Here is a 137,311-nt window from a genome sequence, read left to right as displayed (position 1 = left end):
AAGATATGATAAGATAAGATTTTAACACTGTTTACATACCTAATCAATATAATAAATTCTTCAAGGGCTGAATACTAAAAAATTAAGCAACTTCACTTCTTTTTACTATATATTAAACCCAACAGATATGCGCAGGCGTACAACCGGAATAACGTTATTTTTAATACATAGGGCAGAAAGCTACAATAAATGTTTTAATATTATTCTATTTTCTTTCATGAGCAATATTTAATTTTATTATTAATTTGCTTTTGTTCACAGCGGGCCCTAAATTTTTTACATGTCTATTGTCACTAGGTACCTATCAGTTATATCACGTATTTAGTTGATACCTATTGATGACCTTTAAACATGAAATATATGAAATATTAATTTTCTTAATTAATTAGTATTATTTGACTATTAGTTGAGAATAATAGTCAAAGAGTACTTTAAGTTTTAAATAAAAATGTTCATCAAATATTATTGATCATTAAATCCCATGAGTTTTTTTACGAATGTTTTTGTAATTCAATATTAAAACACAATTGTATTAAAGAAAATTGATGAAAAGATATCATTCATAAATTGGCAGATTACTTGCAATGTGCAATGCAACGCGGGCGGCATGATCGTGCGCCGGTGGGAGGGGCGGCGGAAACCAATCAGAGAGCAGAACGAGTATTGAAGTGCGCACGAGTGGCACTACACGTGCTCACGGCGAACGACGCGTTCCTTATTTAAAATTGTACGACAGTTAACTATTTTATTAAACAATTGAATAGAAAATAAAGATTTATAGAAAATAAGATGTTGTTTTATATGAAAACGACTTTATAAGAATATTGGATAGTAATTCATTTTCAAATTTTCTTTTTATTTGATACTATTTCAAATTCAAAGTAGAAAAGCCTACATAGATTTGTCATACTTGACATATACAGACATAGACTCACACATATATCATATATTACCGTATGACATGTAAAATGGTAAATAGATATTCGACCCACACTGCGTTATCGCCACTGTCTCGTTGCGTTTATCGCAAGGAAAAGACATCAACGCGTTACAATGTTGCAACAATACTTAAACGTATTGTGTTACACGTTATAAATATTCTATTATAAATGAAAAACGGAGTTTGTTTTGCCTTCTTGAATTATCCGCTTAATCGGTTCTAGATGAATAGGCAGTTCGGAAAGAACATATTGATTTCATACAGCCACCGTGCAGAGGCTTAATTCATGGGTAAAATTCAATATCTCTAACTATAGTCGTATATTATTTTATAAATACCGAGGTTATGTGTCTCGGGATTTATCCTACTGAATTTTACTTTAAGATATGATTAAAATCTCAGTGTCAAAGGAATATTACAGTACCATCATCAGTGTTTGTTTTGTAGTTAAATATCGTGTTTATAGTACTTACTGCTTTCGGATATTATCTGACATACCAACGCAATACACCCAAAATATAAATTACCGGTAAAACCTGGTATAAAAACCCTATAATAAATTCATCGGATTTTATTGTTTTTTTTCTTTCTTATGTTTAAAATGGTCGGCTAAGTAAGTTATCTTTTAAAAATCATAGAAATCTATAATATTATGTTTGACATAATTATTTAGTAAAAAGTATGCGTTATAACATAGAATATGGTTAAAAATATTTTTTCTTGTCTTTTTAATTTTTCAATATTATTGTACTTAAAATATGTGCATATTTCACAATGGTTCAATAGGTATCGTAGGTTTAAAATTAGGACAAGCCCAACATGTGCCTGCAGTAATGAAGAGCAAACAGTGGAACATGTGCTTCTACACTGCCTTATATTCGCATCGTCCAGGCACCACCTGGAGCAACAAATGCAGATGACTGTAGACCGTGGCGGCCTACAGGACATGTTAATAAAGCACAGACCGTGCCTGGAACGGTTATGCGAAAAAATCATTAAATATTTAAAGGAGCAAACAAAACCGAAAGAGCGGGTCTCGCGAGGAATTGCGCCCCGGCTCGCCCATGAATATTGTAAATAAAAATATTACCGATGCAGCCGGGGCGTATTTCGCGACGCCTGCCATTTGCGAATTAATTAAATGTATATTGTTTTTATTTTTGGAAAAAAATGTGGTATAAAAAGTCCCTGGACAATATGGCAGGGGAGTAGAGGGTTATAAATTAATCAAAAAAATAGGTATCGTATTTATTAAATTATTTTCGTGTTTATATCGTTAATTAAGTTTAAATGATAAATATAGATATTGGTGGTTATTTATTACATTTAAATCCAACTGAAGCCGAAGATAATATAAAAGTTTTCAATAAAACTCAGTTTAAATAACGCTTGTAGTTTCCCTCAACTGCTTAACACACAAAAACACGCTTGTCGCGTGCTCTAACCATGTGTTGCGCATATGATTTTTACTAGTTAATTGACAAGCCGTGTTACACACAGATGTTCAATCACCCTAAGTATTGAAAACATTTTACATTTAGAGAGTTTTAAATAGAAGTGCACTTGTATTCAATTTATTCATTTAACAGACTAATATAATATAATCATGATATGTTACACAAGAAATCCACTGTGGCTTGTATAAACATAAACGTAGCAGTCTTGTTTATGAGGAAGTTTTTCGATTGACTTTTGTTGGTTAACGTTAGGCTTTCTAATAACTGACTGAGTAGTTCGTTTATTAGCCACGGTAGCGAAATCCTCAACTCTCTCTCTCTCCATGCGTTGTTTGCTGTTGATGTACAGAATCGAACTTGGGTTACCGCTCGGGTCTGTACGTCAAGCTCAACTCGTTTAAATGTCATCTCGAAAAACGTGCTGGATTAGAAGCTTTGCGTCATACTGTAAAATTGTACGTTTCATGTTTTTAATAGCAGGCTAATGTTAAAACAAGATAACAGAAAAAAATCGCGTAAATTTTAAAAATAACGTAAGATACAATCTTAACAACTTTATATAAATTTAATTAACATTTTTTTTGCTTCTAACTTCCTTGAGTAAGGTACTATTGATCGGAACCACTTCTCGGGTACTTTCGCTTTTCGAGAGACATGTAGGCTATCTTTCTCCATTCATTTCCTGTTACCTATAGCTTCTATACCTTCTTATTTTTTTTTTTTTAAGAGCACCCTTATTCATAGGTACTATAGGTAATACCGAAATACCAAACTTAGACATTAAAATAACTGATTTTTCCGTGACATAAATGATGTTTTGTAATGCGCTATAAAAATGTAATATTTGCTAGCATTTTATATTTCAAATTCCGCAAAATTGCATAATTAATAAAAAATAAGGCTAACTAAACATTACTACACACTCTGACAGCCAAGGTCAATTGACACTATAACTTGTAAGGTTACTTCTGTGAAATTATCATGACAGTTTACTGTACAAATAACTATAAATTACTGAACAGAAGGAAACAGTAGAAAATAATTTACAACGAAATAATTAACGCACTTTGTCCGTAATTCACCATGAAATACCTCTTCTTACACTGTACCCACCTGGTAACTCCTTTAGCAATATGACTTTTATTACAAATGACAAACAGTGCATTATTATTTATCAGGTGTTTCAATGTTTTCAGGGGTGTTAATAATTAAGTAAATTAGCAGCAGATATAGCTTTATTAAAATAAAGTAAGGTTTTAAGTGGCATATGAACGTTTATATGTTGGTATTGTGAAAGTGAAAGTTATGGCCCTTTAAATAAATTATTGAGCTCTATATAACATGTATTTACTTATAACAAACATTGTGGTGCTTTTCTCACTCAACGAATAAGTATCGCACTACAGCGGGGGAATGCTGCCAGCGTTAAAGGTACACCGCCACATCAAACTTTTAAAATTTGTTTTAATTTTCTTTGTATTTACATATTACATTATAGTAAAACGATCAGAAAAATAAATCAGGTTAGTGCTTTAAGCTCATTATAGCTTAGACTCAGAAACATCTTTTAATTTAAAACTATTTTAGACTTACTATATAATTGACTACGATTGGTATCTTATTACTATCTTGAATCTTAAAATAAAACCTATGTTTATCAAGAAAAATTCACTTCGAAGTGTAACCGTCTTCTTTAGGAGTTAAGCCAGTATAGTTTTAGCAATTAAAATGATGTATTTAGACCACATAAAAACATGCTCTTTACCGATATCAATAACATCAAGTCACAAACAATTGAGAAAAACAAACATCCTACCGCCAAAAACTAAGTGATTCATGCAACTTTCTCATCATCCTTATCTCCATGTACAAATATTGGAACATCTAAGACAATGAGCAGGAACTTAGTTTGATAACATTGAAACGTCGCAAACGACCTTATGACGTCCATTTAAAAATCAAGCTAAATATAATAGGAGTAAAGTTAAAATTATATTGGAGATTAAAACTGGTACAGCATAGAGTTTAGCTTCGTTCATTGTATGTTTATTGCTCGAAGTAAATAATTTTTATTATGTTTACAGGCGGTTGCCTGGTCAAAGCGGTGGTCGCCTCCCAGAGCGATTAATTTGAAAAAGGGTTTTATTGGGATGACAACTGTATTAGTAGCTCCTCATTTTTCTTTAGGAATTGTTAAGGCAACGCTAAAATCGACACTGGCTAATGATTTATCTATGACAGTGCAAGTAATAAAATGAACTGTCATGTTTTTAATTCTTTTGTTATTTCATGCTTTAGCGTTTTCTTTTAGTAATAAAATCCTACTGTTGTGATCAGTGTTAGCCTAGAAGCTTCTCCGTGCGACTCTCATCCTTGCGGTCTTAGGTTCGATCCCCGGCTGTGCACCAATGGACTTTATAATATGTTCTATGTGCACATTTAACTTTTACTAGAAAGGTGAAGGAAAACACCGAGAGGAAACCGGCTTGCCTTAGATTCAAAAAGTCGATGGCATGCGTCAGGCATAGAAGGCTGATCGCCTACTTGCTAGAATAACAAATGATCATGAAACAGATACAGAAATCTGAGGTACCTAAAAAGGTTGTTATTGAATTGTTTTTTTTTTACAAAAACCCACTCGTTTTTAGGTTTATCTTTAATGTAACGATTCGATGTCGATAATGGGACACGAAAATATATCCATTCAAGCAAGGAATGAGTGCTTGGTTAGCACAACCATTATTTCAAAGGCCGACTTGCCTTTTGGCAATGTGGGGCGGTATCTATTACATAACATGATGAGCCTCCTGCCTTGTTTCCTTTGTTACATAAGAAGAAAATATTAAATTAAATATGAAAATTTAGGCTATTTTAATTGCGTTCATGGCGCTAACAAACAGCTAATATATAAAAAACTTGTCCTTACCAACCGATAAAATCGACCTTGGCTATCATTTTTACTAATAGCATTTTAATCACGGCTTAGTCAACAGCAAAAACGCTCGTAAAAAATGATCTTTGAATGGACTTTAATAAGTCTAGACGGGTGTACGTCAAATTAATCCTCTTAAATTAAAACTGTATTGAATTGATTACAAAGTTTTCGTATGATATGTTTTTTGTTTGTTCGACCTCCCGTATGCTGGGCCTTTAAAAGCCTTTAACATGAATATACATTTTACATAAATATAACATAGTAAAGTATTCTTGGGATAGGTGAGGATAGATATCACATTCCCTCAGCCATCATTTTCACACTAAGGAATGGATTACAGTATCCGCGTATCGTGTTTAAAAGACGCAGTTAAGATACAGAAACATAAACCAAACAAAAAAATGTCAATTTTAAGTTAATATAAAAAAAATTAAGATCGAAATTTACACTAACTACCAGTTCCTAAATCAAGCAAGCAAGAAGTTTTAGCATAAAAAACAGAGCGAGAACAATAAGAATTACAGAATTTTCTTGAGTAATTTCAGAGCCCCGGATATAAACAATATTGTAAATGCGCGTCTGTTATGAATAACCAAACATACATACAGGCCACGGTTTTAAAAAACACACGCCCAACATATTAACAATAATGGTTATAGGAAAATCGGCTATTTCAAATTATACCTACAAAAAGAATATATATTTCGGAAGAAACTATGAAAAGAACGCTTTGCGCTATTGCGCTTCCGTCTAAAAAAATATTTTCATATATAGTAAATATTCGAGTTTTTAGCACTTTAAATGTAATACCGGAAGTTCTCTAAGTGATGAAATATGTCATTTTGACAGTGTGACCCTACATTTTGTTTTACAAGTGGTTTATTTATGGACAAGTTCGTAAGTGAAGCTACTTCACACACATCTATTATTATATTTTTACATAATTGTATTTTATCTTTATATTATATTTTCAAGACCTATGTCACTTGCCTTGACGTTGAGATTTTTAAATAGTTTTAATGCAAAACGTGAACAAAACATCTGAGGAAACTAAAACCTAAAAACTGACTTAAAATTATCACCGACTTGCCTATTAAGAAAATCAATGATCACGAAAGAAATCACTGGTCATATGTCAAAGGAACACCGTTTTTTTTTAATATAAAGTCAATCTGACAATTCTCTGCATAGATTATAGAAGGCTTCTTGTAACCCTTATCATAGATAACTTGACTTAAAGTCCTAAATTCCCCAAGTGGGGCAGAGGGTATCCAGCGTATAAAACCAGCCTTATCGGTCCTGGGGAGCTCTCTTCTCTTTCTCTCACCGTTAATAAGCTGTCAATTTAGTATTCCTTAGAATTTGACCTCAATGATTTACCCGTTGTATGTTTAAGACTTGACCAGAGCGATGCGTTATAAATTTACAGGACATAGTCAAACCTTATAGAGATACTTTAAGATTTATTTGTACCCAGATTTCACAATCCAGGGCTCATCAACCGGAAACTAACCTACTCCAAGCCAGCGCAGTCTAATTAATTTGATAAAACAGTCATAATAATTATGTTATAGCTATAATTGCCGGAAAAGCCTGACAAAACTTATCGTATAATTAAGATAGCGACTCTACTGTAATTTATAGCCTTATATGCTTATAATGTTGCCCGATCGAAATAGATAAATTTTGTAAATATTTTGTCAACAAAACGTTTTATGGCCCACACGACGTCTTTATGGGCGATCTTATTAAGTAATTATAATAAATGTGGTTTATTATCTTTTTGATACACTTCTAAATTATTGGTTTGTGTTTATAGACTTTTATCGTATCAGAGTTAAAATGAGTTTTTCTTCGTGTGTTGGAGATTACAAAAAAAAACTTATATGTCTAGTAACAACACTCCTGAGAAAAAGCAATTTATATTGCAGAATTGATGACATGTGACACCTTCTTTGAAGAGATGTTTCTGAACCGTGCCTAGAAGTTTACTTTTATACTACTGGTTATTAAATCTTATTGAATCCATTAAGAAAAAAAATATTGAACTAAAAAGTGTATTTCTTTAAATGAAATAGCCCATTACGTCCGCGCAAGTCGACATGTCTGCGGTCAGAACAAGATCTCAATATGAAAATGCCACCCAACGATAAAAACGGTTGCGGTATTTCCGTTTACCTAAATTCATTGCGCAGGAGTCATTAAACCCTAAACCCGATATTTTAGCATAAATTAAGATTTTATCTCACAAACAAAATTAGGTAGGCATTAGTTGTTAATGTTTCAGCATAAAGTCAATTAGGATATTTGTTTAAACATAATTATTATGGGAATTAATTTTTTTATCAACAAACATAACGTTTCAAAACACAGATAACTCGAGTTTGATTTTAGAGTCACGAGAAACCTTTTCGTATAAAAGAACAGTACGTTTTATGTTCAATATTGTGAATATTGGGATGAAATGTTTAATCATTTGTAATATTTCATACATCGTGAGAAGAGTGGCATGTCTGTTACATATTTATGTTTACGAGAGATCCTCTGGCTAACGTCAGGGATATTTAAAGCAATATTTGATGGTGCTACGGGATTCCGGCCACTTATCCAACATTATTCTTTTAATGTTTAGCAGGCAACCGTGCTAGTTACTCAGATTCCTGCCGCTCTCGCTTCACCCTATATGTAGGATGTATAGAATAAAACAAGTTACAAAAATATCCTATAAATAAGTTTCATATACATTATTTGCGAGCACTGGACATTCCAGAATAACGTGGAATGCCTACATTAGTATAAAAAAAGGAAGTAGACCTCAAATGGGGTCCACTGTAAGCATCTCTACGATGTTATACCTATAGCTTAGAATTAAGAAAAGTGAGAAGGAAGAAGCCAGTATCGTAATACAAACGGAGGTGTAGAATACCCTTTGTATTGTAAAATTCCGCAAACATTACCTTATTATTGCTACACGCTACCTTTTTTCCAAGAAATGTAACCAGCCCAGTATTGAATAATCACAGTTAGGTGCAACAAGGTAACGCCTATGAAATACATATTTTAGATCCTTATCAGATAATACAATTTACACTAGAAGTTGAAATAAACCGGCACCTTTGTTGCGTACAAAACAATAGAATTCAGCAAATCCTTTTTGTAACCATACAATGGATGATCATTAGTGTTTACAGAATTGGAAGCAGGTAAAATCGCTAGTTAGATGATATCTTAAAGCAAACGATAGCCTAGAAGAGTAGATTTAACTCTCATATTAGTTGGTACATACAAGGCCTTTACTTACTTAAAATTCACACAATGTCTATGACATCACGGCTTTGACAAGTAGATTAAAACGACACTCCAATAACGTTCAAAAACTATTGCATATGGCTTTGTATTCGTTTGATTGTGAAGCCCGCTTGGAATTGGTAATTAAAAATAATAATTCTCACAACAACAACGGCAAATTTAAGTTCAATTCGATATGTTGCTATTATAGTAAAATTGTATTTAATAGTCTATATTATATATTTAGGTGACCAACTGCAAAAATATAAATATAATGTATAATCTGAAAAATGCCTTGAGCGTCCTTTTCTTAGTAAAATATAATACATATATTGCTGTCTGTGTGTGTGAGAGACTAAGTACGACTAGTTACTTAATATTTTATTTTGTACATCACTCCTATAAGAAGCCTTTGATTTATTTAGTTTAGTTTTTTGTAGTAAACGAAAAAACATATCTAGTTTTACATCTAGGAACAGAAAATTTCACGAAACCTCGTAGTGTGTGTAATACTAGAAAGTGTAATCACTTTATAGTTAATTCTGTTATTCGTTCTAATAATATATTTCGTAAGGAGTTTTTAATATGTATAAATATAAGTGACCTAACTCGCGTATAATCAATATACAGCTCTGAAATTTGATGATGATTTTGGTTTAATTAATCTTTAAAATATGTTTGTTCCATTTCAACATGGCCTTAAAATTATTTGTACGAAATTTTTCCAGTAAATAACACAAACAGTTACATTTTATAACCCGAAGGTTCGATCGTAAAACTTGAGCGGGTTACCGCTTTTGATTTTTACAAGTTTTAACTAATAAGGCCTTGTTGCCTTACACAATGTTCTATTGAAATAGGTGAACTTATAATGATTCGTTGAACGTACTTTTGTACTCGCCGGTATACTTGCAACGGATTTTCATAATTATACTATAAACAATAGATAACCCTCTATTGTCTCTTTGTTTTTGAAAATTTATGGTTCGTTCGCCTAGCAATAAAAATATAAATAAAAGGATTAGCGAAAGGGCCAGATGCCATTTATACAATTGAAACAAATTTGTTATGAAAGCAATTTGGAAGTGGAATACAATAACTCAATGTTATAAAACAATGTAAGATAAGAAAATATAAAGTAATAAAATTTATTACTAGTATTTTATTTTATTTGCAAGTTCCTAAAACCTTAAAATGTCTTTTATTAGCTACATGTAGTTATATTATAAACCCAACAAGATAATAATTTAGTATTGTCTTTTGTTAACATAGCTTTTACACATTAAGAAAACACTTTTTAAACGGATTGAAGCTATGTATTATTATGTCACCGTGACCACGCACGATGTAAAGCACACGAAACGTCGGAAAAAAATTTAATTTAATAATTATAAGTTTATAATAATAATACATAGCTTCAATCCGTTTAAAAAGTGTTTTCTTAAGATAATAATTTGTTTAAATAAAGTCCCATATCTTCTGCACACGTTTTAAGTCTTTAAACTATGACACTTAAACGTAATTTAATTATTAATCAATCAAAGATCAAAAACTATTATTTTTAATATCTTGCTTGATTATAAAATCAGCCATTGAATTTCCCTAAAAGACTAAATTTTAGGTATTCTGTGAAAAAACATAAGTCAATTATTCTATAAACAATGACTTTGATACGTTGATAAATGAGAAGGTGAACGGCCAATGCAATAAAATGTTTTAAGTTCTTAGTTATAGATGATTTACGAGGAGAGAATATGGCTGTTCATGGACACGATAAATATATTTTTTCAGACAAAAATATATATCACACGTTGAGTGAAAAAATAAGGTAAAAAATCTTCAATAAACGAGACAAGAGAATATTACTTAGTGCTTCGAGTCATAGTTGTCATTGAGTTTCAGTCAATTAAAAAGACATTTCCAGATTCATTTGATATCAATTCAAAAAGCCAATTAAATACGGAGGCCACTCAAAATCACGCCTCCCACGCTTCAGGTAGATGAAGACGTCCCGTAGCGTCGTCATATCTGGTAATGATTGAGGTTATAATTAATCTTCGGGACCCACAAGGCGTCATAATCGCTTACTCATTTCGCCATAGAAAAAGAGCAATTTTAACAAATTAGGCGACAAAGTCACCACATTTTGTGGGAAGAATATATTATTTAAACCGGACCACGATTATTAATGGTTGAGGGCGTGGCTTTAGTATCGAAATAGTTTTTGTCGAAGTTCGAAGGAACATTTTTAATATTTTAGAGCATTGTTATTTGATAAAGATAAAATATTGTTTTTATTATTTTTATTTAAGGAAAACCTATCTAAAAAATCTGTGAACAGTTTTCGTATGATATATTTTCTTATATTGAATCATGAATACAAAATTACGATTACTGTAGACCGTCACGAATTAATCCGAAGTCACGAAACTTCCCTTCATATCAGAGGCAAAAAATATATTAAAAGTCGTATTTCAACGTGTGAGTCCAAAACTGGTACAATCAGTGTAAATTATTTAATGTATTCGTTTGTTGGGGCAGTACAAATATGTTGGAATGTACCGCCCTACATTGTAAGTTGTAAGTTATTATAGTTTTTGTGGGAGCTTCAATGAAACGCTTTGTGGGGGTTTGTATGGGAGATAATATTTATTAACGACTAGCTCCTGTCCACTTCATTCATAGATAAGAAAAGTAGCCTGTCCGCGCTTTACAAGATTTATATAACTATAACCAATATATATTTATAACGAATATTACTAGTATACAATAAGACATACCTTCTGAAGCTGATCGTATAAAGAGGAGCAAATAATATAATATTCAATTATTAGAATAAGTATCAGTTTTTTAGGAAACTTACTTTTAACCCACATAGTACTAATAAATATAATTAAAAATGAATAAATGCAAAACTAAAATAACATTTAAAATGGCTGTGTGTTACTTATTGTTCTGTGCATAGCGTCTTCATCTAAAAACCGCTCATATTAAGTATTAAGATCAAACGAAATTTAAAAAGCCTGACTCCATAAATACAAAAGCTGTCAAAAAGACAAAACGCTAACAAAACGTTCGCGGGATATTTTATATAACATGCCACTTTGGATGAAATCGTTTCGGTACATCATAATAGCGATATCCCATCCATTGATTGTCAAAAATTAGGAATTTCGGCAATTACATCCCACCTCCCACGTGAATGGATAAAAAAATCTCGCACCAGGCTCGTTCGACATTTTCTTTAAAGCCGACATGGCCTTCTGTTGCGAGGTACAGGTTAAACGCTGAAGCGATATTGTTACCATTGATGTCGAAGGCGGCAGATTAAAGTATTTTTTTAAATAACAGGGGGATAACGGACAGGACGCTCACTGGGTGTTAAGTGCCGCCGCTCATGGACGCTCACATTGCAAGTGCAATGGCGGCTTTTTAGGAATTGATACGCTATTTTCATGAAGGAGCTTTTTGTTATGTTAATTTATGTTAGCAGTATTATATTATTTTAATATTAATAGGGTTAATTGACACATAATAATGTATGTTAACACATAATAGATAATAATCTTAAGATCTAATATAAGAAAAATCTAATCTAAGAAATATAATTATTTCTTTAAATAAAATAGTTTTAAATAAATATTTGTACGTAAAATACATAGATGTCGCGATTGCCCTTCTATAACAATCATAATTAGAACTATAATCTTTCTAATATTTTATTATTCATTCCATGAATTATAAAAATGATTCTGATTATTAAAAATAATTTTGATTCCTATACCGCTGTTCGCTTATAAATTGAACAGTGCAAGAACAGATATTTTTTTTTCCTTATTTTTCCCTTTGAAGCCTTTGTGAAGGCTAGCGCCGGCACGAAAGGACCGTAAAGGTGTTCTAAGGCGTATCTTCACGTAATGGGCGTCAGTTACATATTTATTTTTGTGTTGCTCTTTCTTGTCTTGACATAAATAAATTAATGTGTTAGATTTGGACGGTTCGTGCTTCATGGTGGCCAAGATTTTTTTTTGCATTGCAATGATCATAAGGATAAAAGCAAGATAATATTGCGTCTGAAATTTAATTAGGAAAAACTACTGAATAAGTTTAGATTTTATTTTTAAATTTAGGTCAAATTATGGGTTATTCAGAACATCAAGTTCGTTGTCGATGCACTGGCATGTTCTGACTTAAAAGCCATAAATGCTGGAGTTCCACAAGGAACGTTCTTTGCTATGAAGATGACGGTACTGGGGTTATTTCTCGGGTTGATGTCAAGCAGTGTCTGAACTCGTTGTGTCTGAAATCGACCCCTATCACATAATTTAGTCGAATTTAACCCAATGAAATTACCGCTAAAAATAATTACTTTGTCGTATCACCATTATTTGAATACACTCTGCTTAAAGCCTCAGACAGTATCAAAATTCTCGGCGTTGACATATTGAGCGATGTTCAGTTCCGCATTCATTTAGAAGGTAGCGCTAAATTAGCCTCTAAAAAGCTCGGTGTGCTCAGTAAGGCGAAGGTACTTTACTCCGGGTCAACGCTTGCAACTGTATAAAGCCCAATTTCGACCCCACATGGAGTACTATTCTCACCTATGGGCGGAAGCTGGTTCTGGGGAGCTTAACTTTAGCAAGGTTCCTTTTATTTAATCGAATACAACGTAAAATTGATTCGTCGGAGAACCAGCTCTTTCCGATCAGGTTGATCCTTTGACTTGCGTAGAGAAGTTGGTTTCCCTCAGTATCTTCTACCTGCTCTGCTCTGAAGAATAGTTACCTTTGCCTAAATTCCATCATCGGACAGAATGTGAAATTCTATTATTTCCACCTCGACGCCTGGCGTTGTGTAAGGCCACATCGCTTTTTGAGCACTTTTTGCCGCGCACTACCTCTTTGTAGAACGATCCAGTAGAAGTATTTCGAACCGATACGTTTAGAAACTATTTAGAGTTCAAGAAAAGAGCGTACATTCCCTGAAAGGTTGGCAACACACTCGCTAGCTCACGGTGTGGCAAGTGGCCATGGGCGTCGGTTATCACTTTATTCAAAGTGCTTTATTTACCCGCCTGCTCGTTTGCATTTACGAAATAACTTTGCCCATACACAAAATAACACAATTCGACGAATTTTTATTAGTTTTGCGTCTTCTTTTACTGGAGGTTGGCAGTATCTTGAAGCGTGTCTTGTCCTGTGCCAAATGCACCAACACTTCCGCAGATGCAACACCCGTCCACTCTCTAACGTTGCGAAGCCATGATTTCTTCCTTCTACAAACACGCCTTTTACCCTGGATTTTACCCATTATAATTAATTAAAGGAGGTGGTAGCGATCATGGCGCACCACGTGGCCCAGGTACGCAACTTTCCTTTGTTTATTGTTCTGCCGTTCTGTTCGTTAGAGACCTTCTGGATTCAGCTTATACGAAGCATGCGACGATAGCACCACATCTCAAATGCTTCTAAGCGCCGGAGGGTATCTTCTTTAATTGTCCAAGCTTCGCAACCATACAGAAGAATTGGCCATATGTTACAAAGAAGATTTTATAGAAATATTGTGAAGTAAATAGAAATTATTTGTAACTATTCAAACGGCTTAAGCTAAGTATTTACATTATAGAAACAATGTACGGTTTAAAGTAATTTTACAAAAAGGTGACAGAAACAAAATTGTTTCTTCTATAGAAACTAAAGGCTAAATTTTATTTATTAATAATCATTAAATACGGACTATTTCGTCGGATCTCGGAAAAACTATGATATATGACTGTAATGTATGATGACATTATTTTTCTCGTACATAATGATCAAGAAAGGTCTTTCCAAACCTTAAATTCCAACTACCTTACAAGATATTATAAAAAATTTCATCAATTCTTTCTATATACAAATATTTGTTGCATTTGGTTCATTTTTAATATAATTTGTTTAATCGTTCTAAAAACCCTTCCTATAAAATTGTAAGCCATGGCAAAACAAATCCCCTGCACCACCAACGTCGATATAATATAAGTAGTATCCCGTGAATGAAGTTTTATTGGTACTAATATTTTTGATGGAATATGAGTGAATGAAACAAAAGACGAACCCAACGTTCCCTCAACCAATATGGCGCCAGTTACGTAAAGACAAAACAAATAAATGGAAAGTTCCAGGTCCTATAATAAAAGTACTTTGGAATTTACTTTAAGTGGCCTACTTGTTACAAGTTAGTACGAGATCCTTTGAGTAAAAATAATCCCAGTAATAGCGAATTTTGTTTTTATTTAGTTAAAGTTAAAGGAATTGTAGCGAAAAGAACACTAACACATAACAAAAACAATTTTTTTTTCATAAAAACGTTGTTTTTGACTGGCTCTTATATATTTTTTTTATAATTACGCTGTATTATTAAAGGAAAAGTAATTGCTATAAATGTAGTCTACATTATGTAATTAATACAGAGGTCAGTACATGTGTGCCTTATCTGATAAATCTAGTCTCAGTTATATTAAAAGCCTGTCTCACATTGGTGAAATATCCGAAAGATTATCCATTAAAATATAGTCAGATAATTATTTTATTAATATACTGTATTATGAAATTTGTATCAGAAACGAAAAATAAGCTCGAAGGAATTTTACATTTATCTCGTTCATTTCGCAAATAAACAAACAAATTTAATTAAATTATGTTTTTTTGACTGAGTTTAATTTAATTCGTGATACCTACGTAATTAACTGGCATAACTGACATTTTATTACATTACATTAACACAGTTATTGCCGTGCACCACCACTATGTGGAACTCAAAAATGGAGCGTACCAATTCTTAAAGGGCCGGACTTGCAAGCCCACTGGTATTGAGAGTGTCCATAAGTGGCGATGTCAATAAACATCAGGTGAGCCTGTCCTTTTGCCTCCAGTTCTCTAGAAAAACATTGGTTTGACGTTTGCGTGCTTTACACTGATTATTTTTAAGCGACTTGGAAGAGTTGTGAATGCATACTATTTATATATACCTATATTAAACTTCAAATACATGATAATAGTTAATGTAAATGACATGTTACACCAAAGTCAAAGAAATAAGTTTCCTAGGTCCCATTAAATAACACGTGCACTAATTATTATAAAAATATATTTCAAATGTTATATAACTTAAACATATTTATAATCGTATAATTATTAAATCCGAATGATCACTATCCCATCGGTACAAGTTACAAAGCCAAAAAGATATCAAAGAGGTGAGAAATTTAAAAACATTCCATTGATAAGTATCACTGCGCATATTTAATTTTGCATGACTCGATAAAATTGCGCATGAGAGGTGTTAATTAAATGATCTAGTCGTTTCTTGATCTTACGATTAAGCGCAAGTGTCTACCAAGTCGTGATAATCGCTTGCGGTCTCATTCAAGTATAATTTTTGCGTGTGCGAAGCAAAATTTATAAATTACAAGCTATTAAATGCATTTGCGCATTTCACACCTTGGTTATACATTTGGCATAATCTTAGCTATAAAGCTTTTACAGTTGACCCCCCTCACTTGTGTCATAATAATTTTAACCCTATAATTTCAGTAGGTATAGAATAATAAACTGATAAAATGATTAATGTATAGAAAGATTTAGGTTTAAATATGACACTCTCCAAACATAAAAGCAGTCCAGCTCCAGAAACTAGATTTAAATTTGTTTGAAGTTATAAAACGGACTTCAGTATTTGCATTAGGATCAAGAAACAAGTACTGTTTATGTAGCCAATAGTGAGATACGGAGCGGCGCTACCTTTTTGTTCTCTGATATTTGTTTCGTTATTTTTCTTTTTTTAGTTAAAAGTTTAGTTTTTTCTAATAGGCAAGTAGGAGCCATCCCGACATACACCGTCGACTTTTTGTGTCTAAGGCATACCGGTTCTCTCACAATGTCTTCCTTCACCGTTCGAGCAAGTTTTAAATGCGCACATAGACATAAAGTACATTAGTGCACAGCCCGGGATCGAACCTACGACCATAAGGATGAGAGTTGCACGCTGAAGCCACTAGGCAAACATTGCTCTTCTTTAATAATTATTCAAGCTCACTCTAAAAAAAATTGCGCATTGTATGTAAATAAATAAATCATGCGAGTTAAATTTCAATCACGGAGGTCTATTTCTATGAATAAAAGGTTAAAAACTGAACCTTTCCGCAAGTTGATTGACAAAACAGTGTTGCAACTTCCAACTGTGCTGTCAATCGTCAACACACCGTGAAAAAATATGCGGCTAGTGTCCTGGTGGTTCAAGTTAAAGGCGAAAACTGTACATAGTAAATGGAGTTCCATCCCGCAAATATTTGATAAAGGAATTATCAATGTATAATGCCAGTAGCTGAGCTTCATCTTGGGACATCGAAGCTGAATACGAAATTCCACCCGTATCACCGCGACGTCCGTCGTTTGACAATTGAGCGTTTTTTAAGCGAGTTTTTGACGTGCACCACCACTACAGTGGCATTAGCTGCCTAGCAATGTATTTCTGACACAAAACGACTTAGGGTCCTTCATGAAAAGAGCGTACCCAAACGTACGTCTTAAAATGCCGGCAATGTGAGTGGCTATGGGCGGCAGTAGTACTTAACATTAGATGAAAATCCTGCCCGTTGTTCCATAGAAAAATGCCCGAAAACGTCCAACTTTGGTTTATGTTGATCGGAAATTGACGCTTCTAGTAATTGCACGATTCTTAGCTCATTTTTTTTCAAATTAACTTAAAACCTATTGACTTCGTTTCAATTTGGATTTTAGAAATCTAATAAATGGACAAAAACGTACAAAAATTAGATTACTTTGTAAAAATATGTTTAAACTAAATTATGGTTGATATTGGTATTTTTTTAATAGCGTCGTTATGTAACATATTATTTAAAGATTATACCTTATGTATATAAACTAAAAAAGTCTACACCAGTGTTTCACAATATTTTTTGTGCCTTGCACCAACTTAGCCTTACTAAAATTCTTTCATTTTAATTTAATTAAATTTAATATTAATTAAACTATTCAACATACGCAACTTAAATTAAAGAACGACAAATGACACTTATCATATTATTCCGGTTGATTAGGAAATGGTTAACGATACACCTACAGTAACTAAAACATATGATAAACAAAATTAATTTCTAACTCCAAATAATTTTAATAAATTTTCAAGGTGAGGCCCACGTTGTGAAATGCTAGTCTACGCTGTTCTTAAGTAAACACTCGTCTTTTTCCGTCAAATTGTGTATACGCAATGCTAAAAAGAGACACCAATTCGTATTTAAAAGCGTTACAAGAGTGATTTATTCCTTTTATTAAGGAGTAAACATCCTTTCTCTTACACCGTAGTCAACAAGGACCCAGGTTGCCAGCGACGAGACGACGTGTTAAATAATACATTGAAATTGCCATACATTATTAAGTAGGAATATAATATTGAGTGTAAAATGTGTTTTAAATTATTAAAAAAAGAAAACAATGGCGCTACAACCTTTTTAGGTCTTCGCCTTAGATTTCTGTATCTGTTTCATGATCATTTGTTAATCTAATAGGCAAGTCGGTGATCAGCCTTCTGTGCCTGACGCACGCCGTCCACTTTTTGGGTCTAAGGCAAGCCGGTTTCCTCACGATGTTTACCTTCACCGTTTGAACGAATGTTAAATGTGGAAAGAAAATCCATTGGTGCACAGCCGGGCATCGAAACTACGACCTCGGGAATGAGAGTCGCACGCTGAAGCCACTAGGCCAACACTGCGAACTGCTTTATATTATTTTACAGTATGGATAAGCTCACGTCACTTAAGTCAGTACTACTTTCTAGTACTAGTAAGTAGTGTATGTAACATCAATATTACTCCTTCCCGTTAAGTGTTTTTCATGAGAGGAGAGGAAAGATTCCAATTTTTCTAGTCGGGCGTAGAGAGTACAACGAAACCACATCTGAACACAGGTAGAGTTTAACATAACGAAATACTTACCAACGTAATCATTGAATGATTTAAATTTTATAAATACAATTATGTTATTTTAGGGGTGAACGGGCGAGATACGAACGAAATACGAACTTATAGATAGTAAGCGTTGCGAGAATCAGAGATATTGTGTATATTTTTACACCCCCACTTTACCGAAGGAGTAGGGAGACCACGCTACTACGACCCGCCAAAATCTTGACATACCTCTCACGCGATAAATCTCATTAAAGTGGTTCATCCACCAGACAGGCACATCGGCTATAGGTACTTTAACCAGTCCCTTATAAAACTCGAATGATATCTTACGTTTGTAAGATTACACAATCATTGCAGAAAGTTATTTTTATACTTTCACTGTCTCACTTTTATTTTTTTAGATCAGAGGGTAACCAAGCAGGCTCTTCTGATGTTAAGTGATAACGCTGCCCGCCGCTATATGGACACAATACTTCAGTGGGAAGGTAGTTGGTTCCTTCGTGGCATACGAAATTCAGTTTCGTGGCAGTTACTGCCACAGGAATTTCGTATTCTGCCTCGACGACGGATGATGATGTAACACATCTGCAGGTATAAATCCAACCAACTCCTTTGAACATTCTCCATGGTAAATTCGGAAGAAGATGCAGAGAAACCCCACATCTTGCTGAGCTCACTAAGCTTTTTGGGGGCTAATTTAGTTTTCGCTTCCTCATTACCGCGAAATGGAACTTCGTTCGATATGTCAACAGATAGTATTCCGCTGCTGACAGGAGGACAAAAGATAGGAGTACCGACAAAAAGTATTTATTAGCGAAAACGCGCAAATTTGTATCTTCTTTGGGTTAAATTGAACTACATTTAGTCGACCCCTGTGTAACTCTCCACGTAGCTGAGTTCTGACAATGTCACCAAGACCGGCAGACGGCACCTTTTCGAGCAGTAAATCTGTAGCCATTTGGATGTGCTCAATAAGTCGGTAAGTTTCGACAGTTTCGCGATGAGACCTACATAATCCCGCTTAGATCCCGGGTGGTCACTATCTACGAACAGCCAGGCGATAGATATATCGGTCAATAAATGCAAGCGTTTGACTATCGCCCCTGTTAGCTGCACCTTAAAGTATGACTTTTTCACTGCACGAGACGCCAGTTCCATTAAATGAACTTATTGCATATCTTCATGCCAGTGAGACAGTGGTACTACCCGGGTCTTGCCTGCCCATTTGGCTAAATCTCGAAAGCAACCACATGGCACTCCTACTAGGAAGATGGTAGACTGATTTCACCAGTGCTCCAAGGTCCAGGTGCACAATAAATAGTTTTAAATTCTGATACAAAGCTATTTCCTCTGGTATATTAAAATTAATTTGTTATATGACTAATGAGATGTTTATTTTAACAGTGTTAGTGTTACATTGATACCCGCTTTCGGATTATTTAATTAAGATTCAGTTGAGACGCGTTGATAATCAGGAATGAAGTACCAGTTTTATAATCTCTTCATTCGAACCCTTCTATTAGTCATAACGTTGAATGACTCAATGTTAGCCAGCAGATATATGTGTCTATTTAATATTTTTTATCTTGCAATTTGATGTACAAAAATTATTTTACTAATGTAACAACGAATAAGTATCACAGTACAGCGAGGAAATTTCAAAAAATTGTAAATACTATATATGTATTTTGTTAAAAAAAACCTTACTTAAAAATAAGTTTAATTACGTATCTACACGTCTCAAACACAATCAAAATCTTGAAAGAGATGAATGAGTACATCATTTGTTTGAATAAGTATCCTTTAGTAAGGGGCTTGTATGAACAACATGTCTTATTTAAAATTGAAAAAAAGTATAATATTTAATGTAGGGCAAAATATCAATTTTAGTACTACAGAAACTTTACGTGCTCCAAACAACAATAAGGTTGAGTTATGTAATTATTACAGACATACACACATACTTTACTATACCTTAACATAATTATAAATATATTTAAGTTGAAAGTTACCATCTATTTTTTAAGACTCTGTACATAAACGTTTTTATTCAATACATTACAAAGCGACCGAAGCCCCTGTCCCTGATCTACATGGTTTAAAAATTATTTCCATACATACACCTATTTAAATACTGGCGCTAAAGCCATGAATAACCTTATCCAAATAACACGCTTCGCGAACTATGAAAAAGGTATAACTGTAAATGTATTAACAAAACTACTATTGTGTCAATGCAGGTAAGTGAGCAATCGGGTCAGAACGAAGAAGTGCGAAATAGTTTTGCTTTGAATGTACGGTTTTTAGAGGCTTGTATTATTTACAATATACATCTTAAAACGAGCCGTAATTATTATATATAAAATATTGAAAATCAACTATGAGTGCTCAAGCTTATTACCAAGCTAACTTAATGACTACAAGTGAAACACATTTTTGGGTCTAATGTCCATTAAACCTGAGATTCTTGCGATAATTCAGCTTCAAAATTGTGATCTTTTCGTGGCAGATGACAGCTGATACTGACAATTAAATACACAGCATTTTTAATAAAGAATATACATACTGTATATGTATTTGAAATTGGATCCAAAAGGCATTCATATGTTTCAATAATGTAGCACAATAATGTTTCTATGCTTTTTTATATAACTAAAGACATATTAGACAAATTATTATTGGCGTTGTACGCCACTGTATTAAAAAAAAACAAGTTGAGGCACTTTTGCAGTTAGAAAGCGTAATCGCGCTGCGGTGCGCTTGTATTTTTTAAAGACCAAGTTTGACCAAGTGATTTTTGAAAACTACTAATGACACATTTCCATACTACAAAAAATTGTATTTATTAAATTACAAGTTACTACTCTAGAGAAATTACTCTAGTTTGTTTAAGCAAAGCATAAAACGTCATTCAAAAGTCCATGAAATAAGATTTACCATCTTCAATTGCGTGAGTTGAACCATCTATTTTACATCGAAAGCGATCCTTGTACTTCCAAGAAGCAATATAATTTGTACATTTTAAGTTATTAAACCCTCTCGTGTGCTAATTTTCCGTTCCGCTGGCTTCGTAAACGATCCCAAATCTTTAGACTACTGAAGAAATCTCAACGCGTCAGTTTAAACCCTAATTCTCTATAGCTGTGATTTCAACTGTTAACTCATTGTTATACTAAACGACAGAATACCATATTGTCCTTAAATCCTGAAAGTAAGTACCTACTTGAATTTGAAATTGCGCTGTATTCATAATTTTAACAAATTACCTTGGGTTATGTTGTACTGTTTAAGAAACTTGTGGGTGGTAATTTTGTATTATTAGTAATGCCTTTTTAGTAATAAATAAAAATGGATTTAGAAAGGAAGCTTTTTTTGTCCATTATGGTATCGGTTGAAACTACGAGCTTTTGACGGCTATTTATATTCGAATTTCTTCGGCCCTTAACGATGATTTCGTATAACCAAATGACATGACTTATGCATGTATTACACAATTTCCTTATGATATAAAATTCGTAAAATTTTCCGAATATAACAATGAAAAAATCTGTTCACAAAAGTTAAATTCCATAGTAATCGACGCGTGTGATGCGATATGCATAATATCGCATTTAAAATAATTAATTAAGCGCGACTTGGACGGATGGACAAAACAACAAGTAGTTTAAATTTTAATCGTTTTTTGTTAACGTTTTCGTGCACCGTATCGACAACTTCATCGGTTTATACGAACATTAATAATCTATAGCGACATTTGATTTCCGTTCAGTGGACTATCGATTTTTTATTCGACCAGCAATCGAGTAGCGAGCGAGTGAAGGAATGTTATCTTAACGCGTGGTAAATGCCTTTACCGACGGATTCTGATATATTATAAGATAATCATTTTTCTTTAAACCATGTACCGAGCTTTCAATTTCTATAGCGTACATACCCTTAACTGATCGCCATTGTTTATCTTCATGTATTTTTTCAAACTGCAGCCAAATAACACAAGATCGAAATAAATGGGTTTCTTTGGAAGCGGGCTTTACCCAATATGGGTGTTAATTAATTTTAACTGAAATAGGATAAGATTAATTATTATAAGGGCCGGTTATTAGTTATAATAGGTTATAATTAACCAAGTTAAGTAAGAAAATAGAGTAAATCTATCAAGAATTATATGTTTTATTAACATTAACAAGGCCATGCGTTAAGCACAAGAACTATGCTTTTACGATTTAACATGACTTTTATTCATACGTTTAAAAGTGGATGTTTAAGAAACAAAATATATCAACCAGTTATTTTCCAAACTGCGTATAATAAAAATGTTTTCTGCCTTTTACTTTTAACTTGGCATTCTAGGTAGCAAATAATAAAAGTAAATAAAAAATGTGTCTGGTCATTTAAATAACAGTGAGAAAGAACTACATTAAGTTATAAAATCTTTTGTTTAATAGTCTGTAATTGGTCAGATAACATAATTTTTATAGTCATTGTCTCGAACGCCGACTATATTTACTACTACGAAAACTCGAAAGTGTTCTAATGATTAAGGGTTTATTCATAATACATTTTTTAGAAGAAAATTAGTAAAGAAGTGTTACCATTATTTACTATTGACTATTATTGTTACTATAGTGGAAATGGATCCGATAAATTTCTTTATATTGTTTATTTTTATGGATTATTTCTAGGATACAAATATTAGTAGATAAGTAATGATAATTCTGCTGTAAAAAATCTAGTTCAATTTGGCATATTCGTATATTTCCTATATCGTTCCCATTATCGAAATATGTATACCTACTTAAGTTGTGAATGACAAAATGCGCTTCCGTGGTATATACCATCATATAAATATCATCAAACGGTAAATTTTCTTTAATAAGTATAGCAATACAGCGAAGAAATTTGTTTGAATTTTCTATTTATCAATATTTAATTATTATTATTACTCTGTAGGTTAAGAATATTGTAAATACTTTATCTGTGTAGTAAAAAATTAATAATAACATCTTTGTTAAGTTTCATGAAATGCTGAACATTAATAAAACCTAAAAAAAGACTTACTTATTGCTTTGCAATAAACATGGACTTCCCAAAGCAAATTAATATTTCTTATTAAGCAAGCTTTCACCAGTACTATTTACGAATCGAATTCGAATTTAACAACCTACCAATAGTAACGCTTCTCTAAGGCTTTAATAAATAAATCTCGAAGCTGCTGTTTTTCACTTTTTAATAATAACGCTATAATTATCTGCGTTGGCATCGAAAACAAACCACAATTTGTGGTCAGCCTTAATGGTTTATGGGTCAATTATAGGCGTCATAATAATAATGTTGAGGTCTTTAGGCTAGTAATACACTTGCCGTGATATTCATTAGTTGTTATGGCCCTTTTAAATTAGGTGGTCTGGATGATTCATTTAAATTGTTTGCGGATGCGATTATTGAGCCATCCAACAGAAAAGCCTCCATTATATGCTTTGGTTTCAGTCAAAGTCAAATCGTGCAAATAAATCAATTCACCGTTTAACCTTAAAATGCTTGTAGCCTGCCTTGTACATGCCTGGTTGTGGCCTGCCTGAACTAAACTACGAGGAATAATGATTATTAAAGTTTTGGACTTTTTAATAAAATTAAGACAGTTCAATTAAAATTGTATTCTCAACAAAATACACTTCACTCCTACGTACTCCATTTAGAATCACTATTATATAGTTGACAAGGGAGATTGTCATGACAAAACGTACAAATGGCGCCAAAACCTTGCCCATGTCATAGACCTTTACCGCGCGTGTGATGCCCTCATGATACAATTGCTAAATATAAATGATTGAATTTTTTACATATTTATAAAAAAATAAGAATACTTTATATAATACATACCTTTTCAGTTGATTACATATATGGCCTCGTTACTATATTATATGTAAAATACAAAATTTCTAATACATATATATATAATATTATAATAATATTATTTCATTAATATATAAATATTTTTTTATTACATTATAAAAGTACATAATTGGTTTATATTATCGGCAAAATTGCAAGACCAAAATTTGAAATAGCGCCATCTAGATATACCGTAAAATACTTTCAGAAACTGAGCAACGAAACGAAAAGCAACAAACAGCATGGTGATAGCATCTTGGGAAGAAGTAAAACAAATTTACAATAGATGGCGCTTTAGCAAACATGTAGTTTAATATTATATTAAACGTTCTCAAATAATTTAACACAATACAATTAGAACGGAATGTTATTGTGTTAATTATTTGAGAACGTTTAATATAATATTAAACGTTCTCAAATAATTTAACACAATACAATTAGAACGGAATGTTACGTTAAAAACATCGTCTAAATAGGTCAGTAAAATGTGTTAGTCATAAACGGCATTTAAGTGCGCTTAAACGATCGATTCTTCATTTTCTAAATAACTTATCTTAGATATCACAGACTGTCAAAGATCTTACAACAATAGATTCCTTCACGTATGGTTCCTTCTATGCCGATTAAAAATTATCATATTTTATAATCTATGGTATTTTGTTAATTCGCGACTTTGGGCCTATGTTACTTGTTATAAAGAGCGATAATATTAAATAGTTATTTACACCTAAAAGTCTCTATCTCTTCAACGCACGTATCACATTTGACGGCACAACAGTCCACCATCTTACATTTACATTTAGTGCTCACTAATTTCTTAGCTATGCTATACCCTCGCCCACAGCACAAGGTTGCACAATTATGTCTGTCTTTACAGACCCTGCCCTTTGTACTAACACAGAGATTTGGAGTCTTTTGCAAATACACTAAGTTCTTTCTTTCCTTCTGCATCTTTCTCCTAACCTTTGGCGTAATGGCGCGTTTAGTTGTGAAATTGACAAACTTCTTCTTAACAGCGTGATGGTAATGCTTCTTCAACAACCCCATAGCTGAGTTAAAAGGACCGAGTCTCCTCCAGCACGTCTTCGTTGTGCACGAACCAGAGAAGCCATGGCACTTGCAGACTTCCTTCAATTGCTCCCCTATAGAATCCATACCGATATTAACATCCTGTTTGAGAATTTCCCCAATTTGATCGGTCCCAGCGTGTTTAATGTCAAAAAAGTTTTTAGTTAACCGCTTTCCGTATTTAAAATCATCGCCACAGTCTTTCGTTTCCCAGGAGGAGTTTTTGGAACGTCCCAAACAGGAGCAGCGGGCTAGTTCTCCTGAAGCACATCCTCTGGATATACCATGAGTCATAGAAGCTGACATCAAAGCGTATACAAATGCAGTTTCCCTATAAATCTTCTTAAAAATACTCTTACTCGGCTTATTGAAGTATAGGGAGCAATTCCATCGATCGAATTGAAATGTGTCGTTGCAAGCTTTAATTGCTTGATTCCTGGCACTCTGGATAATTTTTGGCAAGCTAGGTTCTTTCTTACACATTTTCGCCTGTTTCATTGATGAAACGAAAACTTTGCAAGTACCCGGATAGATTGTTTCAGTTCTGTCTATGAATAGGGCTTCAATTGTTTTCTGCAAGACCGGCTTTGTTCTGAAATATCAATTTGAAGTTTATGTTGCAAAGTTGAATTTCGAGTAAACAAAACCCGACAAGTTCACGTACTTAAATGCTAGTTACATTAGGATTTAGTCATCCCTAGAGAATGGAAAATGCTAGGTAACGGCATATTTTTATATAGATTTTTAAGGAACATTTAAGAGTCAGATAACGCTACAAATATAATTTTGATTTGTAAGTAGGGAAAATGATACTCACCCTTCCACATTCCGTAAGGCAAAACCAGATACCGTGCAATACACCAACACAGTAATAACACTAGATGTTAACATGATTGCCAATCATGATTATACTATGAATGATACCGTTCTTGTAAGCGAATAGCAATGAACTCATAGGAAGACAAAGGTGTAACCGACTTATGGGGAGGGCACCTCCAAAAAAGGCTTTGTAAACTTGGAAATCATTAAGTACATACATTAGTTAAGTATGACGGATAACGATGTAATATTTAAATATCACCTTTCCTGTTATATAATAGTTACATATAGTTATATGAGAAGTGAGAAATTATGTATGAATCTGTGGTGCGTGCTTGTCTCACGCATGCGTTGGTTTGGCATGTATTAATATAGTAGTATTAGTCAATAGTTGCATGGCATTTCCCTGGCAGTTCAATTTAGAGTCGAAACCTTTCATTTTCATCCAAAATCTTTTCAATTTGAGTGATTTTGTTTACCTGAAATTCGTAATTTTCACGTCGGTTACGTTGTCTTCGCTTCGCAGCGGGCGTTTTATCCCTCTAACCAGATGTGTTATCATAAATAGTATTTTTAATGGATTCAAACAAATAAAACACTTATTTGATTAGGTGACCCTGTCTTGATCTGCTTTTAATTAAATTAAAGAACAGATGATTTTATTAGTCGGCTTTTACTGACCAGCGCTATTCTCTATAGGCAAAATGGTTTCCATACTTTTCTAAACTTTTAATTGAATTTCACATAACACGCAACGTGATTAAATCAATACTACAATTTTCTAAACGTATTAAATTCAGAAGCAATAGAACTGAACAAAAATCAAGGTTTCCGATCGCTTAATACAATAATGTATAATAATTGTCGAGCGACATTTAATTTAAAAGTACCTACTCAAATTAATCGTGAGCATATTGAAAATTAGGTGTTATTATAGGAAAATTATGTTAAATATTTAAAAAATATATTTTTATATGCAATATTAATTTATTATTATAACATTAATACATATATAGGTAAGGCATTATAATTAAAACATTCTTTAATACTTAGGCAACTCTGCAAGTGTTCAGAAAATAAAAAACGGCCTAATGTAGAAAGTTGCCGATACTATTGTTTTATTTATTTTCGAAGTAATCGCCATTTCTCTCTATACATCGTCGCATTCGATGGAACCAGTAAAAAACACGGTCCCAATCTTCCTTAGGGGTCTCTTCTATGACATTTTCGTACGCTTTCACCGCATCTTCAGGCCTCGTAAAGTGAATACCTCGAATTTTATCTTTAGATCTTGAGAAAAAATGAAAGTCGCAGCGCGCCAGGTCAAGACTGTATGGCGGATGACTCATTATCTCAACACCTGCCATAGTCAAATATTCAACAGTCCGTATTGTGGAGTGCGCTGAAGCATTGTCGTGGTGAAGGTGGATCCTGCTTCGAGGGCGCTGCTGCAAAAACAAATGACAAATGAATGTTATAGAATACATTAGTTTACCAAAGAGTCCTAAAATTGAAATTCATATAATGTTTTTATTAGCAATGTTTCTAATGTTCGAACTTATCGATCCCTTCTTCACGTACAGTCCCAATGTATTAATGAAGCTGTATAATTTAACTCAGATTGTAAGATCTCAACTTTAAAGGATATTCAAGTTCTTAACTATGAACACCTATAAGGATAAATGCCTATCCAATATAAACGATTACATCACTAATTTGATGGCTTAAATACTTATTATACTTTCGGCATTTTAAAGACTTTTATTATGTGTGTGTGTGATGCGTGGCTGTGCACCAATATGTATTTTACAAATGCGCAATTAACACTTATCCGTACGGTGAAGGAAAACTTCCTGAAGTAATCAATGATATTTGCCACGAAAAGCTGATCACCTACTAGTCTTCAGATAACGATTAAACAAATGCGTCATTAGTATGTAAGCAGATATGTCACACATTGACCTCACGTTGTCACACTTTAGGAAATTAAACCTAGTATACGATTACCTAAAATTGTATTACCAGTAATTCTTTAGGCAGTTATTTTTACCCAATCGCTGGGCACGTGGGCACGCCGATCAGTTATCGACCCGCGCCATTTTAACCGTTCCACAGATTACCACTATGAATCATATATTTAGATTCAATAAATGTAATAAAAATGTATTGTATGGAAAAATTTGTACTCTATACTTAAACTACATATAAAATATATCTTTATCTATTCTATACATATCTATATATGTATATATATATCAATCCCAGTCCACAAGGAATGTAGGAAGGATAGGGATTTTACTGATTTTTTAACTTAATATATCTTATCATATATATAAAAAGTAACAAACTTTATATTATAAATAATACAAAGTTTTGTATTATGATAAATCATAATTATTTCTCATTTTAGTAGGAAATTAAAGGATATTTTATACGTAAATTAATGTGGTTGTTATAATAGTATTTTTTTAAATTCTAGTCAAGTAATATCAAATAGACTTTGGTTTTCCGGTGATCAATTCGAGTACTCAGGGTTTACGCATTGTGTTATTAACTAAGCCTCGACGTCCGTCGTTCCACAACTGAGCGTTTTTGCCGCGCAACACCGCTATCTGAAAGCAGGTGCCACCTAAGTATTTCTGAACTAATTTGACTTAGGGTCCTTCAATAAAAAGGACGTATGAATTCTTAAAATGCCAGCAACGCACTCTTGAGCCCTCTAGCATTAAGAATATCCATGCTCCGCGGTATCACTTAACATCAGATGAGCCCCCTGTCCATTTGACCCTGGATAGGAAGACAGGTTTTGAAGGACTCAAAAGAATATACTTAAGAGTTCTTCAAAACCTCATAATTATTGTTGTTACATATTAGACCTTAATTACGCGAAAATTATAACAGAATTCATTTTGTTAAAAAAATACGGATCGAGTATTCAGGGATCTTATACCTTTCCTCCTAAACTATTTTAATTCTATAAGGTTTTTAAACAATATCAAAGGGATAGATACTTATTCTATTACTTTAAAATATATCTGTACTCACATGCATTCATTTGTGACTCATACAATATCACACATCCATTACCTTCATACTTCTTTGTTGCATGTAAATATTGAAATTGCAAATGTGTCCAATGATGACTCTCAGACCGACATGTTTATTTTGATACAATGAAACAAACCCTTCGTTAAAAGCGCCATTGTCAACAGATCTAACTTAAATTTCCTTTTTTTCACAAAGCTTTATGCTACGGATTTAAAAAAGATTGCGCGCCAATTATCTACTTATAGAAAGTCCACAGACTATCGACCGAAATGAAACAAAAAAGTTTATATAGATACTCCGTAGTCTTTGAACTTTGTGCTTCGAATAAAACATTAAATTAAATATGTTTTTAACTAGCTTATCCCTTTGTTTAGTTTTGATGTCTTTATTTATTTTTTCTCGCGAGTAGTTTTTCAACCTTTTACTTCAAACTGGCATAAAGTTAAAACTATTGCCATAATAAGAAAAAAAATTATATATGACTTTACTTTTAGTATTTTAGAATGTGTTAGGATATATTTTCAAAGTTTGAAATATTTTGTAAAAAGGGTTTGGCTTTTCAGAAATTGTTTATTTTATATTATTTGATAACATTACCATCAACGAAAGAAAAACAAGAATATCTATTAAAGCATGGCTTGGTCGGTCCGCATACTATAATGCATTTTTTGGTAATACAAACAGTCATAGATCTTAGTTTCCCAGCAACCAAAAGAAAGTTCAATCATATCCAATAGATAATAAACTTACAACCAACTGTCAAACGGAAATGACAAAGTTACACCGACAAGGGTTGCAACCCTCCTTTGTTAAAGACGTACATAAATATATTTAATATATATATATATATATATATATATATAATATTAGAGCAGTGCTGGCTGTACACCAATGGTAGTCCATTAGAGAGAAAGTTCTTTCTATGTTCTTTTTATGCATTTTAACATTCGCTCAAACGGTAAAAATCGTGATGAAATCGACTTGCATGCGTACAGAAGGCCTATCACCTACTTGCCTATTAAATTAAGAAATGATCATGAAACAGATACAGAAACTCGCCCAGACCTAAAAAGGTTGTACCGCCATTATTATTATTTTTTATATGACATTTGTATTTCAATATTTTAAAAATAGAATTTACATCAGAAATAAAATACAAGCAAATTGTACTGTTAAATAGTACAGATACACCGCAATGTTAATTATCTATACAGTTATTTTGTTAGTACGAAATAGGTTGAACTTAACAAGTATGTATGTAAGTCTTACAGAAAGAGAGTTTGAAAATAAAAGCGGTCACGTGATATAACGTGTAATTTCCATACAAATTCGTTTGGCGTTAGTGGGTCATGCCTGTCGAAAAGTGATTTTGACTCAAGCCCCATTACATGTAAGAGTAAAATTTAAAGGTCAATGTTTTGATATGTGACATCCTTGATTTGCGGTCGTTCAACCTGGGCGGTGTGCCAACTAGGTTATGTTTAGGCGGATAACGTTATTCAGCATGCAAATATCGTCTGCCTGTCTGCAAAGCCCACTTCATAAGCCACTAAGTACGTTGCGGTGACTATATTTTTTACGAAGATAAAATATAAACACTAGGCGTTTTTATAAAGAGGTTACTACCACCATAAGTTCCAGCATTTTTTTTTAATATTTCACCGGGAGTAGAACTGCGTAAACTATGTTTTTAATTCCCTCAAATACGGTTGAGTAAATCTATGACTGGATCATACGTCATGCCTGTGAACAGGTGCTGCTTCCGGAGACTGGACTGTGAGATTTCCGTTCAGTTTTGTAATTTAATACAAATGAAGAGCGAACCGCATCTCCAACCTTTCTGGTTTCCTTTATCTTTGTTTGCCATAGTCATTTTGTATGATGATTTGATATTATAAAGAGTTTCGAGAGATTTTTTCGCTGGCTTTTTCTCTCGGCCTACAACATCTGTCTTGATTGCGAAGCGAAGGTATGTCTGGAATAAGTGATACCTGTATCTTATATTCCATAATACACATATTTTATTTTTAATTTACGTAAAGGGATTTCAATTAGGATTTGAGTATGCTTAGCCTGTGTATTTATATGGCATTATTTTATTGAACCGGGAGATTTCGAGTATAGTTTTTCTAATCAACAAAACTGTTTCATGAAAATCGGACTGAGTTACAAAAATAAAATTTATGGTAAACTTCCGTAGAGATGCAACATTATGCAGTTGCTCGTGAGATTAGAGTCGGAAAGTTTTAATGAATCTATTGAGTACTTTACTATATTCTCTCTTGTATTATGCTTCAATAAATGAGTAAACCACCAAATAATATCTTATAAATTGATGCCATTTCGTGACCCAAACATGGAATAGCGCGGTGTAACGCCCTTTTCAGGAAGTACACAGCTTGGAGTGGGTAGAGGTCCTGGTCAAAAGGCTTCACACCATTAATAAATACTTGATTTCATACATTGGTATAAGAATCAGAACAGTTCAATTTATATGGATAACACATCATATTTTAGATCACTCTCTTCAAAAGGAAATTTGCATTTGAACAATGTTTTTATTTGAAAGAATTGTATGTGATTATCTTTGAATCAGAATAGAAACTTTAATCAATCAAAGTAAAGGATTGGAGTCCCGTTGTATTTTTTTTGTATTTATTAACAACTTCTCCGTTCACCGTATAATATTGATAATTAAGCCCTTATATTTCCAATCAAATCAAATTATAAATGTAGAATATAAAACTTAGATTTGTTATACATCTATATATATATATTGCATTGACGTTCATTACAATAATATTATAATACTTTAATACAAATGCGAGAAACAATGCCTAAGCAAAACTAATTCGCTAAATTTAAATCTTACAGTTAACGGATAAACACACAATTCCGTATAGTGTCTTCACCACGTATATAATCAAAATGCACTCCGAGAGTCTGGACCAGATCTGGTCGATATAAAACCTGGCTAGACACTAGACAGGCAACGCCCTCGAGGTACGTACAGATAACCACCCGTTGCAAGTTATCACATTAGTTACAAATATAAACATTTTAAATTCTTGGTAGGGAATAATTATCATGTTACGATTAACTAAAATAAATTATCTATTAATAGATACTTAAGTGTGATTAACAAGGTTCAAAGTCCACCACCTTTGAACCTTTTTAATCACCACAATTATTCTTGTCATTATAATACCCGTATTATTTAACTTTTTAACGTATGTATAATATAATAAAGCTTTATTTTATTACCCTTTTGACATGTTAGCTAAATAAAGGATATGGCTTTTATTAAATCGAGACAGATTTTAAAATAATGATGATGAATAGTCATATGATTTTTTATCAATTCAAAAATTTTCCTAATCTTTTATGTAAATAATAATATCAATTATCTCGACCTATTAAAAACTCTTTGAAGTTATAAAATCGGTCAACAAAATGTACATCAATTACGCTTTAGATATAGTTCCAGCTACGACCAATAATTAGTATTTACTTATTTCCGCTTGTATTGTAGTAGTAGTTAGTTGTATTAAAATATGTGATATATCTATACATAAACAGTAAATTATGTATACTAAAATAGTTACTTTATCACCTTACCAGCCACTCATACTAATCATACTAAAACAAAACACGTTCGCGAACAAAGAATTTAACGAACTTTCCTTCACGTACCATTTGATTGAAACTTTTAGACGTGTCGATGTTTATCTTACCTCTCAAACGAGTAGGCGTGGAGCTTTACTTGTCATTCGAATTGACGTGAATCTCTGAATAAATAATTTTGCCCATAAACCAGGGAAGTTTTAAAGTGTAGATACACTGATATACGAAATTTGACTAATGTGTTAAATCCCGATTTATTAGAAACAAATAAAATGTCTTTTAATTTCGTCCCTCTGGCAGTTTCATTGCATAACGAAATGTATGTTACTATGATACGCCGTCCATATCATAATTATTTAATAGGATTATAGTTATCTATGTAAATATAATTTTTTAATTATTATATATATATATATTATACGTAAAAGAAACATTACCACACACATAGTGCAAAAAAACGTAAATTGTCTAATATAATCTGCATTTTGAATAGCGAAGCTTTCCGTCGCAAAACTACTGAAAAGCTTATCCAATGACTCCCGGTCTAACGGAGCGAAAAACTACCTTTAGATAGATAGAGGCTAGCCTCTATCCGAATAAATTGTCATGATATATGCATAGGAGTTGTAGGAGGTCAGCATTCGAATGAATCGACCTAAGAGAATGTTCTATTAATATATTTTGAATTTTGAATACTAAACGATAACATCGGCGACAAACTTATATTTCATTTAATTATAGAATCTTTAACTTTAAAAAATAATTTAAGCAATTATAAATACAACACAGAAACATAATATTTAAATCTTTTGTATTAGATCGACTTTTATAAAACCTTAAATGACGTCATTCGTCATTTAATACATTAAGTCAGAAAATAAAGAATTTAAAATATAAGACTAACTTGAATGGGCTAAAATGGAAATAGAACATATGAAAACCGTTGGCAGATCATGTACTTGCAATTGTATCCTCTGGAATCCTCTCGTCGAATTTGCGAGTGCGTTCAACCGAGCTGGGACATTTCACATAAGGAAGTATTCAATATTTAGATGATAGATAGGGATCTTTGCGATTTTAGGGTAAAGCTAATTTAATTAATATCTGTATATTCAACAAATAGTAATATCTATATATAATATATTTGTGTTTACTTTTTTAGTCTAGAAATGGCGAGAATAAGAAGTATGTAAAAATGTATTTAGTATGCGAAAAACGTATCGCATTTTAAATTTGGAACGTAGATATTGTTTTATCCGTACAGCGGTACGTTCATTCAAACCAAACATGTATAGCACCTCCATAATAGCGCATGCGCGACACATCACAAACAACCCTCGGTTAAATCGAGACAAATCTCTGCCGTGAGACGACGTCTTCTCCAAAAAAACCTTGTAATGCCTTGTATTCTGTATGAAAAACTCTATAGTAATTGTTGAGATCTATTCTGTATGGTTTTATAAGTGTTCGGTGACATAAAAAGTGAAAATGCACTAATATATATGTAGTGCGTGTTGCGAGATGAATCTGTGAGGTGTTTGAAGCGGTGAGTAATTTAAATTTATGATTATTATACGCTTTTTTGGGTTCGTTCTTTGTTAATCATATTGTAGTTTATGTTATAAGTATACTAAGCACTCACTATCATATAGTATCACTTGCAACATACATTATGTATACAAAAAGAATCAAAATGAAACAACCTTTTATTCTGTAATGAATCAATCAAAAAAGAGGGTTACCTTTTTTGATTGATTCATTTATTTTAAAGAATGGTACACTGGAATAGACGAATGATTTTAACGCATAACTTTGCGTAGACGTTGGATACGAAAACAATGCTTTATATTTATGTTTCCACGTGACAAAATCCTAAAAATATTCAACGATAACCCCTACAAATATTTATTATAAAGTCATATATTTAATTCCAACACATAAATATACAGTATTTACAATATAAAAAGTTTGGTCCCTGTGGCAGTGTACCTTTAATGCAGGCGGCATTTCCTTGGTATATTGCGATACTTATTCGTTGAGCGAGGAAAGCATCAGATCTGGACTCACCGGTACTACCTGGCAGGCACCAATTTAAATGTTTAATTATCACCTGTGCACTTAAGCCCCACGATCCAAGCGTCACTAAGGGAAAAGGAACAACCTCATATTTAGAAAAGATTTATATTTTAGCCGTTTATTATTTTCTGCCTACTCTGGGGCCACGCCAGCTTTTGGGCTTGTCCGAGGGAGGTAAGACGGCGCTAATATGTCCACACAAGTAGCACCAAAGCCCGCCCCATCCTCCAAGAGATCAAAAACATCCCATATGGTCTTTTGCCATTGTCTTTAACAATGCCTATTGGCACCAAAATGGCTGGAACATTGACAGAGGCAGGAGAGCGGCGTATGAAGTCGTCGAGCGCGGCGTGGCGAGAAAGTCGATCTGCACTCTTTTGGTAAAGGAGGCCATGTCCAAGACTACTTACTTTAAAGCTACAGGAACACTTATGGGGAGTACAAATGAAATAATATTGATTATTATTTATCGTTAGACTCAAATTTACTGATTCATTATTAATGGCTTTATCATTTCACAGAAGGACAATTTGACAGATTTGAGTGAATTATCATTAAATTAATTAATAAAAGTGTTATTTACTTTTTGACATACTTAAAAAAGGGTTGAAAGTAGACTTGATATGTGCTCTAATGAAACTCGTATACGAATTATACGAGTTTCATTATATAATATATTATTAAGTAAGTAAACTATGTATATTTTGTAATAAATGTTGCCAATACCAGTATGGTATCATTAGCACGAACGAGTAAAATAAAATAGATTATGTAATGAACTAATACTAAACGCTCCCGTTTTTCATAATGTTAGGGCTTTTATGTGCTGTTTTGAGACACTGGGTTCATATACATGCCTCGTATATGAACCCAACCCGATACGGTGCCTCGAATCAACGGAGATTTATGAATTTAATGTTTTAATAATTTTGCTAAGTATTACTCTACTAACAATATATAGACTTATAATGATCTGAATTAAATGATTTTTATTTTTATTTTGAGGAACAATGGGTAGATTTAAAAAAAAATATCATCATTAATCAAAGTATACCAAAGATATCTATATATATATCACTTTTGCCATCTTATAGGTAGTTCAATGGTCCCTTTACTATAAAACTATTCGAACGGGAATCAATCAAATCTTTGAAGGCAGTTTCGAGTGCCCCACCAGAGTTGAATAACCTTGCAAGAAGTTTTCCGAATTTCGAAAAAAATGGTCCAAGACCAGGTCGGTGGATGTCTTAGACATTCCAATTAAAGCTCCTCTAATTTAGTTTTAGTAGTCTGTCTCAACAGTGTGTGTGCGTCTAGTGGTGTCGTAAATCTGCAGTGGCCTAGAGAAATTGACCAGCCTTGGCTGTTTAGCATCTAGCTTTTCCATCATGGTTTGCAGTTGCTGACAATAGTGTCAGATTCATCTGCTGTGAGCATCTAGCCAGATTTAAGAAGAAATTATAGTGAACAGTACCAGTACTTAGACCACCAAACGCACACAACTAACTTTTTCGGAGTCAATTTTCACTTGGAGCACGCCGGCTCGAGGCTTGTTCTGCAGGTCGAAATTTCTAGAACGAAAACGTAGGAATCAAAAACGCACTGTGTTTTCTTTTGCGAAGCCGCCGCCATATACCTTAATCCTTCGAGCCGTTCTGCAGCACTGGTGCCACGCTATAACTCGTACTCGTAAATGACGCGATATTTCATGTGGCTAGTACGACAAAGCGCCAATTTCATATGAAAGGATCTAATATATTATTTATGAAAAACTTGAATGCTCTCCGTGGGCGTATTAGGATCTCAACGGAAGCATGAACAAAGTTTTTTTGAATAGAATTCGTGTAACAAGCAATGTACAAATTGTATTGGAAATTGGTCCATTAGAGCTGTCAAAACTGTCATTTTTGTACAATTTACGACGAGCAATTTGAAAGAATAAGTTTGAAATACGACTTGTAAATTAGTGTATCGGGGTCATGAATTGAAATAAGCATGATATTCTAGATTGTTTTTAAATATATGATATTCATACAATTGTTTTAAGATACGTATTTCTTAATAGATGGAAAAACTAACAAATACCCGAATCTACAACACAAGAAATCAAACGAAATTTTGGTTCCTTACAACGGAGTGACAGAAACAAAATTGAATTATCTTTCCAAATATTCACTTTATATGTAAATCTCCTTTGTGTTTAGCATTGGTAAAACCTCCAATGTTTTCTTATTTATAAATACACAATCAATAGTCCGAGATCGTTTTAAAATGTACATTAATTTTTTTTTTTAGGATCTAAAATTTACCGATTTGCCTCCGCCTAAATACTTAGTCTGGCCATAAATACTGTTACAATTGAAAATTAACAAAATATTACATTTGAATTTAGAATCTGTCATTTTTATATCATTGTTTATCTATAAAAAGGTACCGTTACAATTGAAAATTAACAAAATTTTACATTTGAATTTAGAATCTGTCCTGTTTATATCATTGTTCATCTATAAATAGGTACTGTTGACCGTTCCGATTTTATTTCCTCGCTTTTGTCCATTAAAATTCCTTTTCCTACTTCAATCACTATTCTTGTATCTAATATAAATATTGATGTATATAGAATTTTAGCCAGTTTCATTTTTCATAACAATATAAAATTATAATCATTTATGTACTTATTATATACCTAATTTATCAGATCCTTTTTATTTCAAATTCCAATCCAATTTCCAAACCAATAAAATAAATCTAATAACACACTTCCTAACTTTTTTGCATGGCTGACGCACATACCGTGCAGGCCAAGAAAGGAAAAAAATTGGTACTGTTACAATTGAAAATGAACAAAATATTATATTTGAATTTAGAAACTGTCATTTTGATATCATTGTTCATTGGATTTTCTCATTTTGGCACCAATACGTTGTACAATATATTGCGATATTAAAATGGAGTGTGGTGATAAAGAGAACCGATTGATTGCATTACACAATGTAGGTACGGAGCCAAATGCAATTTTTAAAAATAAGCTTGGTATTAAAATTAGTAAAATTTTTAGTAAAACTATTAATAGGTACAACAAGACCTCCTCTGTTAGTGACAGAAAAAGATCTGGCCATCCACGTAGTATTTGTACGAAAAAGGTGGTCAAAGCAGCAAAGAATACCTAGAAATATGTATGTCGAATATAACGAGGAATGGTCCTTCCAGCAAGACTTGGCGCCCGGTCATAAAAGTACGCAGTCTTGGTTGGAAACGAACGTTTCGGACTTCATCAGAGCTGAAGACTGTCCCGAGTTTAGGATTATGATTTATGGTCAGTTTTAGAGAGTACGGCTTGCTCTAAATGATAATGCAATAATGCATGATAATTTGGACTCCCTAACACTATCCGTACGATTGCCAGTGAAGGATTTTCCCATGGAAAAAGTGCGTGCTTCTATTGATATCTGGTGTTACTTTGTTTCAGTATTTATGGCTAGACTAGGTATAGACAAGCTAGATTGCTTAAATCCTACTGACCTTATTAAAATTTTAATCTCAAGGAAATCGTTGCTACCATAACATAATAGAAGTACTGTTAAATGTAACCGCATTGGTCTGGGATCTATGTGACCGGAAGTTTCAATAATATCTCGTGACCCGTAGTTTGTGTGAACTTCAATCAAATTATTAAGAGAAAAAGAAAACTATGTGATATATATATAAATCTATTATAAAATATTTTATATTTATAAATTCTGTGACCTAATTCACTAGGAATTAAATCCGTCACTTTCGGAAAACCCTCTTTAAGTATTTATACCAACTGCTATCAACACGCAACTCGCATAGTCCTTACAATACATAATATAGAATAAATGTTTTTTATTCTTCTTATTAATGTATTTCCTTATAAAAAAATGGATTATGCCAACGTCAAGTGTTAGCCAACCCTTATTCGTTCCGAGAAAGATCCGAAAATTACATAATTTCCGACAATTTTACAAAAGAACAGATTTATCTTTGTTCATCACAATTTGACAGAATAATAAGAATTTCGTTTGATTTCTTGCATTATAAGATTCGTTTATTCGTTCGTTTTTCCACCTGTTTTGTTTGATTTTTTTGTTGCTTTAATAAACAGGTGATTTCACCATCTGCTCAAGACAAATTTGTGTAAAAATAAAAGCACACTAATTAATTATAACCCGTTGACAACTATTGCTCCCGAGGCTTATTCTTTATAAAGTTGCCCCGCCCAGTTCATACTAAGAAGCATCTTTCAATTAAATCTATCCCAATATATATTGATAAAAAATCTTCCAATGGAATGGATTCTCTTTTTATGGTATTGAGACGTCATATTGAGTATTAGCATATTGTTAATCGGCACGTGAATTGAGATGAAAACTCGATGGAGCGTCACGATCACATATAGTTCCACGTTTAGCCTCGAATATGAAGCCAGAGGAATACAGAAGCCATTTGCGTGTTACAATACACCTTTTATATTACGCTCTATGACAATAACTCTCTACGGTATCATGAAAGTGTCTACTTCGCTAGTAAAGTAAGGCGAGGACATGATCTAATGTAATAAAATTATGTTAATGTACGTGTAATTTTAATACTAACTTATCTAATGCCACAACCCATTTGCTCCATTGATGGTTTTATTTTAAAGGCAAGCAGGTGATTAGCGTTCAATGTTTGATACACGTATCAGTCGGAAGTTTGGGACTAATTAATGGCGGTTTTCTGAAAATCATAAAATATCGATTATCGACCGACCGACCGATGAATACCTATCAAACAGCCTTTTAGCCATATTTTAATAAAATAAATAAAATAAAATCTTAAATTAACGGAACAATTAATATTGTTTTAAGACAGAGTAGGAAAGTATAAAGGATCAAGTTACAGGAGAACGACGAGTGATATTTTACTCATTTAAACACATGTCTGACGAAGATAATCAACTTTTGGTGCAGTGTGGGTTTTAAGTAAACTCAGTAGCACACTACTACTACTTACTAACTACTTTAAAGATTGTTGGCGCTTTTTCTAGCCTATTTCTGTTCTTGTGAAACGTTGTTGATTGATGTTGACTGAATTGAATAAATTACGACGTTGGTAGCACAAATAGAGCTGATTGAGATGGTCTTAAAGGATTATAAATGGAAATTTTCTAGAAAATTGGTTAGAAAATGAATACTTGAGCAAGTCAAGAACGAAAACTTCAATATTAGTTTTTAATTCTCAGAGATAGATTGTTGTTTGAAGAATTTTCTATTATTAAAAATAAATAAAAACGACAGAAAAAGTTGTCAAAAACTATTTTTTACCAACATTCAAGTATTTTGATTACGTGATTCGAATTGTACGAATCTACATAAGTCTACGCTCCGTAGCAACAGTGGGCTACGAGAGTGTCTATTTCCGTTCGAATTTCCTTAGTAACAATTACTGTTACTACCTACATTTTAGCGAATATTTTGATGTATAATGATTATGAAATATTTCCCTGTATTCCCTTTATTTCTTGAACAACACATATTTTCAATATTTCATCATCATAGTAAATTCCTTGATATATTTAAATTTATAGAAAATTACCTGTAAGGTAATTACCGAGATTTATTTAAGACAATTTCTTATTTATAATTTGTATCTTTAAAGCACGAAACTGTCACGTTATTTCACATGCTTTATAAAATGGTAGTAAAATTTTACTCAATTGAATTGGTAACTGTTTCACCTAGTTATTATTTTAAGGTATGAAAAGGGTGAACCTCGCTACTTTTAAATTTTAGACGTTTCCCGTGAATACAGATTTATTTAACCATAATTTGTTTGAATACAGTGATAATACTAATTAAATATATAAAACAATATTGTAATATAGTTGGAAATAAAAAACACTAAATAGATTGCGATGTCGAAATATACTTTAGCAGGTTAAGGCCGTATAACTATTGATGATAAAAAAATATTATGTGAAACTCAAGAGTTGAATTTTATAATAACCTTTTAGCACGTTCTACTTCATCAAGTTTGACCTTTAACATCATTGTGCTGTGACTGAATTGCCGTCAATAAAGTTAAAAGCCTTTGTATCGTCTGAAATGTGGCGCAACTGTGATCAACTTCCTCGCCAGTATTGTTCACTTGTGTACAAGGAATTAACCAGTTTTTTTATAATAAATATTTATGAATAAATAGTTATATTATTTACAAAATTCATAACCAGTATAATATTAATTAAAAAATGATAAACAGGAACTTAAAACAAATTTAGAGTCCTTACCCTAAAGGGTGTACCTTTAATGCTGGCAGCATTTCCTCGCTGTACTACGATACCTTTTCGTTGAGGGAGGAAAGCTCCAGCACGAGGCTCGCCGGTACTACGAGTATATACCAGCCCCCAACTTATATCTTTAATTACCGCATGTGCACTTTGAGTCCACTTATAGTTTAAAATTATACAATTGTTAATAAAAAGAAATATATGTATTATTTTGCAAGTAAAAAAACCTGTGTGCGTGTACCAGTGTACACACGTAAGAAGTGAAACTTCTTTAAAACCTTTTTTTTTTTCGAAAAATTATCTACATGCAACTTTACAAATATTGGTTAAATAAAGATAAAGTTTAACAAAAGCTTTCTATTATCATAGACATGAATACAAATAATACAATTATTTCATTTTACTTTATTACTACTAAGATTATTACAAAATTTCATTAATTGTAATATAATTATTACTATCATTGTTATCGTTATTATATATTTTTGTTACTAGTGGTTTCGAATCCCTTCGAATCAACCGTGGTAGGGACAAGAAAAAAATGGCACGTAACGGAAAAATGTGACGCGTAATGGAAAAACAACTTTAATGTTTGATCTTATTTTTGACAGGTTGTTCAGTAATACCAAACCAAAATTTCTAAATATCTATAATATTTTCTGAGAGCTGTCTAATGTACATCTGTTTGTAAATAATTAGTTACCAAGAATGTTACTAAATATTTATATCTAGTCTGGCCATAAATACTGTTACATGAAAACTTTTCCTTTTTTCAACTTTTTAATTATTTCGAATTTGGAACACGTATATTATTTTAAAAACTTCTTTCGATTTTCCGCTATTTCAGTTTTCTTCGTGTTCATTATCCAATTTTAATATGGAATGGGGTGTTAAATAAAATAGGATTGCAGCGATCGCCTTGCACAAAGTGGGTATGGAGCCGTGGGTCATATTCCAGACTACCAAGTACTATCAACAGATACAACAACACTTCGTATGTCGAAGACAGAAAAGATCGGCGCGGCCGCGTGCTGTAACGACTGTCTATGCTGTTAAAGCCAGCGAAGTTGGAAACAAAAAATATTATCGCCAGAAATGAAGATTCCCAATTATAGATTCGTGCCCCAACAGATTAAAGGGCTCTATAAAAGCCAAAGGTGGCCATTGCCAATAGAATATGTTTAATTTTTTGCTAAGACTAATAAATGTAATAAGTATAAATTTTATAAATATTACATTACTTTACATCACTGATATTCATTTAAAATAATTTACATCGAATTAATATTCACAATCTATACGAAATTTATTCATAAACAAGTTATTCAGAGGCGTTAGGATATTATTAATTAAATTAAAACTAAAGTGTCGGCCTCGGCCTCCACGTAAACAGAAATTATAAAGTTTATTAAAATTCTTCAAGCGTTTTGTGGATTAAAGTAACACTTTGAAAGTACTAAAATAAAACTAATTTTTCAAATTAAATTACTTTACATAATTTGATGTTTATTTTTTTAGTGTTAGCAATATTTCTAATATATCAATTAATGTACATTCAAGTTTCAAATGAAACTAGAACCACGATGGGTTTTAATAAGACGTATAGAATAATATGACGTATGAAATTTTAATAGAATACATAGTAGAAATCTTCTGTGATATCTTATGACCATGATCGGTGTAGAGCTCACCCAACGTCGTGGCAACTTAAAAGTGAAAAAAAAACACGAAACATTTTTTGTTATATAATTCAAGTCAAATGAGTCAGTTGCTTAAAGGGACCTTATAAATGGGTATTCAGTTCCTGGTGGGAGCGAAAGTTTAATTATCAATTATTTTCTACATTTGGGAGCAGTGATGGCCTTGTGGCTTCAGCGTGCGACTCGCATCCCTCAGGTCGTAGTTTCAATACCCGGCTGTGTACTTTCCTTCTATGTGCTCTTCTCGCTCGAACGGTGAAGGAAAACACCGTGAGGAAACCGGCTTGCCTTAGACCCAAAAAATCCACGCCGTGCGTCAGGCACAAAATGCTGATCACCTACTTGCCTATTAGCTTAACATATGATCATGAAACAGAAACAGAAATTTGAGGCCCTTAAAAAGGTTGTAGTGGCTATTGCCTTCTTTTTTAAAGATAACAAAAGAATTTCTACCCAAAGATAAGAAAAGGTTATTAACCGCTTTTCATACTAACGAATCTTATAACAGCCCTTTGTTATTAATTGAATCCTTTCTCGCTTATTAAGCAGACCAAATTACAGTTTAAGAAATTTCTAAAAGCGTTATTTGAATAGCTTATCCATTTTTTTAATCTTCAGTTTTACGGTTATTTAAAACTTTATATACAAGGACAAGGAACTTTGTAAACATCGAGTTGCTAAGTTTAATGGGTATATATTATTTTGCCCTCGATCGATATTAAATTTTCTATTCATTGATTTTAAAAAGGCTGGCAACGCACATGGGAGTCCTCTGGAAATGTGTGTGTCGATGGGTGGTATTACTATCAGATGAGCCTCCTGCCCGTTTGCCCCCCTGTTATATAAATATGTGTGCGTGTACTAGTACACACGTAAGAAGTGAAAGTTAAATAAGATAAAGTTTAACAAAAAGCTTTTATTATCACAGATATTATGTTTACCTAACTTACTAAGATTATTACAGAATTATTGTTATCCTTATTATATATTTTTGTTATTAATGGCTTAGAAACAAACGTGGTAGAGACAGGAAAAAGGTGGCGTGTAACGGAAAAATGTGACGCGTAATGGAATAATGTGACAGTTTTTTTTTTACAAAGTCAATTATTTTTTTTTTAAATTAAGAAAATAATATGTTCCCATAATTTTATGTAGCCCCTGTTATTATATTTGTTAATATTTATGTTACCGCATTGTTTATATTCACGACAGCCGAGAACTTTTATAACTTTATTCATTACACCACAGATTATACACGCCGCGCTGCTCTTGCAAAATTAATGAAATTGGCATATTGATTTTCTGTTAGTAAAAAGTTTAACACTTTCACGTATAGGTCTCGATGAACCAGAGTTTGATATGATTATTCAATTTTATACATGTAGATATTTTAGTCTAGTAGTTTGCGAAATAAATGACACATCTCACATATCATGTCGCGTATCACCGCTCCTTGGACAATAAAAATGCTATTGACTAATAATAATCGAACTGAAAGTCCCATCGTTTTCTCTTTGGTTTCAGATTATTACCCTGAGTAGTTGATTCACTGGGTATAGCGGTTCTGTGGATGATTAATACCCATTCAAGTGTGCCTAGATATCTTCATAATTTAAATACGCAACGTTAATGAAAAAATATTAGGTTTTTAAAAATTCGACGCAGGGATTTTTTTTGTATATACTATGGTCTATGAACCCTGATTGGTGGACTTAAATTTCGCACTTAGACCATCATTAGGTCCGTTGTGCCCAAAGTCTTGGCTAACTAAGCCAGCCTAGCTCCATCCAGAAGCTCCGGGCTCTTCGCAGGCTCGACGGACGGACGGAGCGACCTCTCTGATCGGATCAGATCTGGATTTCTGTATGTTGGTTAGCCAGTTATTCCAGGACGTGGATCGCAGTAGCAACGCGCTTCCGATGTTTTAATCCAAAAAATTCTAGTTAAACTTTCAATAATAGATGAAATTTCTTGTTTCAGATAACCCACACAGCTACAAAGAAGTTGAAGAAGGTATATTAGAATTATTGTTAGATTTAAACCAATTCAACCCACGCATGAAATGAAAAAAATTGTTGATTGTATCAAAACTTATAATTAGTAAAGCTTAACACGGACACAATAAAGGCTCTAAGTTTAAATATCTGTATACTATATAAAAATATTTAGATGAATAACATATACAATAACTATATTTAGAGGATAGGTTTTTTTATGAGAAGCATGATGTGAAGCATTTTTTTTCATTGGTGTACATTGAATCGTTTTCGAATTGTGCGTTGCCGGCCATTTAAGACGTGGTACGCTCTTTTCTTCCTACCCTAAGCAGAATTGGTTTGGAAATACTTCGGTGGGCAGCTGCTTCCACATAGCTGTGGTGCGCAGCAAAAATTGCCTTAAGAAACGCTCAGTTGTGGAACGACGGCCGTCGAGGTGATACGGATGGTACTTTGTATTCTGCCTTGACGTCGGGCAAGACCTTTACTATTCTAGATTTAAAGATGACCATAGTTTGCCTATGTTCTATTTAAACAAACCAAGTTCAAAGCTAAACCTAGTAACACATACATATAAGTTGATTATCGTTCTAAAAGTTGAATTTTCTATTTAAATTTAACACTCGAGCATGGAATAAAAAATTAAAAAAAAAAAGTGTAAAGTGTAAAAGTTTATACCTATATCTATTCTATTACTGTTTCTACACTCTGGTTTTGACCACAACATAATAATTTGATTAGTAAAATAGTGATTTATCATAATTGACGCATGGGAACTCGGTCATTGTATTATCCTACAAAAGGAAGCAGTTAATAAGGGCCGTGTCCTGGTAACAGTTCTGTCGTGAACTGAGGTCAATCAAGTCGTAAACCTGATTTACACTTCCTGATTCCTTATTAACACGTTCGCTTTTGTTCCTAGCCATTTTACAGCTTAAGTCGCTAATTATTAAAAACTTAAACAATGAAATAAGTTTCTGCTCTGTGCTTCCTTAACTTTTTTCTTGAAAAACGTTTCTTTTTTCAAACTCAAATAAACAATATCTTACATCTAATATAGCCATTTTGGATATTATGGCCTCAATGAGACGAATCAATTTTTCTTTCTTTTTTTCTTGTTTCAACTTGTTGCTTAGGAAGTTATCTCGAAACATGACCAATATTTTACGCAATCGCATTCGTCAATCCACATTTCCGATTTATTTCTTCTTTAATCCAACATATTTCTCATAAACAAATCGGTAAAGTATTGTCATTATTTCTTTAAGATTAGAATTTGTTTGCCTTTTCACAGGGTATTTATCACACAAATGAGTACGCGTAAGTTCGTAATAGCTTATTATAACTTTTATTCCAGAACCGAACGTTCTTTTAAGCCACCTCTCACCTCTCACCTCTCGCCACCTCTATGTTGATAGCTGCCCACTGATGTATTTCCGAACTAATTCAACTAACAAAACAAAAGGTACACTCTGTTCTGTACCATTTTTTTTTTGTTAGTTTGTTTTACCCTTTACACACTGGAAGTGTCCCTAAGCGGCGGTGTCACTTAACATCAGATAAGCCTCCTGCCCGTCTTTTAGCTTTTATACAATAAAGCACATTTTCTAATGCGTTCCATAAAATCATAATTGAAAATTATGTGAACTCTGTAGAATTAATAACAATTAAATAATAAATGTAATAAAATAATTTCTGTATTATGACAAGGCACGGCAAGGCATTTCGTTGATGTTTTTAAGCAAGTTTAAGTTGTTGTGATAAACTTTTTTTTATATACTTCGTCGATTTCCAAGACAAGCCGGGTTTTCACCGTACGAGAAAGGAAAATCTTAGTTTGGGAGTTACAGGAAATCATTAGGAGTAGTGCATATATCAAACCTTTTAATTTTTATGACCATACCATTTTTAAGATATAGTACAACACAAACAAAAAAAAAATTATACCTGACATTAAGAAATAAATATTAACCTATAAAGTTAAATTATTAATGACACAGGCAAAGCATATGTCCCATTTAGACTTACCCATTATATTAGGTACATATGAAATTGACGTTTTGTCGTACTGGCCATTTTGACCTCAAATATCTCCTCTTTAGGAAATCCTAATTAATTTTTTTACAGCTATTTACTTGCTTGTTTTTCGAAAACCATAATTCGTTTCATTTTCTAGTTTAATTTTTTTTTCTTTACGTTCTATTAATGAAATGGAAAACATGAAATATCGCTTTATTACCGAATACGAGGTCCACTGTGGCACCAGTGTTGCGCCATACACTCAAACGATGTGTATGGCGATGTGTATGGCGAATATGGTTGGTGTCGCAAAAGAAAACACAGTTCTTGGTTCCAACGTTTTCGTTCTGGAAATTTTGACCTGCAGAACAAGCCCCGTGTATACCAAAGTTGATAACGAAGAGTTGAAGGCTATCGTGGAAGCGGATCCGGATCCGGATAGTCATAAAACTGTATTAATCCAGTTGAAGCAAATTGGGAAGGTGAAAAGCTCGAAAGGTTTAACTTCATGAATTGAGTAAAGAAAATCGACAAACGCGCGGAGACTGCTTCATTACATTAGTCAACCGGTACAATAATGAAGGGATTTTAAATCGAATCATTACCTGTGATGAAAAGTTGATCCTGTACGTTAGCCGGAAGCGCTCATCGCAATAGCTGAACCAGCCAAATCGTACCCAACAGATTACCATTTTTTTTTATTTGGATAACTTGTAATAAATTCAACTCATGGGGTAGTCGAAACCGCCTTCAAAGATTTTATTGTTTCCCGTCTGAATGTTTTTTTAGTAAAGTGATCAATGCACTACCGACAAGCAACTTAATTAAATATATTTTATTTTAAAAAAAACAACTTTTTCTTCCTCTAGTACAAAACGGCAATTTTATATCTTACTTATATAAAAAATTAGATACGTTTTGCTAATGTAATGAGGTAAAAGTAAGACTGCCTAATTACACATAAAACCCAAATCAATGTGCTCATTGATAAAATTAACACTACTGTCGACTTATCCATGTTGATGATTTACAAATTAACTGCCCTGTGACATGCAAATAGGCCATTTCAGCTATTCCCATCCAATCTCGGATTTTATGCTCTGACGCACGAATAACGTCTAAGTAATCTGATATGTATGTGAATTTAAAAGGAATGCTTATATAAGAATAAAGTTTTAATTGTATAATAGTTTTACAATATTTTTAATTACAATAATATATTTAAAAGTAGCAAAAATAATTTAAATAAAAGATTTAGAAGGATAAAAAATTAGAATGAAGAAAGAATTATAAAAAGTATTAAAAACAATATAAATAAAATTGTTTATTACTTATTATAAGACGTGGGCTGGAGATTTGTAACCATGGTAACCATGATAACAAACACTTACGTCTGTTCAAGAGAAAAATCTATCTATTATTTGTTTATTTTTTACAGAAATTAATAAGTCGAGGAAAAACCTTTCAAGTAGTTGTAGTTGTTTTTACATGACTTGCTGATACACAATTTAACAAAGAAACAAGCACTGGCCGGATGTTCGTAGACTATTTTAGTTCGTAGTTATTCGAAAAAGAAATTTCATATTTTATACGTGATAGGTATATTTCATTCGTTGTCAAAGTCAAACTAACATTTGGTACCCTCTTACAATGACAGTAATAGCGCAAACATATCGCTATCGATAATATAATAATAATAATAACATATATACAATAATAGACAAACTCATTGATTTCTCTTTATTGTGTTCTGTGTCAATCAGTGAACTACCTATTTTATTAAAATCTTTGTATAAATTTCAGAAGCGCATGAAAAGCTTAATATGATTTATTCATTTATTTTAAAATATATTTCACATTCTATGGCGAGGGCCGTCACTAAATTGCTGTTTCATAACTCTTACACCAGGCATGTTTTTACTTCTTTAACGGCGTTGTGCATATACATAGTTGCTGAGTCAATTAGTTACCTTGAAACTACAAGATATAATATATCTAGGTACAGCTATCATGTCAGATTGCATGGCTTCATTGCCTTCCGATCAGAATTACGTAAAGTCAATGTCAGATACATTAGTGCAAGCTGTTAGACATCAATAGGTGATTAGTATTTTTACTGTTCATGTCTACTTCGACTTCAAAAAATTCAAATTCAAAAACATTTATTAATTTATGTAACACAATGTACACTTATGAACGTCAATTAAGAAATACTACTACATAATATTAAATGCTTCTAATTTTACATAAACTGCCAGTTCTCAAATCTCGTAGAATGGACGAGAAGAACTGGCAATAAACTCTCCGCCACGTATATACTTCTTCGTTTAAATAAAACTATTATTATATTATAGTTTTATTAATAATATAAATGTGATAATACAAAAAGCGTCCTATGTGGGTATTAATTAATGAAGTATCTACTTACCTCTTCTCTAATGTAATTGTTATAATTAAAGAATTTTGTTAAATTAAGGGATACGCCCATACAATTCCAATAACATAAGATAAATGTAACACGATACAACGATAAAAACGCTACACTATTAGTTACAAACAGTATTTAAAGAAATGTAATTTAGGATACATCATATTCTCATTATATTTTTTTAAAACCATAAATATTTCGTAATATATTACATATTACATTCTATTGAAGGTAAATTAATACATTGTGCCTTTCACGTCTACTTCAAACGTACGTAATTAATTTAATCATTGAGTTTCGGAGTTCACTGGCCTAAGTTAATTTAATATTTGTGGTTTCTGTATTGTCCTAATCTAAAATATATACAATACTGTCGTAACTGCTGCTCAATTTACAATGAATTGCTTTGTAATAAATATAATAGATGCCTTTGTACAAATCATATTAATAACAGACTTTAAAAATATGTGTGAACTGCCAGGCCTTCGTGGATAAGAAATATCTTTTAAGTGTAATATTGTATTACAGTATTTAAGGAAATTATTTCGCCCCTAATACAATATTATCCAACATTATTAATGATCATCTATATTATGTACGTGCTCTTAAACCTGACGTATTGCATTTGAACCCCAGCTGTACACTTATACCTATTTCAATTTTTTTTAGGTAGGTATATATAAAATAAACTAATGTTAATAATGTAAACAGGTTGTGAAATATGGACACGAGGGATGATGATGAGCCACCACCAGATCCGGCGGCCAGAAAATCTCTCCATCATGACTACACTGAACAGGACTTTGAAGGTGCGTATCATTGATAAGCGATTTCCTCCAGACAACCATGTATTATAATTGTAACCCATTTTTCTTTAATACTTTGAGAAAGAGAGAGTAATATATTGTCGTTTCAAGATTAAGAATTGTCTTTAGAAGTGAGTTTGTACTAGACTATCTTCTGGCTTACCATGTTGTTTTCTTTGAATGCAAACATAATGAGCTCCATATATAATGTTAAAAAACAAGTTAATGTTTAAGCGTAGAAGCTAATAAATTAGATTTGTTTTAACTTTCATCTTTAGACGATTTTCAGACATTTTCAAGTTGTCCTGCTCGCTTTGAATTAGTGAAATGGAAGTAGGTCGAAGGGTGAACGAGGGTTCTACGACATACCAAAGTAGGTCCAATGTTTGCGTAGGATTGTATTTTCAAGTAATCCTACGAAATTCGTAAATTTTTTATATACTAGAAGATGAATTTTACAGTTGCGCCAACCAGCCAATATATTTACTAAAATATGTATAAATATGTGTTATAATGAAAATATACAATACTTCAATCAAATAAAAATATATAAATAATTTGATTTTAGATCAGATTAAGATTTATGTTATGTTAAGATTTATGTGAAAAAAATAGTAGATATGGCTGAATGCGTAGGATTATATTTTTAATCGTACTAAATTTCTTGAGCTCATTTTTTATAAGCTATTTATCAAAAGATTTTATTAATAATTATTTTAAGTAATTACCTAAAATTTACTTGAATAGAAAGAAAATATATTTGTTTGACCTAACATTTGGTACACCTAGATGAGCAACTCTGTAAATGTTCAATTAAATCAATATTTCTTTAATAATATTGAAATTTAATATAGTTGGAATATATATTTTGGTTTATTTGATACATCGAGTATCGCATACTTTTTTTAACAACGCGTGAACCAATCAATGTGCTTCCATACGTGAACGTGCCCAAATCGGATTGATTGGAGCTGTCTTAAAAAAGTTCAGAAAAATAAAAAGCTAAAAATTGCAGCCTTCCTGTAAGCCAAACACTTGGTGATTATAAAGCGGGTGGCGGGAAGTTTCTTACCACGTCATACTACTACTACTACTCATCCGCTATAAGCGCCCTTCGGATCTATTAGTAAAAGTAAATTAAGGCCCATTCCCATTTTTTTGTTACATAAAAATAATTCGTGTACATTATTATATGAAAAAATTTATATTACCACCGCAGCTTTTAAAAATCTGACATCACTGATCACGTCAATGTCATAATATTGAACCCATTCGTTTATAAGCTACAATGCCACAGATAGGGGATTTTTAAGTCGGGAGTTAACAAAGTCGCAACTAGGTATAAAACAGTTGTTTTATTATGTTACTATTACGTTTGGATATAAAAAAGGTGACTGAACTACGAATCAGTAGTAAAGTAAAAAACCTTTTTTACGTTACAAACAGTTGTCTATTCAAATACAGTGTTTTCCAACAAAACCTCCGTTTAGACTGAGATGTTCTTTACTAAACTCTCGAGATTGCGCCTACTATGAAAGACAGAAGGAAAGGAATACTTGGTCATAAACGTACATAATACAAAAAACACTTACTTTTATTTTTGATATTGCAGGAATATTTAAAGTTTGGAAAAGTATAAAATTGTCTGCATTAATTGATCGTAACATAAATTTTTAAAAACTTCTATCTGTTTAACGAATTCACGTAGGTACAAGCCTACATCCTAATTATTATTTTACTTTTGTCTCATGGACTTTAAGAGCTTAAATAAAGATTTTAGATTACATAAGACAAAAAGATCAAAGGATATATCATCATCAGAGATAGACTCAATTTGACTTTCGTTTCATTGAGATATTTCGCTGGGAATTGAAACAAGGACCTCCGAGTCGGTAACCAGTTAGCCACAGAGATGGTCAGAGAGTGTTACACGTACCTAATAAAACTAAAATCTCAGACGCTTTTTGAATTTAACAACACTTTGAAGCAAAATTTTCAAGTACAAAAACTTTTGAAATTAACAGTTCTTTGAGGCGATGCTATCGAAATGCGTAGTTTCCTTCACAAATTGATATATACGTATAAACGTCATACGTACGAGACGTATGTTGTTTATACATATCTCAAACACTTCTTTGTTGTATAAAATGGTTACGTACCTACACAATATTTTATGTTTTACATACAATTTTACAAGTTTTTGTGCATTTGATTTATTCAAATTATATTCTGACTCATTGCTGACTATATTTACTTATTTATATAATATAAATAACTGTTACTATTAAACATATTTATCATTAAAAAAACGTTCGAGTCTTTGGTCGCGTATCCTCAAATAAATTTCTATGCAGCGTAATAAAAGGGTCGTAGGAAAAATGTTCTAATATAAATCACATAAAATGACACAGCAGTGACACGATACTATTATAAAGTATCTCACATTAATAAAGTAACACGGCTTTAAGTTGTGTAAAAATATTCATAGTGAGGCAATAGATATTATTTAACTGTATGTATATACAATAGCCGTTACAAATAACAGCCCGGTTATAACGAACCTTCGTGCCTACAATTTTAATATTGTTATATTGCGTGAACAAGACATTACCATGGGTAAAAACGTTGTAAATTTATTCGACGTTCTGGTGAATAAAAAAGCTATGTATAGTTTTTATATATATTTAGTGGAATTTTGTTTTATATATAACTTTATTCATATAGTAAACAAGTCCACTTATGAACGTCAGAAAAGAAGTTAAATTAATTCTAAATTACATTTACTACCAGTTCGCAAGTCAAGGGCGTAGAGCGGGGAAGAAACTCTCCGCTACTCTTTAAAATCGCTAAGTTTTGAGACATACAAATTGTTCGAATTGGAGCAAATCAATCCCAAGGATTAGAGTCATTTAAATATTCACCATAAGCTTTATTGATTAATTTACGTTGGAAGTTTAACAATGGAAGTCGTATAAAACTATCCACAGATAACTAGCAATGCCAGTTAAGAGCTATGGAAAGTTCGGTCAGGTGCAGATTATATAAAATAGTGTGATAGACCCACCTTGAGAGGTTTAGCGAAGCCGTATCGGAATAAGGTCAGGTTTACACGATTTATGGCGGAAAGAGGCTTTGAAGGAAAATGGATTAAATGCAATGTTACTATAAATTTATCTATCTGTAATTACGTAACTGTAATGTTAATTTTGATTCTCAATAGACAGTTGGGATTTCCATTAGTTGCTAATAATAAATTAAAATAATTTAAGATTACCATGAACTATTGAGTTTTTTTTATAATGCATTGTTTAGGATAGGTTTTTTTATAAACAGTAGAATTGTGTAGAACATAGGTATGTATTACAAAAACTGGTTTTCCTGACCTCATCCTGTTATATAAGACTTCTTAAGTCCACTCACAAAATAGAAGCCATTTTGTGAAAAAAATAACAAGACTAAGTATCAAAGTTATCGTAGTTGTCGTAAATTTACATCAATTTACCAATTCAAACGAAAATTTAGGTAGAACAAATTGACGTGAAGTAACTATGATAAAAGTACAAATAAACTTTCTTCTATATAGACATTTATATATTTTTATTATATTCGCAATCTCGTACAGTGTAAAAAAATATTTCGAATTTATTGTATGATAAATTATAAATTTGGCCAATTAGACCCTCAGATATGGAACCTATATACCAGATATACAATGTTTTGATTTAGATAAGGCAACAGCATAATATCCAGACACGCGTGTTTTTATGTATTCTATAAAAATGGTTTTTCCACCACTTTAAAATGCCATAACACTGTATTGTTTTTCGAAAAGCATTCACATCTATTATATGCAATTTTGAGCGCTACGTTTCGTAGCACTTAGAACATCGTAGCCGAGTAGCTCGAGTAGCTTTTATATCGTCACGTAGACCTATCGATATTCAGTCAACTCGAAAATAAAGCTAAAGTTATGTGTTTGTTTAATATTTATGGTCTCACTCAATCATAATAAAGATATTTAATTTCTTCACATAAAAATTGTATATTTTTACTTTAACATCGTCAGCTCGTGATTCGTTTTATTACTAAGGAAATTTTAATACAATATTTTACATATACGTCCCCTTTAATACCCTATAGAGACAAAACCTCATCAGACGTGGAGTACACTTAAGCAGAACCGAGCTTACTAGTTTAATAAATATCACAGACACGAATCATTATTATTTTAAAAGCGTCAAAAGCCTTTCATTCAACTTCAGGCAGTCCGTCAAATGATGATTGAAATATAATTTTTCCTTCTCCTATGAGTGGGGCTACCATGCTAAGACGTCGATTTTATTCAGGAAAGAAATACAAAACGACATATCAATAGACTATAGCAAAGTGACAAAAGACTACATAGCACACAGAGCCGATATGAGACATCACTGAATATAATATGCTTAGCAGCTAATCCAATATATTAATTACAGCTTCAACTTAAGTTAGCATATGATTACTGTCAATAATTAACGTACCTAACACTGTATAATTAAGTCATTTTAGTAAATTGAGTTGTGTTCAATTTGTAACATAGTTACAACGTAGTTATTCTTTGTTATTATAATTTAAATTAAATATTTCGATTATTTGTGACTTAATACTAAAGAATTTCTCTGAGAATATATAACACATTCGATTTGTTTCAAAATTTCAAGGAAAGCATGACGAAATGATTTCATTTAAATGAGTGACGGAAAGTTTCTTGCCAGTTCTTCTGGCTCTAGATTTAGGAACCGGAACTAATAAACAATAACCAATATGATTAAATAAATTTGTTTTGATTTTAAGGTTTAATAAGTCTTCCACAGCCCGCTTTACAAGACATTTTTGTTTACGAACTAGTGATCTGTGGAATCGACTCCCTGGGAGATACTACGTCTCATTGAAAAAAGAGCATATCACTTTCAAAAGACGACAAAGAACCAAAAGACGGCAGCTTCCAGATTGGATGCAGATATCAATAATTATTTAACCGGTAGTTTTAAGAAGATTTACTAATTGATGAATAAAACAGATACTATATTAATTCTGACATATCACTGCAGACTTTTAGATTTAGACTATATTACATTAGGTATCTAATTAGAAATATACGTACATACGTTAGTGAATTTCCCTTTTACTTGCCAGCATTTTTTCAAAAAGCTCTTCAGATCTTGAACTTTAAAAATGACGAAATATTCAAAAACCTATTTCACGGTATGTGTTTGAAAGAAAAAGCTTCGTAATTTCAAATGCAAATGAAATAAAATTATATTTTGTGAGTGAAAAGGGCGAATATAATATAAAATCTGGTTAGTTAAAAAATAAGCGTTCGTCTACAATTATTTGAACGAAGACATATTTCTTATTACTATGTCAATCTTTTCGTAGAGAATTTCAAGTACTCAGGTGATCAGCCTTCTCGATCTGAGCCAAGTCGTAAATTTTCACGACGTTTACCTTCCCTGTAGAGCATTGTTGGCCTTGTGACTTCAGCATGCGACTCTCAATCCTGAGGTCGTCGGTTCGATCCCCGGCTGTGCACCAATGGACTTTCTTTCTATGTACGCATTTAACATTCGCTCAAACGGTGAACAAAGATATTGTGATTAAATCAGCTTGCCATAGAGAGAAGGCTAATTGCCTATTAGACTAACAAAATGATCATGAAACAGATACAGAAAACTGAGATCCAGGTCTACAAAGGTTGTAGCGCTATTGATTTACTTTATTTTTACCCTCCCTGAAGAACGCATATTAACTTAGAGTCCAGAGTCACACACTTAAAGCATTAACCGAGAAATTATGCGCATATAATTTAAACTGTCTGTACGGTTCCTGGGTCAACGGGATGCTTCAAATAATAGAGATTTATTGATTTACTCTATATTTACCACTCGCGTGTTACAATAGAATATCAGCGAAATAATGACGTGCTAATTGCTATGTACCGAATGAATACAAATTAACAGTCAAAGAGAGTGCCTACGTCTGGCTATGCTCTCAGGGTGTAACTCCCATGATTTAGTTAATCGCTATGAAACGAATAACTGTATGTAGAAGAGAGTGCCTGCGTCGGGCTATACTCTCGGGACGTAACTCCGACGATTTGGGAAATCGTCACGCTTATAAGTGATCGAAATGTACAGCCATGGCACGAACAAACATAGGAAATCATCATGCTTGTAAATGAGCAAAATGTGCCAGCCTTGGCTCGTACACTGTCATTGAAATTATGCATGTAAAATTCAAAACTTCAGATACGTAATCATTTCGCGACCATACATATAGAATAGAGAAACCTTGATTTATAGGCGGTTAAAAACTATAACCCTTGACCTCTCTTGTGATTAATAATATGAGATTAACACGAAGTTTCTTAGATGAAATCTAGACTTCAAAATAATAATAGTACTTATACCAGCAGTGCAGAGCAGTGTTGGCCTAGTAATTCAACATGGGGGTCGTATGTTTGATACCCTGCTGTGCCCCAATGGACTTTCATTCTGTGTGCATTTACACTCCCTCGTACGCTTAGATCAAAATGGGCATGCAAGGCATGCCTTAGATCAAAAAAAGTGCGTGCGTACAAAGTGCACATGTCAGAAGTGAAACTTCTTTGTATATTAATTATTACTAAGGTAAAAGCCCCAATAGATGATCATGCACCAGTATATGACCACTCCATGTGTTTTTATATCTATATTCACACCGTAAAGATAATATAAATAAATAAAAAATCTGCGTTAACTGCACATACGTTATGCGACAGAATTGCCATCTAAAGTTCTAATGTGACTACTAAATGAATACATCAATCAATAGCGTGTATTTTTTCTCGATCTCCCTTACTCTCGCTCGCGATCTTTCTCACTTGCTTGCTCCCTACTCTCGCTCCATGGCTATTTGCTTCATGCTCCGTTCGCCCTTTCTCACTCTCAATCGCTATCTCCCTTATTTTTGACAAAAACGCAATGCAACGCAAACGCAAGATGTGCAATCTTCGTGACGCTAATATTATTATAATAGTGTTTCATCCGTACTTGCCTTTTAGAAATGATCACAAAGATCCCAAAGAAGGTTGTATTGAAAATCTGGATAATCATAAATATATAAATGTATCTAATGTATTCAATTTAACATATAGTAAACAAAACGATCGGTATCACGTCTAGACAATTGTGAGTTCGCTATTGTTTATTTTGGTCCCTTGGGACTTAAAGTAAAGAAGTATTTTAATTAGCTCTTAATTACCAAACTATTTTGCACTGTTAGTCGAAGTCACAGTCAAAATTGCTTTATTCATATAGGTAACACAATGTACACTTATGAACGTCAAAAAAAGAAATATACATTAAATTCTTAATAACGGAAAAGAAAACCTCTCCGCCACTCTTTTTAATCGCCAAGTTTTTTTTGTATTACATAACGTTTGTAAGAAGCTGCAACTACGTCATGTTCCACATGACATCTTAATTAATAAATAATAATAAAATATATATTTTTTAAAGATTTGTCTGAGATTGTCAAACATCCTCTATCAGTAGAAGGCATGGTGAAATAGGAGCACGCACATTGTCGTGAGAACAACACGCAAATACATAGTCAAAATAACTAACATCTTTAACACATTGACAACTTACAACTTGTAAGATTTCGTGATGTTGCCAATCTAATAAAACGAATTGCATCGTTTTCGTTTATCACGTAATCTCTGACAAATATATACAATTTTCTTAACTTACAAAGTAATAACTAAAATAATTAAAAATTATATATATGTATTACTACCTAATAAAGCTACGTTTATCTAAAATAAAAAAATAAAATTAATGAACAAAATGTTTTGGGTATTAAGTTAGTAGGTATCGCAAATAAAAAGTATAGTCCAAAAATATTTTCATTAAACCCATTTTGAAATTATTTTATATTAAAGATGTCAAGATGAAAGACATTATTAAAGATGTAATAACAATCTTGTCTCGTAACGATAATATCTTTATCCTCAAAGTTTCCAAATATTTGTGAGAGGAAAATAGATTTTCAGGGCTATTACGACGCCTCACTTTTGGTAAAAGCCTATTACAACCCGGCCTAAGAACAACCAAATCGAAATTATGACAAGTTAATAAACGAAGTTTTTATTTAAGAGATTTAAGACATTGATCAAATTTCCGTTTAACTAGTATACATTTTTAGTATGATGCTGGAAGCAGATGATCAGGCCTCGAGGTTGTGACCGTTACAAATTTAAAAACACTAGCCGTCTGTCTCAGCTTCGCACTGCTGGATAATTATTTTATTAAATATGTATGTATGTATTTTATTTTATATATATATAAATCAATCAATTTCAATATATATTTTCTTTGGCTGATTCGCTGACTATATTGCCGTCGTAGATATTAAGCTCGAACTTATCCTAGTTAACAACGTTGTTATATTATATTTACATTATATTTTAGAATGCTTTTATTCATCATTATTTCTTTGAGGGTCTTTGTTTTTTCGGAGTTTTCATACGTATCTCTATCTTATTTTTAAATATTTTATAGTCTATTTTCTTATTGTTTCAGGATATAGAATTAATGGTGAGATAATAGGAAAAATCGGTCCAATAGTTTTAGCGTCTATTCAATACACACAAACAAACAATCAAATATTTTACGTCAGCGGTGTGGTAGTTAAGTGAATATCATGATGATAAAATGAAGAAAATGTTTTGTTTTCTTCTAAATAAGCATTAATTAATTCCTTTGATCTTCAACTTCAACTTTCATTAGCAGTATTTTTTAAATTGGCTGACCCGACAGATGCCCTGTATTAGCTATAAATATTCAATTTAAACTGGAAAACGCTTGAAGTTTAGTCGTCAAGTTTTATACAATTTTCCAATTTACTACGCAATTTTCTTTTCTTAAAAATCTTTGCCATTAAAAAAGCATAAATAAAACTAAAAAAGTAAAGCAATTTATCTGTGTCAAGATTCAAAACTATACGTAGAGATACAAGAACAAATCAGAGTTCGCAATCAAAGTTGCGGCTATTTATTAAAATAAAATATTGTGGTCAATTGAATAAATAATGGTCAATTTATTTTAATGATAAATTAATATAATATAATTATTGTTTAAAAGATAATATATATCGATATATGTTACTTTCAAGTTAAATATAACATTGTTGTATGTTACACGTTTTTCACGAATCCACTAATAATTCACTTCATGTAATACCTATATCAGACCTAATGAAGTATAAATTATGATTGCCAGGTCACCGGGCGCACACGGTGTTTGTGGGTGTACACGTGCCGACTAGACGTCACTCACACAGAAAACATAAACATCACCATCGCACTGAAAAGGACCCTGAAAAGCCAAGTAAGTGATATTATGATAGCGAAATATCTGCATTCGTAAGATACGTGAGACGCGTAACATTATTACAACTTATATATACGTACTACCATCTTCAAATAGCAATTAATTCTTTTGTTTTTATCCCTCACGTAACATAAGAAACGTGATAAAACAGTATATATTTTTAAATATCGACGTCATTGTATATACGTAGATACGAAAATATAAATAAATTCTATTTTATTTGATCATTATTATAGGACGTCGTTAAAGACCTTTACTGAATTTTTCGTCGTTCGATGGGATCACTATTATCGAGTACCAGCGTTGATGCCACCTTCTAAATAAATCGAATCGTTTTGTTTTTACATAGGAGGAGACTTTCCTAACCTAAGCACGTGACTTTAGTTTAGGGAAACTAGTCTCTTGTCATAAAAGTACTATATTATATAAACACCACGTTATAAACAAGAGACATTAACAAACAGTTTTAATGGAGTTGTGGTGGCATTAAAGCTTTTGTGGATTATATTCAGAGTTATTATGCACAATGACCTCATTATCATACCGTAATGAAGCTCTTTACATAATAACAGAACACAATACATAGGGCTACCCGAAAGTACGTGGTTTACATAAATTTAAACTTATATTTCAATTTAAATATATTTTATAACCTTTTGAAGTTTTTTTAAGGATTAAAGTCGATTCAGTAATCGAGTACCGTACGTGATACCAATTTAAAAGTGATTAAATGTAGGAACTCTGCATCTTTTAAATAGTGCATACAATATCATCATTCTTTTCAAATCAGTAATTTTTCTTTCTTTACTATCGTTAGTAGTCTTTCCTCCAGGCGTGTGATTAATTCAATACGTATATATAGTAAAATAACATTAAAAACAAAACAAATAGTTATATAAAAAATAACAAAACAAAATGTTACGACATTGCTTTGTTATAGTTACGTTAACATCTGATATGATTTGACGATGAAATTGAATTAGTTTGATATTTCATTAAGCATAAAATAAGCCTTTACGTTACTTATAAGACTAAATCATTTACCGATACACAAATATGTTATTGATAGCAATCCATTTGCATAATAAATTCGATTCGTAGGCTCCGCAATAATGGCCCGGGTTAGAAGACTGAGCGTAACAGATGACGGCGAAACATGTAAGCTAAATTGGCATCCAATTTTATCGGTTTCGTTATAATCATATGCCATCTCATGTCTCAGCATGACTTACTAAATTATGGTGCATGTTTATGTCAGAAAAGGTACTCTTACTTGTTCATCTTCATGTGAAATATTTTTGCCTTTATGAGTAGGTTGTGTTATTAATTGATTAGTTTTTAATAGGTTGAATGTTACAGTGACACCACCTGCGCAAAGAGTCCAATTCATACTTGGAGAAGATATCGACGATTCCACTATGGTTTCCCATCCTCTATTCTCAGAAATGGAAGAGCTCGTTAAAGACGGCGACGAGCTTGAATGGAAGGAAACAGCTCGTTGGATCAAATTTGAAGAGGACGTTGAAGAAGGGGGCAATAGGTGGTCTAAGCCCCACGTCGCCACTCTTTCTCTACACTCACTTTTCGAACTCCGAAGTTTGATACTCAACGGATCCGTAATACTGGATATGGAAGCAAATTCTCTGGAACAAGTTGCTGAAAATGTACTGGATAATATGGTGATGGATGGCTTTTTAGGTTACGATAATAGAGACAAGGTGAAAGACGCTCTATTACGACGACACAGACACCAGCACGAGAAACGAAACCATAATAACATGTCTAGGCTTCCACTAATACGATCATTGGCAGACATTGGAAGGAATCATTCATCTTGCAAAAGTAAGTATATCGTCAACAAATATATGTTACAATAATTCCAGTTTATGTACTTGGATGTGGCGATAATAGATTTGCAGGATAACGATTCTCGAAGCACCAGCTCCAAAAGCTGTCGAGGCCCAACGTCAAAACCTCACACAGCTCTTCTTCATGCAAGTGATACACGAGGATCTTACCTAGCTGTTCCAGGTCAGCACAGAGTAAATATGTGCGATTAATCACCACGCACGCTATTACCTGTGGTGCACTTGGCTCGTATTAAGCTGTACATATCGCTATAATACTCCTCTTCCAATACAATGCGTGGCATATACATATATTGTTTGTTACAATTGGCATTATATTCCAGTGGAAGAGAGCAGTACAAGCAGTGGACAATCTCAAAAAGGAGATATTGGTCGTTTCCTAGGCATACCACTCGCGGGTAACCGCTATCGTTTTTATTGATGTTTTTCCTACTCTATTGCCGAAAACATCGGCCTCTATGTTTCAATGTTTTTTTGTATATATTCGATTCATAAGCTAGATGCTAGTTACATAGACAGTTAAATTTATGTGAATATTTAAGCTTCGCTCATGCTTTTTAAAGAAATAAATCTCCTTAGTATTCAGGATGCTACTATCAAACCTACGGTTACACTTGAGCACATCCATCATACATCATGAATGTTTATTATTAAACACTGTTTTTATTTTAAACACGCTTTTATATCTTATACATTTTTATATACTCTTTTTATATGCATGTTTATTCATATTTAATACATAAATATATGAAAGAAACATTTGCAGGTGCACCTCATGATGAAGGTATGATTAAAAGCCCAAGTAGTGGATCAATGCAACATGGTCACGACATCACATTGAACGGAGATATGAACCATAAATGTAACACACACTTCATGCGCAAAATCCCACCAGGAGCTGAAGCTTCAAACATTCTCGTGGGTGAAGTAGATTTTCTTGAGAAAACGTTATCTGCTTTTGTCAGACTCAAAACTGGTACCATCATGGGAGACTTAACCGAAGTACCGGTGCCAACACGATTCATGTTTGTTTTACTTGGCCCACCTAATAGTAACTCTAGCTTTCATGAAATCGGAAGAGCAATGGCTACACTTATGTCAGATGAAATATTCCACGAAGTCGCATATCGCGCAAAGAAACGCGATCATCTACTTGCGGGAATAGACGAATTCCTAGATGCAGTGACAGTCCTTCCACCGGGTGAATGGGATCCCGCTATTAGAATAGAACCACCTGCGGCAATTCCATCTCAAGATCTACGAAAACGTCCAAATGATAATATAAAAGAAGAACCTGATGAAGAAGAGGAAGAGCAAAGACAACGTGAAGAATCTGGTTTAGCTAGAAGTGGTAAATTATTTGGCGGTTTGATAAATGACCTGAAAAGAAAAATGCCTTGGTATTGGTCAGATTTTAAAGACGCATTGGCCTTACAATGCATTGCATCGTGGATATTTTTGTACTTTGCATGCCTGTCGCCAATTATTACATTTGGAGGGTTACTAGGCGAAGCGACTGGTAAAAATATGGCTGCAATGGAATCTCTAGTGAGTGGCTTCGTTTGTGGTATGGGTTATGGCTTCTTTTCAGGACAACCATTGACGATATTGGGCTCTACTGGTCCTGTATTAGTATTTGAAACTATTGTTTTTGAATTTTGTAAGCAAGTAGGATGGAACTACATGTCTTTTAGATTTTGTATCGGAACTTGGACCTCTATCATACTAGTAATACTAGTAGCAATTGATGCTAGTGCTCTAGTATGTTATATAACAAGATTCACTGAAGAAAATTTCGCTACATTAATAGCTTTCATTTTCATATACAAGGTAAGATCATAAAAAAGTGAAAAACACTTAAATAGTTTAAAAACAATTACTACGCAAAGTTTATTTTCAGGCCGTCGAAAACGTTATTTCGATAGGAAAAAAATATCCACTAAAGACACGCCCTGATGAGATACTCAATTATGAATGCTACTGTTTGCCAAGTAATTACTCAAAGGTTCCCGAGCAATTTAATTGGACTTCCGTCGACAAAGAGTTGTGTAAAGTAAGTAATCTTGTTTATGACTGAATATTGTGTCATCGTATAGTACTAAATAATTACAACGTTGAACAGACAATACACAATGACCTTCTCTTTTCAGTTTTATAATGGGACGCTGGCTGGCGGTGGCTGCGATACAAAAGTTTACGTGCCAGATGTATTTTTAATGTCCATCATATTATTCCTCGGAACATTTGCAATTTCAATTATTCTAAAGGATTTTAAGAATTCTCTATTTTTTCCTTCGAAGGTATAAACGGCACAACATTTTGTCAGTACGATGTGTGAATGAATTTATATATTGTATTATTGTTTTAGGTCCGTCAAATAATAAGCGATTTTTCTGTAATAATAGCGATTTTATCTATGTCCTTCTTGGATTATAAAGTCGGAGTCAAGACACCAAAACTGGAAGTTCCTTCTGAGTTTAAGCCAACCTTGCCAAGTAGGAATTGGGTGATCACCCCGTTTAATGGCAATCCCATATGGTCAGCGCTCGTGGCCATTTTACCAGCATTACTGGGAACCATATTGATATTCATGGATCAACAGATAACTGCGGTTATTGTGAATCGTAAAGAGAATAAATTGAAGAAAGGATGTGGATATCATCTTGATCTCTTTGTTCTGGCAATTTTAATCCAGATATGTTCAATAATGGGTTTGCCTTGGTTTGTAGCTGCAACTGTACTCAGTATAAACCACGTTAATTCCTTGAAAGTTGAATCAGAATGTGCAGCCCCTGGAGAAAAACCACAATTCCTAGGAGTAAGGGAACAAAGAGCAACTCATATAATGATCTTTATAACAATAGGATGTTCCGTTTTACTAACACCAGTTTTGAGACACATTCCAATGCCGGTATTATTTGGAGTATTTCTGTATATGGGTGTCGCATCCCTTAAAGGTCTTCAATTTTTCGATAGAATTTTGATCATGTTCATGCCACAAAAATATCAACCGGATCACATGTTTCTGCGACAGGTTCGTTTTACAATACAATATTTTAAGTTTAAGTTTAAGTTATATACTTAAACATAATCCTGAACCTAGTAACAAGAGATGTTAATATTTGAAAATCTATTTAAACTGTTTTGAAATATCGGTCCATAAGACTGCCAAGTCTTATTTGTCTCATCAGTCAATATATCATTAAAACGTGACAACTCTGCCTTTTATCAATGTATGTTTTCTTTGCTCCAGAATTCTAACTTAAATATAATAATCGTAAGGTAGTGATTTGTAATTTATCAATTTACAGGTACCAATTCGAAGAGTTCACGTGTTTACAGCTTTACAATTGACATGTCTGATTTGCCTGTGGTTGGTTAAATCGTTTTCTTCTACCTCAATACTATTCCCTCTCATGTTGGTTGTCATGATTGGTATTAGAAAAGCGCTGGACTTATTTTTCACTAGACGTGAATTAAAGATCCTCGATGATGTCATGCCCGAAATTACAAAGAGAAGCCAAGACGAACTTCGTGAACTCGGAGACGGAGAGGTGGGATGGCATGCCAAACTGTTCGCACTTTGTCATCGACGCTAGTTATGATGATTTTATCATTCGTACGTAGTTCAATCAAATTTAGATTCTTTTGACCTTCTAATTTGTCTTAATAAAATCAATGTTTTGTTTATTATGGTTTTTTATTAATATCTACCCTACTACTATCGCTAGAAAAATCACCATTCACGTAGCACACATGCACAGTAAAATTGGTTACTTCGGAATATTTCGTACTTGACCATTCTTAGGCACTCCAATTGTAGGATACAACAAAAAGCAATCCACCCGAATTTCAAGAAAACCTACAAATACCTTTAATAAATGGAAATATTATGAATATACCTTTGGCTTCGATTAACATATCGGAAGAGATGAACAAAACAGGAATTTGGAAGCAAGTAAATAATAGTAATACGACAAAAGCACGAGATGATCAGAGAGAGTTTAAAAGTAAATCAGGAAAGAAAACGTAAGTTAAATTAATTATTAATTATTACTAAATAGGTTAAGAAAATTTTAAATACTGTATATTTGTTTATGTTCAGTAACATGAAATAATTTAGATATATATTTTTGTATATATGTTTAACAAAACACGGCAAAGAAATATTACTTTTCCAGTATTTAACACTGTAGATACCTACGTATTCTACGCACTGTGTTCATTCCTTTTTTTTAATGTATTCATTTTACAGAATAATATAATAAAATGATAATATGTTTCATTAGGAAACCGCTATGGTTTGTATAAATGAAACCATAGCAGTCTTGTTTGGGAACGTAACAAATGCATATAATAGTATTTAAAATTACTTTTTATGTTGGTCAACGTTAGGCTATCTAATAGGCTGGGTAGCATATAATTCTAAAAGGTTTATTTGAATAAAAATTAAAGAATACACTACTAGAAAAATGACCAGGGATTTGGAATATTTCAGGATCAAACACAAAAAGCTAATGTCAAAAAGTTTTCAAACAGAGGTGGAGAGACGTTTGTCCACGATGGATGAGATCGAGGAAGATGATTCAATGAAGGTGTGCGTCAATGATACGAAATTCTAGTGTAGCACCAACGAGTCGGCAATGCCGCATGACACGGTACCCCATGCATGCATATTGCAAACGCCTAAATGCATTTTTGTTTATATTATTGCATCATAAACATACAAGTTATCTATATAATATTATTACGACGCCAGGGTACAGGTACTGTGAAGAAGCGTAAAGACTGTGATAAAGCAGTCAAACTTTACAGTCTGTTGCTGATTTTTTTTCTTAACGAGCAAGTAGTGCAAATAGAACTTTCGAAAACTCTGTGCTAGAATACGTATACTACGCCAGCTTTGGAGACTTGAAAGATTCCAAGAAGACATTCTATTCTATAGTCAAAACTCAAGATGACGAGCGATGTATCCTCTAACTACATTACATAAACAATATAGGAGCATAATATTCACAAAAGACATGGATTTCTAGAGCGGTGATCAAGGGAACTAACAATGCTAATTATATTATATTTTCTATATATTAGCTAGATTTCTACTTTTATACTGTAATTTAGAACCAATTGTATCTTTGTTTATGTTGCATGTTTGCCTGGTTGCATGCTTTTTTCCGTCTCTAGTGTCGACTACGTCCTTAAAAAGTATTGATTTACAGAGCGAGCTACTTAAACGAAGAGATTCATGGAGCATTACGAAAAATGAGTGCAAGAAAAATGGAATTTCGACAGAAACATCGGTCTAATTATATTTTAATGTACTTTAATATTCTTAGCCATAAATTAAGTTATATTTTTGAGACAGTGATATTATTTTCAACTGTGAACTTATAGAGCGATGTATTTTTTTATTGCCAAAATATTTAGATTGTTTTACAATTAGTCAAAAACCTGATTATTATGTAGGAAATTGTGACAAAGAGTCGCAAAGGAAACCAAGAGTTGGCATCGATCCTGGTAAATTAGTTTTAAGTAAATACAAGCTAATATTCAATTTCATAAAACATTCATTTGACAAATTTTGTCTACCTTCATTTAGCTCACCTAATTCTACCCTAAATAATTTTAGCACGTATTTATAGTGAGTAGTCTCAAAAAACATAATTTTAGTACGTGTATGTAAGATATGATCCAGCACAAACTATACAAGCAATTATTTAGATGTAAGTTGGAATGTTTGAACGACAGGAGCTGCTGTAAGAGAAAAGATTGTATGTATACTCAATTGTAGTGATTTAATATCTCGGTGTTATACCTTAGTTATAAACTCTCTCTAACTCCCCATATGCGACGTAGTTATAAAGTGCCAATAGCTAAAACACCATTAGTGTTAACATTAATATAAATGTGATTTTGTAATCTATGTGAGTATATATTCAGTATGGTACCTATAATAAAACTAGATATTATAAAACGTATTAGGCGGCTCAGCGTGCGACTCTCATCTCTGAGGTCGTGGGTTCGGTCACAGGATGTCTGTCTAACATCTAACACTCGCTTGGCGATGAAAAACATCGTGAGTAAACGGCATCCCTGAGACCGGCGACGGCGTGTGTTAGGGACAGTAAGCTGATCAAATACAGAAAGTTTCTATGAAATGAGTAATGATAAAGTGATAAGAAACAGATGGAATCTGATACGACCCATATACGGTTGGAGCGCCACTGGATTATTATTATTATAAAACGCATGTTATTGAGTTGCTATGGCAACGATCATATCTTTTGTCGAATTACCCAGAATACCCATCACTGTTAGTCTTTTATGAACACTTTTGTAAAATTCTATAGTGTCTATGTTTTATGCAAATACTTATATAAAAGGAATTTATTAAGTTCTATCTCGTTGACCACGATGGCTGTAGATTACTCGAAACGTCGAGTTATATAACGTTGTGATGTATTTTAGCGATATCCGTCTCCACTTCGCAATTAGTCCTGGCTGAGACACTGGTTATTATATAGTTTAGTTTTAAATTACTAAACTTAAGGTCATTTCTCATTATATTTAAATATAATTATTTTGGCCATGTGCCAAACAACACTGTCAATTCTCATTTGATACTGACAAATGACACGTGTCAAAAGTCTAGCGCAATTTTAAATTAACTTTATCACAGTAGACTTACTCATATTTGTGTTGTCTGTGCTGTCTCAAAACTAACAATCGAATTTCAACTATTTTTTTCTGTGCATATTAAAAATTAACTTAATTATTATTTTTACCGATCAATCTCCTTCGTGTCTTCTCCATCTACACGACACTGGCGAAGTACCTAGTGCCCAATTGGCATAAATAAAAGCCATAAACAAGAAAAAAAATCACAGTAGACACAGCAATGTTTCGCGTCAGTGAGATAACGTCAATGTTAGTCCCCTTATTGCAAGTCGAGGTTTTAAGTGTTTTTTTTGTTTTTGGGACTAATTTTATTAAACCATTTAATTAAGTCGCCTAATTTAAGTTTCCTTTTTGGGATAATTGTACCTGTTTGGTTGTTTGTTACGCTTTCGTCTTGAATGTTAAGAATAAATGTTTTTATAAATGTGTTTAATTTATTATCTTCTATAATATTATGCAAATAGTTAAGATTTTCGAGTATTTATAAAATAGATTTATCCAATACAGGCAAAGTTTGTTTATTATCCTTAATTGAACAAATATAAATTACTGATTATAGGCTCTCTGTAAAATATCGTCTTATGTTTTTGTGGTTAAGTTAAGTTAAAACAAATTCCTTGGCCGTAACCGTTAAATTAAAATAAAACAACAAATTTCATATCATGTATATTAATATCATTTCACTATACTTACAATAAAATAAATTAATCTAAACATTATCTAGGCGGTTAATTATTCTTCTTCTTCTTTTGGTCTGGTAGAATTCCCATTTCCTCTTGGTATTTCCTTATAAGCTGTTCCTGTACATCCGGAAGACAGGGAGAGTAACGGCTGTACTCCATACTAAACTCGCCTTTGCCTTGGGTCATTGACCTTTAAAATGATTAATGTGCAATTGTTATTATAAGAATGTAGATGTTGTATATTTAAAAATAAAAACTAAAAATATACAAGAATTTAAAGATTTTTTTTTTTAATTTATGTCTAACATTTGTATGTCATCGTAGAAAGTTTACCGCGTTTTTATTTTAAATTGACTTGTATATATTATAATTATTAAAATAACCAACAAACAATCTATTTAATGTAATTATTTACGTGTTTACACATTAACTTCATTCTACGATAAATTCACACTTGATATTTACAAAAGAACAAATTGTCTAGAAATTTATAATTAAGAAAAACACTTTTTGAACGGATTAAAGCTATTTTAACAAAAGACAATTTATAATTATTTTAAAAAATCTCCATATTGGGTGTAACGGACACACTAATACACGTGTACATACTATAGACTATTCATTACCCGGTAAATCCGCTAATCTAAAAAATGGCTTGTCCATGGTTGCGACAAGTCGTTACAAAACATATTATAAAAAACTCACCTGAGTTCGCCAGCATATCCGAACATATTATTCAAAGGCACTTCAGCATATAACGTAGTCCAGCCATCGGCACCCTCGGTGCCTGTGATGATGCCACCCCGTTTGTTCAATTGACCAATCACCGTCCCATGGAACTCATCCGGTGTGGTGACTTCGACGAACATAATTGGTTCAAGGATTTGCCAAGCGCCCTCTTCGAATACTGTAATTTATATTTATACATACATTGAAACGAACGATAAATTCTAAAAATACTAGAGATTTTGAAAATTCTATTATAAGGCAAAGCTAGCTGTGTTATAATAACTATATTTACAATATTACAAAAGATGAGTAAAAAAAGGGAAAAATGTTAAACAGAACACAAAATCTACTCATCTACAGGTAATAATCAAAAGTTTATAGGTACAATGCTATTAGTAGTTCTTAAATGTATTACTCTAAGAGGTCCGTACGGCTGTACAGCCTGATGTACAGCCGTACAGCCTGATGCACAGCCTTCCACAATCGAATGGCAGTAACGTAAGAAACCAATAATACATATATTCAAAAGTAAATTAATAAAATATATATTATCTGTCGTTATTGAATATTAGCAACGATTACTAAAGGTGTTTGAATGTAAATATATACAACAATATTGCAACTTAAGGGACCAGAGATAAATTTCAAATTACATAGAGTATTTCCAAGCCACGCCCCACAGGTGGCCAAGTGATTGTTAGAGGGCCAATCGAAATCAGCTAGATACAACACAATGTGGAGACTGAAGCTATCCAAAATTAGAACCCAATATAAGATCTCTGTTCAGCAAGCATCAAGCGTGAGTATCGCACTAAGTTCATAGTGAAAGATGCTTATTAAAATTATTTGGAATTTTAATTTCAGTTTTTATTATGTTTTGAACATTGACTTATTGTTTCGTTAACAATTTCGTAAACAATTCTTCGTAAGACTAATAATTAAAATTTCTTAGGCGAATAATTTTTTTTAAGAGCATAACCTAGAGTTTACTTATTTTATTTTTGTTCTCAATCAGCACCCGTGTTTCAAGGAGGACAATCAGATACTTGTGAATATGTTATAGAAAGGATTTACATATGTGAAAATAACCTGAGAACCTAAGAGGGCGCAGAAGCGCTAACTAGATTCATGCAACTCCCTCACAATCGAGAAGCCCGCAATATCTCAGCACACAACCTACGAGGGGACTCTTTGTATTGAAGAGTGTATCTCTCTTTTAATAAGAGGTTAAACAAAATAATTTCTATATTATTATAATAATATATATATATATATATATTAATTACATTACATTACATAATAATAATACAGAAATTAATTTTGAGTAAACTTTTATTTCGAAAAGTTTTTGAGAGTTTTTTTTTCTCTCTATCATTGTCCAAAGAATTTTAAAACACAATTGATATATCTGCATATGATAAACACTTTAAATTATAGTAAGTAGGGACACTTTTCCTTTAAATCAAAATTTCCGAGGTAACAATTAACATTCAAGTATTTTTCAAGGGACCGCAAAATAATGTCAAATTATTCAGAGTCTTTGGCTCGCTAACTCAGCTCATCATTTCCCGTCTCTCCAATAATATATTATATTAAATTCCTTTTTTTAACCAAAAACAACATTTTTGTTATACAAAATCTTCTTCCAAACCGAGTAGTGGCCGAATGGAATTAGCTACCGGAGAGTGTAATTAATGCACCCTCTTTGAACTCTTTTAAAAATAGTTTGGATGGTTTCTCCAAATCTCCAAATACGCGCGCATCAGCTTATTAAGCTGTGTACATAATAATAATAATAAAATACAATGTAATGTGAGTCGGCGCAAATATATGCTAGAGAAATTTATTTATAATGAAAATTTCAAGACAACACTTCTCCAATGTGTTTTTTTAAGTATGATGTGAGCAAAAAAATTTTTTTTTAAAAGCCTCGGTATAATTCTTCAAAACGACTCCTGAGTGCGTCAAAAACGCATGTTAATTTTTCAGCTTAAAGAACCTTGACTCACCTTCCTTAACAGCTCCCTTAGCAGCTAAGAAGAAAGCCAATTCGCTGGAATCCACCACGTGGTGAGCACCATCTTGAAGCCGGAACTTAATACCAGATACTTTGTGACCAGATAGGAATCCCTTTTGACAGGTGTCTAGGTATCCCCTTTCGATACCGGGAACGAATTGCTTAGGAACGTTAGTTCCCATTGTTTCGTCCACGAATTCTAGTACTGAAATGTCATAGCAGAAATTACTTATTAGTACGGCCAGGAACAATTAAAAGTAAATGGCTTTGTTTAACTGTTTAATTAATAAAACCGCGTTAGCATGATTACGATGTTATCCAAATCAATGATTACCATGGTAACGCGTACTGTGTGTATTTCAATCATATTTTATAATGGACGTTGCTTTACCGGAAAACTGAAATATTTCCGAACGGTCCTTCAAGAAAAGAGCGTACCAATTAAAAGGCCGGCAACGTACTCGCCAGTTTACTGGCAATGTGAGCAGCGGTATGACTGGGTTCAGAAACACTTATGTGGGCAGCTGGTTCCACATAGTGGTACGCGGCAACAACTGCCTTAGAAACGCTCAGTTGTGGATCGACTGACGTCAAGGTCATACGGATGGGATTTCATATTCTGCCTTGGCGTGATGCGCCATCCTAATATGAATGTGTGTTATAAAACAACACAAGTAAGAAACCTTTTACCACCAAGTAAGAAAACTTTTGAAGAAATGGTTATACAATTGTTAAAATTATAACTAGGTTAGGTTCTTTAACTGATTTATACCATATACATGCACACCCGATTCGTAATTTCTATGAAGTTACCAAAGTAAAATAACTCAATACTAAAGTCTGGATGGTAATGTGTGTGTTTGTTACACTTACATGTATTCTGATGAGGTGGTAATGGCTCCAAAATGCCCACAACCCTGGCGTATTGGCCTGCCCCACCGGACTGCTTCTTGTGAAGATAGTCAAAACTGCATGGGGACATCATGGTCTCTCTGAAATACATATAATTCATGGCTAATTCTTATAAAAGATAAGTTAGTGTAAAATCACTTAGAGAAAATATAGATTAAATGCCTTTTTGTAGTGAAACTTTTAGGCGCTTCGAGTGTAAATTTTTTACACATGAAACGCTAGTAATAATATTAGCGTCACGAAGATGTGCAGCGTTTTTGTCGAAGAAAAGGGAGAGAGCGATTGAGACCGATTGAGAGGGAGTGAAAGCGAACATAGAATGACTGAATGAATGGAGCGAGAGGTGGGATAAAGCTATAGTGAGCAAGATTGAGACAGAGAGTAAGGGAGATCGAGAAAAAATACACGCTATTGGTTGATGTATTCGTTTATATATTAGAACTTTAGATGGCAATTCTGTTGCATAACGTCTTGTGCAGTTAACGCAGATTTTTATTTATTTATATTATTATTAGCACATATACAGTGTGAATATAGATATATAAATACATATGAGTGATCATATACTGATACATCTATTGGGGCTTTTACCTTAGTAATAATTAATTTACAAAGAAGTTTCACTTCTGACATGTGTACTTTGTACGCACTTTTTTGCTGAGTTTATTTACAGTGGAACATTTATTTATTTATTAAAGAAATACATACATTATTAACATAATATCCGCTTATATAAAAATAGTGGAAAAAGCTAGCAGCTATCCTTCGTTATTACTGCTTAATTTTTGTTTTAATTACAATACAAACTGAATGCAACAATCAAGAAAATTATTTTATAAAATGATAATTTTAAAAAAAATATAGAAATAAATATTAACTCTTATATACATAGGTTCCGTTTAAGTATTACGTACGGGGGGGGGGGGGGGGAAAGTTGGTGATTACGTCAACAGTAATTATCTACTTTTTTTACGCGTATTACCCACACATTGTCTATGCTTGTAAACGAAATGCATTTTCGAGGATTCCTACAAAACATTTATACGTTTAGGAGGAAGGAGGGATAAATTGCAGTAAATCTGCTTACGTAATACCTTAACGGCCCCATACTGAGGCAATGATAAACTTTTCACACAAGAACTACTAAGTGATGTTTGTGAGAAACACCTATTTTTATAGCTTGTTTGTGTGTATATTAAAGGCAAAACTGAGTACACTTAGTACTCGGCTACTTGGTACATATTTTTTTTAGGGCAGGGGGCAAACGGGCAGCAGGCTCACCTGATGTTATGTGATACCGCCGCCCAAGGACACAATCAATGCCAGAGGGCTCGCGAGTGCGTTGCCGGCCTTTTAAGAATTGGTAAGCCATTTTCTTGAAGGACCCTAAGTCGAATTGGTTCGGAAATACTTCAGTGGGCAGCTGGTTCCACATAGTGGTGGTGCGCGGCAAAAAATGCCTTGAAAAAAGCTCAGTCATGGAACGTCAGAGGTCGAGGTGATACGTGATACATATCTATAAAAATGGGGCAAATTACCTGAACGCCACCTTAGGTTTTCCCAATTCAACAGGACAATTGTACTCTCTCTCCATTCTCTGAGCGTAAATCTCTAAATGCAACTCTCCCATACCGGACACCAGTGTCTCTTTATTGTCACTGTCATAACGAAACTGGAATGTTGGGTCTTCTTTTGTAAACCTAGAAACAAAATAAATAATTTTTAAAATAGTGCATATATCATATATGTATATATACAAAATAGTAGTGAAATTGTAGAACTTTAATATTACAAAATGTATATTGTACCAGTTCAGCAGTAAAACTGATCTCCACGTCTTTCTCCTAAAACGGTATATGTTAAATTTTAATCAACGGACCATAATAAGGCCAACTTAAAACTTAGTAGTTAGAGTTCAGTCTTAATTACTGGTTACTAGTAATCAAAACCTGATTACTTAATAAAAATCAGCTGATAAGAGTGAAAAGTAAGTACATATTTATAAAATCTGTTGTTGATAACCTAATTAATGCATAAATATGAATGTTACATAATTCTGAAACACTATGAATATAAAATAATAATAAAATAAAAATTAAATATACCTAGCAACCGCTTTGGAGAAATTATCTCTATCCTTATTATTTTTAGGTTTTATTGACATAGAAACAACTGGATCCGGCACATGAATGGATTCCATTGAGAGTTGTAGCTTGCTATCATTTACAAATGTATCTCCAGAAGCGCAATCTACGCCGAACAATGCAAATATATCACCTGCTAATACCTCATTCACTTCTTCCATATTGCTAGAATGCATACGGACAAGGCGAGAAATTTTTACCTGAAAAATTAATATTTATTTATAATATATTTGTTAATATGATATTTGCGTCTGTATAGACTTATAAAAAAATTACAACTAAATAATGATTCCATAATAGAAGATCAATGTACTAAGATCACTAATATTGTTTAAAAATTATGAAATACAAAACAAGCAGTACATGTTTAATTATATACCTTCTTTCCTGTTCTAGAATTGAAAATATTTTCACCACGCTTTAGCATTCCTTGGTAACATCTTAAATATGTCAGCTGACCGAACTTGCTTAACTCTAACTTAAAAGCCAAACCAACAAATGGTTTAGATCCATCTCTCTTTGGGTCCAAAATCACTGTTTCTCCCTCATCTGCTTTTTTTTCACCCAAAATGGCTGTATTTTCCACTTCACCTGGGTGTGGGAGGTAATCTAATACTGCATTCAGCAGAGGTTGGATTCCCTTATTCTTAAGAGCTGTTCCTAAAAGTACAGGGGTAAAAGTTCTCTTCAATGTGGTACGGCGGATAGCCTGCTTCAGTTCTGGTAATGTTGGCTTTCTTTCTTCTAAAAACAGCTCCCCTGGAATAGAAATTATAATTTGTAGTTACACTTTAATGTGAAAAAATAAAAGTGCTCAAGGTATATTCACTAAAGTAGTTAAATTTGAAACACACTCAAGCTTTTCGTAAAGAATATAATAAAAATTGTAATATAATAGGATAGTAGTTAAACAAGAATGTTTTCAGCTATTCAACCTTAAAAAAGAAAACATGTTATACAGGAATGTCTAGTTATTAGGTCAAAATTAACACAATATATGTAAAAAACTTATTAGATTTTGACATGGTATTTAGTTCGCTAATTTTAGCCTGTTTAAAAATAAGCCTAAACTCTGATTCTTACCCTCAGAAACATCTATATACAATTAATAAGCACTTGATACCACAAAAAGTTTACCTAGTGTTTCATCAACATTAGACAAATGTTCTATTAGTTCATGTCGTTTTTCATCAACTTCAGTTCTTCTATCTTTGGGTATTTCATCCAACCGTACAATGTCACCATAATTTCCATCAAAATAAACTGCTTTCTCTTCAACCAGATCTATAATTCCTTGACATTCTTTCTCTAAGCCAATTGGTAGGTGCAAAAATGCAGCATTATGTTTTAATTTAGTTCTCATTTGTTTAAGGACTCTGCAATTCATACATCAAACATAAGAAAATAAAGAGATAGTATGAATACATATATCATGACAAGAAATAGCTGTTAATAGAAATTATAGTGTAGTTAAAATTTTGTAAAATAACCTTTAGTTGGTAGAGAAAAATAAACTATATGACCAAATTCATTATACACAGTTATTGTAATAAAAGATTTAAACAAAAAACTTTTTACCTCTCAGGATTTGCTGCTAATCTATCCAATTTATTAATAAACGCCAAACATGGTACATTATACCGCTTCATTTGTCTATTAACTGTTAATGTTTGACTTTGGACTCCACCTACAGCACACAACACCAACACTGCACCATCTAAAACTCTCAAAGCTCGTTCCACTTCTACTGTGAAGTCTACATGACCTGGTGTATCAATAATGTTGATATTGTGATCTTTCCATATTGTATATGTAGCTGCTGACTGAATAGTAATTCCTCTTTGTCTTTCTAATTCCATGGAGTCCATGACAGCACCAACATTGTCTTTGCCTTTTACCTAATAATTTAATTTATTAATTGTAATTTACATACAGAACTTTGTATTAAGATAACCATTGTTGTCGGGCAACTCATTTCAACACTAAAGAAGCCAAAGCTTCCAAGGGAAATAAATTTTATCCTGGTCTAAATTAAAGTAAAACGAATGCCACTTGAGTTCTAATAAATTAATATAGTTAAAGAAGACCATACCTCATGCATTTGATCAATTCTTCCTGTGTAAAATAATACTCTTTCCGTAAGAGTAGTTTTGCCAGAATCTATGTGTGCTGATATACCTATATTTCTAATTTTTTCCAATTCTTTATGTTCGGCATATTTAACATATGATGAATACTAAAACAAGTACATACTTATTAGTTTCAAAGATGTGGACTATATTTTTATTTGATATTAACAACACATTTAAAATTTAATACAACCATATTTTAACATATACGAATGAAAATGAATACAAAAATGTTAAGTACCTGAAATTTCGATAACCTTAATGGTTTTGAAATCTTTCGTAGATGTCCTATTCGTAAGATGTTTAGGAAAGTCATTTTGATTTTAAGATTTTTTTATGTAACTCATAAAAGTATTTACATTTAGATAGAAATTTATATACGTAACATTTATCGAAGTATCAAAATTTATAAATACGATAAAATATAAATTCAGGGTTCGGTATCGTTTTTTGACTACTTCAAGTCTCATGAGATCTATAACCTTAAAAATCACAATGACAACTGACAAATACATCCTAGTGCTGAGGATCCTTTTCGATCTCGGATCATCGATGTAACAGACTGGACAGGAATCGACAGATGATCGGATTCATCAAAACACTTAATCGGTTAAACTCTTTCTCTCTATCCAAGTTATTTTGGACGGGCTCTTTATGAACCAGACTATAAACATGCGTATTGCGATCATTCATTTGCAACATTACAATCCATTCGACCACAACATGGAAATCAAATCAATTGAAAGATATCCATTGAAGTGAACAGCGTTAGAAGTAAAATGTGATAGAAGTCGTCTGTTGCACACATTGGATAGAGACAAAAATGTTTTAGTTGGTGCTTCTAATGTTTAAAACTTCTTTAAATTAGACGTGCCAGGTCGGCCATTTTATCTAAGGAATTTTAATGAATAGGGTTTTCTATAACTATAAAAATATGTTTATGGAATTAAGCTTCAGACTAAGAAAATATGAATAGTTAAAGAGTATCCGTAAATTAAATAGTAGTACAATATAATTTGTCTGTGGTGGTACTGAAATTTGCTTTGCTTTGTTTTAGTTATTGGTTGCAGTTACCATTTATACTATTAAGTATATATGTATACTTATTCTCCCTATCCAATGAGAATATGCAGCGCTATTGCTAACTACAACACACTCTTTTAAATTGTTACAGCTGTATTTTTAAAAGCTGGAAGGTAGGAAACTGTAACACTATAACCCCAACACAAGTGTGTCTGACTATTTACGGGGCCTGTCTCAACTCATGTATTTTATGTAAAATTTGAGACACAATAAACATTTTTGATTTTTTTTTTGATCATGTAGTGGGGCATAACATTTTAAGTTTGCCACATAGCAGCTGTGATAGAAAGGCAATTTATCGTTGGATAACGTTTTGAAATATACATTGAGAAACAAAATAGTTTTGTTTCTCAATGTATATTTGAAAACCTGAATCCAAGGCAAAAATAATTATATAAATCTGTTTTTTTTTATTGTCATTAATGTAAAATGACTAAAATTACTAATTTTTGACAAATATATACATATTTAAGTATTAAAAATGTATTGTGAATCTCTATCCATTTGAGTTGGATTTGCTGCTTTGCATCGTGTGCAGCACTATTGTAGAAATAACGGAGACTTGAGACTGGCCGCACGGCAAATAACACCTCCTGAAAAACAAAAAAACATATCCGATGGTCATCGCCTATTTGACTGTTTTGTGTCCAGGAACTTAGACAAGATGCCTTAACAGTAGTATTTGTAGAAAGCATCTTGTTCAATTCAATTCTGGTTTATGGCTTTTATTTGTGCCGACTGGGCACAAGGTACTTCGCCAGTGTCGTATAGATGGAGAAGGAGATGATTGATCGGTGAAAATAATAATTAAGTTAATTTTGAATATGCACATAAAAAAAATTGTTGAAAAAAGCATCTTGTTAAGTTAAATGAAGGCATCTTGTTTCCTGTAGATTGGCGTTTAAAGTCAATATTTCTATTAATTGATTCATGATAACTTAATGATTATTTACGTATGGTATTGCTCTATAATGTTTTTTAAAGCCACGTTTCATACTGATTTCTGTCAATAAAACTCATACCGTCAAACATTCCATTTTACTAATTATATACTGTCCGACAAGATCGTAATCATTAGAGAGAGAAAATGACCGTAGGACAAGATAATAATTTCTTCAGGCTTAAGTATTTAGACCATAAGGTCTAAATACTTTAGTCTGCCCGGAACACGAATAGTAATAAAAAACCATCATGTGAATGTTGGCTGTACTGTAAACTGTTTCCTGCGTTCGGAACAGTAAATGTCAGAAAATGTCAGTTTCATCTTAGTTTAAAAAGAATATGGCCGTGTTAGGCCAGAATGTGAGTGTAAATATGAATGGACACAGTAATATTCATAGTCAGTTAACAAAATCATTAGAAAGAATTTTGGAAGATGCTTACTTAAGTGGTGAATTAAAATTGAGCGGACGCAAATTACGCGAGTTTCCAAAACCAGTGAAGTTTGACTTGAGTGATACAGTTATTGCTGGTAAGTTCCTAGTGATTTTATAAATAGGACGTATTTTTAAAGTATTTATTTATAAAATTCATGAGAGAATGTGTTACATATTATTTTCTATAGTCGGTTATAACACATCAGATTATTTGTTATTGTTTACACCGGCGTAAATAGATTGTCTACAGCGTGGTAAAATCGATTTAAAATAAATTCGTTATTTGATTAAACCACTGCTTAAACCTGTTATCGTAATAGAATCATGTAATATTAAAACAAGTAATGTTTTTTAGGCTAATAAGATAAGTATTTACTTAATTTATAATTATTATGACGAGAAATCTTATTGGTTTCTTAACCGAAAAGGAATTCTAATTTTCGAAAAAATAATATCGTAATAACTATTACCTATTATCCTCATATTCAATATGAGGAATAACTTAAACTGACTTACAGGATATAATTGTATAAAACATTTAAAGATTTTAGTGTTAAACAGTTATTTTGAAAATTTATATATAAATATTATTTGTTGGTATCAGTAGAACCAATCTATGACATCCAGTCACAATGATACAATAAAAAGGAATGTTTATAAATGAACCTATGTAAAATTTAATATACTTAACAATATTACTTATTTCTATTTATTTGTCTTGTGTTACCAAGATAATTGAATGTATAAAACAATATATATTATTTTATGTATAATGCTTTATTTTTTGAAGATTATAGCCAAAATTCAATGTGTAAATCTAATGAAATACCTACAATCATAAACCATTTTTATGATTGTGTAATAAATAATAAAGATAATTAAAGTATAAATAAAATAATCTGTTAATTTACTAAAAGCAAATAATTAATATGAAGTAAAGTAAACTTCCTATAATGCATGATTCAATTTTATCAAATAAATATTTTAAGTTAAAAAGTAAATAAATAAAAAAAGCAATGATTGTGATTGTCATAAATCATCATAAGTTAGCAGTAAAACCTGGTTGTTAGCACTCATCAACATTTGTCTCAAGTGGTTGTTGTTGAAAACATGGGCAATGTGTTTATATTAGTAACTTCTTTAGAGTTTATTAATAACTTTCATTTGTTGCTTTCTGGTATTAAACCAATTATAGTTGTGTCATTCATCTCTTCTTTGAAAACTCAAAGTGGGGCTTCGGACAGTAATTTCACAGAGGATAATGCAAGCTTTAAAATAAAAATAATAGTAAAAGTAAAAATTAATTGTTTCATAAAACAATGTTAGATATCCCATACATCATTATGGTATTCACTATAAACAATGTGGCAGTATTACCTTTGCATGGTTATATTGATCAGTGATAGGAATCGATTAGAAGTGAATGATAACATGACATGACGGGAATCCAAATAATATCTTATCTTAAATAATGTGGTCATTCTGAGCCTATATGTACAACTCATACAATCTCTCTGGCTATAAACAATGTTTTGTTCTTGGGATTATTGCACCATTATAACATTTATTATTATATTTGTGTTATTGTGAGGTTTACTTGGTCTCATTGACAATTTATCCCCATGCTTTACATGAGGATGAAAATAAAAATATTTTATCTTTATTACCATAGGTATGTACACCTCAAATGGTACTTGTCATCAAGGACTTAGGGGATTTAGGGGAGATTACCCTTCACATTTGATGTTGGTACACACTATGTCAGCATTTTACCTCAAAGAAATACATAGGTTAACAACCTTTCCTTTATTACTATTAATGTAACTATATTTGCAGCTAGGCATCATAGTAATGTCGTAAAAATATTAAAAAAATTGATATTCGTTACTAATGTGAACTTCGATTACTTAAAAAGTCTACTGCGTTTGCAAACTCTTGCCTGACTTTTAAATAAACTCCGATGTCAAGACGTAGAATCAAAAGAAACTTTACGTTTCCTCTCCTAACAAAGTATCATTTTGTTTGTTTTACTTTACAAACTTTGCTCAGCTTTATTGCATTTAACCAAGTTTTCTATACAAAAGCATACAATGCTGGCGACAGGTGCATAAACGTGTTCGCCCAGCCATGACGATATTTCGGATGTAAGGGGGCGATTGTTCCAGCTACTCATTGCAACCATTGAATAACATATTTCAAAATAACCTTTTTATTTATGGATAAACTTATATTTTTAGAGGAACTTAAGAAAACTGCGGGTTTGACTCGTCACTTAATTAGAAGCAAATAATATAAAATTAGTAATAGTGCATTTAGATCAAAACACTATGGAATTAGAAATAATGGCACACGACCCAGAAGCCGTGGAGCTTTTCATTCAGTTGAATCTTTCATTTAAATAAAGTAACGTGACACGATGCAGGTATAGCAAACTGGTTTTTTGTTAGGGCGTGGTGTGTAAGAGTGCCGGAAAAGTAAACAGATGTTTATAATGTCTACAATCTAACGTATCTTGCATAACGGCAGTAGATACTAATTTTATAATCTTAAAGAAACATATCTCTACGTGGTGTAAGATGTTTATTTACAACTTCCATATCGTTAATCTTACATCACAAATAAATTTATTCCAACAATCTTACTCCAAAAAGTAGTAGTGAAATGTGTTTTTTTATTTTAAAAATGTTAATCTTTTACGTCACCTTACGATGGTATTATTGTGAATCCGCAATACTTTCTCTTTTAGTTGCATACATATTCAATTCCGTTAACCACCACGAGCTGTTGAACGCAAGTCCGGATTTATTCAACAATATGAGAGTCTGGTTTCAGAAACCAAGAAGAAGACTTTTAATTATGTAGGGCCGTGTAAAAAGTCGTTAGATGTTCCTCATGTATTTTAATAAGGCAGCAAAGCGAAATACACTGAAATTTCCATTTCGCCGCTTCATTGGACAATTTTCTTTGTATCCCTTTAGTAAAATGAAGGGCGTCTATTTTCAATAAATCAATTCTGACGCATGAACATACTTTTGGCGAGGCTAATACAATACCTGCGCACTCAATTTTTATTCAAGTCAGGTCCGTGTGACACTGTGAATACTGATGATGATTATCCTACCGATAAATAATAGCAGTACAAGGCGAGAACAATAGAAAACGATTCCATCCTTTCGTTTTGGTCGGATAGTTAACTCATTGAAATGAAAAAGTATGCAGGCTGTTCTGACTTCCTTTGAGACAGCTCTCCCGGTGCTTTTAAACATGCAGGTTTGCGTTATGAAGTCACTTATCTTGAAAATGCTGTACGAAAGGCCGCGTGTCATTATTTGCAAGTATGTAAGGTAACAACGCTATGTTAGTGTTATGTCGTTAAAATTCTTCGTTAAAAAGAGCGCGTGAAAGTTCCTAGCACCATTAGAAAACAGTGTTTCACGATTTCTTGCAAAATAGCATGATTCGAAAATTTTGCTTTTCAATAATAAGTTATGGCGCATTAAAACGCCAAGGCAACTCCACTTAGCAAAAGTAATCGGGAATTCTATACAGCTATGTTCAGTCCGTTACAATACTTACATGTGAGTTGGAATTGCTTTGATACAGTATTGGAAATTGGATTAGTTCCTGGAGATGAAATTGTAACAACGTGTTCGTTTGTCGCCCTGATTCAATTGTTGTCTTACTAGATGATTATAGAAGTAGTAATGACTTTCTTTTGTTTCATTTTAGTAAACCCTTTATCACGAACACACTAGTTTGTAAGAATATAACATAAACATCTTACGTAAATTGCACAACTAATCTGACTCAAGTTCTAGTGAGCGTGACTTTAATACACGAACCATTGTGGAAAATAGATATTTGGTATAGTCATATTCATAAGTGCTATTGCAATTTATTACGACGATTTTATTGCGCTAAACAATTGATTTTCAGAGCAATAATGAAATGGACCGAGAGCCGATTATCTGTTTTGATGTTTCAGCCATAAATTTCCGATGCAATGATCAAATTCGTTTCTAAATAGGTTAGATGTAGTAAACTTAATGCTTTATTTTACTTTTTAAATTTAGAACAGTTCTAATACCCTCTCATCTCGACCCTGTACAACTGACTGCCTCATGTGGGTGCAACTTCACTGACCCATATTTTACTAACTGCTGAACACGTAAAAGCTTATAGTGCTATGTTTCCACTGCATAATAAAGATTGACTTTGTTGATGTTCTTTTGTTTGTACTTCAAGAAAAGAGCGTACAAATTCTTAAAAGGCCGGCAACGCACTCGCGAGCCCTCTGGCATTGAGAGTGTCCATGGGCGGCGGTATCACTTAACATCAGGTGAGCCTCCTGCCCGTTTGCCCCCTATATTATATAAAAAAAAATACTTAAATTGGCAAAAACCTAGGTGATATTTTGATAAGGACGTAGTTTCTTTTGATTATAGACTATTTATTCTCAAATATACCATAAAATTGTGTGCTTTTTACTTGGGATTAAGCAATAATTTGTTGTAATGTGTTTTTGTCTCCGTCTATAGTTCCACCGATCAGCATTTGACGCGACTATGTGGGCCAAGAGGAACGGGAAGTTAGGAAGCAGGCCTTTAGAGCCAATTAATTATGTGGTTAACGTTTCAATGAGGCTTTCTCCATTGTTCTATAATTGATAATGTAACTTACCTAACTTGAGCTGTGTATTTCGATTTTATGTTACAGTACGTTTAATGTAGCAGATCATAACTAGTTACCAAATTCTGTATGTAAAAACTTTATTGGAAATCTTTACGGTTGATTAAATTTCTCGTAGTCTCAAGAGTCCTCAATTTATTTAGATCTTACAGATACTCACCGACGGCAAGAGCTTGCTCGCACAACAGCCAAAACTTGTGGTGTCAATCTGTAATGTGTTTAATGTCGTTGTCCTCGCTTGAATGGTCTCTTTGATAAATTTAATGGCCGTTAACTGACACATGATTGACTTGTTTTATTAATAGTAATGTATATGGGTAATTTTAATTGAAGTTACGTGAAAAATGCGAATTTGTATTGAAGGTAATTGGAACGGCATCACAGACAATATATCAAAATTGGACTAGGTATTGTGAGATCACGAAGTTGTATCCTATTCATAACTATCCATACATTGTACATAATTCTAGCGGGTTTACTATAAAATCTAGCGAAGCTTTTATATTGGCTTTCATCAAATCTTTATTGAGGAAACGTTTAGCTTCTAGTCTGTCCAGTAATTCAGTGATAGTAAATCAAACCCACACAAAGCTGTACAGTTATGTTGAAAGCTGATTAGAGTGCGTTTGCTGCAATACTTTGATGTCTAATAATTTATACTGCTAAGGGTATTTACAAAGAGATCAACGTTCCTATGTAACTTAATTGAAATGTCTTTACTGCAACTTTTACTTCTTTTATTGTAATTACATGAATGATCTTGTATCATCATACCATACTGAACATAAAACAATAACATACAATGCGTCATTGCTATAATTAAAATAAATAAAAAAAACCAGCGGTATTACGATCTCTAGGTTTTGGCCTCAGTTTCTTTTATGTATTTCGTGACCATTTTTTTGTCTTAGTAGGCAAACAGGTGATCTTCTGTGCTGGCATACACCGTCTTTTCAATTTCAATTTTTAGGTCTTTAACATGCCGGTTTCTTTACTATGATTTCCGTCACCGTACGTACGAATGTTAATAGCTCACATTTAATGAAAAGTCCACAGCCGTGATTCGAACGCAGGAGCTCGGAGATTATAGGTGCGATTGTACTAGGCCAACACTACTAGTAATATAGTAATTAAAATAAATTAATGTATTTTGTTGTTTTCGTAGTTGTTAATGTCTCTTATATTGAACGTGTCTTATTATAAGCAAAGCTTAAAATGGTTCTAGTTAGTCCCATGATTTAATAGCCACAACATAGAATGTTCCATATTTGATTCTTAATGATATAAACGTGTGGGAGACTGAACTCGGCTAGTTGCGAAACGTGAATGGAACATTTACAACATTGCCTGAAGTCTAGATACTCTAAATAATTGGTATTCACAATAGTGGAAGGAAACGAATATCATGAAGCATTATACAATTTTTTATTATTATTTCAAGATCTTTGAAATAAGAAAACTCTCAACTTTGAGTGCAACAGCTATAGAAAATTCGATTTCTTGTCTTATCTGTTATCTGTTTTTGACATATCATACACCTGTCTACTTGTTTTCTTTTGTGCATACATTATATTCAATAAAATATTATTGCTTGCTATATATATATATATTTGTAAGTACATCTTTAAAAATGTCTCCGTAAGTATGTAGTATAAAGTTTCTTTGTCATGTGTTAAGCTAATGGGGACATGGTTTATAGACTATCAAATTAGGAACAATGGACATGTTGTTCCAGCAAACAGTGACTTAATGATTTTTCTTGACGTTCCAATTAGATACGGTTTTTTATTACGTGGGTGTAGACTTAAATTACTAATAACCGTATAAACTCTATATAACGACACTGAAGGGACTGTGCACTTTTGGCTTTGAAGAGAGTTTTCGTTAAGTCAAGAGAACAAAAACGTATAGATAATACGTGACTCCTACTGATTAGTCAAGGTCAACAACAGTCAACACGTGCAAACAATCCCAATTTCTACAAAAGAACGAATTTCTTTGAAAGTTCGTATGCATAAAGCGACAAAAGAACGTACACAGCTGCGCAGTTTTTACAAATTTTAGCAACTTGATAAATACTTTCGTAGTCAGTTGTTGTCGTTATTGAGAGTGAGGCGTAATGCTATGTAGAGTGTATCATTGTATGGCAGCAAAGCTAAACCAACCAAATCCAATTGATATCGATGTGAGATTCGAGAGAGTTCGTCGTTAAATCAACCTTACACGGAGTTTACACTGTATTTTCCTTTGTCAACACGAGCAGATTATTGAAATTACTACGTTTAACGGACCCATATCTATTCAGATTTGATACATTACTATTTAGGCCTATATAATCATCCTTAACTTCGATGTTTATTTTGAAATATGTAACGGTCTCGTCATAGATTATAAATTACAGGTACTACCTACAATTGTCTATGTTAATCTCTACGGTATTTGGGTTAGATAAGTATTAGATACGCTTCGTGCTATAGACCAAAATAAATTGCAAATTCGCAATCATCTCTAGTGGATTGAACAAACAGGCCAGTGTGCTTTAAATTGACACATATTAAATCAATTGTCTGTTCCTCTTTGCGGTTGCTAAAAAATAACTATGTCGTGTGCTCACAATAGGGCTGTTATTATCTTCCCAATTCTATTGTGGTGTTACGAACAACCCTATCCCAAAAGAATCTTGTTAGGAATAGGAATAGTTATTTACATAATAAATAAACATTTATTTCTTCTCTATTATGGTAGTTCCTATTGTTTTTACTTAAATTCGTTAAAAAATTAAAGTTTAATTAGAAGTACTTAATTTTTTTTAATAGAACACATATTATCTTACCTTATGTCATTAAAATTTGTACGTTTTTATTTTGACACCCCTGCTCATTCTACTTATAACTTTTGCCCCTTTGCGCCGGCGCATATGGTGAGGGGAGTTCCGCGCACGTGCCCAATCACACATTCAAATCGGGTACGAACAAATTGACAAACTTGAAGATAAGGACTTAGGAAGTGGGTGTATACTTTTGTCAACGTTAAATGATGATAACTGTGTTAAGAATATTTATTTTAATAACACTGACATCAATATATTTGAGTAAACACAACAATTGTAAGGTGTGTTCTAGTTTATATATGAAGATTGTAGCTTAACATTTCGCAGAATTAGAAATCTAAAAATTCTGATTCAAATCGACAGAACGAGCCTGGTCGCAGTGGCTCATCGTCGTAGTTATCAAAATTTGTTGAATCGCCAGGATGCTTACATTTAGGAACATAGGGCGCCGGCCAGCGACAGTTCAAGATAGCCTCCCATTCAATACCTCTGAACCATCTATGGTTTTTAAAATCCATTACACCATTTTTCATTACACCAAATCGTTTACTTATATCGACTTGTAAAGTATTCCTAATAAGATCTCGTAAATCAGTGTTGAAGCTTGAAGGGCATCTATATTTACCAGCTACAATTTTTTCATATGTCTTCATTGGTTCATTTGCGTAGAAAGGTGGATAGCCAGCATTCATTTCAAACAAAAGAACTCCAAAGGACCACCAGTCAACAGAAAAGCCATAACCTTTGCTCAGAATCAACTCGGGGGCCAAATATTCAGGTGTACCACATAGTGTCCACGTTCTGCCTTGCAAAACCTTGCAAAAACCAAAATCAGTTATTTTAAGATAGCCATTTCTATCGATCATAATATTTTCGGGTTTTAAGTCGCGGTAAACTAATTTGCAGAAATGCAAATATTCAAGTGCCAAAACAACTTGGCATGCGTAAAATTTTGCAAGGGGTTCTTCGAATTTGCTCATTTTTCTGAGGTGAGTAAACATTTCTCCGCCTGGTACGAAGGGCATTACGAAATAAATATAACTGTTATCTTTAAAACTTGTCTCCATAGACACTGTGAAGGGAAACCTTATTGCTTCAAGAATACGTTTTTCATATAAGGTGTGATCGACTTGTTTCATTTTTATTATTCTTTCCTTTTCCAACACTTTCATAGCGTAATATTTGCTGGAATTGGAATGCCGTACTAAAATTACTCTGCCAAACGCTCCTGTCCCGAGAGTACGAATATGTTCAAGATTACTAAAGCTCACAGTGGAATTCCATGTTTTACACCAACGTTCCTGAAATTCTATTAGTAGTTGCTTCAGATACTTCGTATACTGCTGCTGTTGCTGTTCCGTGTACCCATCGCGGACCTCACCCGTTGTTGACTGAGATACGGTTTTGAAAGACATATTCGTATCTTTAAGTACTGTGAAAGTTTTATTCATGATTTACGGTTTGACATTTTGGACCATCGCCAACTAGATTTCACGATTTGGAATAACAATATTTGCGGGAAATTAGAGTTTGCGAAAATAGCAAGCGGCAATTCGGAATTCCCTTTTAAATATTTGCAGAGATCGAAAGTACACGAGGGCGTGTAGCGAGGGGTGAATACCCTGGGGTGGTGGAATCAGCTGTGTTTGGGGTGACATGCCATGCCGCGCCGGCCGGTCGTCCCGACTGATGTATTGATCAGGCTACACGTGAAACTTATAGGATGTGGATGCCTAATAAAGAACTTCGCGAATCTATGTTTATATTTAAGTCTTTAGAATACCAATTAATAGAACAGTGTATGTAAAACCGATTGAACTTATGATTTCTTTAGGAGTTATATCCGTCAGTTATGTGTGATTGCGGCACATTTCTTTTCATATTGTAACTGTCACATCAGTAGGTCGATAGTATAATCATTATTGACGATATACCGTTATCTTTAACAACTGTATGTGCGAATATAAAGCTGCTCCCATATTCAATAGGATGCCTGCGTATGACGAGTACTCAATGACGTGGCTGACATTCTTGGAATAATTTAATCTTTATTCATATCATAAACATAATTACTACAGTAATAATAATAGTCTTATTTATATTAAGAACTATTATGTATAAACTTTTTTAACATTGACAATCCATAGTGTGATCCGTTTCAAACGAGTTATGTCATATTGACTCAAACTCCAGTTGGTCGCGGCGATCAGAAAGCTTCAGCTAACCATTATGAAATAATAAATTTTCGCTACAAAGATTGCTGGACTAGGACAACTTGGAATTTTTTTCACACCTAGAAGAATATCAATTAAGTCAATGGGCTAAAGACATTGTTAGTCATGTCTTGATTGTTCAGATTTAAACGCGATAACCGGTCAAGGTTGTTGAGGCCCGCAGTCCGCAATACAGTTCGAATTGGCTCTTGGCACCACACCAGACTGGCGCATTGATATATCTTGTCTTACTGCAACTACAAATATAACTATTGCATAAAACTGTAAAATATGTTAGGAATTTGATTTATCGGTATGACGTTTTGTTTCAAATTGAATTCTGTCATTTTTAATGACACAATCTTAATATATGTTATTTGCATGCAGCGATAAAATGTATGTTAAATATTTATTTAAAAAAACCATAAAGAAATGTTCAGGTATTTTTGTTTTGCTCAACAATTCCATTGTAAAAAAAGTGAAGTTAACTCAAAAATATATAAAGAAGCATTAACTCGAATTCAAACGTGATCTCAAAAATCTCACTCTAAAATCTGAAACTGAAATGCCCTAAAAGCCATTGAGTTCGTAATAATTTTATATTAAAAACGCTTCAAAAGAAGTTCATAGATTTTCGTTTTACAAAACTGGGCCAGGATATTCCATAAGGGATTTCTTTGAGGCTGTAATTTCTAAGTTGAACGATGATTTTACAGAACCAAGAATATGATGATGAACTAGTAAAAAACAGCCTTTGTCACTATCGCTAATATTGAAATAGCTTAATTGATAATCAAGTGACAATTACATAGTATTGTCTTTTGTTAAAATAGCTTTTACACATTAAGAAAAACACTTTTTGAACGGATTAAAGCTATGTATTATTATTAAAAACTTATAATTATTTACATGATTCTAAATTTTAATAATAAATATAGATAAAACAACTTTCTCTGGAGCTGTGATACTTTTTACATTTAACACCTTTTGTCTTCAGTCACCGTGACCACGCACGCTGAAAAGCACGCGAAACGTCGGGAAAAAGCTAATACATAGCCTTAATCCGTTCAAAAAGTGTTTTTCTTAAAGTGACAATTATGCCCAGTTTCTTAAAAGCTGATGAATTATAATAACTACAGTGCGAGTTTTCTTGGCCGGTGGCTGAAATTGGTACTACACTCGCCATTTTGAAATGTCAGTCTGACATTATCAATTTTTTGCAATTCCTTGGTGCGTACAATAAATAATTTTACCATCTACAAACATCTAATAAAAATCTAACAATAATGTATTTACATATTTTTATCCCTTGCATAATTAATTACAATGGCAAAGATTTATCGATTTCGATGATCGACGAGAATTATCGATCCGTTCTGATATGTTAAAGTATATCTGTGGTCATAGTTAAGTACATTTTTGCTCAGTATGATTTATCATATGACGTATAGCTACAGATATTATATTAATAGTACACGTTACAAAACCTATCTTATCATGATTCCTAGAACCTAGAGCTAGAACTGAAGAGCCTAGAACTGTTAAGTTAGCCTGCATGACTTTAAATTATAATCCCCTATAATGGTTAATTTTTATTTACTGGCAATACTAATATCCATGTTAGCGACGTTTTACCGGCTAAGAAACCTATATGGCACTGGCCATAATTTGATCTATTCACTTGTCAAACTTCTAACTAAGGACAAGTTTGCAACCAGTAGTTTTTGAGTTTTTAAAACTTATTAAAAGCAATAATATTAAGGATTATCGTCATCACTTATGGCTATACAGCCGCTTGTGGGCATAGCCTGCTCAAGTATATTTCGCCATCGTAGTCTATTTCTTACTTCTTGCGTCCAATTTCGAACCCCTATTGTTTCTAGGTCCTTGAAAACTCCATCCCACCAACGCAGCCTCGGTCTACCAGGTTTTCTTGTGCCTCCAGGTTGTGAGACCTATAAGGATCTCGGGGTTCTTTCGTTTGCCATTCGGTGCACATGTCCCAACTACTTAAAGCCTATTGCATATTATAAATAGGATGATCTTGGCGTCGGCAAGAATGTTAAAAAGTTTTTAGTAAAAAAATTATAATCAACATTTCAGCTTGGGCTGATTTGACATCTAAGTTATACGGTAATGTCGGTTTATTACAATGTATGCAATGGGTGTTATTCGTTCAGAAACTCTGGTAGTCTTATATCGTTCATATTCGAGTCGTAGTTAAATAACAGCTGTTGATATTTTTATTCTAACACGTGGCGAGCCGGCGGTTATTTTTTCGAGGACGCATGCAAAAATTAGTTGGAACCTGTTCATAAAATATGGTTGTTTGAATCCAGTTTCGTTCGATTTTTTACTCGTAGAGTTCAGAGATCGCGCTTGTTATAAAATTAATTGCAAAGTATGTCAAGCGGATTAATTTCGTGTACTTGGTGTACTTCGTAACCAACTGTATACCACAGGCAGAGATTAAGATTGCTTTGGAGATAATATTCTAATATATCAACGCTGTGTTTTGTGTAATTTATATTTTGTATTATGCGGAGTATTTTTAAACATATTTTTCAAGTAGACTAGTTAGTATTTAGATATGTACGGTTAGGCGAATAATAATCACCTTGAAGGTCCTTCGTACTGTCAAAATGTACTAGGATTTAACATTGATGTTATTATTTATATGTCAAAGCGAATCCCTAATTACTTAAGAATGTTACATGTATTTTTGATATCTGTCTGTAGAGTTACCTAAATATCTAATTTTCTTTTATGCGAACGTTCTATATTTAAAATGTACTTATCATCATATTGTTGTTTTTGTTTCCTTATTTAGATAACCTTTATGGCACAATGTCAGTCACGTATGGCTGCTTCATTCTCTCCCCTCGCGTCCTGCCTTTGTCTATGTATTAGTGTCACCTTTATTATAAATAACTTGAGCTTATTGAATTTATTCATGCAGATAATCAACCTTTTCAGTAGGTATTATATCTACACGTACACTGTACAGTTAGTGGTTTAAGGGAATTTCACCAGTTTGGTGTGTGCAATTTAAAAACTTAGACATTGCATCTCGGTCACAAACAAATGTGACTAACTACCAAAATTTGAAATAACTTTACCATAATTTATTATTCGTGCTAGGTAAATTCGACAAACGATTCATGTACCTAACTCGACTTTCATAATAGCATCAAGAAGCAAGTTTATTACAAAGGCATGAACCAACTTAAATTACTCATTTGAAACTCGTGAAACATTCACGCTTTGAGCTCGAAGGCCGTATTAAACTAATTCGGGAAGTTGTTTGATTAATTTGTAGCTTTTGTTGAAACTTTAGAGTATAATTGACAATCATTTAACATGGATTCTTAAATTTTTTCTACATTTCAATAGCATTCTTATCTTAGTCAGAAGTACTATGTTTGAAGACGTGATCTTTATTGACTATATGAGTAGTCTTTTAATGTGTCTTTGTACAAGTTATAAACAAATGCATCCATTAATAACATGAAGCTTTCATATTAATTGTTTATTATTGTTTACAACGCAACACAAACACATTCATATGAAAGTACAAAAATACTTCACGTCACGCCACGGTACAGAAGTTCTGAAACTAAATATAAAATAAAAATGGCGTTTAATATATAGTTAATATTTAAATTTAAATGCTTTCATTTGATTTAATACTTTTTTTTATATAGTTGATGTTTCTATTATAAGGCTGAATGCTGAAATTGTGATGATAAACAGTCTCAAACATCAAGGCTTCAACAAACCAGCTTAACTAGACTAAATAAAGTTATATCACGTATTTTATGATTTATAATCTGTATGTAGAGCAAGGAATCAAATTGCTGTGGTTCTTACATTATCTAACCGCTAACGTTAAGCGTTCGGTGCCAACGAACCTATCGACTGGTTTGCGTAAGAATAACGCGCTTGTTTGTATACAAATCTGATTTATGGCTAAGATGCTTTATTTGTAGACGTATGGAATCGGAACTTAAAATTGTTACTCTATTCCAATTTCTGGATACCCCTTACCCTAGGTGTTTATAAATAAAATACTATGTTTGTATACGAATGTGTGTATGTCCTATATGAGGTTCAAATGTCTTTAAAGATTCACAAAACCCTAAATTAAAATAAAGAAAACATTCCCTTACAAAGAAACGAATCGTTCCAAATTTTATAATTTTACAAGAAATTATTTATAATCAAGGACGTCAAATACAGTCAATCACCGTCTGTATCTTTTATCCGCTACAACAGATAGTCCTCATCATTATCATGTTGCTTTTAAATCAATAAACGTAACGTAAAATATTGTACGTTACTTACTATATAAATGTATACTTTTTTGTTAGAAAAAAGTTTTCCTTTCGGCTTCATTTGAAACTTTCATTTTAGTATTATTAGATTTAGAGTCTTAATTTATTATTGCTCGTACATTATGGGAATTTCATGACTGGTTATAAATCGTATGAGCACTTATAAGCCGTTTGTTAAATTGTATTTAAAAAAAAAAGTATATAAAATTTTAACTCTGTCTTTTCAATTTATGTTGAAATGTTTTTATTATATTTTTTCTATATATCTAGTTTAATTAAACTACGTTAAGAATGTGATTCTCGGTCGTGGGTGTATCTTCTTAAAAAGGGCACCTGACCTCGCACTTATGCTAAATAATAAACATTTGGTTGTTATATGGTAATTAAAAATATCGTGTCTTAGGCCTACCAATGTTTGTCAGACACTAAACGCTTAATGCCATTTTGCTTATAGAAAATTCATATCATTCATAAAACGATGTTTATTGTTTGACCCAAAACGGGACATTTGTTTAATTTAGGTGAAATAATGAGTAGTCAATGTAAAAAAAAAAAACACTTTTTTAAAGTTATTTATTTACTCAAAACGGGTCAATTTTGCGTCCCACAGTTCTTTTCGGGGACACCGGGACTCGTAATTGACAAAGGGACAGTCCCGTTCGAAACGGGACGTCTGGTCACGTTACCCATTCCCCATATCGGTGTTACGAGACTTCAGACATCATAGATAAAGATTTTGTTTAATTACTAATTTATACATTTCCTGTTTCAGATTTATCGAAAAATCGGTTTGGGGAATTGCCAGATGAAGTGACCACATATATTTTTTTAGAGAAGTTATTACTGTCACAAAATGTCATAAGGAATATACCTGATGCTGTCGGAGGTCTTCAGTCACTTACATATTTAGATTTAAGGTAAGTTAAACAATTGTATCACTATACTATTTAATGAGACCCTGTTTGCCTTAATACAATTTTTTTTACAAATGATATCTCAATTAGAAACTTATAGCGCTTTATAATTGAAGACTATAGAGAGCAATAATATCTTACACAAAATTTTATTATCTTATCTTAATATATATATAAATCTCCTGTCACGATGTTTGTCCGCGATGGACTCCTAAACTACTTAACCGATTTTAAATTAAATTGGCACACCGTGAGCAGTCTGGTCCAACTTAAGAGATAGGATAGCTTAGATCTTTAATTATAGTCGTAATTTTATTTTATTGCGAATTATTTGTCTATAATTAATTGACAGTCACAATTATCTGTTAACTCCAAAAGATTCTAACAGATGTCGATACTTTTCGACTGGATTGAGTTAGTAATCAATAGATGGCACTGCCATGGTAAACCGACAAACGTGTCATATAAGCTACAGTCCAATATCATGATTACCACGTGTTATTGAGGCTAAAGTATAAATTAAATTTATTTTGTAGTAAACGAAATACCGTGAAATTCAATTATTTCTACTTTTTTAATTGTTAGTGTTAGCATTGCCAACCACGTGTTACTTAGACCGAAGTGTAAATCAAATTCAAAATATAGTGACGATAATACAGTGAAATTATTCTTCTGTGCGCGGTATTAAGGCTAACTAAAACCACATTAAGGAGAAACGAAGTTCGCGCGGGCAGTTATTATAATATAAAACAATGTCTGCTGTTGAAGATGTTCTATAAATTTTACTAGTCATTTATTACTAATCTAGTAGGAATGTTCTTATTAACCTATTGTATGTTAAAGCTACTTTCATTCATTTTTATACTATCTACGTGAAAATTGGTGGCGTTTCTCAGTACTTGCATTAAATCCATTTTGACATTCAATCTATACTCATCGGGTATGGCCTTGATGTGTGGGAGTAAGGATAAAAGGAACATTCTATCTGGATCGTCATCGTCACTCTTTCCCGGACCTTCTACATTCGCAAAAGCGAATTCGGTAATAGGTTTTGGCGGTGGCGGCTCCACTTTAACATCATTCACAGCCTGTACATCATCCTCCACAAAGAAATCCATGTCGTCGTCCTCCTCCTCGTCTGAGCTCATTTTGGTTAATTTTATCTTTCTCAAGTGCTTCCAACATTGTTTAGGCGCAGCTTCTTCTGCTTCATCATCGCGACTGGAACGACTTTTCTTTTTCAATATGAAATCTAAGTGACGACAATATACGTATGGTTTTCTTGTCCTTTTTGGGTTTGTTACGTATTTATGGAAGCAGTCTCGTATGCTCTTCCACTTTTTCTGAAGCTGTAGTTCTGTAAACAAAACACAGTTTCGTCTAAGTACATTTAAACTCTATAGACACGAACATAAAATAAGACTAAGAAAACACTTTTTAAACGGATTAAAGCTATGTATTATTATTAAAAACTTATAATTATTTACATAATTTTAAATAAGACTGATAAAAAGCACTCTAAAGGCTACATTGTCACGTCATTAAATCAAAATACAGACAAATGCAAAGGAATCGCGTGCGCGTGTATGACGTCATCTCAAGTTATCGCTTCGCTCACCTAACTCGCGCATTTCACTCTTTGATACTTTTACGTCCTCGCCTGCCACTTCACGAACGACTTGTAACCACAGCTTGTGACGAGCCGACTTCGACCTGTAGTCAACATTTTCGTTGTCCCAAATGCCAGGTCGTTTTTTTACAGCCTCAATAAGCACCTCAGGTTCATATTCAAACTGCATCATGATAAATGCAAAGCGTGCGGTCCGGTGGTGCGGCTTTCGGGCGACTGACGCGCGGGGAGCGCGTAGCTTGTTTCTAAAATGGCGGCCGATTACGCTAGGGTACATATCATTTATGATACTTTTTACATTTCAAGTATTACATGTGCTTATTACCTGAAATTGACTCACGTTACAAGCGTAGTGCAATTGTCTTATTACTCATTAATAACTTAATTCACGTAAAAGTTAATTTTAAATGTAGGCTTGATTTTAAGAAACTCTTTCAGTACTTTTATTTTTATGTTATAACAGAGACTTATTACAGACTCACACATATACAGTCATCAGTTATATTTATTATTTTACACTTCCATAGTTTTAAAATCAATTGTGTTATTTACATTGATAAAACAAGTTAATTAAAGAAAAGCAAAGCTTCCCTGTCACAGATCTTTGACTTACTAGGGAGGCCTCAATCTGTACGTATAATAGCTAAATAAAATTAAGATTTTATTTTATTTTACTATGTAACCAATATTTTTTACATATCGTCAAATCTCGCTAAATTTATATTAATAACAATTATTTTATCTTTATTAGTTATCATTAAAATATGACACATATACCTGACTAGTCGTATCATTTGTAGTATGAAAAAAATTCTGTCCCCAAATGACAAAACGTGTGGTGATATAGGCGTCTATCGACTAGACGGCCAAGACGCGCTCGGGCGCGCGGCTCCGGGACGGGGGAGCGAGGTTTTAACCGCCTGCCTCGAACACTTAACGTGACTTAATTATATTCTTTTAAAATATTGTTTAAAGTCATACAGAGGAATTTCTATTTAATATTTATATGATATGATACTAAAATTAAAATTCCAGTGAGTCGCATAATAATACTGCTATTAAGGGTCTGTTTCACAATATACGGATAAGTTCTACATAAGTTCCAAATAAGCTATTTATTACTTATTGGTAGGATAAACATTATTGTTGCGTTTCACGACTGTCAGAAAGCGTTATTTGTCACATAAGGACTATCATAAGGTATGAGTCCGATGACACGCGAAGTTTCTTATTCTTTTTTTTCCAAATAATTTATGTGTTGCATAGCTATTTGTTACTTTATCCATACATTGTGAGGCTCTGTTTCACAGTAATGTCTTCGTACAATTAAAAAATAGTTAAAGAAAAAAATTATTTATTTACTTATTAAAATTTTGAATTATTTATTTAGCTATGTTAAGTTAAAGTTACGTTACTACTATCTCTCTAAACTTATTGTTTAGGAGGTAATCTATGTTTACACTATAGCAATTTAGCAGTACTTCAGTGCCTAAGCTTTCAATGTGCCTGATGGGTACGGCAGAAGGCGACATCCGCTGTTACTTTATGTACCCAGGGGACTAACCTTCCATTAAGAGCACATATGATTCGCTGTATAATATTCAACGAATAATATAGGGTAACGGGAAAAATTTCGTACATTGTGCCTATCGTAATTAGTTCATTTTAGGTTAGCGTTGTTTTTTTCTAATTAATTGTTAGCCTCTTATTTCGTGTGTAATTTTTTTTATTGGTTATGCATTCTTGTTGATTTAGGGTCACCTGTTAGGACAGGTATTGTGTTTTTTTGTATATAAATAAATAAAACTAAAAAAAGACTACAAATACTGTTTATCGCATATAACCTCGTATCCATATTGTTATTATATTAGATCGATAACGGACTTTTACTGCGGATTGCGGTTATTATATATATTGTGTTATATTCAACGGCTAAAGCCAAAAAGCAACTAGACAAAATCGGCGCAAGGCGAGCCGACGTTAAAAAAGCAGTGACAAAAACGCTGCAACTGTTTTGGTTCTATTCTTTATATGTCTATAATATGCCTGTTTCCTCAAGATGTTTTCTTTTTAATAAAAGCAATTTAATTACGCACAAAATCCATTGGCTCACAGCCGTGAATTGAAGACACGATCTCAGGGTCGCGCGCTAGGTTACTAAAACTTATAATACATTTTCTGAAAAGTGAAGAGTTTAGTAATATTATGTTTCATTTATTTCCTTACCTTATACGGTTTCTGGACTTCCTCTTGACCACACAAACGGTGGTTTGGTATTGTTATAAACATGCCAGGATGACGTATAATATTTTTTATCAATCTGACGTTTACCGTCAGTATTACGATGTAGTTTATATATGCCGTTAAATCGATTTTTTCAAGTATTACTCTTGAATAAAGTAATTAGTCCGTATTGTGTTGTTTTGTATGTGATTACATCAACATATGACGCCGTTACGATAGACTATAAATAGAACCAAACCTTCGTAAAGACATTGTCCTATAACATAATCTCTCGTATTAGGGTAATAATAATTTTAAACAAGTTGTTTTTATAAATACTGTCCAGTCCAAATAGACATATTATAAGTAAATATATCTTAATATTATTTAGAATCAGAATTGCATTCGTATGATGTTAATATGATTGGACAGGTCCAATCATATCATTCAGGAACTGTAGGGCTAGTAAGTGTAAGCGTTTATATCGACCTAGTATGGCGCTCGTACTCCTTTTGTGCGATGTTATTTTTATGTGCGCAGTTGCACGTCAAATATCGTAAGGAAGCCGATGCGAGCGAAACATCCACGATGTGTTGATGACATGTACCAATAGAAATATATATCAACAGTCATGCATAGTCGAAACATTATTACTCTTACCGCATTTATACGTCCAATTTTTAAAGTGAAACGTCTTTATCGGCGTTGGAAAAAAAAATCGTCACATTTATCGGTTACGCGTCACATTATTCCGTTACACGTCCCTTTTCACGTTACGCGCCATCTTTTTCTTGTCCCTTCCACATGGTTAATTCGAAGAATGGTAATCATTCTATAATAATTAATAAAATTCTGTATTAATCTTAGTAGTAATAAGGTAAAATGAAATAATTGTATTATTTGTGTTCATGTGATAATAAATGCCTTTTGTTAAACTTTATCTTATTTAACTATACTTAATCAATTTCAGTAAAGTTGCATATAGTAGATCATTTTTCGAAAATAAGGTCATAAAAAAGTTTCACTTCTTACGTGTCTAGTACACGCACACATTTTTGACATTTGGTAGACATACTTAACTAAGTCTCAGACCCTTATAGTCAAAAAATACATATGATTTCGGTAATTTTTGTTAATGGGACAGGAGGTACACGAGTCACATGAAACCCACAACTCGAGGAGGTTTGCTAGTACGTTCTTGGCCTTTAAAGTATTTATGCTCTTTTCTTGAAGACCTTTTAAGTCGTTACGGTTCAGAAAATATATCTGATATCGCAGCAGGTTCCATAGTAGTGGTACGCGGCAAGAAGTGTCTTGTAAAGCACTCTGTAGTGGAACGGCAAACGTTAAGATGGATTAATGTTAAAAATTTCAATCTAATGAATTTTTAACGTCCAGGAGTCTTTAGCGCTTAGTCTCGTGTCTGGATTTTACCTTAGGTAATGGAGTTGGCATAAACTCGATTATTGCAAATCTGAGATTGCTAATAACACGGAGTCAATGACACGGAACATATGGTTAATCTCATTCATTAAGATATTTCAATGCTTTATTGTTTTAGATTGAAGTTTAATTAAGCTTTCTACTGTGTTATTGTATGTTACAATTACATAACGTGTAATTGTATTATTGTCAGAATTATAAGTGTTATTTTTGAATTATTACATAATTAATTATTGATCTTGGTGGGGTTGTATCTGATTACTCCGTTGTAAAGAAAGACTATATTAATTTCTATATTAAAACTTCAACAATTCGACTTTGGGTCCTTCAAGAAAAGAGCGTACCAATTCTTAAAAACTATGGCAACGGCCTCGCGAGCCCTCTGGCATTGAGAGGGTTCATAGGCGGTTTCACTTATCATCAGATGATCCTCTTACTCGTTGTCCTTTAAAAAAACCCAGTTAAAAAAATATACGTATATACTTTTCTAGGGTGTGTAGGAATTAATACTATATGACATTTTGGCAATTATTGTCTTTGGATGCAACGCAATTGTGTTCAGTGACAGACTATTACACCCCACATCAATTTAATAGATAAACATTTAATAGATTATAATGTTGCCATATTAACGCAATCTATTGACGCGAAGTTATTATTTGCAGAATCCTGCAAAACGCATACCGCTTAAAGAAATTTAAATACGTGATAATTTTTATAAACCTGCATCTTTCAAACCACACAATCAATCAAAATCATTTGCCTGGTTAGAGCTTTTTTAAAAACGCATAGAAATTTAAAAAGCTCGTGTTATCGTGAACATCTGTTAATTGAGTACAGTAATAAATTTATTTTTAACTTTAGACTATTTGAGCACTAACGAAATCATTGACTCACCCCACGCTGATTCTGTTAATATTGCTAACATTTATATTGTATAGATAAGATTTTATTATGATTATATGAAGCGATATCCGTCCTGTTCATGTTCTATGGGCGATGTACTATGTTGACGGAAAGATGTACATCGAAATACAGGCACATAGATAAAATATTTGTGTATGAAGTTCCCGATGGGGTAAGGGACGACATATATGCCTTTGGGAGCGTTCAAGTATTACGTCACGCAATTTTTGGAGATTACCTATATATCTATTATAGATCCCCCACCCCGCGAATCGCGCCGTAACGTTTTCTGTATCCAGTAACTATATAATAAATAAAACGTTTCGTGACCAACCCCAGTGACTCTTTGAATCTAAAACTTACCATTTTGTAGTGTATAGTACTGGAAAATGGAAAATAATATTAAAAATAACGCATAATTCAATCCCCGCCGCGCATTGTAACGTTTTACAAGAGGACCCCCCCCAAATTTGTTACGTAATACTTGAACCCTTTGTTGCACTGATAAATTGTTTTTTTAGAAAAGTGGATCAGCCTTTAAGACATGCTGGTTTCCTGAAGTATTTTATTCACCACAATTCTGCACTTAGAAATGAAATCCTTAATCCAGTCGGGGCTAGATTGGACCTTAAGGCAATACTGCTTCAGAATAAATATCCTAATGGTAAATTGTAAGCACTGGAGGGTAGAATTTAAAGCGAAAAACGATCGTTCGTTTTGTTTGATTGTTTTGTCAAAAAGGCTGTGCTGGTTACTCCTAACAGCTATATTTCTAGAAGATAGCGACTGAACTTAAAACACTTTTAACAATCAATTAAAAAATTATATAACTTATATAAATAGATAATTTATGATATTAATTTATAGTATGACGAAAGGAAATAAAATATATGTGTGCATTGATTAGAAGGCAATATCTGCCAATAGAAAGCTGCATCTCGGTCGGTAAATTATAGATTACACAGTCATAATAAACTAAATAACCGTGAAAGTAGGAATTGTATTTGGAAAGATATCATAGTTGTATAAGATAGAAATGCGATGTTTTTTTTAAATGTATTGTAACAACTCTGTATGATCAATTGTCAATATAATTGGCAAGTAATTTACCCAACCTCTCCTATGCCTGACACACGCCGTTGACTTTTTGGGTCTAATGCAAGCCGGTTTCTTCACGATGTTTTCCATCACCATTAAGAACACATTTTAAATGCAGTTTTAAACACGAATATATTTTTGACCTACTGACGTTATTGGAAACTACCACCTAACAATTTGTACGACATTGTATTTAGCACTATTATGTATTAACCAAATTTAAGTATAATTAGTTATGTTTAAATAAATAATTAATTGATATTAGTATGTACAAGCTAATACGTGTAATGAGAATACATTATATCGATTGAAAATACACACCTTAATATACTAATTGATGAGTGTCAGACATGCGAAATGCAAATTTTAATGTTTCTGTAATAAAGCTTTGTAATAAATGTCATATTTCATGTAAGAAAAATATTCGTTGTTAGATTACTTACTTTGCTGGCTGTGAGACCCAAAAAGTGTCTTGGACTCCGAAATGAGAATCTTCCAGCGTTTCCTGTTCTGTGCTACCTCCCGACAAATGCTGGCTTTCAGCTAAAGCAGCTCCAACTCTCTGTCTATCCAGCGGAACCTAGGCCTCTCAGGTAAGCATCCATCATCGCCCGATCATGGCCCATGCACTCAAGGTGCCCCAGCCAACGTAGTCGATGGGCATTGCCTATAATGTTGGGATGGGTTACTTACTCATCTATTTCCGCATGTTTTCGGACTCCTCCTCCGTCCGTCCTCCTTGTCGATCCCAGGATTTTACGCAGTATGTTGCGTTCCTCCACCAATAACTTCTGCTCCTAGTTGTTATATTATTCGTTGTAATATACAATGTCTTAATTCGTAATGCTGAAGACACGTTACCTTATCTATAACACCTCTTTTATTTTGAATATACTGTGTAACGATTGAAACGCTTAGAAATATAATTCTCAAAGCGTGTCTTGGCTCCATGGTCCAACATGGGACAGATATTTTCATTTTCATCTTCTTTTATACGTTTTATGTACAGATTTACTTCAGGAAGCAACATTTAGTTGCACTCTGGCTGAATTCACAATTGCTTCTTTCATAATTTGTTTTAAAAAGGTTAAGGTTTTATTTTTTCTTGTTTTATTTATATTATGTTCTTAGTTTAAATATTTTATTAGTATTTAGTTACTGTAAGAATAGAAAATAAGGAAATAAATACTTATAATTTTGATACAGTAAGTCTGAAAACAACTTTTTAATTTAATTTTAATTCGTGAACAATATTCGAGTGCGTTAAATTAAAATGTTAATTAATGTTATTTGTAAAACAGACACACCTTTGTATTCGTAACATAACACGTATTATCAACGTATGTAGGACGTTAACGACAAAGATGAGCCGACGAGGTTAATGACCGTAGATGTAATGTTCTCTATGCAATATACTTCCTTATACAAAGGAATTTTTATATCACGCTTTATGTTGCATAATGTCTCCGTATGATTCCATATTTAACTTTGGTTAGTTCTTATTATGAAGATCGAATCGTGTTTATGATATGTAAAGACGTAATTAAAAGATTTTATCAGATGAAATATCCAAAGGTATACAGCACTTGCAGCCAAACTATTGTTTTTGTTCGATATGTTTCTAAAGGCGGGCAGTCCGACCAGTGTTGGCCTAGTGGCTTCACCATGCGAATCTCATATCTGAGGTCGTAGATTCGATCTTCGATCGATCCGGCTTTGGACTTTCTTACTATGTGTACATTCGCTCAAACGTCGAAAGAAAACATCGTAAGGCTTACTTTAGACCCATAAATGCCCAATCGACGGTGTGTGTCAGGCACAGGAGGCTGATCACCTACTTACCTATTAGACAAATGATCATGAAACAGATATAGAAATCAGTGGCCCAGACCTAAAAAGATTGTAGCGCCACTGATTTATTTTAAATTTTTATTAGTTCCAAGTATTTTGGATTTAAATGAGATAGAGATAATGATATTTAGGTTGACTTTACGATTCGTAGATAGGAAATTGCGGATTTTACGTAAATTAAGTATGAATTTGTGTGTATCTGTCCTTACAATGAATGCTCTTTGTTACTGCACTTGTAAACAGTCAACCGGTAAATGTGTGACCCGTTGATGGCCTGATTAAGTACTAATAGGTAGTAAGTGCATACTATTGATAGATGTAGCTGTAAACATGTTTTTTATTAAAATGTACTGTAACTAGAACCTCGTGTGATTCAATTATTACGTCGAATTGACGAGATCTATACAGAAGTATTCGTTACCAGTTAGGAAGGAAAACATAATTTAAAAAGATATTTTAATGCGCAACTGGACAGACGTTTGGCCACAATCCCACTTGATTTTACGTAAGATGTGGCCAATAGAAAGCACGCCTGTCTAGATGCGTATTCAATCGCTGTTTAAAGAGTTAATAACTATATAATTAAAATTTTATAGATATATAAAATTAATGTTGCCTATTTAACTCGAAGTGTACACCTGATGAAGAAATACTGCAGACCTTGAAGGTCGTAGCTCCGCGCTTAAGAAGTACAACATCGCATATAATACCAATATTTCATACGATGCGTAGCCAGAACAATGGTAGCGAACTATCAAAACACCATTACCGCTCACGATGTTGGCAAAACATAGCAATAAAGCGACATAATGCGATGCGCGTGCGCATGGATGCGTGCGCGTGTACCATGACGCCAATGGGTTTTACATTACTCAGTGTAAAAATGCAATAAAAATACTGTTCTTTAGTTTCTTACTTATGCAATAAGGGCTTCAAATCGCCAGTGGCAATTTGGTCGCTTTAAAATTTACCATTTGAGGCGTATTTATTTAATGTTTTTTGTAAAATATTTCTAGGAATTTATTTGCCATACTTAATGGTAGAGGAAAATTATTTTGGCCAGATACAACAGATCACAATACTTAGATAAGAGTTACTGACCCAAAAAAACATTAGCGATTTTACGTATAATAATTTTATTGAATAGTTATAAAACAACAAAACACAATTTAAAAAAGGTTAAAAGTAATGTTCAAGGGCACTGTGCCGCTAACCCATAGTCTTTGTAACCATGATCATTGTAATAAAGTAGTTCACGCGTGTCATTTACAATGGCAAGTTTGCGCAACTACCGAATTGTACGCTTTTTCTCTTGTCTATGAAAGCGTCATGTCGGATGTTCTGTAAGTGGTTAAACGACATTGCGTGTTGGAATTTGAAAAAAGTTATATAGGTAATCAATTAGTTATTGTTTTTATTATTAAGATATTTTTAAACTAATTTTAAATATATGGAGGATGGATGGTGAACAGTTAGTGCGACCTCAATGAATGATTCTCGATCAACCAACTGATTGGCCGGAGGCCCCAATAGCTGAGGTCGAGAGGTCATATCTTCGCTAGCGCGTTTCAGGGTATGACGAGATCGCAGTGTGGCTGTAGAAGTGTCGGTATAGCCTTTTATGTCAAGCCAAGAATAGTTTTTCAATTGACACTCAAAACAATAGTTCCATATTTAAACATAAAATTGTCATTAAAAAAATTCTCATTAAATACAACGGCATATAAGCTGTTCGTGAAATTCAAGATTCGACCTTTAAATTCATCTTAAAATTAAAACTAAACTATTACGGTATTAGATAACCTTAAGGGCCAAATCACAGTACCAGACGAGCTTGCATGGTGACGTGTCATGAAAGTGGATGAAGCGAGAGAGGTATATCAGGACGTAAGCAAGTGGAGATCCATGGCTACTGCCTACCCCCTCGGGAAAAGAAACGTGAGTGTATAGATTGATGGAATAACCCCTAGAGATTAGGCTTTTATACAAGAAATGAGGAATTGTTAATTGTTGTTAAGTGGCTTTTATATCGACACGCGAAACAGTGTAATTATGATAATCACGATGTAACGAACTCTTGCGCAATTTTAGTAAGAGTAAAAAGTTGTTTACATCCGTTGTATTGTTCCGTTATCGAATTACTTTCGTAGTTTTGAATTTGTCTCTTCTGTTTTTAATCTGTGTGTGTCTCGCACCGCATTGGGACAATTTTGGGTGTACGCCAATTGGTTTATACGTAAATGTTTAATATTTCGTCAAAGTCATTGTAAAGCCTCCTCCTCCTCTCCTAATATCAAATACACACCCCAGGATGATCTTAATTCATAATAGATGAAGCCGGTTATTTTTAATTGTGCTGAATGTTGTTTCAATGTACGACTATCATCCCTAAGGTCGTATAGTCTATACACCAATTCTGTGTCACTCGTATGGTGAAGAAAAACATTGATGCATGTATAAAATAGAAATTATCAAACAATTTCGGATGCAATATGAGGCTAAGACCTATATTTGTAGCGCCACTGAATTATTATTATATATTTTTTATATCTCAATGAACCCAGTTCCCCTTGTAAAAACTGAATCAATATTGTTATGACCTTGAAACACCCAACAGGAGCGGGAATATAATTTGCACTAGGGGATAAATAGATGTTGAGGGTCGGCTTTACTTTCTAATTTGCACAATATAAGTATTCATAATAACCGGACTATATAACATTGCGACTATGACAACTTATGCAATAAAGTAGCAGAGACGCAATGTTATAAGTGTATGTTGTAGTAGGTACAGTTCAAAATTGAATTATCGGTACATGCGTTGCGTATGGTAGGCAAAATGCGATTCTTTTAATAATCTTTAAGCCAAGTAGGTATACACAGCCTTCTCGCCTCTCATTAACATAAATCTAGGGATTGTACAGTTCGAATTCGGCTCAAAATTATTATGTATTCTAAACGTATATGATATTTCTATTATGCTAGAAGTTTAGGTAAATTACGAAGCTTGCATATATTGATAACGATTCGTAGTTACGTCTGACATTTTAAATGTATTGCTAATATGTGGTCACTTAAAATGTTTATACAAGTAAGTAATACATTTTCGCCTGTTCTGGGCTTAATTTAGCGTAGTTAATACGAAATTACTATTTTCAAACGCGTAGGCGTATTACTGTATCTGAATATGAAGGTAGACTGTCTGCGATTCACGGGAATTCTTAGCTAATTATAAAGATAATGCATGTGGAGTGGTTTGGGGGATTATTCTTATACTTAAAAAATTCGTATACCCAAGCATCCCATTTGTCCCTCCTTTCAGAAGAACGGCCAAAACTCACCAATATCCAGATTGAGCATTCTGATAAACGAGCTAGGTCTGGATATCCATAGTTCCCTCCGCTCACACTTTGAAATCGCTTTTCACATCCAAAATTGTATTTTATTGTTCTTGTACCAATGTATCAGTGTGTCGAGCGTTGGCAAACTTTTGCAAATACATAAATAAAAATACAAGTGGCTTACATAATACGATCGCAAATTTTATATATAGTTTAAACAGGTCCTTTGCATCGCATAGCCGTTATACCCAAAAAGTGTCTTATTCATCAAAACGAGAAACTTTCAGCGGTCACTGTCCTGTGCTTATCACCCGCCAATTGCTGGCTTTCAGTCGAAGTAGGTCCTACTCCAGTACTATGGTATTTCTGAACCAATTCGACTAAGACTTCTTCAAAAGAAAATACTAAACTCAAAATCAAAATAACTTTATTCATATAGGTAAACAAGTACACTTATGAACGTCAGAAAATAAGTTGAATTAATTGAAAATTTACATTTACTAATGTACCAATTATAAGTCCGGCAACGCACTGGCGAGCCCTCTGGCATTAATGGTGTCCAAGCACGACAGCATCACTTAACATCAGGTGAGCCTCCTGTCCGTGTTCTATAAAAAAATATTATCTACTCAGTCACCCAGGTAGGTAGACTACTACAGTTAAGTTTCCTTCATCGCCCGATCTTGGCCTAAACGCTCAAGCTACCCCAAGAAATAAATAATGTCAATAATTATAAGAATAAAGAGTTAGAGTAAATCAACGAATATGAAAATCACTAATATATATTTTTTTTTGTTTCATTGACTTTGGTAATGGTGCATATGCGTGCTACAGCTACCTGGTATAATAAAAGTCATTATATTCAGAACAAGATGCGAGTGTTATTGCCCTCAGTAATTATCTGTACATTTTAATGAGCGGATATAGTGTGTAAGGACTTGCGAAGCGAGTAGCAACGATTTTCATGTATATGTCTAAAGTACTTATGTGTAAATGCTAATAGAATTGTTGTTTATAGGGCCTTAGGCTACCCACACTAATGAACGTGTGTTTGTTGGATATTCGGAAAAAGATTTTACGGTTAAATCTGAAATTAAAAATGTGAATTCATGACAATTCAGGAGAATTAAAAGTAATGATTAAATGGTTGTGGCTCTGGAGGCACCGGGTATTAACGGTTATCCAAAAATTACTTGTAAACAATTAGGTCGAAATTGAATTAAGTTGATGAAAGGCTATAAATACGATTGATTGATTGAACAAAGGCGCGGTGTCTAGACATTGCATGTCTCTAATATTGAAGGCGTATTTGGCACAAATATAGGAAAAATTGTTCAACAATTTATCATTTGTACTAGTTTTTATGTGCTTATCAATATAACATATTTGCATGGCTGCCTTACTTTGAAATTAAACGATATCGTTATAAGTGTAAGTCAGAAATGGCCTAGTTACGTCGAAAATATTATTATTTGTTTTAGCAACAAAAAGTCTTCTTTATATAGTATGCTTTATAAAAGTTCTAGACTTAGAAGTTCTAGGCTTTCAACTCGGGAGCAGTCTGGCGGTGAGAGTGTCCATGGGTCATCATCAAATGAGGCTCCTGCCCGACTTATATGTTCTATATAAAAATACATTGCGCTCAAATTTTAGATGAAACAATTTATACAGCCAATTACGATGCATATTTAGTTCCCATACACTATCGGGACTTGTCATTCCAACAATGACCTAATGTGAGATTGCAGTCTAAAACAAAAGTTAGTAGAAATCGTCGCGTTATTTATATGTTGGCAAACTTGTTGGTGAAACTGCGTATCCAGAAGCCATGTATGGTGTGTTGTTATTCTTGTAACTCAATTTAATCATTGAACGGGTCAAGATGTTTAATACTTTATACATTTAGAAATAAGTACAATATAACTGGTTGCTACTTAAGCTGGGAAAACGAGCTAAGAATGTTTTATGTGCTTCAGGCAAACATTCTGTAACATTTGTTAAATTACCAAGGTTTTAATTTTAATCCCAAAAGGCTGGGCCAAATTTTATGACATTTTTGTCTGTTCAGGTGGATTCGCGAATGGTTTAGAGTTACAATTATATGTTTTTTTTTAATTGATGTGATATTTTATATTTAAGACGTGTCCACGATGTTGGTCGAATCCGCTAGTTATATATAAATAAATATACGGTATGCTTTTAATGTTGATAAAGTAGGAACACATCCAAATCCGCCCCTATGGGGGGGGGGGGGGCCTTATTAAGTCTATGCTTAATAATTCTAAACAGTGTTTTTCAGTTTCAGTCTTTGGAGGTAACAAAATTAAATATTATATTGATACAATGCGTATGTGTTTTGTTTTGCTCTGTTAGACCTTTAGTTAGTTTGAACAACCTTGATACTTTCATAAAAATAATATATTTAATATTAATATATTGTAAACCAATACGTAGTGCAACGACCCCTTGTCTATTATTAATCCTTGTCTCCGGTATAGAAGCCAGTTTCAAAGCGAAATGTCTAGACGCTATGGTATCGGGACAAAAACTCATGTGCCTAGCCACGAGAGACTAGTACGATCACGAAATGCCTAAAAAAAGTTAAAAGTAACAGTGCTGTCATTCAAATTTAAATATCTGTTGATACCGTGTTAATGTTAGTGTTAAAATATATGCGTAACAAAAATAAAACAATATTTTGGAAACTTTAGACAAGCTTGTATCAAACTGATTGACTACTGTAATAATAAAAAAATAAGTGCAACTACGTTTCTGTTACGCGCCCTTTATCGTGTTGGCTCTAATTAGCCAAGTAGAGCAGAAAAAATCTAGGCTGCTCGGAAGGATGAACTTATACAATTGTCTCATTTTAAAAAAACCAGTGGCGCTACAACCTTTTAAGTCTGGGACTCATATTAATGTATCTGTTTCGTGTTCATTTGTTTTTTGTCTGACATATGCCGTCGACTTGTTAGGTTAAAGACATGCTAATTTTTCTCATCACAGAGGGTTCTCATAGACAGAAAGTCCATCGATGCACAGCCGGTGATCGAACCACAAACCCCATGATGAGAGTCGTACGCTGAAGCCACTAGGCCATATATCTAATAAATATTAACGTTATATAAATATATGTACGGTTTCTCGTATTGTTTTATGTTACAAGTACTTTTTATAATTTTACTATAAGTCTCTGAAATGTTACTTGTTAAAGGTAATTTTGTATATGTATAAAAACATTGTGAGGTAAAATGTTTACTGTCCTATCTACATCTATACAGGTCAGGGATTTAAGCGTGAAAGCGTAACAAATTATATTTTAGACGAGGATAAGTTTTATATTTATAGTATAATATTCTCAGTTGTAAAAATTTAATTAGCCTAAACAAACATAATCGTTAAATGCAACAGACACTTATGGGTTAGGTTTAAAGAAGTTTATTCCGATTTAAATAATTCATGTCTCTTACTGGAGAAAAAAATAATATTAAAAACATAAAAAAAATTGTTTAAAATATATTGATATAAATATTGATGTTATAACCGTTATTCCTTAAAACAAGCACTTACAATCATTTTGTCAATCTTAGCAGAATGCACACAGCTGTCTCCATACATTTGTGAATGATATTTGAAATTAATTATTCTAGTTGAGGAATATAGATATGTTCAAGTCAATGCGAACTATTTGTTCTATAACGTTTATTAATTGTATTTCTATCGTTTGTAGCTGGGTGGGTGCTACAGGTACTTGGAAATAAGGATTAGTACTATACATTTATGCCGGAATAACATAGTTTCATTAAAGTATTGATTCGTCTCTTGACGTTGAGACATAAACAGTTTATATACAAGATTTAGGTTTTTAATTTGAGTGTAATTCTTGTCATTGATATGCCAAATTACAAAACCATCTAAATTAATTTGATACATGTTCATTGGCTCGAATTTTGTTATGTATTACAAAAACTAATGATTATTCTCATGTTACGATTACGTTACGGATGTTTGGATGTGAATGTTTTTTATTATACCTAATAAGGCAATTGCAAGATTGTGATCCTATTAACATATAATCATATCATTCACATCTATTATCATCACATCTTAAATGGTAAAAGGTTTAGTTATTGTAATTAATTCCTTCTAGTAAATAGTTTTAGTTAGTTAAGTTACAACGCGTTTGACCTTTATGAGTTCTCGTACACTTCAGACATTTATATCTACGTACTGGTCTAAGCTTTCCATTCAGTTACAATATATTTTTTATGTAACAGTGGGCATACGGGCAGGATTCTCATCTGATGTTCAGTGACCTTCCGCCGCCCATGTACATATACACATTGAAGGCTTGCAAGTGCGTTTTCCGCTATTTAAGAATTGAAGGACCCTAAGTTGAATTGGTTCGGAAATGCTTCAGTGGGTAGCGACGGATGTCGAGGTCATGTGGGTGAAAATTCGTATTCTGCCTCGTTGTCCGGTGATGAAATCATCATATTTTACTTTCTTCTACAGCTGTAGGAAAGCCCATACTCTATAACTGATACTGACGTTTTTGACGTAAAAAACATATGGCGCATTTTAAAGTATGGGCCTCAGATTTTTCTAACTGTTTGTCGATCATTTGCTTTCGCATGCCGCCGGCTTGTGTCACCATACGAGGGACTAGGCACAGGCCTCGACGTACCAGGAATGTACGCTTAAGCCGCTTGGCCAATACTGCTCGCTAGTACACAGTTCTCTCAATATTCGTAGTCTTATGTCGCAACCTTGGGATCGACCAAAACAAATTCATCACTGCGATCGGGATTGCTGTCGGTATCGCTATTGGAAGTTACAGAGGATCACTTTGAGTTCCGTAACATTTGCATCTTTTTTTGCTCTAGCAAGCATCTCTTGTTCGGGCACGTATGTTATTTTTTGTCTTGCTATATTTTAATGATTCCTTTGTATTATGTTTCAATGTTTCTTCAATAGCAAGGTGAGAGGATGCGTTTAGTATTCGACCTTTAGTTGTGATGTTAACAGGCTTCATGGCATTATGCAATTGCGACACGAGCTAAGCTCACAAATATACTGCGATTAGCCCACTTTCTTTTACAAATGTATTGTAAATAACTATAAGGGATTTCTTGTCACTTGTTAACCTACTTGGAAAAATTGGAGTCTCAATTTCAAGTATTTTGTTTCGCAAAGAGATATTTTTGGTCGTAGCGCAATTGTTTTTGTTACTTTTTAGTTACGTCTCAACTTCATAACATTTAAAAATAGAAAAGTATTTTTGGTTTTTTGAGTGTTAAAATGTGAGCTTTGAAGTTATGAAATAATATAAGCGTTTCAATCAAATATATTTTAATATATTCATGCATACTATCCCCAAGAAGGTTGGTGTGCTGAACCAGACGAGATGGTATTTCGCATCATGCCACCGGTTGCAACTCCATAAACGGAAAATTTTGCTTCACGTGGAGTTTTGTTTTCACCTCTGGAAGGGAACTCCCCAGTACCTACCATATCCTTCCACTTGACCGTATTCAACAAAAAGCGAACGAACAGAATGGTGTCCATGCTATGGAAACCGTGGTAGATGATAATGAGATGTATATGTCAATACTCTATTATCCGAATAAAAGACATTTTTATTTTTTTAATGTTCCAGTTCGTACATTCAGTATTTCAGTAACTGGCGATGGTGCGGCCTACATTTCCATAATAGGCTAATGATGTCATAAAAATATTTTTTATGAAAGGCACACAAAAGGTAGAACGAACAAATTGCAGTTGGCAAAAAAGCGTTTCCGATTGTTCTATACGAAATAAGGACGTTCCAAGCTCCAATAATTCAACATGAGCTAAGTTAATTTCAGTTCACTTGTAAGGGTTCTTCGTTTCTAATTTTCTTACTATGTAATATAATTGTTCTCGTTGGTTCGACCAATATCCTAAACGAAGATAAAATATATAGATATATTTATGTAGATGATATTCATCAATAGTGATTATCATATGACAAAAAATAAAATTGTATTAATCATTTAAAGAATCAAGTCAACTAAAATGGGTGTAACTCAAGTTCGAAATTCAAAAATATAAAAGTTTTTTATTGAATTTCGAACAACACGCCTTGCGTCATCCATTCTTACTATCTATACTACTATAGTATTTTATATAGAACGTCTAATAAATACTGGTATGTTGCATATAGAACTCCGCGGTTAATCATAAAAATCGCTGCGCCTATTGCGCTTGTAATTAACATCTATTTATAAAAGATGTTAGCTCTAAAGTGTTAGTCGGGCCGTGGAACGATTTACGCGCTCGTTCTCATAACACGCGATTGAAGTGGGAAGAGGGGTGATTCTCGGGTGATCGATATTTTAAGAGTTCTTTATTCTGTCCATCTGTCGCGCGCACAGTACTCCAGATGTGGCTAAAATATATTTTTGTTAGGGTCGTCTCAAACATTGTTTCGATTTCGATGACAGACTAAATCTCAATATCGATTTATTTATATATCACATTCCTTCATGAACAAAAACTTGTAGCCTGGTAAAATTGTTAAATTATATAACTTTTAATATATGAATCAAATTTCAATAATAATCTATAGATATAACGTTGTTTAATCTAAATTTAAATTTGGAAAAATAGTAAAATTTGGGATATGGTGACCATTTATCAAAACTATTATATATGCTTACGAGAATTAGTTTTAAAGTAAATCAGTAAAAATATATATTTTTAATATAAATGATTATAAAATATCACGTTCAGAGAATAAGATGCTTGGATTATAAATAGCTACTGATGAGGTGCATGTATTTGTGTTATCATCGGTTTTAGAGTCGTTACATACTTGTATATGATGCACGTGGAGTCGAGTATTATTTATTTTGATAGGTTTTCTGATCTAACATATAGTATAATTTAGATATCTTTTTAAACAAATTATTCTTATGTCTACACGATGGTAAAAATACATTTTTTTTAGAATCAGGGGTAAACGAGCAAGCTTGCAAGTGCGTTGCGTGTTTTTAATAATTGAACCGAAAATCTTACATTTAAATCTCTCAGTTCTCTCTTATTATAGAACTTGTTCAAAGAGCAGTCTCCTCCTCAATGTTGCTCTTCGGAATCTGTTTAGATAATCGACGGTGACAAAAATTTATTTAATTCTTACAAAATTTAATAAACTTTCCGGGCAAAAAGGCACCCATCTGGAAATAGACAGAAGTCTTACTCGAAAAAGACGCACTGTTTTACGGTTCTCTCAGTTGAGAGCCCCCGTATATATGGCTAATTCCGAGGTGTTGTTATCGAGATACAGTTTTTGTTTGATAGAGTTTTTGTTGTGTTATTGCACCCCGAAAGAGTCTGATCATAACACAGGAATGTCCTAGTGTTGTATTCAATAGTACAAATAGAATAAGGTTTGATCTGTAGTATTTTGTAGATTCCTAAACGGATTGTAAAGCATCTTTCAAGTTGTCTCAAGAATTCAGTGGCGCTACAACCCTATATAGTGAAAAAGTTTGATCTCTTTATTTTAACAAAGGAATATAACCAATTGTAATTGATTTAAATTTTTCCCGTTCCAGTTCAAATCAGCTCACGGAGCTACCGCGTGAAGTATGTCAGATGCCACTACAAGTTCTTCTCGTGCCAGACAATCTGCTCATGACTCTGCCGAAGGAGATCGGCAAAATGACGACGCTGGCGGAGCTGGACGCGTCTAATAACAGGCTGACGCAGGTGCCAATGACGCTGGGAGACTGCACAGGGTTACGCTGTCTGAATCTAAGCAATAATCAGTTGGGACTTTTGCCTTTACGTAAGTATAGGTTGTGGAACTTAAAATAGTATTTCTTTTAGAAAATTTGACGGCGGTGATGTGTATTTCGAACTAAAGGAAACCGCGAACTAGCTTTAGTAAACTAAAGATGATGATGACAGATGGTCTAGAGCAGTGACCGAATGGACACCCGTCCATTCGGTTCGGACCCCCGAAAGGAAAAAGGAACAAAGGAAGACCAATAGAGTGATGGGCCGACGGGATCGAGAGGGTAGCTGGTAGAAATTGGATGAAAATGGCACAAAATAAATTATGGTGGAAAAAATTGGAGGAGGCCTTCTCCCGGACAGGGGCCGCATCTTAGTTAAAACTATAAATTTATCTTTTTTTAATCAAATTTATGTCAAAGATGTGGATAAAGGCTTATTATTATTATTATTAAACTACTATCGGACCCGACGGATGTGTGTGTATCACGTCTTTTAATTACAAACAGGGATATATTATATGTTTTTTATTACGCAATCCGCAAAATTAAATCTAGTTTAAGTATTAATTTTTTGATGTATGAAGTTTGACATTTGACGGCAAAATTTCGGCGTAGAATATGGACCGAGCTATAAGCAACTATATCGTATCGATGCATATGCTGAAACTTAACAACAGTACAACCCTGAGGTCGTAGGTATTTGAACGTGTTAGTTTTTGAACAGTTTCAACTACGAAGACATATTTCTTATTACTATGTCAATCTTTTCGTAGAGAATTTCAAGTACTCAGGTGATCAGCCTTCCTTATCTGAGCCAAGTCGTAAATTTTCACGACGTTTACCTTCCCTGAAGAGCATTGTTGGCCTAGTGACTTCAGCATGCGACTCTCAATTCTGAGGTCGTAGGTTCGATCCTCGGCTGTGCACCAATGGATTTTCTTTCTATGTGCGCATTTAACATTAGCTCGAACGGTGAAGGAAAGCATCGTGAGTTAACCGGCTTGCCTTAGACCCAAAAAGTCGATGGCGTGCGTCAGGCACAGAAGGCTGATCACCTACTTGCCTATTAGTTTAACAAATGATCATGAAACAGATACAGAAATCTGAGGCCAAGACCTAAAAAGGTTGTAGCGCCATTGATTTATTTATTATTTACTTGAGTGTATTTAAAATATATGTCTCTTAAACTATATTTACTGTAGAACCGGCGTTACTTGATTGCAAAGGAAATTACGGTTGCCCATGAACATCCGTTGGGCATAAGCGGAATTATGTATCCGGACTTTGTTAATATATTTATAAAAGACCATCATACGAAAAACGTCGGTTGTATGTAAAGATAAATGCTGTGTATGTGTTCCTTTAAAATAAATTTGACTTATTAAAGATCTAAGAAAATGATTACATTTTTGGTTATGTAATGGGCCGTTCATGTATTACATATGCAGATTTACTGCAATTTATTCCCCCCCTCTTGTGAGCAAAAGCAAGCAAAGCCCACAAAAATATTATTACATAAACGTATTATTTTTTTGTAGGAATCCTCGAAAGTTTTCGTTTCAGTTATAGACAATGTGTGTAAAAAAATTAAATTATTGCTGTTGACGTAAAACAAATAAGAAAATCAAAGACGGGGGAGATCTTTGATTTTTCTTATTGCTATAGTGCTTACGTAATACTAGAACGGCCCCTAAGACTACGTGCACCAAGGCCGAAATTGATGCCTGGTTTAGGTCTTTCTGTATCACATTTTTTTTGAGATATAAATAGTTACATAAAAGGTAATCAGTAGTTACAAATACTATTTGGTACCCTAAATAAAAGATCGTAAATATATTTCAGAAATCACATACCTCCGCCTGGAACACCTAGATGTAAGCTGTAATTGTATCTCTTCGCTGCCTCTGGAACTACGCAACATGTCTACGATCATCACATTGAACCTGGAAAATAATCCTCTAGTCTCACCACCTACAACTGTAAGTAAACATTTGAGGCGAGCTTTGCGATGAATGAATCCTTGACTTGTTTTTAATATTTTTACACTGAATTGTTTGGTGGCGGTTGTTCTATGGATGTGTTGAAATAAACACATTGAATCTGGATTACAACTGTCTTTATTAGTTAAAACATGAGCTTATAATAACTACCATTTAGGCCAAGCTTAGCTGTTTAAGACCCTTAAGGCCAACAGCGAGATTTCATTCAAAAGTAAAATACTAAGGTTGCTTTAGGAGTAGTGAGGTTTCAACGCTGGATTAAAAAAATTATAACTTCACTTATCTGAGGTTTAATAATAAATCTAAATGACACTTATGTTAAAAAAAAATACAGTTAATGAGTGTGGTAAAAAAGTAAGGGCTTATATTGGCTTTAAGTGTGCGTGTCATTGTTTACGTATTTTATACACGATTTTAATTATTAACTAAAATATTAGTTTAGTACTTACTCTTATCCGAGTAAAAGCAAATTTTCGAATTGTCATTATTTATTTATTTAAAAATACAAATATAACATAGTGAAAAGATTAGCATACCAATTATTAAATGGCCGGAACTTGACTTCTGGCAGTGTGAGTGTCCTTGGTATCACTTAATATCAAGTGAGCATCCTGCCAGTTTGTGTCTGTTGCATAAAAATAATATATATAGTCTGTATTATAAGTTTATAATGATAGGAATCAAAAATCTTACGATAATGTTTGACTCCAAATTGCAGCATTAAAAAAAGCTTGTCACGACAATGTGATTCTTATGATTAATCCTGCCCCAAACCCCCTTAAACCTCACCCTTTTAAAAAAATAGATACTTTTTATTGTCTTTATTAACATAACTTTTACACATTTAAAGAAAACACTTTTTAACGGATTGAAGCTATTATTATAAACTTATAATTATTTTACATAATTTTGAATTATTCCCGAAAAAATTACTCACAGTGTAATTTCTGCAAAAACCCTTCATCTTTTAGTCGATATCAACTCCGGGGAAATAAATACAGATAATAAAACTTTCTCTACAGCTGTGATACTTTTTGACATTAAACACCTTTTGTCTTCAGTCACCGTGACCACGCACGCTGTAAATCACGTGGGGAAAAATTCTTACATAACTTCAATCCGTTAAAAAAGTGTTTTCTTTAAATAGATACTTTTTATTTTGCAATAGTAGGTGGATATTTATACGTCTTATTGTTTCTCCGTATCGACGAATCAAAACTTATTTGTTTATACTTCGTTTAATAATTTCCTTAAAAAATAACCAACTTCCAAGAAGTGTTATTGTTTATTTCGACCTAGTGTTTGAAAGAAAATTTATTGTATAGTGGTTATTAGTTTTTTTCTATAAACTCTGTATGATGATCCTATCTTTTAATTATTTAAAAAAAAGTGGTTTTGTTTCTATCAAGAATGTACAAAAAAGAGAAACAGCTTTTGTCTTCAATGACAAGCTGATCTCGTTAAAATCGACCTAACTGTATCAAGTACCATTATGTCAGTCTTTTGTTTTGACAAAGATGCTGTCCTAACATTTTTCACATTTCTTAAACATTGTATTTCATTATCTTTTGATTGTTTGATTGTTCATTTATTTTTGAATTAAAAAGTAATTAATATCTTAATATAACAAACGGAATTTTCGATACCAATTTTTTAAAATAACTAGATCACATTTGCCCCATCACCATCGTCAGGAACGCCGTCGTAACCATGGTAACGGACTCTTGATAAGTAGTACGGACTAAAGGAACTGTATAAATAAAAATAAATCAATAGCGCTTTTGAGGTGTGGGCCTCAGATTCTGTATCTATCATTTTTAATCGAATAGGCAAGTTGGTGATCAGCCTTCTGTGCCTGACGCACGCCGTCGACTTTTTGGGTCTAAGACAAGCCGGTTTCCTCACGATGTTTTCCTTCACCGTTCGAGCTAATGTAATATACGCACATAGAAAGAAAATCCATTGCACAGCCGGGGATCGAACCTACGACCTCAGAGATGAGAGTCGAACGCTCAAGCCACTAGGCCAACACTGCTCAAAGGAACTGTATACCTACATACAATAACAAAATACACACACATTTACAAGATGAAACGGATAAAGACCTTCACAATTGCTATAATATTTAAAGAATATGAAATGAATATACTTCTTATTTCTTTTTTAAGTACATATTTTAAATAGGATTCACATGGATTGAAAATCAAATTATTTTAAAATTAATAATTATATTAAAAAATTCTTTTTTTATTTAAATGTATGTCTGTCACTAAATTGAAACAAAAGTCTAAAGTTGTGATGTTTTATATTTTTTTCAGATATGCATGCGCGGGCGCGTGCACATATTCAAATACTTAGATAACATGGCGAATAAGGACTCACTCACACATAGAAGGGTAGAAGAAACACGCCGCGGTACAAAGCATACGTCATTCAACTCGCCGGGACAAACGCAGATGATAACATCGGGTAACGCTACCATAGATTGCCTTAGGCATAAACCCAGACATGTAGTTGACAGCGGGTATAGCACAGATGGCGTTGATAAGCGATGGTCCAATGATGGTAAGTTTTTAGAATTAAATTAAAATTAGAATTTAAAAAAAAACGAACGGCGAAGTGTTTTCTTAAGAATAAAAAAATTAAAAAAGTTGCCGCCCGAACAGGGACTTGAACCCTGGACCCTTGGATTAAAAGTCCAATGCTCTACCGACTGAGCTATCCGGGCCGTGATGGGTTGGCTGAAATAGTGTACTAGCTTGTTCAATAGGATTCAGTTAATTAATTACCTTGACTTTATAATTGTTGTATTATCCATCATGTTGCGTAACACAATATTGCTATTTTTGTATATATTTGTAGCTATTCTATTGTTTAGTTTAGTTAAGATGTTTATTACATTTCATTTTTTTTGTTGTATGTTGTTTATTATTACTAGTTAGTTAAATTTTTCTTAAAGTAAAAAAGGTTGTACAAGCATCTCTGATACATCCAATAATTATTTTGGTATATTGTAAAATTCTCGATACTAAATAATGTAATGTTTGTTGGATTGGAAATAATATTCAATGTATCCTTAAAGCAGTCACCTCTAAACCAATCTTAGGTCCATATTCTAATTCGTATCAAATCACAATCTAGTCTTGAGCGCTATCAAATATGTCGAACTTCCAGAATGTAATGATTATGATGAAATTGATAGCTCTGGAAACTGGATTTACATTTTATTGACGGTATATAATACAGGCCATAGACACCCAGGCTTTGACCAGTGAAACGAGAACCTTCATCTTTACGTCTTTTTTATACTCTCACTATACAAGACTAGATTTTTTTCAGGTTATTTTTTAATGCTAGAAAGGTTTTGCTTAAAATATATTCGTCTCTTTCTAGCGGGTGAATTAGGAGGTGGATCTGGTCGGTCGACGCCGAGCACTCCATCGACTTTGTCACCCGGGGCAGCCCTCTCCAGAGCCCAGTCATTGTCCAGCGAATCTCCCTTGGCACCATTGACACCTATCCTCACCGGGTGAGTCTATGAATAATTATTTCGAAATATATTAGTGGCTTTTCAAATATATGTAAAAAAATAACAATAAATCTAATCGTATGTACGTACGTACGTACATTGTACAGTTAGGGAAAGTGTAAAATGACTTAAAACCTAAAAGATATATTGGTGTGTAAATATTACGACGAATTTTTTTACTACACATTAGTTATAAGTGTAGTAAGAGTCTACATTTGATCCAGCTGTTTGGTTTGCTAGTTAAGCTAAAAGCTATTCATAGGGAATTTATGTAAACCGCGAGGAAGGAAAACGCTATTGTGGTTTCTTGATTATTGTGTTAATTAACCTTGGGATTTAAGGGTTGGGATATTACTTAGTAGACAATATACTTTCATATATTTGTTATATTTAGCGATATTATTTTACTTATATAGATCTTATATATTGTAGAGTATATTCATATAAGTGACTTTTATTTTAGATATGGGTGATTTAACATTGGGCAGTAGCTTATTATTGATTTTGTTTTATTTTTCTACCATTGACGGGAACAGAGGTAAATGATTTAAGTTACCAACGTTGTCATCTCCATTCTTCCCCTCATGCGCAGTAGAGTCATGTACAACACTTGAATTTTCCTTAAGATATTTGTTTTCACGTAGTTAAAATCATATTGATGACATTACGACGAACTGTATCTGCATTCTCATGCGAAATAATTTTTTACACACATGCTGAAATCAGTGTGGTTGCCATAGCAACGCAACAAAACCTCTTCAAGATATTTTTTTTCTTAAGTCTAGACTTGTCTTATGTCTGTCTTAGAGGTCGGAGAGTTCGTCTTCAATAATCTCGCGAAATTCTATGAAGTATTGTACGGGAGCCTACTGTATTCATCCCCCTTTATTAACCCCGGTATTGTCCCTTTCAGCATCCGTATTTCACCCGAAGGGAACGGCGAGGATAAGAGTAAATTAGCTCATCAACAGACATACAGGTACTATTCATGCACTACGCACATACATCGCACTGTATATATGTTGCATGGTACTAACGAATTTGTACGCAGATGTGCTATGTGCGTTGCTGGTAAAGTGAACCTTCCTGATTGGTCGGTTAATCCTGATTACCATGACCGCCAAGGCAGGACTGATGACTTGGAATTTTTGCGCATTGTAAAATAATAAAGACGCAATTATAATCACAATAATTTTAATGACAAAACGGTCTTGCTAAAAGTGGTCATTGTGGATTTGATTCTGTATTTTTAGTCGCGTCGACAAGAAGGGATAGGTTGGCTGTTGTCTCGAAGTTTCACTTACAATTTCCAGAAAGATCGAGCTATACATCGATCAATATTAAAACAAAAACACTTAACATTATATTATGGGTTACATACATATTACATACTTTACACAAAACATTGCGCTGTATGGCTTTTTTGGATGTGCTTTGCTTCTAACGTTCTTAGGATACTTCAGAATCGCTGACAATGCTGTATTTGGGACCTGTTTTGTAAATAACACCTAAAAAATTATGCCAAAGTCGGCCTGCCACTAAAATCGCCTCAGTTATAAAGTAAAATCGCAGTCCGCTTTAATAATTATGCGCTTCTAATCTTTATGTCTTGTTTTCAGACAATACAAAGAAGCATTAAGACAGCAGCGACAGCAAGATGTCTACCGACCCCGCACCGACCAACCCTCACCAGAGCTAGACACTTCACCGCAATCCCAAAACCAAAGTCCTGTCCACTTCCAGAAATCCAGTTCGCCCGTCAACGGATTCAGTAACGTATCATACAACAGATCACTCTCTTCGAACTCACCCAATAACATACCAACATCTCCCCTCCTACATTCCACCCCACGCAGGTTTCAAAACGGTGAGAAAATAGAAGAAAACAAGAGGCCCGTACAGAAAGTCGTACCCTCCCGGAACGTAGCAAAAACTTTTGCGCCCGTCAACTTGAACGTTGACTACGCACGCGTCAATGGCGACGCGTACACAAAGCCGACATCGCCCACAAAATCCCCAACCAACACGTTAGGTTATAAAAGGCAGAATGGCGAGGCGAAATTGTTGACGGCGTCGTATTTAAAAGGTGGCGCGAAACCGAAGATATGGAGTAAGGACGCGGTGGACAAACTCAGCTTCACTATGAAGAGGGAGTTCGATAAGCAGAAGGAAGAGTCGGACTTGCTTCATCAGTTAAGAATGGTATGCATTTAGTATAATTATTATAATATTCATTCAGTGACCTTTTTTAATAATATATATATATATATTAAAAAAGGTAATATATATATATATATATATAATTATAATTATTTTTTTATTATTTACTAGTAATCTTACAGCTAACATACACATTATAAAACACGAGTCAATACAGAAAGCCAAAACAGATTACATAGATTAACAATATATATGTAACAGAAAACAAGTAGTATATTTTTACACACACACACACATATATATATATATCAATAATAATTATTATATATAATTAATAAGATAATAATAAAAAATGATTGGAATAAAATTATAATCAGTGAGGTAACTTGATTTAAATTCATAATATGTTTCGGGTTAAAATCTTGGCCTCAGATTACATTTGTTTTAATATTTCTATATACAAATTTTATCACTAGGCCTTTAAGGTTTTGGCCTGTTGTGCCTGACACGACGTATGTATCTATTTTTATCATGAAAGCAATTATTGTTGAATTCGTAGGTATACAGCGGGATTAGAACGCACAAACTCATAGTTGCACGCTTAACACTATCCTGAAAATATTTATATGTAAGAAAGTATGTAGCTATTCAACCTGCAAATAATTATTTGGAACTTATTACACAAAAATAATGTACGTCAGGCGTATGAGGATAATTATTTATTTCATTCTTCTCTCAAAATATTTTTTCCATATTTAATAACATGACAAACTAACTGAACATATAGTATTGTCTTTGGTTAACATAGATTTTACACGTTGAAAACAATTTTCTTACCGGATTAGCTATTTAAAAATTATGTAAAATAATTATAAGTTTAAAATAATACAAATAGCATTTAATCCGGTTAAAAAATTGTTTTCTTTTAACTGAAGATATATTTTTATATGGATAAAAAGATTAGCTTAGGACCCAGTTCCATGTCAACAGTTCGATCCGTTATGTTTTCAGTCTGTAATTGTTCCTATATAATATTTTAGATCATCGAAAGCCGACTAAAGATGTCCCTGCCTGAACAGTTAGCTCCAGTACTGGCGGATGGCGTAGTCCTCTGTCACCTGGCGAACCAGTTGAGACCGCGGTCTGTCGCCTCTGTGCATGTACCTTCACCGGCACAGGTAAATAAATGACGTCACTGAAAGACCACAAAACATTTGATCATAAACAGCTCTCTGTAATTAACAAACCGAAGCAATGAATGTTACGATGGGAATCAAAATCTTGAATAAAGAAGGCACTTGAAGCGGCTATCGTCGAATAGAGGAAAAATATTCAGCTCAAGCTCTGTATTCTCAGCCTTCGGCAGTAGCCTGACTTTGGTAGTGATGTAAATATTAGATATTCCACAATTAGAGACAACGTGTATTTCGAAATTTCGAAATTATCTTCTATCTTTAATTATAATACATATATTTTATTGCAATATAAAATATAAAAACCCACCGTTTCATGGCAAAGAGGTTAACTCTCTTGTGGAGGCACTGAGAATTCTTACGACTTAGGGCCTTCAAGAAAAGAATGTTTCTTAAAAGGCCGGAACGCACTTGCGAGCCCTCTGGTATTGTGAGTGTCAATGGGCAGCGATATCACTTAACATCAGGTATTCCTCGTGCTCGTTTGATACGATACAAATATATATATGCGTTTAACACTATTATTTTTGCATAGTTATAGTTTGTTATTTTTTACTCTCTTTAAGTAAATAATGCTGAAATAACACACTTCATAAATTCAGTTTTACACTATTTAACTACGTAAAAAAATATAGTACATCTCACTGTAAAATCTACAAATTACAGAAATAGACCAATACTTCATGAAACTGGTTTAGATTTAGTGAGAACGGACAAAGCCCTTGAATGTTAATTTTATACAATTTTACGTTTCCCAGCCGAAGCTTACAATGGCTAGATGTAGGAGAAACGTGGATAACTTTTTGGAGGCGTGTCGGAAAATTGGAGTCGAAGAGGTGAGCTCATTGTTTTTTCCTTGTTTCATTATTTGTTGTTAACTCCGTGTTTTTATTGAATTTATTCACATTTACATTTGCAAATGTGTTTATGCCCTAGAACTTTATTTCAATTTGTCCTCCAAAACCCTTGTCAAGGTTAGTAGTTGTAGTTGTTCTATGAGATAGACATAAACTTGAATAATGCTAAAATATATTGGCAATATGTTATGTAGGCCAGGACCATAATCAAGCAAGGTTGTTTCATTATTTTCAAATGTATTTCTAATACATAACAATTTCATTTTACTTGCTTTGACGATCATGGTGACGCATTTAATATTTACGTAATGTATTCGACCTTATTGTACGCATGTTTTTCGTAAGAACCTATAACTTCGCAAATTTTTTTAAATTCTGAATCGTGCCAAAGTCATGATTCATAAATTAAAAGCTTCGACAGTTTGCTTGTCACGTGACTTATGTTTGTGCTACTTTAGGGCACGTAAGCGCGCGTATTTTTTGCAGGGCCGTATATAACGCGAGCGTTTTACTAAGACGGGTGGCGTGTGTTCCAGGAGGCGATCTGCTCGCCAGAGGACATTTTGTGCCACCATCCGGACCTCGATTCGGGAATTTCGATCGAACCTCTGACGTGCACCGTTACATCGCTCCTGGAACACGCGCAATTCTCACCTAACGGTACGGACCGGAATATCGAAGTGAATTACGAACGCCGGGGAAGGTACAACGAGGACAGGTATATTGCTAACTTTAATTACAACGACGCCTTCGACGAACACGACGAAGATCTGGACGAGTTGAACAGGATAAACTTACCGTACTGTAACGGAGTACTGAAGAACGAAAATTTTGAGATCTATGACACAGATGAGGTTGACTTTCCTATTCAAAGGTATGACAGGGAGAAAATGAATTTGGATCTGCAGAATTTGAACGCACCCGAAACAGCCAAGGAATTTGAGAATCGGATTTTCTTTACGGCTTTGTGCCTTGGAGGCTTTTTGATATCTACTATTGTTCTTATTTTATATCCTTTGTAAATCAACTATAAGATGGCTCCCATCAGTTATTTTACGTTTGAAAACTTGGTTTATTAAGAAAACACTTTTTAAACGGATTGAAGCTTTATATTATTATTATAAACTTATAATTTTAAATTTAATTTTTTTTCCGACGTTTCGCGTGCTTTACAGCGTGCGTGGTCACGGTGAATAAGTTTATAATAATAATACATAGCTTCGATCCGTTTAAAAAGTGTTTTCTTAATGTGTAAAAGCTATGGTAACAAAAGACAATACTAACTTGGTTTATTTTAATTTATAAAAATGAAATATCAAGCCCTAATGTGCGAAGGAGCTTATGAAATTTTCATAAAATAATATAGTCGTTTTGACCCAACATTTATCTGTTTTACCCAAGTTATTAAATAATGTTGAAAATTGAGAAAGGCGCCATCTGGACTTGTAATTTTTCTACACTTTGTATTATTTTGGTTTCAAATATGGATTGTTAAAAAATTGCCTTAACAGTGAAACTGTGATGTTAGAGAGGCTGCTGAATGTTAAGACTGACGGAATGAAAAGTATTTGAATGATTTTTTCTTTTTTTTTTAAATTAGTTTCCGGACAATTGTGCTAAAACGATGTAGGGAAGGAATTTATTAGATTTACATTTATTTTAGGTTGTGATTTATGATTTTTCTATGTATTTTGTTTTGTCGCATTTTTTTTTTTTGAATGGAATTTGTATACTGTAAATGTATTTGTCGGTTTGTATAGTAGTTTTTTTTCATAGGATCTCAGTTTTGTTGATTTGAATTTAGAATTATAGTTTACATTTGTGTTGTCTCGTTTACATTTTTATAATTATACAATTCACAACATACAGTGTTAAAGCCAATGTAAAGTTCCTAAGAATGCAAATGAATTGACAAATTGTTTTCCTCTTGAGTTCAAAAAGTTTTTAAAGTTGTGAATTGAATAATTATAAAATCACAAATTATTATTGCACTATAAAAGAGGAATTTTAATAAATTATTCTAATAATATATCGGTAAGGTTAAGGATATGCGATGTTAATGGTAATCTTTTAATGGGACGCAATTTTTCAAATTAGATTTTGCACGGATTTAGAAAATAAATTGTACTTTTCCGAATTTAATCGTTAATTATCTCATTACTACAGTTTACGAACGCGTTCTGTTTATAGCCCAGCATTTTAAGTGATTATGGTAAACGCGTAATTGATAATACAAGTCGTACTCAGAATCGTACGTTTTGAGTTAGATTAAATTGAGTTCGTTTATCAAATTTGTAGCAAAAATGTTCTTCGACTTTCTGTGTTTTAAATAATTGGGCATCAAATTTTCCAGTTAATTTTTATGATAGTTAAAATGACGTCATGAGGACTATCAGTGCAGAGCCTTGGTCACTAATCTTAGTGAGTAGAATAAATACTTAAAATGTTATGCATATGTATTAATATTATCTAACTATTTTCAAAACTATTCATAATATTACCATTTTTATCCCATTTTCCTTTTATAATCCTTCACAAATTCTTCCTGAGTACAATAAAAATTTATTGTCACCTCGTATATGGTTTATACAAATAAAGATAATGTTTCTTATTAAATAAGAATTATATGCCTTAATTCATATCGTATGTAAATGCATGCCTTGTTAGTATACCGTTTTACAGTCAGTCTAATCAAAGTTGACATGTACGCAGAGCGTACTATTTGGGTATTACCGTGATATAGGCGTACGTACGTTTACAATTTGTTTGCGTACGCGTATATACACTACATGATGCGTACGCGTACAGTGTCTGTAGCACGTACGAGTACGTGCCATATTAAATAGGTATTTTGATTTAAAAATTGGCTTTTAGTGATATTATATTTGTATACCATACATTGCATTCATTGCTTGCGGACATAGTTTTCGAAAGTATCAAAAATCTTATGTGCTTGATTTAGACGAGTACTCTAGATTAAATTTAACTTGAACTTTATTTCGACATTATCGTCTAATAAATTCGTCTTATTATCAGGAGATGAGTTTGGTAGGACTGCATATATAAATATTATATTATTTAAAATATTCAATACATTTTGAATTGAAGTTGGCGAATAGTACAAAGTTTTACCAAAGGTAATACCGACCCAATTTTCTGTGAACCCGCAGAAACATCTATTTTCTGCATCAGTTAACATATGTCTATAGTATTTTAAATTTTCAACATTAACTTAACTACCATTCTATGTCCTATAGGCGTAATTGGCTGTAAGCGGTTTTAGTAGTGAGTAGTTACTTAGACTGTATTTTGAGGCTTTTCGTATTCGATAAATATTTTAAGAAGACACTATTAACAATACTAATCAAGCCAACGTACTAGCCAATTGAGTTACGAATTTCGCATTTATTCCATATAAATCTTGGAATGCAAGTAATGATTCATAAATAAATAAGCATAATGAAGTTCGCTCTTATAATGCATTCCAAAGATATAAAGACTGTCGATTTATTTATATCGTAAAATAGGAACTAAGTCTTCGAACGCTTATTTTGTTGTTGCTAACATTTCGTGTATAACACTAAACTTTGTTATCGTGCTGTCTCTTTCTAACACCTGATTGAGAGCGAGATGGCATGATTTCTATGAATAATTTACGCTATATTTTAAAGCTTTTGATGATTTCAGCTTTAAAAGTATGAGTACAATTAAGTATAACTTGTGGAAGTAATGTAATATTAATTTATGGTACAGTTTTTTTGGTGCTTGGGTATTTATTATAGGCATTTATATTGTTTATGAATCGTTTGAGTTTTGTTTTCTCGATATTATATTAATAAGCGTAAATGAGCGCTGAAGACAAATGATTTCATATTTAGCCAATATGAATCTTGTGGCAAATGTTTTGCTTTAACGGAACTGTTCTTAATGAAAACCGGTTTAAACATCCCCTCATACTAAGAGACAAGGGGATTTTCTGTCTTTTACATTTCTTTATCTTTTCTTAACAAAAGCAGTTTGCCTTTGTATTCCAGTGTGTAAGCATTTATTATTTTAAGTTTTTCAAGACATTTTTCCTAATATATTATTTGCGACATTCTACTTTAGATTTAATGTACTTTTATATGTACTTACAGTGTTTTCTTTCTCGAATTAAAATTCTTATTGTATTTAAAATTTGTTTTATTGTCGTCGTAACACATTATTTAGTAATTAGAATGAAATCAATATAATTTTCGTTGAGTAAATTTAGGAAAGCGTTAGCGCTATAAAAATTTAAGTATCTTTCTGTGCGGGTTGAAACTTTTTCATGTAAGTTTATTATATTTTGCTTGTAATGCAAAATATCTAAGTCTAAGGGTTAAGATCGAGATCCTAAGAGAGAGAGAGAGAATCGAGACTTGAGACGTAAATATGTCATACGGTTGTGCTTACTCTAGAACAAAAGTTGAGTAAGATTCAGAAACGAGACTAATCGTTAAGCCTGAATCTCGTACGTTAAAAATTTATTGGATTTTTACATACGGGTGTCATGGTTGTGCTTAATCTAGAAAAAGCTTAAGCAAGATTCATAAACGAGACTTAGCGTTAAGGCCGACTCTCGTACGTTAAAAATTTATTGGATTTTAACATCCGGAGTGAGCCATCTCAGACCTTAAATCTACAATGTCCGACTCAAAAGGCTCACCTTGCTTATAAAAAAATGTCTAAAAGGCATTTTGTACATTTTAATATAATAAGAATCAATATTGTTACAGAAACTTATGTGCTGCGCGGCAGATGTTCTCGAAGGCAAAGGGACTGTGCAGGTAGCGATCACGGTTACAGAGCTGTTAAGACGCCACTCTGTTATCAAGGAGACACTTTCGCCGAGTTCGATTCCAGTCCCTACACCGCCCACCTAGCGTAAATTTACTTTAGCCCCTGAATCCGGCCTCATACTTTAGACTCAATACTTTAGGAAGTGAAAGAGACGGCTATATTTTTATTAGCTACGTTTGAGCGATTTCGAACGTATTTTTCCTGTTTATATTGAGTTATGCTAGTCTTTACTAGAACGAGATGTCTTTTTCACAGATGTTTTTAAATTGAGAAGATTTCAATTGTTTTGTGAATTTTCTTCGTTACGTCACGGTATATAACAAATTATCTTACATTCATGTATTGCAGGTCCTATTGATATTGAAAAATTTATTTTAAAATGAATTGATTTCTAAATTGTTCGTCTGATTGTGTGATGTTAGAATTAATTTTTCGAAGGTTTACCTACACATAGGTACTGGATAAGCGATCCAAAATGTGTATAGCGTTTAATCGTTATAGTTAATATGTAATTTAAAAAAAATACACCTCTAAGACAATAGATGGCATGGTCTCATATCATAGGATTTTGACATGTGGAAGAGTTCGTACTTAATTTAGTCTATGAATCTTAATCTTTCCAGTAGTGTTTAGAATCCTAGTCAATTTAAACCAAATGTGACAACTACGTACATTCGACCGACAATAATTCGAAGGAAAAAATAATTTTGCAGTTCCTACAAATTTTACAAGCTAGACTTAGACTCACATTCTTATGTGCGACCTTTGACTCCAAACTTCAAAATCTAATACTTTTAACGTATGGAAGTCATACTCAGCGCTCGACCTGTGATGAATCTAACATAAAAGAAAGTTGCAGAAGCCCAAACTTATTTTTCCCTAATACACTTTCGACAATACTCAAAAGTTAATTCTGAATATTAATGTTTTATAAATTCGTGAAAACGTTTATTATTCGCATTTCATGAGCATAGATCGTTCTCCATTCATTATATTAAACCTTCAAAATCTTTTAAAAATACGTAATGAATTGTATTTTAAATATGTATTATTCAATTTACAAACGATCATGAAACAATGAGCAGTGTTGGCCTAGTGGCTTTAGCGTGCGGCGCTCATCCCTGAGGTCGTAGGTTTGATCCCCGGCTGTGCACCAATAGATTTTCTTTCTATGCGCGCATTTAACATTAGCTTGAACGGTGAAGAAAAACATCGTAAGGAAACCGACTTGTCTTAGAACCAAAAAGTCAACGGCGTGCGTCAGGCACAGAAGGCTAATCACCTACTTGCCTATTCAATTTACAAATGATCATGAAAACAGATATAGAATTCAGGCCCAGACCTACATAGGTTGTAGCGCCATTGATTTTTTTTATTTCTGATCAAAATACTAGTTTCATATTTTCTATCTAGGTAGGTATAGAATCCTCTTATTTGTTCGTATCGGTGCTAAGTAAATAAACGTGGAAAACGCGTATAGTACGATAATGAAACCGTTTCGTCTGGGTATTGATATCGACAAGCTTGACAAGGTTTAAGCGTGTAGAATCATTTATACCATTGTGTCATATTAGGTTATGAATTTCCTACCATATTTTAGTATAGAATTTACAGAATTGATTAATTCTGATGATTTTTATAGGAACAAACAGCTCATATGATTGTAGGTATCAGCCGCTTACTGTGAAATTAATACCAGTAATAATAATGACGTCATCAATCGACGAAATCTTTAAGTGTTCCCAGTTCTTTTATGTTCCAAATTTGGAATGGTACGAAATATTGAGAAGTGACTGAAGTAGTTCTACGAATTCTCGTGAATTATTTGTCTTTTTTTAATGTACAATACACGAAAAAATTATGTTTAAGTAGAATTTTTGTGTATTGTTTAACCTAAGGAACGTAGATATCAATTTGATTTCTCATTTATGGTACAATGTGAGATTGGTTGATTAAAATTATAATATGAGTTGCACCTAGTGCCTGTCTTTACGCACAAAAGTAAATTCTAAATTTTAATGCACTCGCTGTAAGTAATTTTTTATATGGATATACATTTAGTATAGCGTGATTTCCTTAAGTTCAATTAGAGTCGACTTTTCGACTGTGATGTGCCGAACAAGAGCCTTGTTTGAAAGAATAAGGAACATACCTTTGTATAATGTAGAAAATAACGCATTCGAAAAAAAATACGATAAATAATCAAAACCACGAGATAAGATATTAAAAAGCTTTCTGGAAAATTTAGAGCAATAATCACAACCTTTACATGTTTCTACGAAGTTTTAGGACATTTACATTCGTTAGACGTTGTCTTGTTATTCATAGTCATCCCACAAAGATGCCTTAGGTAAGTCCGCACTATTCATAAGACAAAAAATTGAAGGAAAAATTTATAACATTACCAGAGCGAGTTTATAGCATACATGAGATAAATCTTCCATCGCAGAAAAAAGAAATTGAATCTTGGGACACCTGCACGTGCGTAGGGCGGATGTAACGTTTAGCTCGCACTAGAACAAGTTCTAGATTAAAAGTCAAAGTACACAAATCAACTCAGAAGACTGTACCACCTCGAGCCGTTTAGTATTGTTTGTATGTAACTCCCTACAGCAACGCACACGATTCGGAATCGTAACGTAAGCTCGCCTCGGAACAGGCAGTGCGTGCGTGGTCGGTCAAATTGCAGTTCCCAATCTTTACGGCTCGTCGTCCCCGAACTCACGTCTCTTCGTCCACCCTTGCCCTCTCCCAACCAGTTCAGACAGCGGTCGGCGAGCCGTAAGCGCGGCGTTGCCTAGCCGTAGCCGAGTTGACGTACAGGAGCTGCTGATACGCTTTTGTTACATTCATACGTTAGGATACGGTGACGATCCCTTTCCGAGTTGATATGTGTGCTTTGACCTTAAAGCTCTCTTGGATAGACTGTAGCAACAAATATTGGGATCATCACGTGAGCTTAAAGTTTTGTAAGTAGTTTAAGAAGCGTTGATGTAGAAACGGTTATGTAGGTTCGCTGTTTTGTTGGTGATTTCTTATTTATATCACAGACCTGTCACTAGACAGTAGCTGAGAAACTTTAGCTAAATAAAATACGCCCCACAAAAGGAGGACTACGCAATTATTTAATATTGCCACGTAATTGGACTGATTTTGCGCTGAGGAGGAAAGGTTATGTGTGTACTGTTGGTAGTGAAAAAACTTACTTCTGCGCATATAATGACTGGCCCAAGTGTACCAAGCGTGAATGAACTAGAATCGTCGAGTCTTATAATATTCAACTGGGAAAATAGCCTGGCTTTTCTGCGTAAGTCTACCCGTGGTGGCGTAAAGTTTCATCTTTCGCGTTGCAAGTTTCTAAAACCCCGTGTAGATACTCACATGCATTTGTACTTATGATTATGTATATTTTCGATATAACAAAATTGTAATCACCACCGATTTGATATTTGAATACTCATAGTTTTAAATTGTAGAATAATTTCATTCTCGTCACTTATTATAGTCAATTCTTAATATAGGATATTTATGCAATAACTACGTGATGTACGTAGAGTTATCTATGGTATACAAGTACGGAGGTTAGCGTCAAGCCTTTTTCTGTATAGTTCATTTAAATTCAAGAATCTTGTGTGAAGTCTTGGCAGCCTGTAGGCTAAGTATAGATTAAACATGAGGAATCGCAAGACAACAGAAGGAATCAGTGTTCATAATATATTTTGCTTTACTCTGTGCATAATTCGAAACTAGAACAGCCTTTTATGAGATGAGTTCCGTTCCGTGTTATAAGAATCCTTTTTTTTTTAAATAGTGCATTATGTACTTTACATACGACAAACACAGACAATTTTTGACGCTAGTTTTTTATACAATAAGTAATATTTATAATTGCACTTAGATATATCTTCGTGTAATTAATTGGTGACCGTTATTTGATGATATTTAAATTTGTTACCATTATTTTTGTGATGTCCGAAATATTTTATGAAATTTATGTTCGATTTAAAATGATTTATTTTTGGTTTTCTCATATAGCAGATTTGATTTAAATATGTATTTTATTATTTGAAGTGATGTATATAGTTTTAGGTATGGTAAGTGAAGAAAGTCTTTGTCTTTTCAAAGAGATTGTGCCAAAGACTGGAAGGGGACTGAAATGTGTCGCATTCTTTGATGTAATATTTCTCGTACACTTGTGTTTATATGTAGATACAAATAAAGTTACACAAATACAATATCTTTTATTTACCCTACATTACTTGGCTATATATAGAAACAATAAAATTAAATTATTAATCTTTTTAAATTTAATTTAATTTTAAATTTGTTACTGTTGTACATAAGTGCCAAAAATATTAGTTTCAATTGACAAGAAATGTGTTAATAAATAACATGCTGGAACTAAGAGTCGACTGATACAGATATAGATTGAAGTAGTTTTTAGTAAACTGCCAAGGAAGGTACCATATTTACGAAAGGCAGTAACTGAAACTAGAATAAAACCTGTGTCTAAATCAAAAATGATTATTACTCTTAAAACGGAAACGAGCTGACAAAAAATTCAATTTATTAAAAAGTTGCTAGTAACCCTGTTTGGCGCGATAGTCAAATGTCGGGGCGTGTCCGCCTAATCGCTGGAAGCTGACTCGCAGTTTGCCGGCCCCGCCCTTCCTCACTGTAATTATAATGGCGCCAGACGTTGCTGTGAAAATTGGGAATGAACTACCCCTCACCTGTTGAAAATATCTTCTTATTCAGATTTACTTTATATAATCTAACGGTGCGTTAGTTTGGGCGTGAAATTCTTTCGTGTCTCATATATCTTTATAAGGCAGTCTGTGCACTGAGAAAGATAACTCGATTGTTGTACAAATGTAGTTCTATCTCGTATATAATAACTATACTTAAACTGCTTCTAATATAACACTGTATTTTAAACAGTCCTAATTGTCCAGTTTTCAACTTATTACATTTTGATCTGCTCCTATCATTATCACTATTCCAATTGCTTACGATGTTTATAACTGAGACTAAAGCTGTCTTCTCTCATAAGACTATAACGCATTTACGCGAAGGGAATGGAATCCTTTATGTATTAAGATATTTACTCAGCGGTCAATACCCATATAAGTTACCTATTTCAAATCCATTAGATTTCCAATCGTGATTAAATAAAACGGAATCAGGAGTTCATTGGTTCACAAAGACTGACGGATGCCGCAACCATTGTAGAAAAAAGCATAAAATCAAAAGGCATTGTTACCGACTTTCTACGACTATTTACTTTTCGTAAAATCATCGCCCTTGTTTACAAGTAATTAATTATACACAATGAGGTTCTGTTTAGTTGATTTTTTCACCGTCTGCTGCCGTATACGCATTTTGGTAAATCGAGCAGAAAATTGGTTAGTTTTAATGGGGTGACGGAAAGGTGTATCGCGCTCGACTACAAATACCTATACCTTTGATATTAGTTCAAAAAGTCTAGCTCATTGTATGTATGAATAATCAAATAAAATATAAGCATTTTTTTAGTTAAGTATTAAATATATAAATTAGGTTTAGAATTACAATGTGTAAGAAGAATCTTCATGGTCGTATCCATCTTGTTACTGCTGTACTAAAATATTTCAAATTAATTAATTAGGTGTCAAATTATTACCTAATTAAACTAAAATAAAGGGTAAAATGTGCTTTGAAAGCACACTTTATTTAACGCTTAATTAAGAGATTTTATCTCAAAACTCGATCTTTTAAGTGAGACTGTAGTAGGATTTACTCATATTTTTAGTAAGAAATTGATACCTTAAATTACCTAGACCTATTAATTTGAAGAACACAGAAATCTAATTATGTATTCACAAAATTCCTTCTAAACGTATCGTAACGTAATGTAATTATAAAATAGTAAACTCCTGCGCAGAGTCAATTACTGTGCCTACTTTAACCTGGGTTATTATAAATAAGGCGTACACTATCTGATCGAATAGCTATTTTTTTGACTTGGTTATTGATTCGATTGTTGATTATTTCGTAACGTTATCGAAAATTTATGTTTATCATACATGCTTAAAAAATAGAAATGATTTTATCGGGGCTTACTAACTGTAATTAAAGAAATCATAAAAATATTCGTGAATAACCATAAATGATTGGTAAAATAAAAACGTATGTATTTTTATTACTACAAAGTGAGAATTCTCAGTAGGTAAGTGTAAAAAGGGCGCTCACGCAGCGTCTCATGCGGCGAACTTCATGTTAAAAACTCTAAATAATATGTTGAGTATATTATTACTTAAACAGACTATCTATCTAACGCTATTTAGAAGAGCTATCAATAATATCGATTTATTTATTTATAATTAACTATCGATTGGTAAAAGCATTTTTTTTTAATTTCTGCCGCAACGGGATTAAACTTTACACTTGTATTATAATCTGTATTCAATATAAAAATATATTGGTCACACGTTTACAAAACTTATATCTACGAAACGTCGGTGCGGTTTTAAGTTAAATAAATTATCAAAAACTTTACTTAGTACTTTGGCCTTCGTAGATATTTCCGATCACGACTTCTTAGGAAGAATACCAAACTTGTTTTGTACAAAACTCTTCTGCGACCAGTGCTCACTTATGGTTCTGAAACCTGGCCACTTAGCAAGAAAGACGAGACTTCTCTCCTAATTTTCGAGCGGAAGATTCTTTGGTCCTATTTGCGACGACGGTGTTTGGCATATTGGCATGAGGAACTTTATAACATCGTAGATGACGCCAACATCGTCCAATTCATAAAATGCAATAGGCTCAAGTGGCTGGGACATGTGCACCGAATAGCGAACGACAGAACCCCAAGGTCCTAACTGAACTCACAACCCTGTGGCAAGAGAAAACCCGGTAGACCGAGACAACGTTGGTAGGATGGAGTTGAGAAGGACCTCGAAACAATAGGGGTTCGCAATTGGAAACGGAAAGCTCTGGATAGATTGCGATGACGAAGTGTACTTGAGGAGGTTAAGGCCCACAAGGTTCTATAACCATTGATGATCAAATTATTAAAAAAAAAACGTAATTCAGTGCATTTAATCCCAAGAACTACAAACAAATGCGCAATAGAATATGAATAGATAAAAAAGAAATTAGAAATTCCAATTAGCAACTCAGAAATATTTGTAAACATGTGGAAGCATTTTTTCCACCTTTTACTAACAAGTATATCGCACTTGCACCTGATTCGTCCGTCTCTCTCACTCATGATGTATAGTAACCATAAATAATTGGCTCGAGGGCTTTCCAATTATGTTGCGGGCCCAACTCTATTTGTTTAGATTTATTTAGTTATCCTCGGTAAGTAACTGCTTACAACTGAGATTTCATTCGCAATTGAAATACAGGACCTCAGTATTTTTAGCCTCAACTGTATGTATGTTAAATAAATTAGCTTTTTTATATAATAAATTGCACTAAATTATTAAGAAAACTAAAATAATCACAAATATGAAAAGTTCCACATCGAATTGTAAAGCTCTCTCTTGACTTAAGACTTATTATATTTTGTATAAATGGGATATTCCTAATTGAAGCAATATTCTTTTAAGACAAGTATTATTTTTCTTCCACCACTGTCTTCTAACGAAGGTGTTTATATTCTCATTGGTCCAATCTTAATCTAACCAACTTATTATACAAATTTGTCTTAACTCTCATTCTTACGTTATGTAATGTGCGCTGCAACTACTTAGCTATTATTATATTATATAATTTCAAATATAATATAATATAACAATTGCTTTTGTTTAGTTACTCAATTGCGAGGTATAGTTTTGTCCAAATAAAGAGCTAAATTAATTTTAAGGTTAAAACAAATCTAAAAACATTAAGATAGGTACTTCAGTTCAAAAAAATCAGGTTCTAAATTATTACTAATTTTAATTTAAATAAATTTCCAAGATAACTTAAAGCAAACCAGCGGGATCCCATCACTTAATATTGTATGACTTGGCTGCCAAAAATTGTTCATTAATCATACATTGACTAATTGATAACTCGTCGACGGAACGAAATTAACTGAATAAAACTAAGCAATTAAAGACTGTTAGTACGTCTTGGTGGAAGT

At 33.1% G+C, this 137,311-nt stretch overlaps 6 protein-coding genes and 1 non-coding gene across 15 annotated transcripts; 2 read left to right on the top strand and 5 right to left on the bottom strand.

Moving 5' to 3' along the window:
• Positions 1-25,163: 25,163 nt before the first annotated feature.
• LOC123708808 (protein Wnt-4-like) lies at positions 25,164-26,435 on the bottom strand. Its single transcript, XM_045659708.1, has 2 exons — positions 26,362-26,435; positions 25,164-26,136 (listed from the first exon to the last, which is right to left on the bottom strand). The coding sequence occupies exons 1-2, from the start codon at positions 26,433-26,435 to the stop codon at positions 25,194-25,196; spliced, it is 1,017 nt and encodes a 338-aa protein (XP_045515664.1). The 3' UTR covers positions 25,164-25,193.
• Positions 26,436-34,393: 7,958 nt separating this feature from the next.
• Positions 34,394-68,669, top strand: LOC123708781 (sodium bicarbonate cotransporter 3). Of its 6 annotated transcripts, none has more exons than XM_045659659.1 (15): positions 34,394-34,581; positions 45,081-45,113; positions 50,256-50,353; positions 59,653-59,760; positions 60,865-60,921; positions 61,123-61,605; positions 61,675-61,794; positions 62,398-63,461; positions 63,532-63,684; positions 63,782-63,931; positions 64,000-64,665; positions 64,943-65,185; positions 65,455-65,660; positions 66,130-66,226; positions 66,851-68,669. In XM_045659659.1, exons 3-15 carry the CDS (start codon positions 50,266-50,268, stop codon positions 66,935-66,937), a joined length of 3,522 nt encoding a protein of 1,173 aa, XP_045515615.1. In that variant the 5' UTR covers positions 34,394-34,581; positions 45,081-45,113; positions 50,256-50,265; the 3' UTR covers positions 66,938-68,669. The 6 variants fall into 6 exon arrangements, with proteins under 6 accessions (XP_045515615.1, XP_045515617.1, XP_045515616.1 ...); XM_045659661.1 differs by having other exon boundaries at positions 66,130-66,289; positions 66,851-66,934; XM_045659663.1 differs by lacking the exons at positions 34,394-34,581; positions 45,081-45,113 and adding exons at positions 58,577-58,687; positions 58,954-58,968.
• A 304-nt stretch (positions 68,670-68,973) lies between these two features.
• Positions 68,974-77,394, bottom strand: LOC123708733 (elongation factor G, mitochondrial). Its single transcript, XM_045659589.1, has 11 exons — positions 77,165-77,394; positions 76,887-77,030; positions 76,373-76,692; positions 75,932-76,170; positions 75,174-75,553; positions 74,756-74,994; positions 74,189-74,350; positions 72,612-72,730; positions 71,731-71,943; positions 69,698-69,899; positions 68,974-69,182 (listed from the first exon to the last, which is right to left on the bottom strand). The coding sequence occupies exons 1-11, from the start codon at positions 77,237-77,239 to the stop codon at positions 69,038-69,040; spliced, it is 2,238 nt and encodes a 745-aa protein (XP_045515545.1). The 5' UTR covers positions 77,240-77,394; the 3' UTR covers positions 68,974-69,037.
• Positions 77,395-79,280: 1,886 nt separating this feature from the next.
• On the top strand, positions 79,281-130,300 carry LOC123708104 (leucine-rich repeat and calponin homology domain-containing protein). Of its 4 annotated transcripts, none has more exons than XM_045658610.1 (11): positions 79,281-79,477; positions 94,221-94,365; positions 114,453-114,685; positions 116,478-116,614; positions 118,954-119,200; positions 120,029-120,164; positions 121,078-121,143; positions 121,784-122,366; positions 123,365-123,502; positions 124,276-124,353; positions 129,132-130,300. In XM_045658610.1, exons 1-11 carry the CDS (start codon positions 79,288-79,290, stop codon positions 129,276-129,278), a joined length of 2,100 nt encoding a protein of 699 aa, XP_045514566.1. In that variant the 5' UTR covers positions 79,281-79,287; the 3' UTR covers positions 129,279-130,300. The 4 variants fall into 4 exon arrangements, with proteins under 4 accessions (XP_045514566.1, XP_045514565.1, XP_045514563.1 ...); XM_045658609.1 differs by lacking the exon at positions 129,132-130,300 and adding an exon at positions 124,911-125,445 and having other exon boundaries at positions 118,954-119,104; XM_045658607.1 differs by lacking the exon at positions 129,132-130,300 and adding an exon at positions 124,911-125,445.
• Positions 87,114-88,375, bottom strand: LOC123708105 (cAMP-dependent protein kinase catalytic subunit 1-like). The gene has a single exon (XM_045658612.1). The coding sequence runs from the start codon at positions 88,350-88,352 to the stop codon at positions 87,231-87,233; it is 1,122 nt and encodes a 373-aa protein (XP_045514568.1). The 5' UTR covers positions 88,353-88,375; the 3' UTR covers positions 87,114-87,230.
• On the bottom strand, positions 95,037-96,199 carry LOC123708106. The gene is made up of 2 exons (XM_045658613.1): positions 95,981-96,199; positions 95,037-95,719 (listed from the first exon to the last, which is right to left on the bottom strand). Exons 1-2 carry the CDS (start codon positions 96,162-96,164, stop codon positions 95,190-95,192), a joined length of 714 nt encoding a protein of 237 aa, XP_045514569.1. The 5' UTR covers positions 96,165-96,199; the 3' UTR covers positions 95,037-95,189.
• Positions 119,291-119,363, bottom strand: Trnak-uuu. Its single transcript has one exon. It is a non-coding gene; the product is annotated as a tRNA-Lys (tRNA).
• Positions 130,301-137,311: the final 7,011 nt, after the last annotated feature.

Source organism: Pieris brassicae, chromosome 4 (assembly GCF_905147105.1).
Source record: "Pieris brassicae chromosome 4, ilPieBrab1.1, whole genome shotgun sequence".
NCBI lineage: Eukaryota > Metazoa > Arthropoda > Insecta > Lepidoptera > Pieridae > Pieris > Pieris brassicae.
Note: the sequence above shows the minus strand (reverse complement) of the source record. Positions and strands in the feature narration are given on the sequence as shown.

What these genes read in the sequence shown, in the direction of transcription:
- LOC123708808 (XM_045659708.1), bottom strand. Translation starts at nt 26,435, where the DNA reads ATGTTAACATCTAGTGTTATTACTGTGTTGGTGTATTGCACGGTATCT. An exon ending in GCCTTACGGAATGTGGAAGG is followed by an intron (nt 26,137 to 26,361) that starts GTGAGTATCATT and finishes TTGATATTTCAG; the next exon opens with AACAAAGCCGGTCTTGCAGA.
- LOC123708781 (XM_045659659.1), top strand. Translation starts at nt 50,266, where the DNA reads ATGGACACGAGGGATGATGATGAGCCACCACCAGATCCGGCGGCCAGA. An exon ending in AACAGATGACGGCGAAACAT is followed by an intron (nt 60,922 to 61,122) that starts GTAAGCTAAATT and finishes TGAATGTTACAG; the next exon opens with TGACACCACCTGCGCAAAGA. An exon ending in CTTTCATTTTCATATACAAG is followed by an intron (nt 63,462 to 63,531) that starts GTAAGATCATAA and finishes GTTTATTTTCAG; the next exon opens with GCCGTCGAAAACGTTATTTC.
- LOC123708733 (XM_045659589.1), bottom strand. Translation starts at nt 77,239, where the DNA reads ATGACTTTCCTAAACATCTTACGAATAGGACATCTACGAAAGATTTCA. An exon ending in TTCTCCAAAGCGGTTGCTAG is followed by an intron (nt 74,351 to 74,755) that starts GTATATTTAATT and finishes TTTTGTTTCTAG; the next exon opens with GTTTACAAAAGAAGACCCAA. An exon ending in ACCACCTCATCAGAATACAT is followed by an intron (nt 71,944 to 72,611) that starts GTAAGTGTAACA and finishes ATGACATTTCAG; the next exon opens with TACTAGAATTCGTGGACGAA.
- LOC123708104 (XM_045658607.1), top strand. Translation starts at nt 79,288, where the DNA reads ATGGCCGTGTTAGGCCAGAATGTGAGTGTAAATATGAATGGACACAGT. An exon ending in GAGTGATACAGTTATTGCTG is followed by an intron (nt 79,478 to 94,220) that starts GTAAGTTCCTAG and finishes TTCCTGTTTCAG; the next exon opens with ATTTATCGAAAAATCGGTTT. An exon ending in TAAGCGATGGTCCAATGATG is followed by an intron (nt 119,201 to 120,028) that starts GTAAGTTTTTAG and finishes GTCTCTTTCTAG; the next exon opens with CGGGTGAATTAGGAGGTGGA.
- LOC123708105 (XM_045658612.1), bottom strand. Translation starts at nt 88,352, where the DNA reads ATGAATAAAACTTTCACAGTACTTAAAGATACGAATATGTCTTTCAAA.
- LOC123708106 (XM_045658613.1), bottom strand. Translation starts at nt 96,164, where the DNA reads ATGATGCAGTTTGAATATGAACCTGAGGTGCTTATTGAGGCTGTAAAA. An exon ending in GAGTGAAATGCGCGAGTTAG is followed by an intron (nt 95,720 to 95,980) that starts GTGAGCGAAGCG and finishes TTTTGTTTACAG; the next exon opens with AACTACAGCTTCAGAAAAAG.